The sequence below is a fragment of the Carcharodon carcharias genome, chromosome 9 (genome assembly GCF_017639515.1).
Source record: "Carcharodon carcharias isolate sCarCar2 chromosome 9, sCarCar2.pri, whole genome shotgun sequence".
Classification (NCBI taxonomy): Eukaryota; Metazoa; Chordata; class Chondrichthyes; order Lamniformes; family Lamnidae; genus Carcharodon; species Carcharodon carcharias.
Genome location: NC_054475.1, coordinates 33,365,660 through 33,501,176, shown reverse-complemented (window position 1 = coordinate 33,501,176; position 135,517 = coordinate 33,365,660). Strand labels below are relative to the sequence as shown.

General features: G+C 41.4%; 1 protein-coding gene across 11 annotated transcripts; it reads right to left on the bottom strand.

The window, feature by feature from the left end:
• Positions 1 to 22,954: 22,954 nt before the first annotated feature.
• LOC121281742 (high mobility group protein HMG-I/HMG-Y-like) lies at positions 22,955 to 133,611 on the bottom strand. Of its 11 annotated transcripts, XM_041194669.1 has the most exons (6): positions 133,247 to 133,527; positions 132,829 to 132,940; positions 129,840 to 129,923; positions 106,810 to 106,860; positions 78,318 to 78,368; positions 22,955 to 23,198 (listed from the first exon to the last, which is right to left on the bottom strand). In XM_041194669.1, the coding sequence occupies exons 2-6, from the start codon at positions 132,928 to 132,930 to the stop codon at positions 23,136 to 23,138; spliced, it is 351 nt and encodes a 116-aa protein (XP_041050603.1). In that variant the 5' UTR covers positions 132,931 to 132,940; positions 133,247 to 133,527; the 3' UTR covers positions 22,955 to 23,135. The 11 variants fall into 11 exon arrangements, with proteins under 11 accessions (XP_041050603.1, XP_041050608.1, XP_041050606.1 ...); XM_041194674.1 differs by lacking the exons at positions 78,318 to 78,368; positions 133,247 to 133,527 and adding an exon at positions 133,543 to 133,611; XM_041194672.1 differs by lacking the exon at positions 78,318 to 78,368 and having other exon boundaries at positions 133,114 to 133,527.
• Between the last annotated feature and the right edge of the window lie 1,906 nt (positions 133,612 to 135,517).

The window sequence follows — 135,517 nt, the reverse complement described above, 5'->3', positions numbered from 1 at the left end:
AATGGCATTTTAATAACGTTGACAATGGGAGATTGAAGCACCTTTATTTATAAGGATTGCCCTTCATTGTGTGCCAGTAGTCGCTGTCACGTGACAGGAACCCCACTTGTGTAAAGCTATGAACATAAGCTTGTCTGTCTGTTAGAGCAAAAACAGGAGTCTGCAGAAGGCACCAGTACCATCCAAAAGAAGACTGCAGAATGTAACATCATTTCTGGCTCCTTGCTACTCTCAAATTCCAGACCCTCTGTTCCCTTTTGGAATGCATCACAGAGATAATGAATTTTAATCAAAAGGAACTTCAAGTGACATTGTATCCATTTCAGAAAAAGATGGTTCACAGCTTAAAAGAGATTGTTCCCAGAAAAACAACCAGCTTGTGTCGGCTGCGACACCACTGGAATTTCAAGACCACCAAAAGAACGTTGGAACATATATTTCTGTTTTTTCTCACAGATGTTAACTCTTATCAATTCCATCTCCTCCATCCTCTAACTTGTACTGTGTTGCATGTTTGTGTGTATGTGTGTGTGTGTGTGTGTGTCTCGAGGGATTCAGGACATGTTTTTACCTTTGTAATAAGTCTCCTACTTTTACCTGAGTAAGTTTTAACAATAAAACTACCTCCTTACTTGTTAATTCAAGATATCTAGCTGGCTTATATTTTTCATATAGCTTTACATACGGTCAGGTACATACTGAATTGAAAAATTCAAACTCTGTTATAGCCAAGCTCAGGAGTGGGAAAGAGGAATTTATTCACCCTTCTGGACTTGGTCGTAGCAAGTTATATAGGTAAGAAAATTGAAGTTTTAGCCCAGAAGTGTAAACATGGTAGTGCCTGCCTGAAATGCATACAGCACTATTCCTATGGGCTGGCACCCAGAATTCTACACAGTACTCCAGCTGAGGTCTAATGAGTGTCTTATATAAGCTCAGCATAATCTCCCTGCTCTTGTACTCAATGCCCCTATTAACAAAGCCCAGGATACTATATGCTTTGTTAACTGCTCTCTCCACCTTTCTGCCACCTTCAATGATCTATGCACATACACACCCAAGTATTTCTGCTCCTGCACTCCCTTCAAAACTTCACCCATTGTCTGCCCATGTTCTTCCTGCCAAAATGCATCACTTCACACTTCTCCATATTGAACTTCATCTGCCACCTATCTGCCCACTCCATCAACTTGTCTATGTCCTCTTGAAGTTCCACACCATCCTCCTCACAATTCACAACACTCCCAAGTTTCATATCATCTGTAAACATTGAAATTGTCCCCTGCACACTAAGATCTAGATCATTAATATATATCAGGAACAGCAAGGGTCCCAAAAATGACCCTTGGGAAACTCCACTACAAACCTCCCTCCAACCCAAAAAATATCCATTGACCATTACTCTCTGCTTCCTATTTTTCAGCCAATTTTGTATCCACATTGCTACTGTCCCTTTTATTCCATGAGCAATAACTTTTCTCACAAGGATGTTATGTGATACTGTGACAAATGCCTTTTCAAAGTCCATGTACACCACATCAATAGCATTATTCTCATTGACTTTTTATGTTACCTCTTCAAAAAACTCCAGCAAGTTAGTTAAACACGATTTTCCCATTTAGAAATCCATGTTGGCTCTTCTTTATGAACCCATATTTTTCTATGTGACTATTAACTCTATCCCAACTAATTGTTTCTAGCATCTTTTTTTATTATTCATTCACGGGATGTGGGCTTCGCTGGCTGGGCCAACATTTGTTGCCTTTGAGAAAGTGGTGGTGAATTGCCTTCTTGAACTGCTGCAGACCATGTGGTGTAGATACACCCACAGTGCTGCTGGGAAGGGAGTTGCAGGATTTTGACCCAGCAACAGTGAAGGAACGGTGATATATTTCCAAGTCAGGATTGTGAGTGACCTGGAAGGGAATTTCCAGGTGGTGGTATTCCCATCTATCTGCTGCCCTTGTCCTTCTAGGTGGTAGTGGTCGTGGGTTTGGAAAGTGCAGTTTAAGGATCCTTGGTGAATTCCTGCAGTACATCTTGTAGATGGTACACACTGCTGCTACTGTGCATCGGTGGTGGAGGGAATGAATGTTTGTGGATGTGATGCCAATCAAGCAGACTGCTTTGTTCTGGACAGTGTCCAGCTTCTTCAGTGTTGTAGGAGCTGCACTCCTCCAGGCAAGTGGGGAGTATTCCGTCACATTCCTGACTTGTGGACAGGCTTTGGGGAGTCAGGAGGCGAGTTAATAATCGCATGATTCCTAGCCTCTGAGCTGCTTTTGTAGCCACAGTATTTATATGGCTAGTCCAGTTCAGTTTCTGGTCAATGGTAAACCCCAGGATGTTAATAGTGGGGGATTCAGTATGGTAATGCCATTGAACATCATAGGGTGATGGTTGGATTCCCTCTTGTTGGAGATGGTCATTGCCTGACACTTATGTGGCACGAATGTTACTTGCCACTTGTCAGCCCAAACCTGGATATTATCCAGGTCTTGCTACATTTGGACATGGACTGCTTCAGTATCTGAGGAGTCGTGAATGGTGCTGAACATTGTGTAATCATCAGCGAACATCCCCACTTCTGACCTTATGATGGAAGGAAGGTCATTGATAAAGCAGCTAAAGATGGTTGGGCCTAGGACACTACTCTGAGGAATTCCTGCAGTGATGTCCTGGAGCTGAGATGACTGACCTCCAACAACCACAACCATCTTCCCTTGTGCTAGGCATGACTCCAACCAACGGAGAGTTTCCCCCCTGATTCCCATTGACTCCAGTTTTGCTAGGGCTCCTTGATGCCACACTCGGTCAAATGCTGCCTTGATGTCAAGGGCAGTCACTCTCACCTCACCTTGGGAGTTCAGCTCTTTTGTCCATGTTTGAACCAAGGCTGTAACAAGGTCAGGAGCTGAGTGGCCCTGGCGAAACACAAACTGGGCATCAGTGAGCAGGTTATTGCTAAGCAAATGCCGCTTGATGGCACTGTTGATGACCCTTTCCATTACTTTACTGATGGTGGTGAGTAGACCAATGGGGCGATAATTGGCCGGGTTGGATTTGTCCTGCTTTTTGTGGACAGGACATACCTGGGCAATTTTCCACATAGCCAGGTAGATGCCAGTGTTGTAGCTGTACTGGAACAGCTTGGCTAGGGGCACGGCAAGCGCTGGAGTACAAGTCTTCAGTACTATTGTCGGAATGTTGTCAGGGCCCATAGTTTTTGCAGTATCCAGTGCCTTCAGCCATTTCTTGATATCACGTGGAGTGAATTGAGTTGGCTGAAGACTGGCATCCGTGATGCTGGGGACCTGCAGAGGAGGCTGAGATGGATCATCCACTTGGCACTTCTGGCTGAAGAATGTTGCGAATGCTTCAGCCTTATCTTTTGCACTGCTGTTCTGGGCTCCTCCATCATTGAGGTTGGTGATATTTGTGGAGCCACCTCCTCCAGTGAGTTGTTTAATTGTCCACCACCATTCACAACTGGATGTGACAGGATTGCAGAGCTTAGATTTGATCCGTTGGTTGTAGGATCACTTAGCTCTATCACTTGCAGTTTATGCTGTTAGGCAGGCAAATAGTCCTGTTTTATAGCTTCACCAGGTTGACACCTCATTTTTAGGTATGTCTGGTGCTGCTCCTGGCATGCCCTCCTGCACTCTTCATTGAACCAGGGTTTATCTGTGGCTTGATGGTAATGGTAGAGTGGGGGATATGCCGGGCCATGAGGTTATAGATTGTGGTTGAGTGCAATTCTGCTGCTGCTGATGGCCCATAGTGCCTCATGGATGCCCAGTCTTGAGTTGCTAGATATGTTCGAAATCTATCCCATTTAGCACGGTGGTAGTGCCACATAACACGATGCAGAGTATCCTCAATGTGAAGGTGATCTTGCCCACCACCGAAGTTAAACTGACTGGTCTGTAATTGCTGGGCTTATCCTTACAAGCTTTTTTTGAATAAGGGTGTAATTTTTGCAATTCTCCAGTCCTCTGGATTGTTTTTTGTTTTTGCTCTTGAAGATGTTTACCAGGTGCCATTTATTACCATCCCTCGTTAGTGTCATTTGTCAATATGTACCACCTGACTCTTCTGCGGTTGCGTGCCGGTTTCCTCTACAATGAATAGGGCGTATTCTGGCACGCCGCGCATTCTGGGTAGCGACGTCCCCCATTAGCAAGTGGAATAACGGATCTGATCCCAATTCAAATTGAGGCCGGAGAGAAGCAGGAAATGCGGGGCAGATCCCGAAATAAAGAAAATAAACAGAAACCTGAGTACTCTTGGCACTGCGCAGGGTACCGGAAACCTACGTATTACGTTACAGTTACTGACTTTGGCGAACTTGGGAGGGTTTTTCAATTGAAATGCTATCATTTTAAAAAAATTTTGTTTGCACTTTTGCGAATTAATTAACTTTTGAGTTCAGGCCTGTCTCTGACCTGCGAGCAGTGAAAGCATACAGGACACAAACTGTCACTGCCAATGCCAAGTATGTTTTCTCCAATTTTGCCAACAGCAGTGTCTGGGAGAACAACAGTTCATTCCCGGAGTCTTCCAGATAATCCGGGAGGTTTGCCGACTCTATTGATATTGACATACCACTGCTCCTTTTGGGGGGAAAAAACTGGTTGGTGAGGATTGGCTCTGTTTCACTTGCAGCTCCTACCCCTTCAACCTAAAACAATGGGGATCGTTCACATTCACAGTTACCACAGGGTTCATGGAATCAGGGAAACTGGATCCCAAGGCAGGAGAGAGTCCAGACCCGCAGCGAGGTATCTTGCCCAGCGCCAGTATCGGAGATAAAAAAAATCTGCTTCGTGCTGACGGCGATCGAGATATTTCAGGTAATCGTAATGTGAGAGATAAACTATTGTTCGTGTAAATACAGCAAGGTCGACCCAACGTAAAACATAAGAAAAACAAACGATCACAACATTTCTCTTAAGTCGCCATTGTGATATGAATAAGTGATAGGTTTGCACCCTGGGAACAGATCACACACACACCACAACAAAACCCAATAAAAAGAAAATACCAGCAGAAATTCTTAAACTTAAAATTGGAATGTAAATCTTGAGCCCAGATCAAGCAGTTAGGAAAATTGTAGTTGAGGAATTGACCAAGAAATTGGTTTGTATTTCAATCTCAGTGTTGAAATTTTCCATAGCAACAATGTAATCTTATGTAACATTTCAAGAAATCAGATCGCTGCATGATAAACCTACTCGGGCGTCCTGATACCTTATTTTATTCTGTGACGCTATATTACATTGTAGAAGTTCACAAGATCTTTCTATAGACGAGGAAGGGACACATCGTGTGATTCCCGTTCGGAAAGGGAGTGGGGACAGAAAAGGCGTCACCGCCGTAAATGTTCAGCTGATCCTCACTGTTATGGCACCCACACCCCTGTATAAAGAGGGAGATGCTAGAGCAGTGCATGTGGACCAGAATCCAGCATGAGTCCGCATCTGCAGCGCGAGGGCGGCGGACGGACGGTGGAAATTGGTGAGAGATTCAAAATAAATTAATACTAAAACCTTAGAATTAAAGGATTTGCTCTTATTTATAATTTACTCCTCAAATTAATAAGGCTCATAAACACTGAATATATTACTGATTTATTAAGAATGCCGCACATTTAATAGCAACATAAACGACAGGACTGCTAGTTTGGCGGACGGTCTCAAACGAATCACATTGCCGAGCTCATTTCACGGGTTGCTCAGACTTTAGTCGAATCCAAGTACTGATTACGAGCAGCGAATTGTTAAATATTTCCCTCATTCCCTCCGTGTGAATATCCATACAATTCTATTCCATGATTATGTCACAAAACCATCATATTTTTCATTGTTGGCTTATGGGTGTGAGTGTGGATGGTTCAGTCTGTGTGACTGATTTAATTAGGCTAGAGAGGCTTAGACTACAAGATTGAAATGATCAAAAAAGTTAGGTGTAAAGCAGACTTTTGAAATGGAAATGAATGAGTTAGGATGAGGATTCTGCAAATATATTGCCAAGAGCTAGACTTATTAGGTTAGGATTGAAACCAATGAGATGGGAGGATTTGGGCCCTAAATTAATGGCAATGCACTGAAAAAGATCAACTTTATTATCACTTAATTGGCACTGCATGAAATAGTGCACAGAATATTTTAGATCAGGTTAGAAATAAAATTGTAAACCTGATAACTGATGATGAATTCTGGAAATGTAAGACACAAAATGGATAAAAGCAAAATACTGTGAATGCTAGAAATCTGAAACAAAAATTGCTGGAAAAGCTCAGCAGGTCTGACAGCATCTGTGGAGAGAAAGACAGAGTTAACGCTTTGAGTCCGTATGACTCTTCAGAACTAAAGAGAAGTAAAAATGAGGCGAAATATATACTGTTCTGGGAGGGAAAGGTGTGAGGGCAGAGGCATGGGGGATGGGTCAGACATGGTTGAAGTCCCATGGTGGGAAATCTCAGTGAAGGAAGACATATCAGAAGCATTGTTTTGGAAAGTAGCATCATCAGAACATATGCAACAGAGGCGAAGGAACTGAGAGAATGGGATGGAGTCCTGACAGGAAGCAGGGTGTGAGGAGTTGTAGATGAGGTAGCTGTGAGAGTCGGTAGGCTTGTAATGAATATTAGTGGACTGTCTATCATCAGAAATTGAGACGGAGAGGTCAAGGAAGGAAAGGGAAGTGTCAGTGATAGACCATGTGAAAGTGATGGAGGGGTGGAAATTGGAAGCAAAATCAATAAATTTTTCCAGTCCAGACAAGAGCATGAAGTGGCACGGAAACCGTCATCGATGTACCAGAGAAAGAGATGTGGGAGGGGGCCTGAGTAGGACTGGAACAAGGAATGTTCCACGTACCCCATAAAGAGACAGGCATAACTGGGGCTCATGGGGGTACCCATAGCCACACCTTTTATTTGGAGGAAGTGAGACGAGTTTAAGGAGAAATTGTTCAGCCAAATGGAGGAGAGTTGTGGTGGATGGGGATTGTTTGGGCCTCTGTTCAAGGAAGAAGTGGAGAGCCCTCAGACCATCCCGGAGGTGTAGAGGGATTAGATGTCCATGGTGAAGAGGAGGCGGTTGGGGCTGGGGAACTGGAAGTTGTTAATATGATGTAGGACATCAGAGGAATTGGAGATGTAGGTGGGAAGAGACTGGACATGGGGAGAAAGAACGGAGTCAAGATAGGAAGAAATGAGTTCCATGGGGCAGGAACAGGCTGACACGATCGGTCTACCAGGCCAGTCCTGTTTGTGGATTTTGGGGAGGAGGTAGAAGCGGGCTGCCCAAGGCTGGGAGATTGAGGTTGGAAGCTGTGGAAGGAAGATCTCCAGAGGAGATGAGGTCAGTCTCCGTCCTGGAAACAATGGCTTGATGTTTGGTGGAGGGGTCTTGGTCCAGGGGGAGGTAGGCAGAAGTGTCTGCAAGTTGGCGCTCAGCCTCTGCGAGGTAGAGGTCAGTACGCCAGACAACAACAGCACCACCCTTGTTGGCAGGTTTGATGACAAAGTCAGGATTGTACCTGAGAGAACGGAGTGCAGCAACTTCAGAAGGAGATGGGTTAGAGTGGGTGAGAGGAGCAGAGAAATTGAGACAGCTGATGTCACACCGACAGTTCTCAATTAAAAGATCAAGAGCAGGTAAGAGGCCAGAGGGAGGGGTCCAGGTGGAGGGAGAATACTGGAGGCAGGTGAAAGGATCCGTTGAACAGGGGAGAGGACTCCTGCCCAAAAAAGTGAGCACAGAGACAAAGGTAGCGGAAGAAGAATTCAGCATCATGCTGAGCCCAGAATTCTTTGAGGTGAAGGTGTAAGGGTATGAAACTGAATCCTTTGCTGAGTACTGAATGCTCAACATCAGAGAGGGGAAGGTCAGGGGGTATGGAATACACGGCCAGGGCTGGGATTAGAAGACGGGATTGGGTCAGAGGGACAGGAAGGAGTGGAGGATCCTGGGTGGGGGTTGGTATCAATGAGTTGTTGGAGCTTACGTTCCTTAGCACCTGAAAGGAAGAGACAAAAGTTTCTTGTTAAGGTGTCGGATGAGACGAAGAATGAAATGAAAATGAAATGAAACACAAAATGGATTTCTGCTGGAGATTTTGATATGTCACCTAGTGTGCTACTCTATAGACTGAGAATCCAACTCTGCAAGGACTCTGCATGGGTTTCTCAGTTACTGTATGTTCATCTTTGTGAAAGAATGAAAAGCAAACTTTTTCCCTACAATGAGTCATTCACCTCCAAGATCTAAGTTCACATCTGTTCTAGATTACTGGGATGAATTTCAGACAGCTGTATGCACCTTGCATGAAATAAGTTCATGCAGTTCAGTTCCAAGTGGGGCCTGGGCTCATAGTCTAAACCTAGAAGTAGTAAACTGGCAATCTCACTGAGAGGTAAATCTCACAGAATGGGTTGAATTTTATGCCTTCTCATCACAACTTTAGTGGTGGGGACGGCATTTAATCAAGTGGGAGGGTGGGGGCTGGGGACCCCGTCACCTTCCCGATTAAGTTCATGACAGGGAAGCCCGTGGATAGCTTTTCTGCCCTGCTGCCAACTGAGACCCTTAGGTGGCTAATGAATATCCAAAGGCCTCATCCTGTCGCCACCAGTATCAACCCTGCGGCAGGCAGACCTGTTGCCGTGTGGGGAACATGAATAGAAAATCCTGTCACGGTTGCTTGCAGTCTCTGGGGGGTGAGGGAGTCCTTGTTCAAACTCATTCAGTGCCTGATTGAGGGACCTGGCAAGAGGAAGGGGGAGGGATGTTGAGAGTCATGCTCTAGCCCTTGCTGCGGGTTCAAGGCCCAGGAAAGCCACCTTCCCCAGCAGAGCAGGCAGATAATTCAGACCACTAGGAAGAGCCTTGTTAAAGGTAAGTTTAGGAGGCCAAGTGGAGTTTCCCAGTTTTCAGAGGGCAGATCAACTGCCTGGAGCTGGGCACCTTGCGAACAGCCAGGATGCCAGGGTTCCAGATAAGCCTATGGGCAATCTCTGCCTTCTTGGATCGAGGTGCAGTCAAAGGCTGCCCCGTAGAGGGGTGCCCACCACCAGCAACCCACGCCCACCACCACAGCCATGGTGGTGATCTGGTTGCTTTTTTTTGTTTTTTTAATCAAAGGTTTTAAGAAGTGCCTGAGAGAACACTTTCCTGTTGACACAACCTCTCACTTACTTACCTTGTGTTGCAGCTGGGTGCTCCTCTAAAGCTGGATAACCTCTGATTTGCCCTCCAGCTCCAAGAGCATGCCATCCCTAATTGAACAGGGAACCCACCTCCAAGCCAATTAAGGGTTCAGCCATGTGAAACCTTTTAACTATTAGTTTCTCACCAGAGGCGAGCTCTTGAACCGAAAATAAACCCAGCTCCTGTTGCCGTAATGCAAATTCAGCCCTCCATGCCCAAAGTAGCACTTGTTGCATTCCACAGCACGAACATTCTTCCCCTTGAGCACATAATTCACACACACCAAAGGGAGTCCTCCTACTTGAATTGGGTTGTGAATATCCAACCATGGAACTTGAAAATTTGAGGAGTTTTGAAAAATAAAACTGACAAGATTGGGAACAAAAAGATATTTATTCGTAACTTTCCATTCACAGCACATAATCAAGCATTTTGGGGTCAAACAAGAAGATTGTCTACAGACTGTGTGGATATATTTTCAAAGCTCACTAAGTTCTTTTATATAGAAAAATGCAACCAAATGTAAGAGAGAGGTTTTATGCAAAGAGCCAACTTGATGAATTGAATTGTTTTAAAATACTTTTTCTTTTTCTACAGAGGATGCCAAACACAGGAGAAACCAGCCTGTGTGTGATACTGAACAGTATGTTACATGAGCTGTTTGAATTTGTCACAGCAATGATGATGCGGCAGGCTAGCTTATTTGAGACTGACCATATTTTCTTATGATAACTCAAATGTACAATCCATTAATTAGGAAAAAGTGTAAAACTAAATCTTTATAGCATATTTACAACATTACTTAAATAAGCTACAAATCTTGAGCGTTTGAATGAGTTGATCCTTTTCCCCCTCCTCAGCTAATACATGAGTCAAAATCTAGACCAGAGGGAGCATTGCGATCATCACTTCACTGTTGCCATATTACTCTTTTACTGATTATAGGTTTCAGAAGTTGACTGAAGACTCTGTTTTATTTGACTTCTGTATCCTTTAATCTTGTCAGAAATGTAATTTAAAGGTTTTTAAATGGAGTTACACTGAGTCCTGCATCAAAAGGCTATATTGGAATGTCGAACTGTCACTAAATATTTTGTAATTGCTCCCATCTCAGTGAAAGAAGATAAACTATGAAAGGACGCTTACTTTCAAATCTGACTTTATAAACAGGTCCATTTAATTCAAAGTTGCTTGGTGCAGAATGTCACCGCATCGAGTAAAGAATAGGGTTTTAGAAGGAAAACAGTGCAACAAAAAAGCCTCTTTGCATAAATCCTGAGAATAGACATTACACTAATAACAAGAGCAGGGAACAGCTTCTGAATTGTTTCATTTTAAACTGCTACTTTGCGTTAAAATCCCAGGTAATAATATGCCCTTATGATATTAGTAATAGAATTATGGGGAGACAGTTGCATAGTGTTAATGTCACCGGATTAATAAATCAGAGGCCCAGACAAATGCTCGAAGGACATGGGTTCAAATCCCATCATAGCAGCTGGTAGAATTTAAATTCAATCTGGAATTGAAAGTTAGTCTCAGTAATGGTGGCCATGAAACTATCGTCACCTGGTTCACTAATGTTCTTTTGCTATCCTTACCTGGTCTGGCCTACATGTGACTCCAGACCACAGCAATGTAGCTGGCTCTTAACTGCCCTCTGAAGTGGCCTGGCAAGTCATTCAGTTCAAGGATAATTAGGGATGGGCAACGAATGCTGGCCTTGTTAGTGATGCCCACATCCCATGAAAGGATAAAAAAAAGTAAATGGATGATTGTTCTACGACATTATTTTTAAAGAACTGAAAATGTTGGTGATATTTTACTGGTTTAATAGGTTATACTCACGGTAGAGTTGTGTTTATGAAATGGTCTTGCAAGCTAAGTTTCATTGACTTAAGACCAGACTTTGGACTATATGAAACAAATGTGTTTTTTTTTATCTCTAAGAATAGTCTGTACGTTTCAGTCAGCTTTGAAGCAGTCACATTTTCTGACAGGACAAGCTTGCAATAATAAAAAAAGTGCATATTTTAGAATTTTTCCTCTGCATGTTAAAGTGAATAGATTTATGTTATAATAACACATTTCCTAAATAAATAATTTTTGATTATTTAGGTACAAAACTGGCTGCTTTATGCTATCAAGGAACTATTAACAAGTTCAGCTTTAGCACTTGTGCTAACCTTTATATTCCTAAGAAGCTATAGCACTTTGTAAAGGGTACTTTGTTGGCCTACTCTTGTTCCTATGTTACTATAATTTCTACTTTTAAGATGAGCTGTGGCATTTTCAGATTGTGATATGAATAATATTTGTAACAAAATGAAGATGAAACACCAGAGCTGACACCCAGCAGTTATACATACAAATAAGCCTATCACATTCACTTTTATAGCAGTTGTTACTTATAACAGTCGATAGACAATTCATTTACAATAAAAAAATAGTCAACCATTTTATTCAGCCAAGCACTGCAGCAAAGACTTAGATACACATTAGTCTGCTTTGGTCGACAACTTTGGTCATCAGTTATACTATGACCAGTGATTGTGGCTGTAATGGAACTTCCAGAGAAGCAGCTATTTTAACTGGTGTAAACATTATGGCAAATTAAACTGTGCAAATGAGGTGGAAAACACACAATTGCAAAGAGGACATCAAATTCAAGTTACCTGCTGAACTACATTCACTAACACGTTATGCTATTAAGGATACAATTGTACAATAGCTGCAGAGAATGGAGCAGTGAAGAAAATGTTTTTGTTTCATAGGAAGAAAAGCATTTCATTCTGCACTTGATGAAATATTTTAACTAATAAACTGAACTAAAAAGGCATTGAAGGAGTGTGCATTAATGTAAAATCACACCTCATGACTATTAAATGATAAATAACTGTCAAGGTTTAAAGTTATTAATTTTTAGAATGAACTGAAAAAGTGGATAATAAGTTTGTATTTATATAGTGCCTTTTAATGTAATAAAACATCCCAAGGTGCTTCAGAAATATTGTAAAACAAGATATGACTCAGAAACACATAAGCATATATTAGGACAGATGATCAAAAGCTTGGTGAAAGACAGAGGTTTTAAGGAGTATCTTAAAGGAAGAAAGCAAAAGAGAGAGGTGTAGCGATGGAATTCCAGAGTTGGGGCTAGGCAGCTGAAGGCATAGCCATCAATGTTGGAGTGATTAAAATTGGAGATATTTAGAGAAGTGCAGATAGCTCAGAGTTGAAAGGCTGGAGGAGATTACAGAGATAGCCAGGAGCCAGGACATGGAGAAATTTGAAAACAAGGAGGACTTTATAATTGAGGTGTTGTTTAATCAAGAGCCAGTGTAGATCAGTGAGCACAGGGGTGATGGCTGAACAGGTGTGAGTTTGAAAGGGCAGCAGAGTTTTGGATGAATGACTCCCACAGAGTGAGAGGCCAGTCTCGATTGCATTAGAATAGTCAAGTCTGGTGATAACAAAGGCATGGATGAGGGTTTCAGCTGTAGAATAGTTAAGGCAGGGGCGGAGTCAGGAAATGTTATGAATGTTCAAAGTGCACTATAAAGAAGCAGAAGCAATATTTCCACTCTAGGTGACACCATAGCCTTAAAATATCTGCGGTATATAGATTAGCGTATGAATGCATTCCTTTGCTCAGGGGATAATAAACTGCCAAATAAAAATTCCATTGATATAGTGGTCAAAGGAACTGCAAATGACAGGTTAATTCTGTGCACACTAATCTTTGTACAATGTCATGTTGAGCCCGAATCTTTATCACTCAAGCACAAAATACTGTTCCCAGCTTACAATGACACATGCAAATATATATATCCTGCAAAACCTTAACAAAACTATTATTTAGATTTGAAAGCTTCTAGGCACTTTTAATCTAAAACCATTCATCCAATGTCTGGGTGTGCCTCGTTAAGGTGTTATAGGATACATTTCTTCATGTTTTGGTCTTGGAATCATAACTTCATGATTGTTTTTCAAATATATTCAATCTTAAAGCTGTAAATAACACATGACTTTTAAAAATCTGTGCGAGTTTTAAATATTGATGGTGAAGAATGTGTTACTTTCAGTGGGATCAGAAAACATGGGTTGTGGTTATTTAAGGCATCTAGATGGGAAAACTATGAAATATATTTCAATGTAACAGCATATGTAAACCAAAGCAGAAAATTGAGGGTGCATTGACAGAAATCTTAAATTTTCTCAAGGTTCAGTTCAGCATGATATACAATATTTACATTCAGGGTTACCTGAAGTTAATATTATTTAATAAATAAAAGTTAAAAATATTTCATTTAGCTTTCCCATTAGTGCAGTGATTTTATTTGATTAGTAACTTCACAATACAGATCAAGAAGATTCTAGGTTTGATCCCTGGCTCTGATTACTGTCTAGCATCCCCTACTGGATGTCAGATGACAATAGGAACTGGCTCAGCTGTGATGTTTGCTGCAGTCAAATAGCCTGCTGTCAAACTCACACAAGAATAAATATCACTTGGACCATGTGCCACTGGGGAGCTGGTGCCTGCAGAACTTTAGCCCAGGAAGGAGTTAACATCTGTAGGACAGAAGGAGAGAAAAATATATTTCCAATATCGCACTACTGGTAGTAATTTTTCTGCAGGATTAATGATGCCACTGAGGTTGTGAAAAAGTTCCATTTCATGAAGAAGGGCTTTGAATTTGGAATTAACACTGAAAATTATTTGAAGAGAGAAAATTTGCAGGGGAAGAGGCATCGGAGTGGGACTAGACCAGTTGCTTTTGCAAACAGCTGGCACAGACACAATGGGTTACATGGCCTCCATCTGTACTGTAACCATTCGATAATTCTGTGAAAAGTTAAGTTAAATTTTTAAGTTTTAAGCCATGAAATGCAACAGTCACTCTGGTTTGATTTCATTCTTTATTATTTCAGTGCATTAGCGCACCTTGGCACACGAGATTCATGTGGAGTTCTCTAGGTTTTTGAGTTCCTGACTCCAGCTATATCATTGAGGTGAAGAAGAATTCTGCTATTGGAAGGGAATGAAAACCTGTAGGGAAGTCAACATGTGGCACTTCCACAGGTCTCCCCGAAGCCAGTTCAAAATAATATTTCCACGGTCCTGGAGACAGCCTGAGTTTGGATATTATGTATAATAAGAGGAATGTAAAGAGTTATTTATGAAAATTGGCAAAGAATTTTCTAAGATGATTTGTATCAATTTTTAATTTAGCACTAAAACATATTTTAGAACACAATACTGAGAAATAAGTTTCTGTGTGATTTTGTTTACAGAGATAACAAGTGTACAGGGCAGCAGGTGAAGGAATAATGTAAATGAACAGTGAAAGGACTTCAAGGGAGAGATGCTTCATGTTCAGACTAAGCATATTCACAAAGGGAGGAAAGATGGGTATTTAAAGCCAGAGTGCTCTGCTTGATAACAAAATAGAGGTTAAAATAAATTAGGAAAAAGTTTATGACTGTGTCAGGTAAAAAAGACAATAGGAAAATCGGACAGAATGTAGAGTGTGCAAGGGGACATTGAAGAAGGACGAAGAAAGAATATGAGAAAAGGTTAAAGGGTAACGTAAAAGAAAACCCCAAAATCTTGATAAATATAAGAATGAAAAGTCAAAGGAATAGTAGGGTTCATTTGGGACAAAAAAGGAAATCCTCTTACATAGACAGAGGGCATGACTGAGGTACACTGAATGAGTAATTTACATTTGTCTACACAAATGAAAATGAAGTTAATATGGAAGTAAAGGAGAACAGACTAAGAGATATTAGATAGGATCAAAAAAAAAAGGATAGGTGAGGCTAAACAGGTTGGCATCATTTCAAGTTAACAAGGGAGCACCACCATCTCCAACTTCCCCCCCAAATCACAGGCTATCCTAGCTTGGAACAATATCACCGCTCCTTCACTGTTATTGGGTCAAAATCCTGGAAATCCCTGTTTAAAAGCACTGTGGGTGTGCCCATGCCACATTGACTGCAGAACTTCAAGAGATGGCTCACCACAACATTCTCAAAGGTAATTAGAGGAATAAATTCTGGCATTGCCAGCAATGTTCACATTTCATGAACAAATAAGTCCCAATATAGATGTGGTGCATTCCAGATTGCTGAGGGAAGCTACTGCAGAGATAGCAGAAACTCTGACCACAATCTTTCAGTCCTCCTTAGATATATAATGGAGGATTGCAAATGTTATACCTCTGTTCAAAAAAAAGGGAGAGTGATAAACCTGATAACTACAGGTCAATCAGTCTAACGTCAGTGGTGGGAAATTTATGAGGTCATTGTCAAAGTCATAAATTAATTCATAGAATCATAAAAAATTACAGATGGCAGTTATTTGGCTCATTATGTTTGTGCCAGCCCATAAATAACCATTCGGCCTAATCCCAGTTTTCAGCTCTTAGCCCATAGCCTTGTAGGTTATGGAAATGTTTAAATGTTATGAAAGTTTCAGCCTCTAACACCCTCTCAGGGAGCGGCCTCCGGATACTCACCACCCTCTGGATGAAATAACTTCCCCTCAAATCCTCACTAAACTGCCTTTCTCTTACCCTAAATTTTTCCCCCTGGTTATGGACCCCTCAACTAAGGGGAACAGGATCTTTCTGTCCACCCTATCTAGACCCCTCATAATTTTACAGACTTCAGTTAGGTCTCCCCTCAGCCTCCTCTGCTCTTCTGAAGAAGTATGGGTTAATAAGTGAAAGCTAGCACAGATTTATTAAATCATATCTGACTAACCTGATTGAGTTCTTTGATGAAGTAACAGAGGAACTTGTTGAAATTAGTGCAGTAAATTTTGGATATATAGGCTTACAAAAGGCATTTGATAAGGTTCCACATGACTGACTTATTACAAAAATAGGACAGTGAGAACTTGGCCACGTAATTGGCTGAGCAATAGGAGGCAGAGATCAGTGGTGAACGCATGTTTTTCTGAATGGACAGTGTCCTTAAAGGTTATTGCTTTCTTGTTTATATACAAATGATCTAAGCTTTTGTATAGGAGGCACAATTTCAAAGTTTCAAACTTAACAACATTGTAAGTAGTGAGCAGAATAGTGTTAGACTTTAGGTGGAGATAGACTGCTGAAATGAGCAGACACATAGAAGGGGCAATTTACGGTGTGAGGTGATTTACTTTGGGGAAAACAATACAGAGAGACAGTCTAATCTGAATGGTACCACTTTTGAGGGGGATGCAAGAGCAGCGGGATAAGGATAGAAAAGGTAATTAAGAAAATGTATGAGATTCTTGGCTTTAGAGACACTGATTACAAAAATACAAGTCATGCTAAATCTTTACCGATCATTCAGCTGAAGTATCGTGTACAATTCTGGGCAGTATTGGAATAATATTAAGGCCTTGTAAAGGAAGTTTACTACAATAATACTAGGGATGAGGAACTTCAGGTATGTAGAGATTGGAGAAACTGGGATTACTGCTCCTTAGAACAAAGAATGTTAAGGGGAGAAATGATAGAGAAATTCAAAATTAGGAGGGCCTTTGATAAAGTAGAGAGAGAATATTTTCTCTGGCAAATGGTTGATAACTAGAGGTCACAGATTTAAAATAATTGGCAAAAGAACAACAGGAAACAAGGAGAATTTATTTTCATGTAGAAGGTTGTTATGATCTCGAACGCACAACCTGAAAGGTTGATGGAATCGGATTGCATAGGAACTTTCAAAAGACAATTGAACATTTATTTGAGGAGAACCAACCAATTTGCAAGGTTATGGGGAAAAATGTGGGGTGTGGGTCTAAATTGTAAAGTTTTCAAAGAGCTGGTACAGGCACGATGGGCTATAAGATTCTTGGGTACACTACACTTAGTCAATGGTCAACATAAAACCATACTGAAGTAAGAACTCTAATTCTGTAGTTATAAGGACACTAACAATTAAGTTTGAGTGGTTCATATGGTTATCTGAGCTTGAGAATAGCCTGTTTCTTTGAGGTAACTATTTAGTATTTATTATATGCTTGCGATTTTAAAGGGGGCATTTAATTAATTTCGTTAGCCGTTTTGTTGACGATGAATAACAGTGCAAATTAGTGACTTGTGTCTCCAAAGAAGACAATCAGAACATGATTACCATAAGTTTTGGCTACATAACAATTCACTGCATCCCAGTAATTCATTTTGTAAAGTGCTGTGAGGTATTTTAATGTGAAAGCTGCTTCAAGTGTTATCAACGAATAATGTATTTGATTGTCAGAAAATCAAAGCAAAGCCATTTTATAAACCATTGTTTGTCAGTTTTTTTTCCCTTATTAAAATTCTAGGTCATTCGGTTCTACAACATTCTGTACAATTTATGAAGCTCTGAGGAAAATTTTCATGTATCAGCTTGTAATATCATGAATAATCCAGCAGATGGTGATCCAGAGGTGTGATTTTGGTTTAAAAGTGCACACAACTCCATACCAGTTTGTCTAAATTTTAACTTTATTGTTGCACCAAACACCATCCAAATAAAAATCCTACTGGACCAAGAATTTTAGCAATTAAACACAATTAGGGGATTCATGTACAAATCATCTGCCACATTTATTGATCAGTATATATGTTAAAGTACCAAACTCCCACAGAGTGCCAAGAGATTAGATTTAAAAATGACTGGAATGCATAATATTTCTGGTGGGAAAACATTTAACTTATAACATTGTATAATTGTTGTGTCCTTAATTGCACACATTTGCGCCTCAATTTTTCACAAACAATGCTTCAAGTGTTTCTATGAATATAAAATATTTCTATGACAATTGCTCTTTGCTTTAATCAGTAAAAATGAGTTTTCAGTAGAACTTTCTAAACTATGTGTTAAGTCAGCAGGATCACCAACATTTGTCCTGAGGTAGGCTTTCTTAAATGTGTGTGTTGCCTTAAACATAACCAGGGTTTTTTATTTAACTGAGGTACAATCCAAATCTGTGCCATAATCTCCTCTGGATAACAAGTGATATTACAAAAACTGAGATCCCTACAGGAACGTTATTTTATCTTAATCAAACAATTATCACCTTGCTGACATTCAACTATCCATGAACTTATACGATGCATAACATCACTGAATTCCATAAATTCAAACAGTAAGTTGGTAAAATCATACAACACGTACATCATCGCATTCATTCTTGTCCCTTTTGGCATAGAACACCCTCAGGAGAGTGACACACAAGCACAAATTCTAAGCAAACACCAGAACAGATGTTATATATCTTGATATTGAACCTACTGATTTTGATGTGGTTGGCAAGAAAGAAGATATTTTCTGATTGTTATGTGCCACAAATTTACAAGCCTTTATAAATTTATTTGTACTTTAATTCCACAGGTTGCACAAAAAAATCTTACTCCAGGGTTACAGGTTTTATATTGAAGTTCCATTCATCTAGTATGTTTTGCGTGCATTTTGTATCATGGCAGTTTCAGGGGCTGTGAAGCAATGTAATAACTAGTAATTTCCCACCACTACACTGATAGGAGCCGGGACTGTAATTACTGCCAAAAGCACCTTTGTGACTACTGTCAGCAGAATTCAAGTGTTCTGACTGCCAAAATGCCAACATGGATGGAAGGAAGTTTACAGAAACACGCCATCAGTAACAATAATCCTACACCCAAACAACTTTCGCCTTTTATCCATTCTTTCAGTCCTACCTCTACTGCAATAAAACTTGCTAGCTCTCATTGTTAAACTGGGTGCAAGCCTCTCCTAATCATTCAAATACATCACACAATATGGTACTGAGCTACCTAGATGAACAATGTCCTAGATTTGATCCCTGTTCTATACTGAGTTAGCTCACCTCAATGGCGAGGTGCTACAATGGAGCACTGGGACAACAAAATCAGCCAGAGTTTGCACTCCTTAACACGATCCAGTGATCCATGATTTAATTACAATTATAATATGAAACCAGTGACACTCACTATGGTCAAAAAGCTTGCCAATTCTTAACTAACTAGGGTTTCACAAGGAGTGTTCAATTGTCAGTCAGAAGAGGTACTATATCACTACTGGCAGCTGCACAGACTACATACCATGAGTTTTCCACACTCGAGGGGAGAACATTCAGGTTTAGGATGCAATCATTTAGATTTATGATTTGTTTTTCAGAAAATATTTTTAAAATATTTATTTGGAAATCTACACTTTGTCATATTTGTCAAATTCCCATCCACAGTGTCCTAAATCTCCTGAATGAAGGAGATGGACATTAACATGGGGAAATTTGCCTGCTAGTTATTAACATATGAGCATCCACCAGCCATTAACTGTGCTGGGAATGTCACAGCCCAATTACCATCATTAGTTGGTAATAAGAAGTGCTATCTTTTATTTTGACTACTAGTTTGAATTTATGTACGTTTGAAATTCAAGCATCAAAAAAACTCCTCTTTTCTTGGTGCCAGTTCTTAATGTGCCTCCTGTGTCCCTCATATAAATTACTTGTGGTCATCTAGAACATTTCCTTGACATTAACTCAGCAGTTACATTGTAAATCCCCTTTGTTTCTCTCCCTCTTTTTACCAACTTACTGTTTTTTTTGCAACGTGGTAAGCAGCAAATTCAGAATAGTTTTACAAATTTTTTTCCTCTCAATCTGGAATTGTACATGTAACCTGTAGACAATAATTCAGAAACAACATTATTCACTGTAGTTGAGGAGATGCACAAATGAATTGTATTTTGTGTACAGCAGCAACCAACCAAGAGACTATGAAACTAAAAGAGGTAGTTGTGATTAAGGAAACCAAAGAAGTTCCAACTGTTCAATACAGTACTAATACTGCAAAATTATATGAAAGCTGAGTAATGAACTGACTCCTGCTGAACAACCTATTAGGCAGATTTCATTTTAAGTAGTAAAGAAAGTTGTACTTTGCCAGTATTTGAATATTCACGTTAAGCGCCATTTAATTTGCCTCCTTATATCTTTGTCACTTAAGAAGAAATATCCCATTTGCTTGTCCTTAGACTGGATATTTAATCACTACCAAACAGTGCCAATATTTTCCTTTGACAAGCTCCAATTGAATTCAAGTGTTTTTTGGTTAAGTATCTAGGAGAAAACACAGCAGTTAACTGAAATTTGGTCGTCATTTTTGTTCATTGCAAAAAGTTTCAGTATTTGTTCAAATTTTATGGAAGGACACAGAGCTCAAACTGTTTAATTCAAAAGCCTGAATATTATGTAAAAGAGAGTTTCATGGATTCAAAATTCTGATCATTGAAATCACAGTAGACTGTGAAAAATTTTTTTAGTACTGGAACAACTGTTTGTTGGTCCAAATTGGCTTGTACATTAAGCCACATTTATAACTGCACAATATTGTAAATTATTGTAATGATCGTAATTCATTGTATATTAGACATGGAATAATCTGCTAATTGCACCATGTTAAATTTTAAAAAAGGAATGAAAGAAAATAGGCATTCATTTCTTTGGTTCTGTTCTATTACAATGCTTTAAATCCATACAAGTGAGAATCAGTCCCTCATCAATTTGTGACGAATGTTTTGATATTCTCAAATATTCAAATGTATGCAGTTGTTTAATGATGACCAAAGCTTACTTCCAGAATATGTGATGCAGGAAAGCACATGATAACAACAAATAAATTGGTCCACTTTAGGTCAACTGTGAGTTCTGTCTAAGTAACATTTGAATAAATTGATTAAACAAGCATGATTTGCCATCGCTAACCAGGGATTAAGTAGAATAACAGCTTATCTCTAGTCTTTGGTGTTTGTTACAGTAAAGCAATATTTAGTAATATAACTTGATCATAGCTGGTGAGAGGTATTACAAATCTATATCAGAAGGTACTTTAATAAAGCACTTTATTTTCAATTAATACTTCAAGCACTGTATTCCAGATGCAGTTATTGATGCCATTTTACCATCAGTCCTGATATTGTTCAGCATGTCATAAATTAGGACACTAGGACCCAGACATGTATGAAAAGCAAAAATCAAAGTAGAATTTTTAATGCACTTTTATCCCTTTATTAAGCCTGAATCCAATGTCTACTCCAACATGGCTAAATTTTCAGCATCTGGCAATCTTTCTACTTGAGTATCCAATGAATTTTAAGGGATTTTAAATCTATGCCAGTGTACCCAATTTGTTAAAGACACCCTATACGATCCAGCAAAAGGGATACTTTCTCTTACTTGAATAATAACAAAAAAATTAAACTGTGTAGCCAGAGTATAAATCTTTATATTACTGTAAATATTGTATGGACTAGAAGCAATGCAGCAATTGTACTCTTCCACTGAACTGGGTCAATAAATCCATCTTAACTTTATGTATTTGAATACAAATTGGTTAATAAAGCAGACGAAAGTCAGTTAAAAAACAAGATGATAGTAAGGTACTAAACTGTTGGTGTAACCGTTCTGGACCAGGCAAAGGTTTTTGGTTGTGTGTAATTGCTGTCATAATTTATTTATAAAACCAATAGTACTTTCAATTTAGGAGTTTAAGACAATGGAGGAATTAGAATTCTTATGGTTTCCATAAGCAATAAGTTTTATTTTGCAGGTGTTACTTGAACTCTTAAACTATTACAGGGTGGGATTTTTTGCACCTGCCTGCCGCCGCGATCTTTCGGTCCCGCCACAAGTCAATGGACCTCTGGCTGGGGCGCCGCCTCGCCCGCAGAGTGTCCCGCCAGAAAATCCCGGCCATAGTTTGGGATGAAACAGTTCTCTCACTGACATTTTGCCTCATGCAACTTTCAAGTCCTTTTGGACTAAAGGTCACTACAGAGGAGGGGAAATAATCTTTGCCTGGCCACTGTTAACCGCACATTACTGTACTACAGGTATGTTTGCCGACAAACCAAATCCTAATCCACTTGCTTGCAGTTCAGAGATTCTCTGGTCAAATGCCTTTCTATGGGTAGGAAAGATTTTGCTGCTTCATATTATGAAAAATTAAACATGCATTCAAATAAGAAAACAAAGGAACAGGGAAAAAGTACTTGCTAATAAAATGTTGCTCTTTTAAGTTTCGCATGTCACTTAAAATGTATTTGCATGTCACAAAGAATGGTATATATTAACGTAAAAATTAATTGATAATGTAGTATAAAAATTATTAACTCCAGGCTAACAGTTAACTATTATATAGAGCCTAGAGAAATGCCTAGTCCTCTTAAATTCAGAAAGACAAGACTACAAAATAAGAGACCATAATCTATTTCAAAGACTAACATAGGTTTACCTACACGATCCTAAGCCATGCCAAAGACATGGCATTCTAAGCCATGTCATAAACAAAAAAAAAGGATTCACAAAAGAAAAGTAAATACAAAGTGGGTAGTTTTGTGGCTCTAAATGCAACAGCCATTTTGATATTGTGGGCAATGATCATTCTACAAGCTAGTATGGAATTTCAATGCAAAGCTTGGATTGACATTCTATTACAATATGGCAATGTTTGAAGATTGCTTTTGGAAGTACCAGTATAATAGCCACTACAATTATCTTCATGTTAGCCAAGGTCATCACCTCCAATATGTGATGTACATTTTCTATGTGAATCATCAGCAACAGAACAAATCCCTATTGTACAATATTTTGTAAAATGAAAATGTTGATTGGCATTGTCCTATTAGCTGGTTTAACCTGAAGACTAATGCTCAGAAGCTTGAAAGAAAAAATAATGATGTGAGTTTGAAGGTTTAGACTTCACCCTTTTATTGAAATACCTTGAACTGTACTAAAAGAAAAAAAAGTCCTGTAGTGTTCCAGTGCTGTTGTAGTCTTCTGTTAAGACTATGATGAGAACAGTGTGATAGGATTTTTAGTCCAGCTATTGACAGGAGCCATCTGTTGAATGAGGTAGTGCCAGTCTTGCAGATTTACTGATCGTCTTCTGAGGACTCTGGTGAAGCATGCTCCTCTTCTTCCTGTTCCACCTTTTCCTACAAAAATAAAAGTGAGAGTTACAATCGAAGAATTTGGATAGAGAGCTTGTAAAAGAAAAAACTCTGACTGACATTGGCTTCCAAGTGCATTTCCATCACGTTTGTCTTTTGCAGTACAGGATGCTGGCCAATTTGGAAGACTGTGGTGTAACTGAATGAAAGTGAATGAGAGTAAAACTTATCAGTAAAAAGAAAGAAAAATAGAGAAATACAAAGTACACAAAAAAAATGGTGATATCTGAATTGGAATGAACGGAATACATTTATATAAGTTAAAGGAAAGTTATCCTATAATTAAGTGCCATAAAAGGTAATGCCAGAAAAATGTCCAAGGGAGTTGGGAATACTTTGTGCATATTCACTTTAAATAAAACCCTAATGCAACTTTTTCATAGTATTCTCTTAATCTGTATGAATTGCAAACTTCCAAATTTAAAACAAAGGCAATTACATTGTACTCTTATTAAACACCAACATCTTCATGAAGAAACAGCTCAACAGTAAAACTTCACTTGAAGGATTAGGCATACAGGGATATGAGGGAGACAACAGGAGTCAATCCTAGGATTGGGCATCATACATTTACCCAAATGCTCTTCTATTAAATGATTAGGAAGACAATGTTTTGAGTGATTAATGTGCCCACTGAGGAGTCATCATGAAAAGTTTGCCTTGCAGAATAACAAAAGATAGCCACTGCCACTGGCCCCAAAGATCTGAGCTGGGCCTTGATTATGAAACTGTTGAATAATGTGAAGGATGTTAACTTTAAATATCAAAACATATGTTCTCCAGTCTGATAGGACCCCGATTCCTATTTACAACTTCTTAAGTTCATGAAATGGACTAGCATGTCAAAAGTGCAAAGTGAATGGGGAACATATTCCTCAATGTGCTCTTACAGAAAGCTGTCGAGATGTGGGGAAATGCTTGGCTCTTGAGGCACAGACATGCTGCTATTATAAGCAGACTTAAAAGTCAAGCTGCAATGCTAGAAAAAAGGCCAATCTTGTGAGCAACATATGCTCTCTGTATGGTGCTGGTGGGTAGTAGGATCAATTTTGAAGATGATTTTCTGGTTTGCAAATCCGTAATAGATCTAAAGTCGTCCACACCCCCATCCCCAATCCCATCCCCAACAACCACATTAAACATGCAAGGCAATGAAAATAGAACCATATCCTTTTCTGGTTTAGAATCCTTCCGTATTCTTAACAGAAATATTAGAACATAGGAACATAGAAACAGGATTAGACCAAGCAACACCTTCTAGTTCTACCATTCAGTAAGATCATGGCTGAACATTACCAGTCTTTCATCCATGTTCTTATCTAACAAAAGTTTATGGATCTCAGTCTTGAATATTTCAATTGACCCTGCATGTAACCTTTGAGAGAATGAGCGCTAGATTTCCACTATCCTTTGAGAGAAAAAGTGCTTCCTGATTTCACTCCTGAATGGCCTACCTATAATTGTAAGATTTTGCCCCCTTGTTCCAGATTCCCCAAGTAGGGGAATTAGTTTTTCTTTGATTACCCTATCAAATGCTTTTGTCACTTTAAACAGCTCAACCTTCTATCATCAAATGAAATGAAAATCTACACAATGAAAATATTTAACTTTTTCCAGCTTTGGGTTGAGATAGCTGATTGCAACTAGGGTGGCAGCAGAGGTACAATTCTAGAATTATAGAATGTTAGAGCATTATAAACAACCACATAATCAGTCAAGTCTGCACGTTTCTTCATGATGGCTTCAACATTTAATCCCACGCTCTCATTTACTTGCAATGCCCCTTAATATTTCCCTTTTTCATGCAACCAATTCCCTTTCAAGAGTACTTTTGGACTCTGAATCACTAATAATTCGTGGCAGAGAATTCCACATCCTAACCACCCACAGGGTTCAGACGTTTTTTTCTAACGTTCCCCCTTCAGCTCTTGTGCTGCTGGTTGCACATCGTCACGGATCAGTTTGCATATCTTCAGTGAGTCACAGTCCATTTGGATAATTAGGGCCTGCTGATGTTGAAAATACTTCTGATTGGGAGCTTGCCCACTGGGGGACAGGAAAGAGTGTGGTCATGCAGGATTTGAGAACTGTAGCAGCTTCAAGAGTCATTTTTGGTTTGGACACCCAATTTATTATCACTCAAATGCCAACACCATCTTTTTTAGGTACAGAATCCCTTAGATTGCAGGTACAAGTGCTGCTACAGGAGGCTATCCCAAGAAAGACAATTCTTTGTAGAACAGATAAAAATGAGAGCTGCTCAGAACCAGTAGAAGGAGATGGCGGGTGCATTGAATGCAAGCATAATCAGTCATTCATTGCCATACGGTGCCGAAACAACTTTTATGATCTTACCAGATCAGGCAAGATGAGGAGATTCAGCCACATCTACCTAAACTACATTCTGCTAAGTCACTTGCACTGATCTTCTCCTCATACTGTGTCAAAATTTAAATTGTTTATCACCAATGCCTGTAAAATAGGAAGGTACTCTCTATTACACCAACCTTCATCTGGAAGTTCTGAAGAGTCATATTGGACTCTAGATGTTAACTCTGTTTCTCTCTCCACAGATGCTGCCAGACCTGCTGAGTTTTTCCAGTACTTTCTCTTTTTATTTCAGATTTCCAGCATCTGCAGTATTTTAGTTTTTCTTCTTCTGGAAATGTTTATACACTCACATCCCCATGTGTATTCACACTGCATAAGCTACACATGCAATGTACTTGCTTGCTGCATTCACTTTTTACCATATCATAGAATCACAGAATAGTTACAGCACAGAATGAGGCCATTCAGGCCATCATTTTCACGCTGGCTTTCTGCAAGAGCAACTTGAGTGGTCCCACTCCCTGCACCCCCCCAACCCCCCCCACCCCACCCTTTTCCCGATAGCCCTGCAAATTTTTTCTCTTCAGGGTGCATTGGGTGACACACAGGCAGGATCAAGGAGACACAAGGAGACAAAGTGCTTCTTGGTTGCTGAGCCTGTGGGCTGAATTTTCAAATGCCGGTGGGGCCGGGAACAACTGCAGGCAAGGACCTCTGCAACGCAATGCAATTTTCATAGGGAGAGTGGGAGCAGCAGCATAGAGAACTTGCCTCCAGTTAATGGCCCATTAAGCTTCTTGAGGAGCTTGTTAATGGGCCAGGGAGGGCAAGAAGGTAAACTGTAAATTGTAAGTTTGTAAATTGCTGAACTCAAACAGTCTGGTGCATATTAGTGCACAGCTATCGGGTTCAAAGTAGGCAGAGTTAAAGGTCCTTTTTTATGGTGAAATATTTTTGGACCTGAACCTGATCGTGCGAATTATCTTTCATTTTGGCCATTTGGTCACTTTTGTGCTCACGAGGATGCTGGCCCTCCGAGGTGCTGTCTCCTCTCCTCTGCAAGGCAATGGTAGACTCCATCATGGTTGCCATCTTCCCTTGCCACTCATGCTGTGCAGGCAGCTCCCACCTCCTGGTAATGGTTACGCCACTAATTAAGCGCTGGGCTCGCCTCTAGCCCAATAAGGGCATTTACATTTAAAATTCAGTGTGGGGTCAGGTCCCAGAAATTATCCGGGCACCAGGTTCCTGATCCCAAATTAGAAGTCAAGCCCTGCTGATAAGAAAATCTCAGCTCTGGTGTTTAAACGGACAATGTTAGAAGTGCATTTATTGTGAAAGACCATTTCAGATGATGACTGTACCTCGAACAGAGGAGTCCTCAGTAGAATGCAAATTATGCTTAACACCACCATGGAATTTGGAGAGGTTCCAGGAACAACACAGAAATCCTAAGGACAATTCTGTGTTTCCACCATGGATACTTAGAATGCTGTCATAAAGACTTGGTAATAGCAGGTTGGAGGTTGTTATGAGATTCTAAGTTTTCTAAATTGGAGAAGAAAATAAAAGAGGTTATGCCAGGGTCATACAAATCACTGGTTAGGCTGCTTTTGGAATAGAGGGCTGAATTTTTAACTGACCTGACCACAGGGCGGGAAGCTGATCAGTGGAGGTCACAGCAGCATGCAAGTCTGTGCCGGGGGGTGTGGGGGTGATCGGGTGCAATGCTGATCCCAGAAGATTGGCCTTGGGAGGAGGTCATTGGTGGGTTTGCCCAATTGTTGACATTCCTCAGGCAGGCACCTGGATTCAGGAGGTAGGCATAAAGACATTTATCTCCTGAATCTCCCTGGTGAAGCTGCCGGATTTCCCAACACTCGAGAAATCAAAGTTTCCGTCACCACCTCCCACCCACCCCACCCCACCCTGCATCTGATTGGTCACCCACCCAACTTCCAGCCAGGAATATGTATGTTGAAGGTGGGTTTGAGTCAAGAACCAGATTTTTAAGGCATTAACCACTGATCCGAGTCGAACCGCCTGTTTCTCTTTTTAGTTGAAATCCAGCTCGTGTGCCTAATTGTGGACACCTTACTTTAAGGAACGACATCAATGGCATGGAAAGGACACAAAAGATATTCAGAAGTTTGATGCTAAGAATGAGAGGTTTTAGTTATGGAGAGATAGTAGAGCAATAGGGCTCCTTCAGAGAGCAGGTGAAAGTGCAATAGGTTGAAAGGTCTCTCTCGTATAATTTACCGTTTCTGGATCAACGTTGAAGGGAGTATGGCAACAAAATCCATGACTCCCAAATCCTTAGGAAATCCAGCCACCGTCAGTTTTGACAGCTTTGTCATACATGGGGAAGGAAATGAAGCTGCTGGTTCTGGCAAATATGCACCTGTGACTTGCTTAATGAATGTTGCACTGCTGATTGGCTAATGTTCATGTCCAAAGTCACAGCCTAGTAGGATCTCTTAGAGTAAAAGTTCAGGGTGGTTGAAATCCTCAGTGACTGAGAGTGTGATGCCGTGTGACATAACTTGACTGTGGATCAGGTTGCAGTGTGTGACATAACCTGCCGGAAAAGTCACAAAGCAGCAAGGTAAAGCAGTTTATAATAGAGAATAAAATCAAAAAGAGAAAAGCACCCAACTAATGCCAGAAATAAGGGTACAGAGATTGCCTGCTGTGTTGGCACAAATGCAGCAGGGCAGAAACCCAAACTCAACCTAGCCCCAGCCTAAGGCTTTGGGGTCAATGTGATGCCCCCTCCTCCCCACCCTCTGGTGTGGGGAGGGGGCATGTAAAATCAAGCAGGTGGCCAGTTCGCTGCCTTCCTGCCCACCCTTCACCTGTTCCCCCACATTAAGGTGGGCAGCTAAGGTGTCATGCAGCCCACCTGCCCTTAGGACTATTGAGGGTTAAGCGGACAATTAACTGCTACTGATGGGCCTCATTTCACCCATGCCACAAATTTTTGGTCTGCAGGGGAAAGCAGAAGCAAGGCAAACAGCCCAATAGCTTTGACAGTGCAGGCTGCTGTTGGCCAGAAGTGGGGGAGCCTCCTTTGGGGGAGGGGGTCTCCTTGTTAATGGTTGGTTTAATATGTTGTTAAAGATACACAGGTGGGTGGGCATTGTTTGTTAAGAACTGAGAACACCTAAAGAGAGTCAAGGGAAGATGGTGGTGCAGCGGTGATGTCACTGAATTAGTAATTCAGTGAGTCAGCCTAGTGCTCTGGGGATATGGGTTCAAATCTCACCATAGCAGCTGGTGGAATTTCCGTCAGGAGTAGCAGCTTTCATCAGGAAAACGCCGCTCAGGAACGCCCACCTCCACCGTTATGACATCGAGTGGCCGGCGGAGGAGAGGGCTGTGGTTGCCGGGATGACCAGGGTCGAGGATGTGCTGGATGACGGAGGAACCAGCTGGATGACGCTGCAAGAACTTGTCAGTCGATGTCCAGCTTGCAGCTAAAGCTAACCACAGCCTGAAAACGGTGGTGCTCCGACTTGACTGCATTCGTAGTGCGAGGCAGCTCGGGCGTGCGGTGAACTTCCGTCCGAGCTGACCCCCGTTCGGACTGAATGCCACATTGGGCCTCTGTCCTAACACCTCCCTCGGGAACAGCAGCCCCACAGTTTGCGCTGTCTTGTGGAAATTTCCACCGCGCCTTACTGTTCGCGCGGAGGAGTTTCCTGTATGGCCTGTTGCTGCACACCCTCCACTTTCTTCACTGTCAGGATACGCTGTGGTGTGCTGTTCTACCACCTGGCAGTGGGGGAGGACCCCAGTGGAGGTCCTCTCTATATGAGAGTCCTCCATTGGGGACTTGGCATAGAGGGCGTTGCATGCAGCAGTGCCACGCAATTGTGCGTTAAGGTGGTTCACAGATTCCCATGCTGCGTGTTTTTTCTGTGGTCAAGGAAAGTCCATGTTCCACGTATATGTAGATTGCTCGAGGTTGCAGCCCCTCTTTCATTATTTGAAGGGGCTGCTCCTCAATATTTGGTTGCACTTGAGCCCCACACTCCTGATCTTTGGTCACCCAGTACGGAGGGGATTGGGGGGGGGAGGACCTCCTCATGGTGTTGCTTCAGGGCCTGGCCAAGGTGGCCATCAACAGGCGGGGGGGGAGGGGTGTCTGACCCCACTGTCAGCTCCTCTATCGTGGCTATGTTCATGTCCGGGTGGCCCTGGAAAGGGAGCACGTGGTGTCCACCGGGACGCTAGAGGCCTTCCGCGATCAGTGGGCACCATCGCGTGCGTCATCACCCCCAGAAATGACATTTTGATTTGATTTTGTAAGTTTCCTTTCACGTTTTTATTTTAGTTACAGTGTCCCACCAGGGGCTGTCATCCCTCATTGATTTTTAATTTAGTTTATTGATTTTGTTTTTAAAAAGAGTCTATAAAAGAGAGTCAGGGGAAGAGGGTGGTGCAGCGGTGATGTCACTGAATTAGTAATTCAGCGGGTCAGCCTAGCGCTCTGGGGACGCGTGTTCAACTCTCACCACAGCCGCTGGTGGAATTTCCATCAGGATTAGCGGCTGTCATCAGGAAAACGCTGCTCAGGAATACCCGCCTCCACCGTTATGACATCAGATGGCCGGCGGAGGAGAGGGCTGTGGCTGCTGGGATGACCAGAGTCAGGGACGTGCTGGATGGCGGAGGAGCTGGATGTTACCATTTAAATTGGCGCGCTGTGCCTCGGTGGGTGTCCAGCTCGCGGCCGTCGTCATCCAAAAGCTTAAAACAGATGTGCTCGGCCCCAACAACACATCCCTCAAGGCGACCCAAACGTATGGTCTGAGCGTACCGCTGCTTGGGCAGAATTTCACATTGACCCCACATCTTGAAACCTCCCTTGGGAGCTGGAGCCCCACAATTGGAGTCATCTCGCGGAAATTCCATCTGAGCCTTCTCGTTCGGCGCGGAGGGTTTTCCTGTACAGCTGCTGCTGCTACACACCCTTCACCTGCCGTCCAGACACGCCTCAACGTACTCTTTAGCCAACTAGCATGGGAGGTTCCCACTGGGGGGCTCTCTACATGGGAGTCCTCCCCCTTTTGATCGAGGACCCGGGCTGGAGGGTGCTGCATGCAGCAGTCCCATACAGCCGGAGGTAAGGTGGCTCATGGATTCCAAGGCCGGTTGTGTTTTCTGTGGCCTAAAGAAATCTGTGGACCATGTGTATATGGGTTGTGGCTGTTTGCACCCATTTTTCAGTTTTCTTGAGGACTTGCACCTTGAGTTTTAGTACCATGCTCATGATCTTTGGACACCCAGTGTGGAGTGGGGGGGAGGGAGGAGGAGCTCTTTGTGAGCCTGCTCCTGGGCCTGGCCAAGCTGGCAATTAATAGGTCCAGGCAGCAGACAGTCAAGGGAATCCTCCGACCCGGCTCTTCCAAGGCTCGGTGTCCCTGGAGAGGGAGCATGCGGTGTCCACTGGCATAATTGAGGCCTTCCGTGGCCAGTGGCTGGGATGCATCACTGATCCCCAGAATTATATTTTAATTTAACATTTTGTAAGTTTCCTTTAAGATTTTGTTTTTAGTTGCAGTGCCCTCCAAGGGGTTATCCCCCTACTTTGACCTTTCGTTAACTTGACCTTTTAATTCATTTGTTCATGCTCAAAAAAGTTTAAAGTGGGTCAGCTGAAGTGCATCAGCAGCTCTGGGAACATATTTTAATTTCACAAGTTTCCTTTGTAGTTTTTGTTTTTTGTTGCAGCGCCCCTTTCAAAGGTTGTTAAATAGTTAATTTGTTCATTTGTTTCTTGTTTACTCAAAAGAGTATAAATAGAGTCAGCTGGAACTGGTAGGTAGTTAGGACGCAGAAATCTGTAATGCTGCGTCCTGTGAATAAGCTTACTAACAAGGAAAAGATCTGTGTCCTATTTTGTACTTCGCCATCTGGCTTGGATCCATTTAACAACCCGTGCCCATCAGGGGGCAGACCCCACAAGATGGTATTTCACCTTTGCCTCCCCCTTGGCCTCTCTAACCCGATCCCCACCCACCCCCACAACCCCTCGCTGAAATCTCCCAGTCATGCCCACCCAAAATGCCTGTGTCCATAGATCTCTGAAGGCGGAGGGGCATGTTAGTGGGGTGGTGAAAAAGGCATATGGGACACTTGCCTTTATCAATTGAGGTATAGATTACAAAAGTAGAGAGGTTAAGTTGGAGTTGTGTAGAACCTTGGTGAGGCCACAGCTGGAGTGCACAACTGTGTGCAGTTCTGGTTGCCACATTATAGGAAGGATATGATTGCACTGGAGGGGCTGCACAGGAAATTCATCAGGATGTTGCCTAGGATGAAACATTTAAGTTATGAAGAGAGGTTGGATTGACTTGGGTTGTTTTCGTTGGAGCAGAGAAGACTGAGGGGCAACCTGATCAAGGTGTACAAGATTATGAGGAGCATGAACAGGATAGATCGGGAGCAGCTGTTCCCCTTAGTTGAAGGGTCAGTTACGAGGGGACATAAGTTCAAGGTGAGGGGCAGGAGGTTTAGGGGGGATGTGAGGAAAAACTTTTTTACCCAGAGGGTGGTGACGTTCTGGAATGCGCTGCCTGGGAGGGTGGTGGAGGCGGGTTGCCTCATATCCTTTAAAAAGTACCTGGACGAGCACTTGGCACGTCATAACATTCAAGGCTATGGGCCAAGTGCTGGTAAATGGGATTAGATAGATAGGTCAGGTGTTTCTCACGTGGTGGTGCAGACTCGATGGGCCGAAGGGCCTCTTCTGCATTGTGTGATTCTGTGACTTATCTGATGTCGATCTTCACTTCTTTGTGGGGACTGCTTGTAGTCCCAGGAGTGGCCACTGCTGTATTCTGGCGCTGCTGGGACTACAGAGCTGCTGGACAGTCAGATTGGTCAGCAGCTCTCTACGGTGGGATTCCCATTCCCAATGGGCGGAAGTCCCACTCCGCTCTAATTAAGGCCATCCGTGGTATCGCCACAGGCCAACCAGATTTCACATTGGTGAGTTGTAAACCGACTTTTCAGTTGGGGGTGGAGGGAAATGGGTAATCCTGGGGACGGGGTGATTTGCATTTCTGGAGCTGGCCATCCATGCCTATAAGGGTACATCAAGTTTGAAGGAAGGAGTACTCCAATCAGCCCTCCAAAGACACAGCAGTGCCTCAGCACACTGCCCGAAGATCCCATGCCCGACTGGGCTAACGAAAAACATTTGTTTTTAATATGTAAAAGTCTCCAGCTCATACTGGAGCCACCCAGATGCTAGACAAGGAATTAGATCCCCTCAGGGTTTCTATTAGAGTTTTAGGGCCTTCAGAGGATTAGGTTTGAACTGATGTACGTACAGCTGAGACCTTGCTGTAGGGAATTTGGGTAGAACTGAAAACAATTTAAAAGGTTGGTGTAATTAAGGCACCACGTTCTGGTCCATTTTCCAGGTATCCATCCCAGGAATTTTGAAGCCAAGATTTCTGGATGTTCTACAAAAACTATTGTTGAGCTCTTCAAATTAACATCTGCAGCGTTTAGCAGCTTTGAGTACAGTTTTATACAGGTGAGGACATGAGCTGGTGCAAATGAGACTGAAATGTCATTAATACTTTCGTTATATTCAATTTTCCAAGAATTGAACTGACACTTTCTTCATTTGATGTAAATGCATTAAACATGGGGCAGGTATTAAAGAGGGTGGAGTTCCAATCATGTTCCAGCAAAAAGAATCTCTCATTTGCAGATTTACTTCAGCGCAACTAGGTACCAGTAGTGGGGGAGAAAACTCAGACTAGACTATTGTCACATTACTGTACCTTGCAGTTAAGATGTCTTTGGAAATTAATTCTGTTATAATTAAATACTGAATGAGATGACTGTTCTCCTGTTGTGGATGTTGGTGATTAACAGTGAACTTGGATGTAAGTACTGGAAAGCTGGTAAACACAAAAACTTGGTGATATCCTGTGAAACTATTATAGAAATGTGTTTTATTTTAATTTGTGTCTCAGTCCCATAACTATAACTCTGCTTCTCTCCTACTCTGTATAATGCATTCTATGTACTTCTCTGTAAGTCTGCCATTCTCCACGCTTTCTTTCCTTTGTATCTCTGTGTTTTTTCCCCATTACCACCTATGATTCCTATAGGCACATCCTAGTCTGGATCACAGCAAATCTTCCTGAAACACTGGAGGTAGTTTACCTCAGTTTGCATCAATTTTGCCAAGTTGGTTCAACGATGTATCGCATACTAGCACATGCTTAAAAACACACTCTAATGCTCAATATTGTTAACAACTAGCAGCTAAAGAAAGGCATGCAAAGATGCAGAGACAGCAGAGATGTACCTGCACCTGAGATTAATTGTACGCAGTCTATAAATATGCTTGTCAATGCAATTTGCAACATCCGAGCATCCACACTTTAGTAATACACCCCCAACATGGTTAAAGAGTTAAGAGTGTGGGGTCGCCAGCAGAGTTGATGCAACACACATACAACAGTGGAACTGGAACAGTGAATTTGAACTGTGGCTTTTAAAATTCGTTCTGAGGTGCTAATTCAGCAGAGAGACTATTTCCAGCATTCCCACATGTCCAGTTAACAGCTATGATTGATTTCAAGCCTTCAGTGGGACAGGAAATAACTCTTGAACCATGGTTGCTCATATGCAGGGATTTCCCCACCCATGTCAATCAAGTGGTGATACAAGTCTTATCCAGAGTTTACAAATACACATTGTCCATAAAGAGATGTGGGTATATAATGGGATTTAATCATTCACTGCAATAGCAGGTATTTTGGGGAAAAAATACTATTTGTATAATCTAAGCACTTTAGAAGTTCCAGAGTTCAGTTCATGCCACTTAAACTGAAGGGAAGCCTACATGTGATCATTGGCTCCTCATAATATTTCCCTTGCCAGAAAGATTTATTAAGTAGATTTCTATAGTAAAACATTGCAGTGCTTGACAAGACTGCTGTTCCAAACTACAGCTATGTGGAAAACAGATGAGTCAGTTTCAAATGTGACTCTGAGTCAGCGTAGCCACTTCCTCCTTGGCACAATAGTTGAGAGAATCAGATGCAGAAAATTCACTGAGTAAAAACAGGACCTATAGTAGGCCAAGTCTTCAGTCTTCATTGATATACACAAACTTAACAGGGAACTTCAGCTGGATGCCAGCAACTAATCTTTGTTAGTTCATGCCAGAAAGAATGTGTATTTCTCAGTTCCGTTCCTTACCTTTCTGCATTCTGATATATTATTTCCATTACATCGTCTGTTAAAAAAAGTGAGTTTCTTATTTAGTGTTTAACAAAAATCCTCTCCACTTTTCATCTCTATCTCCTTGCCTGCTGAACCATTTTGATGTGAGACCATAGTTTACCAAATCCGATATAATTATTTGTTAAAATTAAGACATGACAACGAAGGCCCAAAACTGAACTATGTACGTAAATGTGCCTCCACACTGCAGATGACATGCCACTGCAATTTAACTGTAAATTTAGACACACTTAAGATATTTTATATTTGCCCCACCCTCATATATTTGCTTTTGACAGCGGTTCTGTTACAGGTAGAGAATTTGTGCTAATAATCAGGTGTGGATGGAAATTTGAGAAAACATCAGTTTCTGCAGATATCTACAATACTCATCTAAGATGTATCTAAACACCACGGGTCAGATTTTCAAGTACCTGGAATGATGGGGGCGGGAATGATGTAATTTGAAAATTGCATTGCTGGAGGGTGGCACTGGATCCCACTGGTTCTGGGATAGTTTGGAATTTTCAAAGGGCCTGCGGGATGCAGGGAATGGGAAACTTGCTTGCCACCAATTAACGGCCCCTTAAGCTCTTTAGGAAGCCTATTAAGCAACCTATCCAGAACAGAAGGGAATTTTTAATCCTTTTTCCGGATGAAGCCAAACATTCTGCTGGACATTAGTTTCCAGCAGTTGGGGCAAAAAGAAGCTTACTTCCATCCATGATTTTCTGCGAAATTTGAGGCCAGGTTGAATGCTTTACATTGACTTGGTGTCCATGGCCACTTTGTGCCATCTTTATCTGCCTGCTCATTTCATGAGCTGCCTGCTCCCCTCAGCAAGGCAGTGGCAGCCCCTAACATGGCAACTGCACGTCTTTGCTGCTGGTGTCAGGCAGGCAGTTTCTGCCTCCCAGGGGCACTCAGGGCCTGGACTCCAAACTTGCCTTCTGCCCAATCAGTCCATCTACATTTAAAAATAGTGTCATGAAAGCTGGACCCACATCATTATAGTGCAACAGAGCGTTATGACCCCAATCAACCATCGCCCTCCTCTTCACCAACCAAACCCATTAGTCATGTGATCTCTTAGATGAGTCAAACAAGAAAAAGGAATGGAAAACCCAAGTTTGTTTCAGGGAAAAACATCTGAGCGATTGCTCTCCAACACCCAAAGGTGTAAAAATCATATTCCAGGAGATCATAATGACCAAGAGACACTCTGCCCATTACCCTACTTATGTTTTAAATGCTCTATCAGCCACAGTTAGGAGCCCAACCTGCTCTCTTTGGAACCGAGTGATTATGCATTCATCCTGAGACAGCAATTGGTTCCAAAGGTCACTGACCTTTTTCAGAAAGAAACACTTCACAACATCTAACCTTGGTCTAAGCTCATTTAATTCATATGCATGTCCACAGTTTATCTGTAACCTAACCAATTCAAATGTAATATCCAGATGGGTATCATCGGAGCCTAATATCCATATTTCAATTGGACCTCACCGGTTTTAGTACTGCAGCCAGTTCCAGGGTGGGAAAGGTGTATATATGTTCCCCACTCCATTATAACTTCCCACTGCTCAGTGTTCTCCAGGAAATAACATGAATTCCCCATTCTCACCGGTTGCCATTTTTAAATATTGGCACCACACGGGCCTGTTTCCAGTCCATTTGAACAATCCCATGCCCTAGTAAACTGGAAAACTTATGTGCAAGGAGCTCACAAAACACAGCTTCAATTTCTTTGAGCACCCTGAGGTGAATGTCATCCAGACGAGCAGCCTGATCTATCCACTTTGAAAAGATTTTATGATTGCCAGCTCGGCTATTCTCTGCTTTCTTCTCCAATGACCTTCTTGGCAGCTCAGATAGCAACTTTTTGCTGCCTTTAGCTGAACTCAATATCTATGTCTGTTCTCATAAGGACTATTTTCTTTTACTCTGTAGAAGTATTTTTGCCGAAGTCCAATTTGTCTGTGTGCATGGCCAGTTAACCATTGTCTTACCACATGCCCTTCTCTTGACTCTGGGCACATGCATCCTTTTGGTATAGGATGATTTTAAAAGCACGCCATTTTTGTTCAATGTTGGTCATATTCCCTCCTAGTAGTGACTGTCCAATCCACCCAATACAAGTCCACCTGAAATTCAGACAAGCCTGCATTTTTTACTTTGAATTTACTAATCTTGTGGTCACTGTTGCTTTATAACTGGAGATGAATATTATGGTGGGGGGAAGTGGCAGGGTGCGTGGGTTTAAGGTTGCAGGTGGATAGGAAGAAAGGGGGAGTTTTATCTTGGGGGGTGGTTGCCCCCCGATCGGCATGGGGCAGCCCCCAAAGATAGTAATCCCCCATCCTTTGAAGAGATTATTTAAAAAGTCAGGCTGCCCACTCCAACCCCAAACATTTTATGGTGTGGGCAGTGTATTATCATGGTCAATTTCCTTGATAACAGGCCTTTGACTCTTGAATGTCTATTTAAAAATGGTGGGCGGGCTCTGATTTCAGTGCCCACTCATGCACCGTATTATGGGCGTAACCCTGGGGATGGGTAGGTGGGAAGGTGGTGCGATGGCCACCCGCCCTATCTGATGTGTTCCCCTGTCACCGAAATCAAGCCCAGCGAGGGCACATGAAATCCAGCCTCTGGATACAAGAACCTGCCAGATAGTTTTTAATTAACCCACAAACACATTGCTAAATAGAGATTTATAAACACACATACTGCTCCCATCTTTGCTGACCTACATTGGCTCCCGATTCCCCAAAGTCTCAAATTTTAAAGTCTCATCCTCATGTTTATGTCTCTTCATGGTCTTTCCCCTGCTCATCCCTTTAGCCTCCTCCCCCAAACTCACATTCCCTCTGATTCCAAGCCTTTCCTGCAGCATTCTCTTCCTTATCGCCTCCACTGCCAGCAATGTCTTCGCCCATTTTGGTTCCACACTCTGATATTTTCAGAAAGCTCTGTGCCTCTGCATCCCTCATCCTGTTTTAAGGTCCCCATTAGAACGTGCCCCTTTGCCAAAAGTTGTCATTTCCCCTCTTACCTCCTTCATTAGTCTGACATCTGTATATTTCTGTGAAGCACAAGAATGTTTTTTTCTACTTTAAAGACGCTATATAAATGCAAATTGTTGTTATTCTTGTAAGGCAGAGAAACATAGCAAGGTATGTCTAAAAATAAGCATGTACTAAAAAAATACTTGAAACAAACTTATTCCAAGAATTTATGCACTTTCTGGGGATGAATTTGGTGTTTCCTGCCAGTAATGGGAAACGTGCTCAAAGCAATTCGGCAGCACATTTGGCACACTGGCTGTTTTTTGTTTCGATTGAAGTAAATGGAAACGAAAATCAGTGATTGTGTGTAAAGTGAGCTGCTGATTCACTCTGAACCAGTTTCAAGCCACTGGCAAAGCCCAATTTCACCCCCTCCGTTTTCCCATTAACAGAGTTATGCTAAACATTAGCATTTAAGAATTATCCAACAGCAATAACTTATATTTATATACCATCTTTAACATAGTGAAATGTCCCAAGGTGCTTCACAGAAGCGTTATCAAACACCATGTGACATCAAGTTGCAAAAGGAGATATTAGGCCTGGTGACCAAAAGCTTCAAAGAAGTAGATTTTAAGTAGCGTTTTGAAGGAGGAGAGAGAGAGAGACAGAGAGAAGAGGCTAAGGGATGAAATTCCAGAGTTTTGGGCCTTGGCAGTTGAAGGCATGGCAACCAATGATGGAGCAGTTAAAATTGGGAATGCTCAAGATGCCCGAACTGGAGGAGCGTGGATATCTTGGGAATGATGGAAGAGATTAAGAGATAGGAAGGAGCATTTGAGAGATCTGAAATAAGAATGAGAATTGTACAATCAAGGCATTACTTAACTGGAAGCCAGTGTAGATCAGCAAGCATGGGGTGAAAGGTAAATGAAACTTTCAGAGTGTTAGAACACAAGCAACAGTGTTTTGGACAACCTGAAGTCTATGGAGGTTAGAATATGGAAGGCTAGCCAGAAGTGCATTGGAATAGCCAAATCTAGAGGAAGCAAATGCACGGAATAGTGTTTCAACAGCAGATAAACTGATGGAGACACTGACATAGTCAGCAATGTTACAGAGGTGGAAACAGGTGATCTTAGTGATGGTGCAGATATATAATCAGAAGCTCATCTCAGGTTCAAACATGGAATTAAATTTATAGAACAGTCTGGTTCAGCCACTGATAGTTGCCAGGGGAAGGGATAGAGTTGCTAGGGACCAGAATTTGTTGTGGGCGCTGAAGACAATCACTTAGATTTTCCCAGTATTTCACTGGAGGAAATTTTTGCTGATCCAGTATTGGATGTCAGACAAGCAAGGATGCATCCTTGGGGGACATCAGAGGGGTGTGGCAGCAGGAGGAGAAACCTTTACAGGTGATTCTCTGACTATGACTAGATAGATAAAAATTGACTCAGGTGCGTGCAGTCCCACCCAACCAGACAATGGTGGAGAGTTATGAGAGGAGGATGATGTCGTCAAGCATGTCAAAGCCCACAGACACTCAAGAAGGATGAGGAAGGAGTTGGCCTTTGTCACAATCACAGAGCATATCATGTTAATTTGGTAAGAGTCATTTAGGTACTGAGGCAGAGGCAGAAACCTGATTGGACAAACTGAAAAAAATTGTTGCATTAGCATAATATTTAGAAATTAGTGAACTAAGGTAAGCATCCTAATGTCAGGTTTTTACCTATATGATTCAGGTAACAATATTTGTGCAAGCTTTTGTCAAACCATTAAGTTATCATATCTTTGCTTTCTCCATTTAGTAACAATATACGAGCATACGAATTAGGAGCAGGAGTAGGCCATTTGGCCGCTCGGGCCTGCTATACCATTCAATAAGATCGTGGCTGATCTGACTGCAACCTCCTGTCTACCCTGGTAAACCTTCACCCCCTTGTTCATCAAGAATCTATCTACCTATGCCTTGAAAACATTCAAGGACTCTGTTTCCACTGCCTTTTGAGGTGGTTCCAAAGACTCACTACCCTCAGAGAAAATATTTCTCTTCATCTCTGCCTTAAATAGGCAGCCCCTTATTTCTAAGCAGTGACCCCTAGTTCTAGATTCCACCACAAGAGAAAACATCCCCTCAATATCCACCCTGTCAAGACCCCTCAGGATCTTATATGTTTCAATCAAGTCGCCTCTTACTCTTCTAAACTCCAGCAGATACAAGCCTAGCCTGTCCAACCTTTCCTCATAAGACAAGCTGCCCATTCCTGGTATTAGTTTAGTACCTTCTCTGAACTGCTTCTAATGCCTTTACCTCCTTCCTTAAATAAGGAGATCAAATAATGTACACAGCACACCAGATGTGGTCGCACCAGTGCCCTGTACAACTGAAACATAACCTCCCTACTTTTATATTCAATTTTCCTCACAATAACATTCTATTCATTTTCCTAATTACTTGCTGTACCTGCAGATTAGCATTATATGATTCATACACTAGGAAACCCAGATCCCTCTGCATCTCAGAACTCTGCAATTTCTCACCATTTAGCTAACATTCTTCTCCTTTATTCTTCCTACCAAAATGGACAATTTCACATTTGCCCACATTATACTCCATTTTCCAGATCTTTACCCATTCGCTTAACCTACGTCCCCTTGTAACCTCCTTATGTCCTCTTCACAACTTACTTACCTACCTATCTTTGTATCATCAGAAAATTTAGCAATCATGGCTTCTGTCCCTTCATGCAAGTCATTTATGTAAACTTTAAAAAGTTGAGGCCCAGCACTGATCCCTGTCGCACACCACCTGTTATATCCCGCCAACTAGAAAAAGACCTATTTATGGTTACTCTTTGTTTCCTGTTAGCTAGCCAATCTTCCATCCATGCCAAAATGTTATCCCTTACGTCATGAGCTTTTATTTTTTGCAATAACTTTTGATGTGGCACCTTATCAAATGTCTTCTGGAAATCTAAGTGCAGTACATCCCCTTTATCCACAGCACATGTGGCTCCTTCAAAGAACTCCAATAAATTGGTTAAACATAATTTCCCTCTCACAAAACCATGTTGAGTCTGCCTGATTGCCTTGAATTTTTCCAAGCGCCTTGCCAGAACATCTTTAAAAATGGCTTCCAACATTTTCCCTATGACAGATGTTAAGCAACTGGCCTGGAGTTTCCTGCTTTCTGTTTCCCTCCATTTTTGAATAAAGGAGTTACATTTGCTATCTTCCCATTGAATGGAACCTTCCCGAAATCCAGGGAATTTTGGAAAATTAGATACAACGCATTAACTATTTCACTAGCCATTTCTCTTAAGACCCTAGGATGAAAGCCATCAGGACCCGGGGATTTGCCAGCCTGTAGTCCCAACAATTTGCTAAGTACCACTTCCATGATAACTGCAATTTTCCTGAATTTCTCCCTTCCTTCCAATTTCTGATTTACAGCTATTTCTGGAATGTTACTTGTATCCTCTAAAGTGAAGATTGATGCAAAATACCTGTTCAATTCATCCGCCATCTCCTTATTTTCCATTATTAATTCCACATACTCACTTTCTATAGGACCAACGCTCACTTTGTTAACTCTTTTCTTATTTAAATATCTGTAGAAACTCTTACTATCGATCTTTATATTTCTAGCTAAGTTTCTCTCATTGTCTAATTTTTCTCTCCTTAGCAATCTTTTTGTCATTCTTTGCTGTTCTTTACATTCTGTCCAACCTTCTGACCTGCCACCTATCTTTGCACAAATGCGTGCTTCCTCTTTAAGTTTGGTATCGTTTTTAGCCTTTTTAGTTAACCATGGCCTCCCCTTGGAATTTTTCTCTCTTATGTGAACGTATCTATGCTGTGTATTCTGAAATATCCCTTTAAATGTCTGCCACTGCATCTCTATTGGCTAATCCCTTATCCTCATTTGCCAGTTCACTTAAACAAGTTCTGCTCTCATTCCCACATAATTGCCTTTATTTAAGCTTAAATACTAGCCTTGGACCCAGTCTTCTTTCCGTCAAACTGAATGTAAAATTCAATCATATTATGATCGCCGCTACCCGGGAGTGCCTTCACTATGAGGTTATCAATTAATCCTATCTCATTGCCCAATACCAGGTCTAGTATAGCCTTCTCTCTGGTTGGCTCCAGAACATGCTGTTCTAAGAAACTATCTCAAACGTTCTATGAGCTCCTCATCTAGGCTACCTTTGCCAATATGAATCTTCACATACTGGAAAAATAAAATCCCCCATGATTATCACTGTACCTTTCTTACAAGTTCCCATTATCTCTTCCTTTATACTCTGTCCTACCAGGTAGTTACAATTAAGGTACCTGTACACCACTCCCACAAGTGACCTGCCTTTATCATTTCTCATCTCAACTCACACTGCTTCTACATCTTGGTTTCCTGAACTGAGGTCATCCTGAACTGAGGTCATCCCTCTCTAATGTGTTAATACTATTGTTAATAGGTAGAGTCACCGCCACCCCACCCCCCCAAAACTTTATCCTAGCTTCCTGTGCTTCCTAACAGTCATGTATCCTTCAATATTCAGGCCCCAATCTATGTCATCCCGCAACCATGGGTGGAATTTTCCATGCTCGTTGGCATCGGGCATCTTCGGCGGAGTAAACGAACAATGTGGTGAGAAGGCCAAAAATGGGATTCTTGACAATGTGAAACCATTTTGTGATTGTCCGCTCAGCCTGTCGATGGCGGGCTGCGTTTCCTGTCGTCGGATGTTGGGAATCTCATTGTAATACATCATCATATCATTATAAAGCCAGCCCGCCGGAATCATCCCCCCCCCCCCCCCCCCCCCCCCCGCTGGATCGTCCGCCCAGGTCAGCCTGATTGCACACCAACATGTTTCACAACAGCATAAATAAGGCACTTGGTGGGCTGCATTTTGAGAGGAACTCTGAGGTGAGTGTACAGTAACATTGCGGCTGAGGTGACTTGGGGTGGCGGTGGGGCCAAGTGCTGACCTGCGGTTGAAGATAGTGCACAAGCACATGCAGGTTGAGGGTGAGGGAAGCAGCCATCCAACAGGGACACCTTGTATAAAGTGACCATTCCTCCGCAGCTGAGACAGTTCGGACGTAGCCGCATTGCCATGCGTGGAGTCAGGCCTCTAGCTTATCTGCTCACTTAAACAACGCAAAGGCATGTAAGTTCCACCAAGTGCTCCAGAGCTTTTCACCCCTCGAGCACAGACTGCAAACTAATGAGCGTTTTAGTGGACTGCAGAACAATTGGACAACTGGGCATGTTGTAGAATCTCCTTGCTAAAACTGGCCATGGACCAGTCACTGGTGGAGGCGCTCACAGCCCCTTGCAATGTCATCATTCAGGTTTGGGCCAGTCTCCCCCATAGTTCAAGCTAATGGTGCAGCCTTGCAGTGCGTGTTTGGAGAGTGCCTGCACTTGAGCTGAGAGCACAGCATGCAGTCCAGTGGGCAAAGCTGCTGTCAATCGGTCAGGTGGAGTGGGGTGGAGGTGGGTGGGGTTTCGGGCAGCCATGCAACGCACTAAACTCTGGCCATCCAAGTGGTGGCCAGTGCTCTCTGGGATATGTTAAGGGGTCTTCAGACTTAACCAAGAGAGGTTCTAAGAACACCCAAGCTAACCCTTGCTTTTCTGTCTTTCACCCTGCAGGAGTGCAACATCAGGAGCATGGAGCCCAGTGAACTAGCTACATGCCTCGTGATGTATAGAAAGTGAAGACGAAAAAGAAGAGAGCGACAGAGCTGCCTGACTGCCCAATGGGAGGAGCAGCTCCCTCTGGAAGAAGGGGCTGCTGGGGCTCTTGCGCACTCCACCACAGGACCATGGCAAACCGTTGCAGGTCGACGCCTAGCTAGGCCCAGGGTCTATAGACGCTGCTATTCATTCCTGCAGATGACCGAGAACCAGTGTCACTGAAGACTACCCAATTCTTGGGAACAGATCAGCAATATGTGCCAGGATTTGACACCACAGGAACATGGAGGGCATCCACTGCCCGTGGCTGTGAAAGTGAGCATGGCGCTCAATTTCTATGCCAGTGGCTCCTTTCAGGGCTCCACAGGTGACCTCCCATGGGATATCACAAGCCTTCATCCATAAATGCATCCATGAGGTCACGGGTGTCAGCTTTGCAAGGGCACACAACTTTGTGCATCTTGTCTGGGACCAGGACAGCCAGGATGCAACAGCGCTGGGATTTGTACAGACCTTGGGTTTCCCACAGGTGCTGGGTGCCATTGACTGCACTCACATGGCGCTCAGATCTCAGTTGCAACAAGTGGTCAACTATGTCAACTGCAAGGGCTTCCCTTTGCTGAATGTGCAGTTGGTATGCGACCACCACAAAGGTCTGCGCATGGTTTCCAGGGAGCGTTCACGACTCCTACATCCTCAGTCAGGCTTCCAGGATCCACAGACGCTGCAGGGGGACAAGGGCTATCCGCAGAGGACGTGACTAATGACACTGGTGTGGTGGCCTCAGACTGCAGCAGAACAAAGGTATAATGAGACTCATGCTGCAACTCTCAACTTGGTGGAGCAAACTATCAGGATGCTGAAAATGAGGTTCCAATGCCTGGACCGGTCTGGTGGAGCCCTGCAATATAGTCCACAGAGGGTGTCATGCATCGTCATTGCCTGCTGCTTTACAACCTTGCACTGCCACAGGGCGAGGAGCTGGCTGAGGAGATGGAGGAGCTGGAGGTCTCCGCTAACAAGAAGGATGTCAACGGGAATGAGGGTGAGGAGGTCCTTGAAGGCAACAATGACGGCAATGAGGCCCTTGCACTGGCCAGGTGAGGCAGGCATGCTCAGGAGGCCCTCTAAGCTGCTAGATTTGTGGAGAATGATAATGACATGCAGCAAGGAGACACCATAGATCCTCCCATTGCTTCCATGAATGTTTGACTCCAGTCTGGCTTATGGCAGCGCATATACCCTCTGTGACAATGCTCTTGCCATGGATAGGCAATGGACGTCCTAACAGTTGCTAGATTGCAGGAGGATGATGACGACAAGCAGTAAGGTTACTCCATAGATCTTCGTATAGCCTCTGAGATTGTTTGACTCCTGTCTGGACGAAGGCAGCTCGCTTGCGCTCAGTAATCAGGGTCATATCATAGACACACAGCCATGAAACTTTAAAAGCACCTGATCCTTTGTCTGCCTTCAGCACCTGACCCATTCAGGAACACAGCATCATTGGTCACAGATGCTGAAGAGATGGGGGGGCCAGCCACACCTTAAAGGTACCGAGAGCACACAGAGAGAATGATGGTACACTGTGAAACCTTCCCAAGACATTCCGGCAGCAATGACAAGCACCACTGAGGTGCAGGAATCAGTAATGTGTCCAGGGAGTGTGAGGCTGGGCCATCACCTTGGTCTGAAGTCTGCACAAAGCACAGGGAAGAGGCCCTGGATTGAGACACCTACCTTAATCTTGTGCAGGAAGGTTTCACATCTGGGTGACATGAACACTGCTCATCAGAACAAGGAGCCATAGGCAGAAAGATATTCTTGGGAGTTTATTGATAATAGTGAACAGTATGTACAAGTGATTAACACCCATGCCTAGGCTGTACAACTACTTCTTCTTAACCTTCCTAACCCTGCCGCTATGTCTTGGTGCTCCCCAGGCATCTACAATGGAAGTGGAGTAAGCCTGCTGACTGCTACCCCCTGTCTGTGATGACCTTTGCAGGCATCCTCTGGAGATCCAAGGCCGGGAGGGCCCCAGCTAGCTTTCAAGTTCCTGCTGTGTGGCAGTGGCACCCACCTCTGACCTGTGGACTGGAGCTGGAGCTGCTAAGGTCACGGGAGGAGGGGATTCGGATGGGCTGGATACTCCCAGAGTCACCTGGGTGGATGGCCTCGGGTGTGCGATTGTTCATCCTCCTCCCTATGGGTGCCCAACGGCCCCTGACTGACGTTTTGCAGGGAAGGGGTAACTGAAGTGAAATCGGGCTGTCCTGCACCTCTCTCACATACACAATGTTGGCAGGCAACTATGGCATCAGTGATGGAGTGACGTCCTAGACAAAGGTTTCTATGGCAGCTGTCATCCTACCAGTGTTGACTTCAGTGAGTTGGCATGCCGTGCTATCACCTCAGCCTGAAGGCGGACAGGCTCCTTCATCGTGCCTTGCCATCTGAGGAGTGCAGCGGACATCCCTTCCTGATGTTCCCATTGACTTTGCTCCGGCAACTGAGACATGATTGAGTCCAGAGGCTCATCATCTGACTTGGACTCAGCAAATTTCTGGCCTCCAGCAATCCTCCGCGTGCCAAAAATCTGGAAAGTACCTGCCTCCGCCTGCTGTAGATCGGAAAGCGTGATGTGCTCACCAGATTGCAGAGCACCACCAACCTCAATGTCAGCACAGAAACAGTCCAGGTTCTCATCGGCCAGCTGGATGGCTCTGTTTTTGAAGTTCATGAGGACCTTGATTTCAGGCATTCCTCCACCAGTCTGCAACTTCACCCTGTTGTTGTGTGCCAGCTTGTCCTGCATGAATAGAGATGGAGAGAGTATAAGCAGGTCCCATGATGGGCTGAGGACAATGAAGGCATGCATGAGAGAGTGAATGGCGATGTCCCTTGAACTGCCAGTGAGTGAGGTCCCTGTGGATGTGTGATTGGTTTGTGAGTGTGAGAGTTGAGAGTGATGAGAAGAATGTCTTACCCTGGTGGAATGGAGGAGATCATTCATCCTCTTGCGGCACTGGGTGGGTGTCCTCTTTTACAAAGCGTTGGCACTGACTGTCATTGCCACCACCTCCCAAGCCGGCTTGACGATGTTGCTGCCCACCCTGCGACCACAGCTGGGGTAGAGGACATCATGGCGGTCCTCCACTGCAAAAGGCGCTCAAGGGACGTGCCATTAAACCTGGGTCTGCAGTCAGATTGCATTTCAGGGCCATTTCTTCCATGCAATAGCCATGGGCTGGAAGCACTGAGAGGTGTGTGCACGGCTGCACTTTAAATATGGTGCCCAGCATGATGATGGCAGTTGAATAAGAGCCCACCCATCATCAAAATGGTGTGTTTTCCTAGAATGCATAATTAATGCGGCAGGATTGGGATTGGGATGATACGGCGTGAGAAGCTGCCATTGCGGCCAGCGGGTGAAACTTTGTTTTTCTTGCCCACTACCATAGTTAGTGCAAATCTGGGACAATTTCCCCCCATGCCTCTTAAATGACTATCAGATTGTACTTACTTATTTTTATTGGTGCTATCAGTTCATCTGTTTTGTTTTGAATGCTATGTGCATACACATACAGAGCCTTTAGTTTTGTCCTTTCGTTGTTTTTGTAATCTCTAGCCTTGACTGCTGTCTTACTCTTAGATTTATATTACCTATCCCTTCCTGTCATCTTCCGTTTATCATTTCCAATATTAATACCTTTCTTTCTTGCCAGGATCTGGACTGTTGCTGTGCTGACGGTGAGGTCGGTGGTGCTCTACCAAGTGAGGACCCAGGAGTGCAACATCCATCAGGCAACCATGCTGTGAATGATGTGTCCTGTTTCACGGACCACTGCCATCACTAATTATCTCTCCTTGCTTTCACAGGCACATCTGGGGAACAGCCAATGGAGTCTATGACCCAGCATCTCCAATCAAGCCCCGAAGAAATCTCTGAAGAGGAATCTCAAGGCAGCCTCCTTGAAGACCTGTCACACTGCTCACTCATACCCTCCACCAGTGTAGAGACACACAGATCGGTGGGACCTAGCTTTACAGTAGCCTCGGGTCACAATCTGGTGAGCACATCACACTTTCCGATGTACAGCTTGCCTTGTCTTTACTCTTTGGTTTACCACATTTTCCCAAATTTGATCCCTTGCCCCCACTATTCAGTTTAAAACCCTCTCTACCTCCCAAGTTATGTGGCTCGCTAGAACATCAGTCCCAGCACGGTTCAGATGTAGACCATCTTAACAGTACAGATCCCACTTTCCCAATACACGTGCCAATGCCCCACAAACTGGAATCCATTTCTCTCACACCAGCTTTTGAGCCATACATTCATTTCTCTAATCTTAGAGAATATCTTTCCCAGTTCTACCTATGTTGTTGGTATCTACGTGGGCCATGACAACTGGATCCTCACCCTCCTACTGCACGTTCCTCTCCAGCAGATGTCCTGAACTCTGGCACCGCGCAGATAACACAGCTTTCTGGGCTCTTGCTCTTTGCTGCAGAGAACAGCATCAATCCCCTGCAATATACTGTTCCCTACTACCCCCACTTGAATGGCTTCCTGTACTGCAGTGCCATGGTCAGTCAACTCATCCACCCTGCAGCCTCCATTCTTATCCAAACAAGTTGAGAGAACCTCAAACCTATTGGATAATCGCAAAGTCTGAGGCTCCTGCACTCCTGCCCTCTGGGTCCCCTTACCTGCCTCACTTGCAGTCACACTTTTCTGTCCCTGACCAAATCAGAAGACCCTATCCTAAGTGGTGTGATGCCTCCTGGTATAAAGCATCCAGGTAACTCTCCCTGATGTGTCGCAGTGTCTGCAGCTCAACCTCCAGCTCAATGACTCTGAGCCAAAGTTCCTCTAGCCACAAACACCTACTGCAGACATGTTTGCCCTGGATCACACTGGCATGCAGGAGTTCCCACATGCTGAATATCTGTGGACAATGCAAACCCTAAGATGTAGCAAACCATTTATTTTTACACTGATTGGACAATCTGTTTTCAGCTTTCTTATAGGACAGTGGAATGATACAGAAACATTAAGATAGATAAAAAAATCCATAAAGACAAAAGACAGGGATGGACACTGAGGGGTAGAAATTCATCTTGAGCAATAGCTCAGACTGCTTCTCTGCAAATGAAAATCCATCCTGAAGGATTGAAGAAATTGATATGAATTATACTGGCAATGTAGCAATACTGTTACTCAGCAAGATAATCAATTTTTTCATCACTTGTAGATGAAATTAATTGACTAAGTCTTGTAAGAGATGTAGGTCAAAGGTATGTAATTCTGTTAGCAGGTAGCTGTGAAATTCTGGTCTCTCAATCACTGGTCAAGGATGTAGAGATGCCATTGATCTCCATTGCCTCTTTCTTGTCAGTTATCAGCTGCACAATCCATGGCAGGCCAGCTCCTAGTCCTCTCCCTCTCTCTTATGTTCCATGTTCTCTCCTCATGCAATGAGGGAAAAGAACAGATGTGTGAGTGACTGTAAGGGCATGTGTTCCCCTGAGGGTTACAGTGCATTCGTGAAGTTGGCTGTTAGGTGCATCACAATGCATAAGGGTTAAGTTGAGTGGCAGTGGTGGATGGATAAATGGGGAAGTGAGGAAGTGCATCGAAAATGAACGATGGAAGACATTTTTAACTTAAGTGAGTGTGAAGAATGATGATATGCTTTTCAAAACTGCCTGTTATACACCCCACCCTACATTCAGTTGATTGACATCAATGAAACTGAATATCAAGTGGATCATATAATGGGCAGTTAATCAATTACCATCCGAGTCAAACTTCTACCCTGAAACTTTCCCTAACGGAAATGCCTTGGTGAATGAAAGAGCAGTGGACATTAACACTTACCCAGCACAAACTTAGTTTTAATCCAGATAAAGAGTTGGCAATAAAACTTGACATCTTAGTGGCATTTTAGGTCCAATGAAACAAAACACAATTGGGTCCTATTGTAACACTTCTCAATAGTGATTCATCAAATCTATGTAGCACCTCTGCCTTTTAGATCACTTCTGTCTCACTTCATCTGTCTTGACTGGAGATTTACTGGTTTTGAAACACAGCTTGACTGAATGCATTACCATCTAAAATCAAACAACTCTATGAAAAGCATAGTATTTGGCTCTGGTTGCTTTTCACTAATAAATTCCTATGGAGACAGAATAAGGTCCAAATGGATGACTGCTAATTAAGCACAGTCCTGGAGTTGTTGAAAATGAGGCCAACATCCAAAAGCATCACCAAAAATATATGTGTCTCTGGGGGAATGAAAGAACAATCTGAATGGCGCTTCCTTACCCCCAAATAGCAGCTGTTTTTGCTGAGGGAATTTTCTAAATAGTAAATCAGAAGAAACCTGCAAGAAATTAATGGTTTTCCACCTCCAAGATGTTACTTGCATGTTCTTTAAGCTACAAAAACACCAAAATTCAGGCCTGCAGTGAGATGTTTGGTGGATGAGATTAAACCTGATGCAGAATGTCTATAACATTAAAACCATTAAAAACAGATTACACTATATTTAATTTAGTGGAAATTTAGTTAGTCATTCATTCTCTAAACTAACAAACTTCATTAAATTGGTGAAATGATAACATTTAAACAACTGATTGGCTGATGACTATTTTCAAAGTGATTTACTTTACCAGTAATGAGAGAGGTTTGAAATAATCTTAAGCAATAAGTCCTTCTACAGGGTGAAAAATAAAGAGGAGATATTTATTAATACAGTTGCCAGTTACATATGGAGAAATACAGACAGTTTGGTACAATTGGAAGAAGCAGAAACCGTGTTGATATTTATCCAGTGTTGGAGGGTCAGTGAGAGCAGTGGAATCAAATCATTTTATGTATGTCTGTGCAATGTCTTCCTTCTGCTTTATGGATTAGGGGCTATGATGATGATGATGGTTGGAGAGGGGGCCAGGTTTGAAAGTGTGGACATTGGGGTGAAATTAACATTTAGCAAGGGTGGTAAGGCAAATTAGATAGAAGATAATGAATGCCTGATTGTCCTTTTCTCCAAGGGGAAAAAAAGAGTTAACTATATAACAATCTTAGGTGAAAAGATCAACATCCAAAGATCCTAAGTTCTTTCAGAATGGATCAAGTGTTGTTTTGTTTGCTTATCACTAGTGAAACTTTGACTGGTGGGAGGCATTCTGGACTAATAAAACATGCTTGGCACTCTGTGGAAATTTCTGCATTAAAAAGTCTCAATTCAAGTCAGCATTAGTGCATGTTTCCTTGTAACACTGGATAAGATGTAGATCTGTTATGACATATGTCAAATACAAGGAAAGGACAATTGCTGTGCATAAGAAACGAAAGGTCTTTTACAAAAGCTCCACATAAAATGAATGTAAAATTCAGCAAAGAAGCGATTACACTTGGATGACACAATGCCAATGGAAACTTAAAACAGAGCATAATAATGAATGCGGTTTTCTTCTAACAACACGTGATGGCATTCAGCGACACGGCTACAAAGTGCACAGTGCAAGTGCATTCAAAGGGTTCCGGTAGTAATTTTGGAATTAACTTCTGGTGCTATAGAATTTTAGCTATTTCATCCTCCTGTCCCTCTTCCCAAATAATCTGCCCTCTTCTCATTTGATGGTTCATATTGGGGTACAACTAGATGGGGAAGGGAAGCATTCTCCATGTGAGAGTCTCGACACATCCAAGTCTAATCTTCTCCCAATATTCACTAGTGCGCTTTCCAGCAATGAATAATAATCAGAACTGGGAACATCTTGCTCATTCTGCCCTCCATAAGCTGAGGGCCAACAGTTTATCTAATGCTATAGATGGGTATGCCAGGAATTTTACTGTCAAGTTTTCAATTATGACAATTATTGTGGAGCTGGTGCTCTGCCTTGCAATTCGAACTGTAAAAATAAAAGAATGATTGTACTAGGAGTAAGAAGCAATCCTGAATTGTAGGGTTGGTGGTGGTGGTGGGGGAGAAGCAGAGCTTCAGTTCCTTCTGGCTCCAGATAATAATTTACTTAAGAATCTGATGAGCAGGGTAGGAGCAACCGCCACCCTATTCATCAGTAACATATTTTGTAGAGGTGTCATTTAACAAGTTAGGCCAATAATTAAATTTAACATGGAAGGAACCTAATGCCTATTTCAGATGGCTTCCTGAAATGAGTAAAATGACGGGCTGGACAATTTAGAAGTGAGCACAGATTTGTCACAGGCATTTCCACTGCTAAATTTGTAAATTTTGTGTCTGTTTTATGCCCTTAAAATGATTTGAATCAATTTCTATCCCTATATTTAGTTCTAGAAGGTAGCTGTGCTGTAATTGACATATTTATAAACTGATTGGAAAATGTCTAGTTTTTCCAATGCTGAATTTTAAAATTAAACCACAAAATGGGGCCCATTGTGCATCTGTAAAACAGGACACTCATGTGATGTGCAAATATGAAACAAGCCCAGTTTGTACCGGTGTAAGTGTGATCAATCTCATTTCATGAAGCTGTTTTTTTTTTAAGTGCCCATTCTGCTTTTGCACTGGGTAAAAAGTTGGTCAGTTTAGTCACTTCAAAGGCCTACAAGATGTCTCAGTCGGAATTTGTGGCTTGCAAGTGAATAAATCCGTACAATGGCTCCTTTAATGCAGTCTTCTCAGGAGAACATAGCTTTCTCTGAATATTAGTTTGCCAAAAGAAAAAAATGTATTAGAGCTTGACTAAGAAGTAGGATGCTTAAATGTGGTTGACAGCATTGTATGCATGTGAAAACTAGACCTTGAACACTAAAGTAGAAAGACTGGAAGCAGTGTTACAACCTATGCGGAAAATTAGTTGAACAAGATGAATGGCTCTCGAGAAGGTCCTTGAATTAGCACGAGGAAAGAGAAGTGATGGACACATTATTCTAGACTCACAGGAAAGTTGTTGAGATTGCTGCTGTCTGGGGAATTGGTGGTAATGGATCAAAAGACAGGCAAAGAAAAATGTGACAGATACTAGCTAGTATGGACTGCATTACTACCAGCCTCCAGAGCAGAAAAAGAAGAGAGAAATTAATTTACTGTATTCCACAAACTGGAGGAATTAAAACATGGAGTCCTATGCTTTTAGTGAATATATTTTAGCTATTCAACACAAACTACCAACCAGTGAGCTGTCGCCCTAGTAATCTAACTCTAAAAGGTATGTTGACAAATGTAATTTGGAAAAAAATATTAAGAGCACTCAAAACACACTATAAAATACAAAGCAAGACCACAGAAAACAGGAAATTTTAATTCAGAATCACAGCAAGTGTTTAATAGGTAAAAATACAGAACAGAACAATATACTGCAGCAAGTGGTAACACAATTGTAAGAAATATTCGATAACAATCATGAATCTACTTTCAAAATAGCACAAGAACAGTGCAGGAATTAGCCTTATGCCACAGTAAATCTCTAGGGAAGAACCATGCTGTTTACTTGGCACTACATTTAATTTGTATAATGATCTAGGTACAAAACAAGGCCACAATCAGTTTCCTTGCCACCAAAACACACTAGCTCAAAAGTGCTAAACCACAAGAAAATTAAAGTAAAACCCTAATGTTTAAAATATTTTATCTTTCACTCAGCCAATCCACATTATTCCCTCTTTTTTTCCTCAGAGATACATTTAAAAATCACTCATGAACATCTCATCATCTTCCCCTCAGTGGTTCATCTGTGCTTTCCTACGAGAATCTAATTACATTTTATTTCATTATTGCAGTTACAATGTTTGTTATTTCTGCTGCAGTTTTCCTACATGTATCTTTTATCACACTCAACCAGAACCAACAATTAGTCCACATAGCTCTGCATCTCATACTTTCCAAATGCAATACATAAAATCTCCCAATCAGCTATTATGACGATGCTAAAAGTCTCGTACTTCTCCAGTTTATCATTGCAGCAATGTAATATTATCAGGTGCCATAGTGCAGAGTTAACAAAAATACAGCAGGTCTTAAGCTTTCTCAGTGCACCCACACACCAGTGCAACAACCTCCCCAGCACACTACTGTAAAGCTATTTTCCATTTAGTAAGAAGGTGTAGTGGTGAAGCTGGGCATATGCTCTCCACGATTTTATGTCAATTCATTTTATGAGTGATGTTCTATTCCAGGAACATGCTATCAAAAATTTGTATTTTCTCTCCTCTCCATCTATATAAAACTGAAAAATTGTAATATATATGTCCTATCTTTTAGGAAATAGCTTATTTTTTATACTATTTACACAATAATTTCAGCAGTTACAAAATACCCATGAACATGAGCAGAAACCGGAATCTTTTTTTTCCTTCTCAATGAAATACACTGAATACTAACCCTCCAAAAATTGTTCACTCTATTGGCTCAACGTCATCAGCACTAGCACACTGGAAGGATGCCTAAGGCGCTTCAAACACATCTGTTCACCAGTAAGGTTCTACATCTATAGGAATATTTTTCTCCCAACGGCTTATCACTGTTATATAGCAGGAAGTTATGCAAAGGGGCCTTAAACATTAAACATTTTTCTATTGAATTTCTTTCATTGTTTCAAAATGAGTGTGTTTTTAATCACATAACATCAGTAAGAATGACTTCTGAAGATACTAACACTAGCTGCAAGGTAAGGGTTGAAGGACTGTATAGATTAACGGAACTTCTGCAATTTTCTCCTGATAAAAGGCAAAATTGTAACTTTATCAGCATTCCTGTTAGACCCCACCCCTGTTCATCCTTTAAAATTTGTTGGTATCTGCCCCTTGGTTGCTTTTTGTTCCCCTGGCAATTTATCCACAGAAAGGATAATTGCTGGGCACCTGTCAAAACCCCTGCTGTGTTAGTCACCAGAAAGTGACTCAACCAGGTGACATCTTCAATAGGTTTCCTTCCCGGTAAAGAACTGCTTTAGTACATCCCAGAAGGAGCATCAAGAGCAGTACTTTGGGTGGAGATTTTTTTTAATTGTAACACACAGAATGGCAAAGCAGAAAAAATATTATGGCATTTTATTCACAATTTTAAATCTTATGAATGCAGGAACAGGAGTAGGCCATTTAGCCCCTCCAGCCTGTCCCTCTATTAGTGAGGGCTATGACTGATCTGTGACCAATCTCCACATACCTTTGCCTTACATCCTTAATACTCCTAGGCCAGGATTTTCGGGTCAGTGAGCAGGGGTGGGGCCCGCTCGCCAACGCGTCATTCAGATCTTGAGTTCAGTGGGCATGCACCGGAATCGGCTGTGCGCTTGAACTGTCAAAGGCTTGTTAAGGCCATTTAAACACCAATTAACAAAGCTGGCCGTCCAACCTTAAGGTTGGAGGACAGGTGAAGAGTCCAGACAGCCTTGGCATTTATCATGAAACCTCATCCACGGGCGAAATGAGGTTTCATGAAGATTTTTAAAGTTTAATAAAAGTTTTTAATAAAATTCATTGACATGTCCCAGCTAATTCGCCCGCACACATAAAATGGTGGCATGCAGCCGATCGCTGATGGCGATAGGCTACACACCCTCCCACGCCCGCTCCCGTCCAATCCCCCCGATGGGGAGTAAATTCTCCCCCTAGTTAATAGACATCTATTAATCTCAAGGTTTAAAATTAAGAATTGAACCGCTACTGTAAATACTGACAGAAAGTAATTATTTAACATCCCCACCATTTTCCTTATTTTCATTTTCGTTATATTACTGGACTCATTTCCAGAGGCCTGGCTGATGGTAGGAAGACACTAATTCAAATCCCACCAAGACAGCTAGAAGTTTAAATTTAGTGAATTAATAAATCTGGAATAAAAAGCTAGTATCACTAACGTCGACAATGAACCTATCTCATTGTCATTAAAAACCTATTTGGTTCACAAATGTCTATTAGGAAGAGAAATCTGCCATCCATTCCTACTTGGTCTGACCTATATGTGATTTCAGACCCACAGCAATGCGGTTGATTCCTAATTGTCCTCTGAAATGGCCTTGCAAGCCACTCAGTAGCATTCAAGAAGGCTTGAATACCACCTCACGCACAAAGTCAATTGAGGATGAGCATCACCCATATCCAGTGAATGATTTAAAAAATTATGATATCACCATTATCAATTTGTAAGGGTCCCGATTACTCTTACCCATTCTCTGTTTCCTAACGTAATTGCCTAACAAAGTTAAGCACTTGGGCATTTTTGAAATTAGTAGGGCCAATTTGTTTTTGTTTCAGCATAAAATACGGTTGACACAGAAACAATAAATCATCCTGCCTAGACCCATTCAAAAGAGCAGTTCATACTGAAAACTAAATTAGAGCACTACTGTTTAATCAAATTTCTTTAGTTGTACAGAGGTTGTTGTAGATTAGAGTATTGTTGCCAGTAATGTCTACTAGTGATTGACTCTTAATCCTATAACTGCACATAAACACTGCACCATAAAAATAAAACCACCTATTCAACTGAAAGTGAGGAAACTTTTGGCTTCCATTGAACAGTACAGTGGTTATAGAGCAATTATGTCCGCACTGATCTATGGGTATATTCTGCTTCTACTGGGTGATAGAAAGTCTCTCCAGACAGTACCAAAGACACATTAGATAAACAAAAGCAGCAAGAAAAAAAAGAGTAAAGCTGAAGAGAAACAAAGCAAGAATTGACATGCCAGCTTCTGGGCTCAGACCCAAGCACTGATGCCTATTATACTCAACTAAAATTCTAACACAAAACATGTCATGGAAACAGTGATGAGTGTTGCTCATTTGGAAGGAAATTTACAGACATAACTAATAAATGATCCATCTCTCAACAGGCTTGAGGCCATTGTATTTTCTGCAGGATTCATAAAGAATTTGCTTGGGGCTATAGAACCTGAATCAAGCTGACCGAACAAAGTTGCAAATGCAGTAAATGAAGATTTAATCAAACAATTCTAAAATTAATGACAAAAAAGAATGGACTGACACAAATGGGATATAACATGGCATGTTTAGACCCAAAATGTATACTTCAAAGGTGAGAATAAACATCCTCAATAGGACTCGCTTTCTTTTTTGCATGATTGAGCCCAATAATAACCCAGAGGCGAGTTCTGAGCAAAATGACAAGAGTGTAATTGTGGACATGAAACCCAGGGAAAGTTTTTGTGCTTTGGAATATCTGATTTTAACGTGTTTACCTGATTATAATGTTACTTCCAATCTCCGACAATCAACAGTGGCCTCAATTTTACTTTTTAATGGACCAATTCAAAGATGGCACTTGGAGGAGTTAGGAGCTTGTGCAAAGAGATGTTGAATTTTAAAGGTGGACCTAGGACAGTCAAAGACAATTCCCCAGTTAATGTCGAATCTCTTGATGTATTCCTGGGTGTAATGCAAAGCTGGAAGGAGATCATAGTCCCCAGTATTGGGAGCAAGGAACCTGCTCATGTCGTGCAGTGTGGTTGGAGATGGCTGAAGAGGTAAAACGTAGCAGCATTGTAGTAAATTCCTAGATCCAGTGCAGGAAGTAGTTTAATGGCCTAACTAGGGTAGGATAGGTGAGTAGAATTGCAGGTTCACCTAGATCCTGTCATGCGCATCATGCCTCCCCTATCACTCTGTCTTGTCAAGTGTATCATCACTCCTCACACTCACTTAAGTTTAAAATGCCTTCCGTTGTTCATTTTCTATGCACTTCCTCACACCCCCATTTATCCATCCACCACTGCCACTCAACTTAATCCTTACGTAATGTGATGCATCTGCCTGACAGCCACCTTCACGAATGCACTGCATCCTTCAGGGAAACACATGCCCTTACAGTCACCCACATGTCTGTTGTTTTCCCCCTTGCATGAGGAAGAACATGGAACATAAGAGAGAGGGAGAGGACTAGGAGCTGGCCTGCCATGGATTGTGCAGCTGATAACTGAAGAGAAAGAGGCAATGGAGATCAGTGGCATCTCTACATCCGTGACCAGTGATTGAGGTACCAGAATTTCACTGCTACCTGCTAACAGAATTACATACCTCTGACCCACATCTCATACAAGGCTCAGTCATTTAATTTCATCAGCGAGTGATGAAGACGGATTATTTTGCTGAGTAACTGTATTGCTACATTGCCAGTACTAATTCATGTCTATTCCTTCACTCCTTTAGGATGGATTTTCATCTGTAGAGAAGCAGCTTGTCGACTTTCCTGATGACAATTTCTCAGATCTGATTGCTTCTGAAGGTGCACCAAAACAGGACACATCATTATTCACCAGCGCAACTACTCACACTTTGCTCAGTTAGGCAAGTGGTTGGGATTTCATTTGGTGACTCCCAGCTTACAGACAGATGCTGCTGGCAGGAACAGCTGTGGAGAGACTGTGGAAGGGAAGGCACAACCCTCTTCAAGCTCTGCTCAGTCGGACATAGCTACCAGCCCCTGGGGGCCATCGATGAAAAGGAGGAACATTGAAGGCAGCAGCAAATTTGCAATATACTAGCAGTTTTGCCATGCACAATAGCAGAGAGGATGGCAGAGTCCAGCTCAAACATTTGTAGGTAGGTGTTGCAGGCCATCATGTGAATGGCTGCCATGGATGGAGTGGCTGTCTCCAGCGCACTTCAATCATGGTTATCAAACCAGTTCATGCAGGCCATTGTGCAAACTCTTGTTGCGGCTTTTCTTAGGATGACAAGTACCTTACCTGTGGTCTTGCAAGTCATCACTGCCCTGAACCAAGCTGCCCTCTAGCAAAGTGGTAGCGATGAGGTGCCACTGGCTCAGGAGAGGGATGACGGTGAAAAGGGACATAGATTGGGGAACTTTACTCATAGTGTTGCTAGGTCTCACACATTGCCTGCCTTATCTGTCAGTACCTGGCACGAGGTCTCCTTTCCCAATGGTCAAGTCTGTCTCTGTACAGGTGCAGATGGAGCAGTTATTGGCAGGGATTGACCAAGAGTGTCGCAGCAGTCGGAGTAGGAATCTGATCAGCCTACTTCTAGTTCTGCTGCATAGGGCTTGTACCTTTTATGAGCAGTAGGAAAAAGGAAAAAATGATAATTCATCAGGGTTATGTGCATGTGTTTGTTAAAATGTTGTCACTACCTCACATAAAATGTATTGAGATGCACCATTTCCCTATGTTGCCTATTCTTGTTTTCAGTTGTTTGATGTCTGAAGTGAATATTTGAGCTTTTAGGACATCACTGGCATTCTTAACAGCAATGTGAGTGGCTTTGGGTGCATCATCTTCATCTTCCTCATTCTACTCCTCCTCTGCATTGGGTTCGTTATCAGGTGATGAACGATGAGTACCTTTTTCATCCTCCAGCTCTAGTCCTGTGCAAAGTTGTTTACAACATAATGCGCTACAGTCATTCTAACTTGGCAGGATCGGGTTTCCAATACTTGATATTTTACACACTCACCCATCACAAACCCTTCTGTCCCGGGAGATTAAAACGCCCCCCCATTATTTCTGATTTACACATTCGCTAATCCATGATGTTCTATACACTACATACAAGCAGCATAGTTATCACTCTGGATATTACAATTTTCCAACTTCATAGGTTATGCCTTTCCTAACAGCACTGTGGGTGTACCTACAACACATGGACTGCAGCAGTTCAAAAAGGCAGCTCGTCACCATCTTTCTCAAGGACAATTAGGGATGGGCAATAAATGCTGGCCTAGACAGCGACACCCGCATCCTGTTAAAGAATTTTTAAAATGCCCAAAACACCCCCAAAAATTTAGCCATTGTTTTTTTTAGTGAAAGGTAAAGCTTAAGGGCAGTCTTTTCAATGCAGTGTATGTTCTCAAATGTATTATTTAAGTAGATGATATTGAAAGGTAGGACAAATTATTCAAGAGTTAATATTGCGTGCTTGTGATAAAGGGACGTCAATAATCATGGATGATTTTAATTTACATATAAACTGGAAAAATCAGATTGGCAGCAGTAGCCGAGATGAAGCGTTCTTAGAATGCTTTTGAGATAGTTTCTTAGAGCAGCATGTTCTGGAACCAATCAGACAGTAGGTTATATTAGACTTGGTATTGTGTAACATGACAGGATTAATTAATGACCTCAGAGTAAAGGCATTCCTAGGTAGCAGCGACCACAATATGATTGAATCTTACATCCAGTTTGAAAGGGAGAAGAGTAGGTCTAAGACTAGTATCTTAAACTTAATAAGGGCAATATTTGGGCATGAAAGCTGAGCTAGCTGAAGTGAACTGGGATAATAGGCTAGAGGATAGATCAATACAGAAGCAGTGGCAGACATTTAAGGGGATGTTTCAGAGTATTCAGAATAAGTACATTCCTATTATTAAAAAAAATTCTAAGGGGAGGACCCACCATCCGTGGTTAACTAAAGAAGTTAAGGAAAGCAGCAAACTTAAGGAAAAAGCATATAACAACACAAAGATGAGTGGCAGGACAGATGATTGGTCAGAATATAAAGAACGGCAGAGAATGACCAACAGGTTAATCAGGAGAAATAAATTACAGTACGAGAGAAAGTTAGCTAGAAATGTAAAAATGGCTAGCAAGGGTTTCTACAGGTATTTAGAAAGGAAGAGTAAGGAAAGTGAATGTTGGTCTTCTAGAGAATGACAGTGGGGAGTTAATAGTAGATAATAAGAAAATGGTGGAAGAAATGAACAAATATTTTGCTTCAGCGTTCGCTATAGAGGATACAAAAACATTCCAGTAATGGCTGCAAATCAGGAGGTGAAAGGGAGAGATCAACTTAGTGAAATTGAAATCACCAGGGAAATGGTACAGGGCAAACTGATGGAGCTGTGGACTGACAAGTCTCCGGGTGAACTACATGCTAGGGTCTTATAAGAGGTGGCTAATGAGGTAGTAGATACGCTGGGGTTCATTTTCCAAAATTTGCTAGATTCTGGAAAGCTTCCATCAGACTGGAAAGTAGCAAATATAACCCCTCTATTCAAGAAGGGAGGGAGGCAGAAAACAGAAAACCAAAGGCTAGTTAGCTTGACATCTGTCATGGGGAAATTGTTAAGGAGGTTATAGTTGGGCACTTAGAAAAGCTCAAGATAATTAGGAAGAGTCAGCGTGATTTTGTGAAAGGAAAATCATGTTTAACCAATTTATTGGAGTTTTTTGAAGGAGTAGCATGCGCAGTGGATAAAGGGGAGCCTGGAGATGTACTGTACTTGGATTTCCATAAGGCATTTGAAAAGGTGCCACAACAAAGGTTATTGTGGAAAATAAAAGCTCATGGTGTAGGGCGTAACATATTAGCATGGATAGAAGATTGGCTGGCTGGCAGAAAACAAAGTGTGCATAAAAGGGTCCTTTTCAGATTGGCAGGATGTGACAAGCAGAGTCCTACAGGGGTCTGTGCTGGAGCCTCAACTTTTTTACAATTTATATCAATGACTTAGATGAGGGGAAGTGAAGGCATGGTAGCTAAATTTGCAGATGGCACTAAGGTAGGTAGGAAAGTATGTTGTGAAGAGGACATGAGGAAGTTGCAGATGGAAATAGATAGGTTGAATGAGTGGGCAAAGATCTGGCAAATGGAATTTAATATGGGAAAATGTGAAGTTTTTCACTTTGGCAGGAAGAATAAAAAAGCAGAGTTTTCCTTAAATGGAAAACGGCTGCATAATTCTGAGGTGCAGAGGGATTTAGGTGTTTTGGTTCATTAGTCATAAAAAGTTAGTATGCAGGTACAGCAAGTAATTAAAAAGGCTAATGGAACGTTATCCTTTATTACAAGAGAAATTGAACATAGAAGGATGTAATACAGGACATTGGTGAGACTGCATTTCGAATACTATGTGCAGTTTTGGTCTCCTTATTTAAGGCTGTAAATGCATTGGAGGTGGTTCAAAGGAGGTTTACTAGATTGATACTTGGAATGAGTAGGTTGTATCATGAGGAAAGGATGGACAGACTGGCCCTGTTTCCACTAGAGTTTAGAAGAATGAGGGGTGATTTGATTAAAGTATACAAGATCCTGATTGGCTTTGACAAGGTGGAAGTTGAAAGATTGTTTCCTCTTGTGGGTAAGTCCAGAAGTAGGGGGCACGGTTTTAAAATTAGGGGTTGCCCTTTCAGCACAGACATGAGGAGAAATTTTTTCTCTGAGGGCTGTGCGACTTTGGAATTTTCTGCCTCAGGAGGCAGTGGAGGCAGGGTCATTGAATATTTTTAAGGCAGAAGTAGATTTATTCCCTTTCCTAACAAGAATCTAGGATTATCGGGGTGGGTGGGAGGGGGGTGGGTAAATGGGAACGTGGAATTCGAAAGACAAGCAGATCAGCAATGATCTTATTGAATGACAGAGCAGGCTTGAGGGGCCGAATGGTCTACTCTTGTTCCTATTTCTTATGTTCCTTATAAAATATTTCAGTAGCAAATTTTGTGTGGAATATAAAGGTCACCATAGACTAGTTAGACTGAATAGCCCATTTCCGTGTGTATATTCTGTGTAATTTCCTTTCCTAAGGAGATCTGCCTTTTTAGATCATTGCTCATGAACAGAGGTGTTTCAAGTATGTGTATATCAGAAAAGCTTCAATAGGTTAAACTTGGGATCAGTACAGATATGCCTCAGTTGGCAAAATTTGGTGTAATAGCAGCATGGCCTACAGCATTGGGAGCCAAATACCTGATCTACATATCTGTGCAACTTCATAAAACGGCCAGTACTGGGTGAAAAAACAAAAAGTTAAGTTTCCACAGGAGGGAAGCTCCACAATGAAAACACCTCCTTCCAGGTAGGAACACAAGTGACATGCTTTAATGTTTTCCAAGCCCTGTCTATGTGTCAGCATTTACTGACAAAAGTCAGAGCCCCCTCATGCTTCCAGCCTCTATCCCTGTGATGCTTCAGAAATGCCCCGCAATTTGCTTATGCATATTCTCAAGAGTTTCATGTAACTATGGGATTCAAATGCTTCTGCACATGCAAAGTAGCTACGCACAGGCACGAATGTGTCAGAGGTCACCGGCACCCGTCAACAAATTGGTAATGAAGAAAAAACATATTGTTGCTATCCAGAATTATTATGAATTCTTCTGTCTTTCAGCAACTATAGAACATCGTAAGGTTGCAACCAAAACTGACATGGCCTGTCACTAGAACAGACATTCTTTCCCCTTGTGGATTGTAGCAGTAGAGGAGTTCAAATGTATCAAGGGAATATATGCCTCAGAGATATAGGTGTAAAATATACAAGGACATGGTACATGCATGCCAACCAACAAATATGAAATGAGGCAAAGTTCTTGGAAAACAGTACCCATGATCCATTAATATGTCAAGGAGCTGCATCTTCTGAGGCTGGTGAATGGAATTCTGTTTGAGGCATACACACCACAGTGTTGCATAGAATAGTTGTTCTTTCTATCTTCAGAGGGGAATCTGGTAAGGCTGACAACTATCTGAAATCTTGCTAAGATCAGTGATTTTTGCAGTGGTTTTTCAGGCTGTTGTGGCTTGTGTATCAGGTGTGTCATAAAACACAAAGAAAACCCACTTGGGTTGCGTTCATTGATTTTTGAAAAGTTTTTAAATCCAGTGCATCATGCTTATGGAACACCTGTGCAGAACTTGGCCAAATCTTGGACTTTATCTGGATGTGTATTCCACCTCTAAGATCCACGTAATGTTTGTGGGGGATTTCATTGAAACTACCTCTCCTAATGAAAGAACAAAGTTGTTGACTTTAGACCATCATATTTGAGATTGTTAGACTGCTTATCCAACATCTAGTACCAGATGAGCAGAAATTTCTTCCAATGAAATATTTGGCTCCCTGGCAGCTGCCTGAGATTAAACCAGTATCATATACGACCTGAGATGTGCTATGACACATTTGCACCATGACCAAGGTCACCTATTTCCATCTCTGCAACATCATTCAACTTCGCTTCTGCCTCAGCTCATCTACTATAAATCATCTGAAATCCTCATAATGCCTTTGTTACCACTAGACTTGACTATTGCAACATTCTACCCTTTGTAAACTTGAGGTCATCCTAAACCCTGCTTCCTGTGTCCTCACTTGCACCAAGTCCCACTCATCCATACTTCTGTGCTCGCTAGCCTACATTAGCTCCCACTCAAACAATGTCTAAATTTTAAAATTGTCCTTCTTGTTTTCAAATCCCTCTATGATCTCGCTCCTCCTTATTTCTGTAATTTCCTCCAGCCGCAGGCTGGGCATTGTGTGGTGTTATGATGGCTAGACATTATAAGGCAGCTATGTTTTAAACTGTCTCTTTTAATTAAAGATAAAATGAAACATATGACCTCATACTTGTTCTGCCTGGTGATAAGCCGACGTAACCTGGTTGCCATGGTTGCCTAGGTCAGGTCCTACTGAAACCCAACTGCCAGATTTAACACCTGAACACTAAAGGCAAGCAGCTGGCTAGGCTTTGTGTAGAATTAGACACTCAGATTTATTGACTCAGAAACCCTGAACACACACACAAGGCAAAAGGTTTTTTTCTCCGTCAATTACCAGGCAGAATGCTGGTCCTCTGGTCAAAGAGATGGAACATGCAAAGATTTAAGATTTCACCCTGATGAGCCTGGGAGAAAGAATCACCAGAATGGGCCTTGCTGCTGGAAGATTCTCAGAACAGAGGGAAATTATTTTTGACGGACAATGGATGTTATGGCTCGGGGAAACAGGGAGACAAGAGCCCATTGGTAGCTGGGAGTAACTTTGGACTGGTTACTGTAAAGACTACAATTGTGCTTAGAGTGCAGAGTAAAGTATAAATGCAGCGTGAGGTAATCAGTTGTGTTAAGAAACAATGAGGAATACCTGCCCTGTAGTTTAAAGATATACTAAGTAGTGTTTAGCTATTTTGATTTTAGTTTGTTTGTTACAGTAAAAGTCTTAAAACTTGAAATTATGTAATGAAATTCTTGTTTTTAAATCTTGCATTTAAGTCAGTCATTGGGAATTCAAATTTCTTTTTAAAAGTTATTGGTCTCTGTGGTCATTGCAACAGTGGCAAGAAGCTAATCATCTGACTCCCAAACGTCCACCAACTGCAAGACACAGTCTGGAGGGTAATGGAATACTCTCCACTTGCCTGGATGAGTATGGCTCCAACAACAGTCAACAAGCTCAACACCATCCAGAACAAAGCAGCCCACTTGATCGGCACCCCGTCCACCACCTTCAAAATTCACTCCCTCCACCACTGGCACATAGTGGCAGCAGTGTGTACAATCTAAAAGATGCATTGCAGCGACTCAATAAGGGTCCTTCGACAGCACCTTCTAAACCCATCCTTCCAGGTGATGAGGTCACATGGGCAGCAGACATATGGGAACACCACTACCTGCAAATTCCCCTCCAAGCCACAGACCATACCGACTAGGAACTATATAGCCACTCGTGTTGCTGGATCAACCTGGAGCTCCCTTCCCAACAGTACCGTGAGTGTACCTGCACCATATGGACTTCAGATGTTTAAGAAGGGCGCCTCGTCACATACACAAGAACAACTTGGAATGAGCAATAAAGGCTGGCCTTGCCAGCGACGCTCAGAGCTGATGAACAAATTTTAAAAAGCGCCCCCCAAGGTATGTGCACTCATTTAGGGCTGGTCTCTTGAGCATCCCAGATTTTAATCAATCCAACACTGGTAGCTGTGTTCTCAGTTGCCTATAGACCCTAAGCTCTGGGATCCCTCCCTGCACCTCTTCATCTCTCTACCTCACTTTCTTCCTTTAAGATACACCTTAAAACCAGCAGCTTTGACCAATCTTTTGGTCATCTGATCTAATATCTCCTGTTGTGGCATGGTGGCATATTTTCTTTTATAATCTCCCGTGAAAGTGGTCTGGATGTTTTATTATAATAAAAGGTGCTATATAAATACAAGTTGTTGTTGTTGTTGATGAATATTCATTAGTACATTTTGAATAACATCATAAGCAATTGCCTCGGACTGTCTGCTCAAAGGAAGCTATTACTCCACTTTGCAGATGATACTGTGTTGCTGGTGGACTCACTTGCAAATGTAGACCACTCTGCTCATTCTCATATTCAGCTTCAAAGCCAAGAATTACAGTCAACTCCAGAATGCCAAAAATTCACAAACAGTGTCAAAAATCAAAACGTCTTAGGGTCAGCATGCTCCCAGTTCCTCCACAGTTAGAACATTCAGGGCTAACTTTCCACTTTAGTCATTTGCCAATGCAAAAAAATTGCACTTTTGTGTAGTTTATTGTTTTACCTGTAATGCAAGTGATATAATATTAGATACACACATGGTTTAAATTACAACAAGTTCATGTGCCTCTACACTCAACTTTTGAGAGTATTCTGGGTTGGCATAAGAGACAGCATCTTCAACTTTCATTTTAAAGGAGAAAACTGCTACATTTTGCTTAAAATAATTCCAAACTTTCTTTTGTAAACACTGGCTAACAGAGAAGAATTTTCTGATTCGTACACTCTCATTTTATGAGGGCATTTCTTTTCTGTTGATTAGACCAACAGGGAAAAAGATATGTTCTGTGCCAAACGTGGGAAGCAATGCTACCGATACAGAGCTAGCAAAGAAACTCTGGATCACTGCCCACAGTTCAGTGTGAGTAAGACACCCTGTTTATTTTGTGGCGAGTTTGAGGAAATGGGAACCCTTATGACTAATGGCTGACTCTCACAGGAAACAGGAAGAAACGCTGATTGAGATCAGACTCACACCACAACATTGACTACCAGCTTAAAAATCCGATAACCCTGATGAGCAAGAGTGAATAGCAGATCATGAACTACGAATGCAAGCTTCCAAGGCAGGAAAAACATCCCAGTTATACTGCAGAGTAAAATATCTTTTTACTTCTCTAGCACGAGGTATTTTATATTAAAAAAACTGCCTAAGAACAACCAACTCATGCTTGTCTTGCAATTTTGCAATGTTGTTATCAATGACAATCCTTCTAAGTGAAGCAAAAGATGTATTCCAACACAGTTTATACCTTCTAATGAGAGGTTCTTACATGCTCTGTCTTATGGTGGTGTAAATGCACTGATGAAACTTTCAAGTTGCGGTAAATTTCCAGGCTGGTGCAGCAAATCTACATATGCACAGTAAGCACAAACCACCTGTAATAGGTTAATGAAGTGTCCCACCAGGTATTTTTTTAATTCTTTGATGGGATGTGGGCTGGCAAGGCCGGCATTTATTGCCCATCCTTAATTGCCCTTCAACTGAATGGTTTGCTCGACCATTTCAGAGAGCAGTTAAGAGTCAACCACATTGTTGTGGGTCTGGAGTCACACACTGTTGTGGGTCTGGAGTCACATGTAGCCAGACCAGGTAAGGATGGCAGATTTCCTTCCTTAAAGGAGATTAGTGAAGCAGATCGGTTTTCACGACAATCGATAATAGTTTCATGGTCTGAATCTAGCTTTCAATTCCAGACTGATTTTATTAATTGAATTAAATTCCACCAGCTGCATGGTTAAATTTGAACCTAGCATAAGCCTAGGCCTCTGAACTACTAATTCAGTGACATTATCACTATACCACCTTCTCCCCCAGCCCTGTAGCCTTAAAAATGCACAGTGAGCTGGGGTTGCATTTTGCTTATTTGATGGTTTGACTCCACCCATCGACCCTTTCCTGTCTGTCTTGAGGGAATTAATATCAAGCCCATGGTTTTGTCAGGATTCTAACTTTCATTGAGATCTCAATATTAAACGCGGAGAAGAATATTGCAAGTTTGCAAAAGCCTACATAAATAAAACCGTGATCCCATACACTGTAATCTAGAATTTTTTCATGCATAGTAACTCTCAGTTTCTTACATCATTTATGCTGATTTGTTAACTTCAGCAATTGCTGTAAACTTAGGGTGGACCAATCTGGTTAGCACTAACGCAGCACAGTTTTCCTCAGCAAGAACAGTTGATAGAAGAGATCATGAGATTTCAAAAACTGCACACTGGAGCTGTTGGGACACCCCAACAGGTAATAAACTACTTTTTTCAATTCCACAGAGACCAGACAGGAGGACAGAATGCTAAACTAGTTCATGATGTTTTGCATTGTCATCTTTATTCTGGTCTAATATCTGGTCTCCAGTAAAGCAACAATATCTTACATTTTTATAATGCCTTGAGCATTTTTAGCATTCTTTTAACATAGTGAAATGGCCCAAGACATCTTACTCAGGATAGCATGACAACTGAAGAGTATTTTTTTTATTCATTAACAGGGTGTGGACTTCGCTGGCTAGATCAGCATTTATTGTCCATCCCTAGTTGCCCTTGAGAAGGTCATGGTGAGCTGCCTTCATGAACTGCTGCTGTCTCTGTGGTATAGGTACATCCACAGTGCTGTTAGGGAGGGAGTTCTAGGATTTTGACCCAGCAACAGTGAAGGAACAGCGATAAATTTCCGAATCAGGATGGTGAGTGGTTTGGAGGGGAACTTCCAGGTGGTGGTGTTCCCATGTGTCTGCTGCCCTTGATCTTCTAGATGGTAGCGGTTGTGGGTTTGGAAGGTGTTGCCTAAGGAGCCATGGTGAGTTTCTGCAGCGCATCATGTAGATAGTACACACTGCTGCTACTGTTTGCCTATGGTGGAGGGAGTGAATGTTTGTGGATGGGGTGACAATCAAGCGGGCTGCTTTGTCCTGGATGGTGTCAAGCTTCTTGAGTGCTGTTGGAGCTGTGATCATCCAGGCAAGTGGGGAGTACTGCATCACACTCCTGATTTGTGCCTTGTAGATGGTGGACAGGCTTTGGGGAGTCAGAAGGTGAGTTACTTTCTGCGGGATTCCTAGCCTCTGACCTGCGCTCATAGCCACAGTATTTATATGGCTAATCCAGTTCAGTTTCTGGTCAATGGTAACCCCCAGGATGTTGATAGTGGGGGATTCAGTGATAGTAATGTCATTGAATGTCAAGGGGCAAACATTAGATTCTCTCTTGTTGGAGATGGTCATTGCCTGGCACTCGTGTGGCATGAACGTTCCTTGCCACTTGTCAGCTCAAGCCTGGATATTGTATTTGGAGGAGTCGCGAATGGTGCTGAAAATTGTGCAATCATCAGCGAACATCGCCACTTCTGACCTTATGATAGAAGGAAGGTCATTGATAAAGCAGCTGAAGATGGTTGGGCCGAGGACACTACCCTAAGGAGCTCCTGCAATGATGTTCTGGAGCTGACACGACCATCTTCCTTTGTGCTAGGTATGATTCCAACCAGCGGAAAGCCCCCCCCGATTCCCATTGATTCCAGTTTTGCACTAACTGCAGCACAGTTTTCCTCAGTGAGAACAGCTGATAGAAGAGATCACAAGATTTTAAAAGTTGCACACTGGAGCTTTCGACACCCCAACAGGTAATAACTTCTTCAATTCCACAGAGACCAGGCAGGAAGATAGAATGCTAAACTAGTTCATGACGTTTTGCATTATCATCTTTATTCTAGTCTAATCTCTGGACTTTGGTCAAACAATAATATCTTACATTTTTATAACACCTTGAGCATTTTTAGCATGCTTATCACATAATGAAATGGCCCAAGACATTTTATGCAGGATAGTGTGACAACTGAATGGTAATTGTACAGTGAGAAGGAAAATGACTGACAGCACAACTAGAAAGTTAGATTTAAGGAGACTTAAAAAACTTGGAAGTAAAACAACACTGTGAAGAGGTATGGGGGAGGATAGGGTTGGGATGGCCAAAGATTGTGCCACTAATGGAGGGGGATGCACAGAGACAGGGCAGGATTTTCCGCTCGGCGATTTGGGGGGCGGGGCCCACTCACTAAGGGGAAAATGAGACGGGATGACATCGGGAGGAATCCCCAACGTCATCCTAGTTCCTTTAAATTTTTAGGAAGGCGGGCGGACAGCGAAATCAGATGTCCGCCCGCTGACCTGTCAATGACCAATTGAGGTTAAGATAATTAAGATAATTAAAGACCCTGCTCCTCCAAGCTTAAGGCTGGCAGCAGGCCAGGAGCCCCAGCGGGCTCCAGATTATTCATGAAACTTCATCCACTGGCGGGATGAAGTTTCATGTCTGTTTTTTTAAATATTTAATAAATTTTATGTGTTTCTTATTAACATGTCCCATCTCATGTGACATTGTCACAAGAGGGGGACATGTTAATAATTTAAATATTTATCTATTTTTAGACTTTACTTACCTGTCACGAATCTCCCTGAGATAGGATTTTGTCTCAGGGAGCAGTGCACTCTTTCGTGCGCATGCGCAAAAGAGCGCACTTTGACAGTTGGGGAATCCCTCCCCCCCGGAACAGGAAGCACATAGCGTTTCCTGTCGGGCAGGCTGAAGGCCCACCCAATCAAAATTCTGCCCACAGAACTGGGACACTGACAAGAGGGGGACTGGCACTTGAGATTGGAGAAGGTAGATGAGTGAGGATAAAATGAGGCTCGGATAAACATGTTAAATTCAATGTATTGGGCGATAGGCAATGGTGAAGGTTGGAAAATATATGGGGTGATGAATGAACAAAACTTGGTGTAAGTTGTAGGGTGGAGTTAATGAAACTAACAAGGAGCACATTCAAGAAATTGAGTCGAGGTATCAAATAGAATTTCAACTGCAGTATGGATGAATTAGGTGGGCAATATTGTGGAGATGTAAGTAAGCATTCCTGGAAGTGACTAGGATGCAGGATTTGAAACTTTGGCTCAAGGTCATTCATCTGGTTCTGCCTGATGAGCAGCTGGAGAGTGGATGGAATTGGAATAAGGATATGGAGTTATTGGTGCTTTCATTTATGGAGAGAGATTGAGGCTTTTTAAATCAGAGTAAAGACACTTAAGAGATCTGAAAGAGATGTTCATAATGATGCAGGGAAGTTGATAAGGAAAAATTATTCCTGCTCCTTGGTGTAACAGCACCCAGAAGACAAGTTTATGACCAGCAATAATACAATGAAGGGACAGGTTAGGAGAACATTCATGGAAGCAGAATCCATAATCACTTTTAAAGAGAAGGGAATAAGTATTCATAAAAATAAAAGAAAGTCAGTAGGAAAAGGGCAGGAAATGGGAGCAAAATGTGCTGTAAAATTCTATAATTCCATGATTCCTTGCAGCCCTATGTTGACCCCCTGTTCCCCAATACAAGGAACTTAAATTCCTTGTTGGGAGAACATCATAATTTTGGGTGCAGTACCGTCAAATAAATTACAATTACAACATCAAACGATTGGTAAGAACAATTTGACAATTAGTCATAGAACCTACAGCTAAATCGCTTCCTTTGTGTTCAGAGAACACTTGTTGTTTCAGAGTCTGAATATGACTTCCGAATTATGGCTCATTACACTCTGTTGGTGTACTCATCCTGAAACTATGAAGAGCCCACATCTATATAGCACAATGACTACAGACTAAGATTGAACAAAGGATTTACAATTCAGTTGCTTCTTTAAAAACATCCTAGCAATTTTGCGGTCATTGATTAGTGTAAAAGTGTGAAAACTTCACATTAGAAACCAAGACTATTTGGGTTTATAAACAATAGCAGAACAAGGATTTGGTATCCTTTTGAATTACAAGGAATGCTGTTTACAAAGAACTGTTAGGAATAAAGAAACCAATCGTCACCCTTGCCCTAATTCAAGGTCTCCCAAAATTTTTCTGCTTGTCCTTCCCCTCCCCCATTTCTGAGACAGTATTTTATCATAATTAATGCTAATGTTGATAAGACTGGAAACCCAAAATACTTCAACTGTTTTATCACTTTAGCTACTTTATTTCTGCTTCCTAACACTCCGTTACGCTGTTGGGTGTTTTATTAGGTCCAATTGTATCACTAGAATTCACCGGCTAGGAAATTCCTCAAATCTCCTTCCTTGTTAGAAAGACATGGGGTCTCCTGACCACTATGACTATGTAAGCAACTTTGTTGCAAAGAAAACTGCCAATGGAGCGATGAATAATCCTTTGCAGATGGAGTTAGAATCGGAGGTACATTCGAAAGAAAATAGGCCATTCAGCCTTTTCAGTCTGCTATGCCATTCAATTTGACCATGACTGATATACACTTGAACTCCATTTTCCCACTTCCATCTCCTGGTACTCTAAACCAACAAAAATCTATCAATATCTATCAATTTAAATCTTGAAAGTTCCAGTTGTCCTAGCACTCTCAGCATTGGCGGGGGTGGGAAGGATGCTGGTATTAGTGTTCCAAATGTTTTTTTCAAAGACCCACACAGATTTCTATGTTTTCACTCTCGAATAGTTTATCTCCACTTTTTAATTATGTCCCCTTGTTCTTGATTCCCCATCACAGGCAATGGTTTCCCTGTATCAATGCTATTAAATCATTTTAACATTTTTAAACACCTCAATATTTTAAATTCAAGGGAACTTAAGCCACATTGATGCAGCTGGACCTCATAACTCTCTGGGCCACATTATTATTCTGGTACAATCTGTGTTGCACCTGCTCTGAGTTCAATTTAACCTTCCCAAGATGGGATGAACAAAACTGAGCATGGTGGGTCCAACCATGAATCTATAGAACTGAAGCACATGAATCTTGGAAAATCGGTCATAAACCCAAAAAGGCTGACAACTCAAAATACAACAAATGACAAAAAACCAAACCAAGGCCACTGCTTCGGGTAATTGAATAGCTGGAATTTCTTTGTCACATAGTTGTATTAGTGTTTTGGGACCACATTTCACAATTCAGTTTGTTTCTCTGTGAAATATCCTTTTCATTTATCCACACCCTGAAACATCTTTCAGCTCCTACCATTACTCAATTTCAGCTAAATCTTCCACATCAATTGGGATGGATGATAATTTAAAGCCGATAGATAAATCTGGTCAGGTAGCAAATATTGAGAGATGCAAATGCATAAGACACGGTTACCAACTTCCGACTATTTATGTGGATGTCAGCTTTCCCAGGCCCTGTCCGCAATGTCCATGCAGGGGTCTGGCACACAGCACAGCTGTGGGTTGGAAAATTTGACTGTTTGCTTGAAAAGCAGCTACTTGACAACTACAACTATGTAAAGGAAACTAAAAATAACTTATAATTAAAATAACTTATATTCAAAATGTCCCTTCAATGTGCTAAAACATCTAAAGGTGACTCAGAGGTTCATAAAGGGAAAAAGATATTGAGTCATAAAATTAATCAAAGAGGTAAATTTTGACCAAGATTGAGAAGTAGATGGATGGAATGTAGGCTGCTGAATTAACAATTGCCAATAGTACGGTTAAAGGAAATGGTGATAGGTGAGCAGAACTTGGCGCAGGATAGACTACACCAACATTTTGGATGGACTGGAATTTTTGAACGTGGAAGATGGAAGACCAGGCAGGACAGCATTGGAGTAATTACATCTAGAGATGGAAAAAGAATGGATGAGAGTTTCAACAATAGATGGGCTGAGGTAAGGGTCAAGTTATGCAATGATTTAGAGGTGAAAATGAAACAGGATGTTGAGGCTGCAAACTGTGTGGTTCATACTAAAGTGATCAGGAAGGGTGGATGGAATTGTTTGCAAGGTTATGAGTTTGTGGTGGTAGCTGAAGTCAATGCCATTGATCATCCCAATGTTTAGCTGGTGCAAATCATAATCAGCCAACAGTGGATGTCAAAGGTCTTGAGATAGCACAGGTGCAGGTGAAAAGGTTGAACGAGACGTCCTGGCGTACATGCAGAGGCTGACCTCATGTCTGCAGATGTCATCAAATACAGCAGGTTGTGGGGTGGGAAGAAAAACAATTGCTAGAGATACTCTGTGTAATCAAATGTTTATGTCTTACTGAGCTGGACAACAGAAAAGAGGTACAAGAAGGAGGATGATATGGTCCATCTTGTTAACAAAATCAAGGAGATTAAGGACGGAAATGTATCATGGTCACATTCACAGAGTATGTCACACTGACATTGTTTGGGCAGTGTTACTGTTGTGGGAAGATCAGCAACTTAATTATTAGGATTCACACAGGAAGTTATGAGAGACAAGAGCACAGATTTAGGAGGTGACAACACATTCAAGGACAAGAGGAAACAAATGGGAGATGGAGAGATAATTTACAAGAGCACACAGGCAGAGGGCTGCATTTTTGAGAAGGCATATAGACTGCAGTTTGGAAATGTAGAAGTCAATGCCTAAGAAGAGGGAACCATTATCATTTATTAGTAAGGGAGACAGAAAGGGATGTTCAGGCATTAGCTGTTTCATAGGAATGGGCCAAGGGGGCAAGAATTAGGTCTCACGCTTGAGATGGAAATAGCTGAGGGAAAAGATGAGGGTTAAAAAAAAGAGAAAGAGCAGAGATAGGGAAACAGAAAGGTGTTCTTAGCAAGCAATGGGAAGGAGTGAAGGCGCATGGGCAACTGAATGTATAATCTCTAAATTGTAACAAAGCGTTTATGGCTTTTCTTATTTATTAATAACTTCCCCCAGCTTTAAGAAGTAAGATATATGGCGGATAATTTGTAACAGTATATTCAAGCACTAACAATCCTGTGAGGTGGTCAAGATGGTGTCTTGAGCTGAAACGCCAGCTTAAGTTTATGTTTAGTGCAAGACACCAACTTGATAAAAGAACTGAAGTCAGTGCTAGGAACAGCTGCCTGAAGGCTCCTTAAACAGCTGATTGCCACTTAAAATGCTTGCTAGCACTCATTAATGAGGCTGCACAGCATTTTGGTGTCTAACACTTCAACCTAACACCCCCTCTCCTAACAGTGGCCAGCTGTTTGGGAGTAAACATGGTGCTGGTGTCGATTTCAAACACTACTTCAAGGGATATACACCATTTCATGTTCGTCACTGCTGGAGCTGTGAAAAGGACCTCTCAAACATATTGAGAGGTTTTCTGCAACACTTCATCAAGATTTCACCAACACTTGTGCAACATATATTCTGGAACTTCTCTGAGGCCTTCACCTAAAAAGACTAAGTGCTGTGCTGCTTCACCTTACAGGAGAGCAGGAAAAAGGGAGTGCTTTTTCATGGGAATCTTGCTATGGCTTCCCCTTGGTCTGGACAAAGAATTGAGGAGGACATGAGGCCTGGCCATGCAGCACTAGTTGCTGCAGGAAACAGGGACAGGACAACAAGGAGAGTGAGGTGGCATCCTTCCCTCCTCTTGGTTTTTGATATCCCAACTCCTCTGAACCTCCTCCATCAGGACTTCCAGTGCTGCATCTGAGAGCCTATGCCATCCTACAGCATGCTGCTGTGTGTCAGCTAGAGCAGTTCACGCCTTCAGTAGAAGTGAATGCAAGGAACCTACACAGACTCCTCCACAAACATCACATCAAATCAGCACTTGAATGCTGATTTTCTGCATTCCTGCAATTTTCTGGTTTAGCACCTTCAGGCAAGTGCAAATTATGGTGATAAGGAATTAGACTGAAAATTGTTTGCTAAATCCAGACTTTCAAAGGCTTGACATATTAGCACTGCATCCACTTGGCACCTGTTTTCACCTCTTTCTTAAATAGCCCCCCAAGTAGTTGCATCTGAATGAGGTCTTCTCTGAGACCATCATTAATTTATTTTTGCTAATCAAATCCTAGTTCTCATTTTTCTGTCTATCCTTCTATAATTGAAACATACATCTTTACCTAACTCTTCCACCTTAAACACCTACAGGAAATGTTCAAAAGGTTCCTCTAACTCCTCTTGAGGAAGGGGCCACTGCATAAAGTGAGGGAGAAAGTTTACTGACGACTCTGGCTTCCTAATTTTAAAGTGAGCAGAGATCAGCAGAGTTTGTCATCGAGTCAGTTCAATGTAAGGTGCTTTTGCAATGAGTATCACCCCGATACTCAATTTTACTGATTAATAAAAGAAATTAATGGCGGTCTTGGAGAAGACCTCACTCAGATGCAACTACTTAGGAGGCTATTTCACACTGTCTTGTCCATCTCCAAGGCTTTTGCATTCCAAATTAGTTAAAAAAAAATTCTGTAGTTAATGACAAAGATAGAGGCTAGATTTCAGTGAAACGCATTTGTATTTCAATTTTAAAGTCAATGCAAGATAAATCAGGTAGGATGGAAAAGGTAACTGTGTGAAAAGCTGACAGTTAGCAAATCTACCATCTGTTTATTAACACTTGATCTGAGATAACTGTTAGAATTTTCTTTCTATACTTTTCTACTTTCCTGGTCATCCTTGTTTTCAAATCTCTCCATGGCCTCGCCCTGGCCCTAACTCTGTAATCTCCTCCAGCTCTACAACCCTCCGAAATATCTATGGTCTTCCAATTCTGGCCTCTTGAGCAACCCCAATTTTAATTGCTCCACCATTGGTGGCTGTACCTTCAGTGCCTAGGCTTCCAGCTCTGGAATACCTTCCTTACATTTCCCCTTCTATCTCCCTCACTTTCCTCCTCTAAGACAGTCCTTAAAACCTGCCCCTTTGACCAAAGTTTTGGTCATCTCACCTAATACCTCCTTTTGTGGATAGCTGTCACATTTTGTTTTATAATGATCCGATGAACCATCTTGGGTAATTTTATTACATAATGGCTCTATATAAACATAAGTTGTTGTTGCAAGCTCATCTTCTTCACTAAACACAAGGTGTATGCTTGGTAACAATACATTGTGTCCTCTATCATTAAATTTTGAATCAATCCTCACTTGTGTCCTTGAAACCCATCAAAGTTCAATATAAAAGCAAATGATTTGGCACAATTAATTCACCTAGTATTTGATTTCAACTGGTCAGGAGTAATGCAAGTTAGTAGCGGTAATAGCTGTTGTTGAAATTTGTAAATGGCACCAAACTGAGAACGCTTAGTAACTTTCTGTTGATAAATTATGCTCGCTCCTAGTTTTCATTCAGTGTCAGCTTTAAAATTAATTTATTTGCAGGGGCAGATTAAACATCCACAAGATTTGGATTAATGGGGACTAAACTGGACAGCTTCTGAAAACAGGCGCAGGTATCATAATTAAGGGTTGACCAGCTCCTGTTGCTTCTGAAGCAGGCAGCCCCACAACTTCATGCCACCTTCTAATTTGCAGGGTAACTGCATACCGACAGCACTAAATGTGCTGTTAGGTGACTGCATGCCTCAGCAGGGGCTCAAGTTTGTGCAAGGTTAATATCAGTTCCATGAACGTTGTAGTCAAAGGATAGCTCTCATCATCCAGTAACCACCTATGATTTGTCATGTTGGCTTAATAAAGGTGGCACTGTGGAATGCCGCAGAATAAAGGCATCATGAATCCGCCAGGATACCAGGCACTGGCCTGCATGATTCACTGCACATTGTCGTACACCTGCTGGACATTGAGAGAGTAGAATCCCTTCTGGTTGTGGTACATCTCAGAGTTGACAAGCAGCATCCACAAAACAACGTGTATGCAGTCAGTGGCACCTTCTACCATGGGGAAATCTATAGTCCTCGTGAACCACCAACTCACTCCGTCTGCTTCTCTCTGGCAAGAGAAAATGAAATATATTCCGCTCTCAGAACCTCGAGACTTTCTTTATGCGGACAGCGAACTGGGAGATGTTGCAAATATCGCCTGCTATAGGTTGGAAGGAGCCCAACGTTTAATAGTTCATGACCACGGTTACCTTCACAGCCTCTGACAATGTCATCTTCACCCTGATCTGAAGTTGCAAGCATGGCTGCAGCAGGTGGCTCCTTTCAGTGAGGATGTCCTTACTGAACCCCAGATGTCTAGCATATCATTCCTTGCTGAGGTTCAGGTGAATGATAGAGCCTCCTTGTTCAGAGTCCTTCTCCACTTCATCATCCAGCAGCTTGTCCTGCCCTGTATCTCCTCTGTTCATTCTCCTTATCTTGCTGTAGGCTCAGGGGATGGACCCACATCTGAGAGTTAGCAGTCTATGCAGAATCCTTGAAGTCTGGACAAAGTCCTTCAGCATGTGCCAAATCATTCCCTGTGGACTTTGACAACTTTAAAGTAATGTAGATACACCAAAAACTTCCGCAATTGCAGCAAGCGCCAGTAGAGATCAGTCAGCAACTAACCTGAAAATAGTTGATGATCCCTTTAAATAATGCCAATGGGGGATGTCCTTCCTGCTGCTGAATGCACGTTCAGGTGTGGGTTTGGAAAATGGCAGTGCTGGCATCAAATCAGAATTACATGCTGACTGATATCACGATCTGCTTACTCTGCACAGTTCCAGCAGGTCCTCCCTGTGCACTGTTAACACCATCACCAAAGTGGCCTTCTGCGCAGCTCGCTCCAGAATTGTGCGCACGTGTCATGGACTCATAAATGGCATTTGTAGTTATAACTCCCTTGTACAAAAGTCAGTGTGCTCAAAAAGCAAATAGTTACTTTGAACATAATGGCAGTAAGTTAGTAAATAAAACTCAAACAAAGAAGACTGGGCAAATTGAATTAGTTGTTTTAAATTCATTGGCAGTTATTGGTTATTTCAATTATCACTATTCTCATAACCGTATAGGTGCTTTCATATTTCTTTGGTCTTTTTTGTGGCAGGTGTATGATAAGCATGGCAGACATGACGTAACATGCAAAAGTTCATATCGAAAGGAAATTGGCTTTGTCTGATAGGTAGCCTTGTATAATGTGAGTTTCACTTTTACAGAACACTGAAATAATAGAAAATAAACTTTTTGGAAATATGATAGAGATTTACAAGGCTTTGAGAAAACTACATCACTAAAGCAGACTTAAAAGCAAAACTTAAAATGCAAAAAAGTAGCAAAATATGTAGCAAACATTGTTAGTGAAGCATTGCTTTTGCATGGGAAAACAAATTGCTTACCCTTTTTCTTGGTCTACCTCTAGGTTTTTTTGTTCCTGATGTTTCACCTTTCTGGAATTCCATGGAAAACATAGTTAGCATGCAAAGCAATGATGGTATAACTCTGGTTAAGAATCTGTTCTTTTTTCACACGGTCAATACAAAATAACATGTACTAAAACAGCATATAATATAGCAAAAAAAAATATCAAGATGCTTCACAAATGATGACCAAAGATGAAAATCAAGGAGGCAGGTTCTGAGGGAGCTTTTAAAAATGGGAAAAGTCAAAGCATGGAGGAGGGTTTTAGGAACAGAATTCCACTGTACAGGCCACAAATCGTATGCAGAATCAGAACAGGCCCTACAAATATCACAAAGTAAAATCCATAAAGACAAAAACGACAGTAATTAGAAGGGATACATTAGAAGAAAGTAGAGTGAAGATTGAAATAGATGGTGTCACACTGAAGCAAGTGAATAAGTTTGTCTATTTAGGACAAATGATAACATAAAAGTTATTTTGCCAAAAGTAATTTTGTGAGGATAAAGGATGCGGTAACAACAATAAAACTCAAGCTTGCAACAAGGTAAAAAAAAGCTCATAAGATGCTACATCCTATCCACTTTCCTGGAAGCCTCAGAAACCTGAGCAATAAATAAAGATATATGGAAGAAAATAGAAGCCTTTGAAATGTGCTTAAAACAGATAAACGCAAAGGTGCTTGAAATTGCAAGAGTAAACTCTAAAAAGTGACATCCAGAAAAGAAAATGTCAGTATTTCGGCCATTTGATCAGAGCTGAAAAGCTACAGTGATCCCTTCTAGAGGGCATGGTGCAGGGCAGCGGAAAGATGGATTGACTTTGGTGTAGTTGGATGATGGATGTCACAGAGCAGTTGCAGACAAGCTACAGTGAATGTGTGAGGATAGTGCAAGACAAACGAGTGTAACATACCATGCCAGTAGATCCCCTGGAATGAGTAACTACAAGCAGGAACAGGTTTCACCAATGCAGAAGAAGTATATGGATAGTGGATAGAAGTAGTTCAGACTCAGAAAATGGAGGATGTGAGCTAGGGGGTTTAAGAGTACAGAAAGGCCATGGAGAAATTTATTAAGTAAGGATGAAGTCTTGTAAATGAATCCATTTGGAATGGGAGGCAGTAGAGGTTGCTGAAGGCAGAGCTGACGTATTAGCATGGTTTACAAATATACAAACATAGGAATTAGGAGTGGGAGTAGACCACTCAGCCCATTGAGCCTGCTCCACCATTTAATAAGATCATGGCTGACCTGATTGTAACCCCAACTCCACATTCCGAATCTCAACTCCACATTCCCACCTACCCCTGAAAACCTTTCACCCTTATCAAGAATCTATCTACCTCTGCCTTAAAGTGTTCAAAGACTCTACTCCCACCACCTTTTGAGGAAGAGAGTTCCAAAAACTCACAACCCTCTGAAAGAAAAACATACTCCCCATATGGGCTCGTTTGCAAAAGTTGAAGTTTTAGATCAATTGGAGTTTAAATACAGTGGATCTTCCAAAGTCGATTAGGAGGGTGTCACAAAAGCCAATTCCTGAGTGACAAAGAGGAGATTGAGAATGTCAGTGCCATTGGGAGCAAAGTAGAGGCCAAGGAGGTAATGTTTCAAAGATGAGAAAATGTGGGGTGGAATCATCCCAGATTTGCACTAAGTGCAGTAGCGGGCAGGAAAAAGAAAATTTTACCTGCCAGCTGCGATGGTGGCTTTTCACGCCATATCATCCCAATCCCGCCTCATTAATCACACATTCCCATTTAATGGTGGGCAGGCCCTCATTCGCCCGCAATGCCGTCATCTCACTGCTTCCGCACGCCGGGCGCCATATTTAAAGTGCAGCCGCGTGCACACCTCTCAGTGTTTCCAGCCCTGGATTGCTGCACAGAAGACACGACCCCAAAAGGCAAAAAGACTACAGACTCCCCAATTCAGTGACATGTCCCTGGAATGCCTTTTGGACATCGTAGAGGCCCACCTCGATATCCTCTAACACCACTCTGGGTGAAGACCAGCAAGGTCACCAATCCAGCATGGCAGGTGGTGGCAGCAGTAGTCAGCACCAACACCCTTCAAAAGAGAACAGCCATGTAGTGCTAAATTAGGATGAATGGTCTCATCCATTCCACCAGGGTAAATCACGCTTCTCATTACTCTCAACTCTCACACTCACAAACCCATCACACATCCACAGGGATCTCACACCTCAAAGGACAACACCACGAACTCTCACACGCACCCTCATATCTCCATCAGGCTCATATCCTCTGGAGATCATGTTCTCATCTGCCCATGGCTCTATTCACCACACAAACGATCCATGTAGTGCCATGTGTCCTGCTCACACTCTCTCCAGCTGTTTTCATGCAGGAGAAGCTGGCTCAAAGCAGCAGGGAGAAGTCCCAGACTAGGGCTGGAGTGGCCCACATTAAGCTCCTAACACACTCTGAGGAGCATGCCATCATGTTGACCACTGAGAATGTGGACCGTGCCTGCAACGACAGTGGGGATCCTGCACCTCATCCTCTTTCTCTCAACGCAAATGCGAGTGCTCTCTCTTCTGAGAGCCATGCACTAATTGTCTCTACTTTGGTTCACAGGGAGCCCTGCCAAGTCACCGACACCCTCAGCCTGCCAGCCCCTCAGCTCCATCAGTCCTCATCTCCAGCCAAGAGGATACCTCCTCCATTGAAGAGCTGGCAACAAGCAGCCTGGAAGACCTGCCGCAGCGCTAACCCACACCCTCCACCAGCACAGAACCACACACCTCGCTGAGGCCTAGATCTAGAGCAGGCTCGGGTTCACAATCTGGTGGCCACTGCACGGACATGTGTCCACAGCAGGAGGAGGCAGGTTCAGCCAAGCTCCCTGGCATTTGGAGGACTGCTGGAAAAGAGGCATCCATGAGGTCCGAGTCAGATGACCAGCCTCTGGATTCAGCGTTCCAACTCATTGTGCAAAGTCAGCAGAAGGATCATCACGCAAAGCTGTTGGAAGCCCTCAACAGAGTGGCATGCGAGTTGGAGGAGTGCATCCATCTGCTCTCCGATGAAGTGGTGCCCACATGTGCATGGTCCAGCAGAATGCAGTGATGACCTGCACTCTATCATGGTAGCCATGGGTGAGTTCCTGCAGTGGCAACATGAAGGGGAAATGGGGCATCTCAATGTCCCTTCAGGTGCTCTTTCCCCTCCAGGAGTCAGGCCGGGCCCTCTGACACCCAGAGGGAGGAGAAGCGGCAGCTAGACACCCCTGAGTCATCCACTCAGGAATTTCAGAGGCTGCCCTCTCCCTCTTGAGTCCACTTTGCCTGTGACACCCTCAACCTTATCCTGTGTCACCGCAGGAGGAACAGACAGCCCACAGGAGGACAGCCAAAGAAAGCCAGCAAGCCCAAGGCCTCGGTTCTCCAGAGGACCCACACCTAAGTCATCAGAGGCAACAGGGCCAATCACTGCACAGGCTGTCTCCACCCTTGTTGTGGATGTCAGAGCAGCATCTAGAAGTGTTAGGCCTAGGAAAGTTAAGAAATTCGGATTACAATTGGTTGCATGGGTGAACATATTTTGTCACTTTATAATCCGAAAATACATTCGCTTTCACTGAGTAACATGTAATTGTGTCTTTCAGCTTCATTTACAGGCATCGCAAGTCCTCCCACTGCATCCCCCTTCACTAGCAGTTCAGCTGCACGCAGCTGGCCAACACGTGATTCTGGAGGGACTCTGTGTTTGTGTGTGTGTGTGTGTGTGTGTTTGTGGCAGGGCCTTTTGGAGCCTCGTGCAAGCACTCTCCCACTCACACGGATCCTTCTTCATCATACTCATCTCACTGTCCTGAGCACTTTTAAGACTGCCTGCTGGGGTGCTCCTCATGTTGTCCATCTCAGCTGTTCTGCATCTCCGTCTGCCCACTGATCACACTACCATGCAGCACCTGCTCCTGCCCACCACAAGTCTCCTTGCACTTTCAGATTTACAAGCACAGTGCATGTAACATTCTTCTTCAGTTCCCCTGTCCTTTCCCCTCCCCCAGTCACCCATTTTCTTCCCCCCATCATTCTTCACCCCCTGGCATCACCTTCCCCTCCCAAACGTCACCTACCAGCCACAACCCTTTTCTTTCAGGGATGTCCAAGTGAATGTGCAGGTTCCCTGCCTTCCTGAAAATCCCAATCCCATCCACATTAATCTCCCCGACATCCTCCTTCCCATCCCCAGCATCCATGTCTGCCTCTGAGACCCTACCAACCACCCTCGCTGTCACTTCTACTGATACCTTCACATCCTTACCCTCCCAACCTACCAGTTCGCTCTGCCCCCTCTCATTCTCACTGTTCCAACCTACCATGCCCACCCTCATTTCACTCCCCAGGAGACAGTCATCGACTCCACAGACACCTCCTTTGCGCTTTCACCTGGACACCACATCTTGCTCCTCTCCCCCTTGGATCTCTTTCTCCCCACCCGCCACCCCAAACCCTGGACCCCTTCCCCCTTCCTTACTCCTTCCTCCAGCCTTACTTCTTCCTCCAGCCTTACTCCCTCTCCCCTCCGGAGTCCTTCCCTTCCACCTACCACCCCAGTTGCCATATTCTCCCTCGTTACCCCCTCCTCCCAACCTCACCCCGCTGACACCTTTATTCCCCCCCCTTCAAAACTCACCCCGCCCGACAGCTTCGTTCACCCACTTTCAACCTCCCACCGCCCCTCCCACCCCCGACACACCTTCCTCTCCACTCCCTTGGCAATCATCCATTGCAGAGCATGGCCAAGACACTGAAGTTCCGAAGCAGACCCTCAACGGGATTTTCCACCTTCTGTGAGCTGCTACATGGCGGAGCCATGTCCATTAGAATCCACCCAGCATGTGATGTACGTTCCTCCAGGGTCCCATTGCTGTCGGGCTCCAGCATCTTCTGCTTTTTGGATGTCCGTGATGTGAGCAAGGCCCTAACAGTAAGCCCCAACTTCTGCACGTCACATTTGTCAGGACGTGTTCTGCAGCAACTTGTTTTCCCACCGACCTGGGCGGTAAATTTGATGTGAGGGGATGATTCCGGCGAGCAGGGCTTATAATGAATTACAATGAAGTTCCAGTGTCTGGTGGCAGGAAACACGGCCCACCAATGACTGGTGGAGCGGACGGTTGTTTCACGACAGCATGAAACCAACTCTTGGCCTTCCCACCATATTGTCCACTCACACCTGCCATGACACCCGCCGCCAGCAGGCAAGGATGATTCCGCCTGTGGTCTTAGACTTGGAATGGATGAGGGCTTGGAAAATATGGATAGAGTAGATAGGTAGAAACTGTTCCCACTTGTGAAAGGATCGAGAACAAGGGGGCACACATTTAAAGTAATTGGCAAAAGAAGCAAAATCAGTATGAGAATAAACTTTTACATGCAGCAAGTGGTTCAAGTCTGGAATGCACTGCCTGAGAATGTGGTAGAGGCAGATTCAATTAAGTATTCAAAAGGGAATTAGACTGTTATCTGAAAAAGAAGAATGTGCAGGAGTACGGGATGAAGGTGAGAGAATGGCACTAAGGGAATTGTTCATTCGAAGACCTGTGAAGACATGATGGGCTGAATGGCCTTCTGTGCTGTAACAATTCTGTGATTCTTGTTAAGAAAAGGGACACAGTTATGCACTATCAATTCAGATTGAGTAAGCACCTAAATAGAGTAATGAGTTGGGATTGGGTGCCATGGATGGGGAGCATGTTAGCATCTTGAGCCAAACCAATCCACGTAGGCATAAGAGAGGAGTCCAATGGAAGAGCTGTGCCGGTCTCAGTAGAATAGATAGCAGTGAAATTTAAAACAGGCATTTTTTTGAATGTGCAGCACAGAGAGGCTTCAAATCAGGATGGAGTGACCAACTATATCAAAGGCTATGAAAAGGTTGAGGTAATGAGCAGGGATAAACCTTCACAATCACACTCATACAGGATCTCTGGCTAGGCTGGTTTCAGTGATGGGACTGGACTAAAGCCAGATTGAATGGATTTGAAAGGCAGTACTGAGAGAGATGTTTGGTTAAAACATTGAAAGCATCCCAGAATGGAAAACAAATAGAGGACACTGTGTTAAGGTTGAAATTTGTCTAAATGGATAAAATACTTCTAACATTTATAATGTCTTATAAGTCAGAAAACTGTGCAAATGAGAACTTTAGCAAGTAATTAACAATCTATGCCTGTGCTGTTATTAATGTTTACCCTTAAAATTGTCAGTGACTCCATAATTGTCCATTAGGTACCACGGCAAATAATGCAGAAAGCAGAATTTGTACTTTGGTCCAGCAAAGTAATGGAATTAGAGTCAGGCTGTGGAAATCTATAACTCCAGTTATTTATGTTGCAAAAGGACCCCTTACCAACTCAAAAGAATTTCTAAAAGCAAATTATAATTTTCAGATTGTTATATCCTGGAGAATTTTGTATCTACTTTTTGATTCTCACCAGAATTATTTACATTTGTATATTAATAGCAAAACAACATTTTTATTTCACTCATGATAAATGCCAAATCACACAGAAGAGTCAGGATGCTACAAGTCTGTGGAGTTGCTGACCTACCATGACAAAAATCCAGGCAGAGAAATCCTGACGTGTATAACTGACCACAATAACGCCATGAAGAACCACAAAATATATTTCCATTCCAAAGATTTGATGAATTCAAGCATGCAAAGAGGCAAATTTTAAGTCTTAAGAGAACTGTTTAAGACTAATTTACAACAATGAAAATGTACTTTAAAATATTTTTAAAATGGGGATATACTATTCATAAACTATTATTTGAAAATAACATTCTTAACCACTACAGTTTTGGAGCTTCATCTCTTCCACTTTTAAAGAAAGAGATTTTCCCTCAATTTTAGTTCATTCTTATGTTATTGCTGTGCAAAAGCAATTTTAAGCTACATTTTATCACTGGCTTCAGGTGGAAATCATCACAAGATTTTACAGATGTAATGTAAATGATGAAAAGAAATATACTTATAATAAAATTAAAAATATAAATGAATCTTGCATCATGATTCAATTATAATTCAACCAAAATCAAAGACTATTTATAACAATTCAACACTCCCTACCATTCGCTAAAGTTTGTTCAGGTGACCTACAAGCCTGAAATTCTCCACCCTCCTGGCAAATTTCTTCAATGATGGATCTGGTCGAGTCAAAGAAACTGTTGAGTGTTTTCTTGCAACAAGAAAAAAAATTGCGTACAACACATCTGAGCACTGCTCTTTATTAAAATTAGCAAAGTTGGGCTATAAGAGTTCCAAAGGCATTGCACTGACTTATAGATATATATATTCAGTATGATGAATACATTCATATCACTATCTCCATTGGAAGATTGGAAGCACATTGAAAACCATTTGTTCTACTGAGTCCAAGTAATCCAAGAGAGACGGTATCATAGTAGGTTTTAGGAAATTGTTCATAAAAACATGAGAAGAACCCATCTCCTTGGCAGATTTCTTTTAGTCACATGAATGGCAAAGGTTGACCAGCCATACTTGATCTGGCATGAGCCAGAGAGGGAAAATCACCTCATCAAAATATAATGGTCCAAAAGGACAATGTGCTCAAATTCCATCAGGAATTGCAATGAAAGCAGAGATCTGTAAAATCCCTCAGCAAATTAGATACAGAATTTGTTTCTGTAAACTGCAAAATGCCCACTGATGGAATAGCAATTCAAGTTAAAAATTCATTAACATGAGGATTACCAAGAGCTCACAAGAAAGGGTCCAGTCTATAAACTAAATAACTGAAGTGTCTTTCACTTAAAACCAGAAGCAGAATCCCAAGAACATTTCTTACATTGTCAATAAGGTTCCACTACACTGGATATTTGGCTTTATTTAAGAATTTAAATCTAATCATTCACCCCCTCCACCATTGAGGCACGGAGATAGCAGTGTGTACCATTTATAAGATGCAGTGCAACAACTCACCAAGGCTCTTTTGACAGTACCTTCCAAACCCGTGATCTCTACCACTTAGAAAGACAAGAGCGGTAGATGCATGGAAACTCCACCACCTGCAAGTTCCCCTCCAAGCCACACACCACCCTGACTTGGAACTATGTCGCTGTTCCTTCACAGTTACTGGGTCAAAGTCCTGGAACTCCCTTGCTAACAGCACTGTGGGTGTACCTAGAACACATGGACTGCAGCAGTTCAAGAAGGCAGCTCGCCACCACCTTCCCAATTAGGGATGGGCAACATCCGCGCCCACATCCGCGAAGGAAAAAATGCTGCAGATCAATAGCCAGATTACTGGGTCAAGAAATGAAAAAAATTACGATCTGATCGAAGCAATAAATTTCTCTGGAATAGGGAGATTACTTTGGATCTACGTAATGCAAGAAGATATCATGATCGGGTTTATACCCTTTGACTTCTATGTGGCTAACTCTGGAAATCAGTGAACTTACACAAGAACCACGACTGTCAAGTGAATGATAAACTGTCAAACATTCGGGATGACTTGTCCCTAGAGCTGCATTTATTTGCTACAAGTTGCAGACAGGTCCATTTATTCAAGACCAGGTTCAGTCCATTTGTGTGGGCAAACCTGGAATCAATTGTGTCTAGTGACAAGATATTGAACCATGAGTTTGAGCAATTCTGATAACGTTGGGTAATGTGGAACGTTCACAAATGTATCACTAGCAAGAGTTTCCATATTTGTAGAATCAATAGGGCTGCTCCCTCGCACCACACCCACCTCCCCTCCCATACACCTCACTGACTCACTTTCCTCCTTTTGGATGTTCCTTGAAACCTACCTCTTTGGTCAGGTTTTTGGTCATCTGAACTAAATTCTCCTTATGTGGCTCGCTGTCATGCTTTATTTTATATGTTCCTGTGAAGTGCCTTGGGATGTTTCACTACATTAAAGGCACCATGTAAATTTTTGTTGTTGTTGATGGTATTTATTGTATTTATGGCCTTTGAATAACAATGCTGTCTACTGAAAGTCCAACAATAATAACTATGTCATTAAAAATGTTCAGGCCTGTGTGTGCCATTTGGGCTTTCCTGCAATGCAAATCCAAATAGCCTTGATTTTCTACCCTGCCACTCTGTCAGAAAAATATTTATTCTCAAAATCAAAGAGATGACAGATTTGCATTCACAACCCTATTGTGGGTGATTACAGTGGCATCTTATCTTTGACTGGACCCTGGTTCACACATGACCACAGCTTGCTTCTTATCAAAGCTTCACCTGCCCTGCCTCACCATACCTTCTACCACCTGACCTGCATAAACCACTGAGGTGGTGACATGACTCTCATCACCAAGTCATAGTCTCTTCCCCCTTACTCCACTGGCACCCAATTCACCTTGTTCCATCTGTCACATCTTTCCTGTAAAATCCTTTGTTTACTTGTTTTGCCACATTTGAATTTCTCGAATTAGGTTTTCACCCCTTCCACATCACTGAAACAACCTCATAATGTGACATTTTCCATCGCTATAGGCATAGTGCATTATCCCATTTGTTTCCTCTGAATCCTTTGACATGGTCAACTACACCATCCTTCTCTGCCCTGTTCATTGAAGCTGTCATCATTGGGAGCATTTTTCTACATTAACGGTTCAACATGAATTTAAAATTTGTTGTTACTTCCACTCTTGCCTATCCAATCATAGCCAGAGCATATCCAGCAACGGTTTCCCTTCTCATTTCTCCACCATTATCGGTAGAGTCTCTTATCCTCCCTTTCATCATCTACATTCAAATACTTTCTTTAAAAAATTCAGCAAGGGGATGACTGGTAAGGCCAGGATTTATTACCCATCCCTAACTGCCCTTGAAAAGGTGGTGTGAGCGCATTGAGCAGCTGAATGAGTTGTTAGGTCATTTCAGAAGCAAGTTAGCAGTCAACAACATTGCTCTGGGTCTGAAGTCAAATACAGACCAATCCAAATAAGGACAACAAATTTCCTTCCCCAAAAAACATTAGTGAACTAGATGGGTTTTCATGGCAACCTGATACATTCACTGTCACTATTATTGATACCAGCTTTTTATTCCAGATTTATTTAATTAATTGAATTAAAATTCTCCAGTTGCCGTGTTTGGATTTGAACTCATGTCTCTGGATCATTATTCAAAGCTTCTGGACTACTTGTCCAATAATATAATCACCAAGGCTATCATACCTCCTGAGGACACCCAGCTCTAGTTCCCCATTATCCTTTTCAAACATTCCACTGCTCTGTTTGGGATACTATGTCTAATATCCAGTTTGGATGAGCTGCAATTTTCCACAGCTAAACTTTGGGAAGACCAAATGCCACTGGGCAGGATTTTGGGTTGGGGCCCCAATGTCAGGGTCAAGTGGGAGTCACAACACTATCTTGTCTGGGAAATGGTCACCCAACTTTGATTTTCTTTGAGCCAGCCAATTAGTGGCCAGAGGATGTGCTTGCCATCCAATTAAGAAAGGTGGATGGGCTAGCCAAGTTTGACAGTCAATAGGAGGCCCTCCAGTTTGGAAGGAGATGAAGCCTGCAATTCCGATAAGAGACCAAGAAAGAGTGTCTCCATTTTGAGGTGCCCTCTCTGCAGATCATAAAAGTTTTAACTTAAAAAAGTCTCAGCAGCCAGGCCACCAAACTCTTCCACAGGGCAATCTGAGACCAGGTAGGCAGGGAGGGCCGCTTGGTGTACCACTGGAAGGCTGACTCCCGGAAGACAGCCAAATTCCCAGTGCCACTGAGGACCTGCATACTAATTGAAATATTCTAGCTGGCCTCTGATAATAAGCCTTAACAGGTTATTTACTGCTTGTGGGAGAAAATCCTGCCTGTCTTTTTAGAACCCCACTACTAACTTCATTGTCTCTTTGTCGAGTCTATCCCAAGAAGCTTTGTTTGTACAAATAGTTATTGAAGCCGAAAAGATCTTCAATTTTCACTAATGCAAAAATCAATGAATATAGACTGGAGTTGTTTAAAATGTTTTACTTAAATGTCTCAACAAAAGATGCCACTAAACTCCTGATAGTCTAATCAGTAAAGGCATTGCCAAATGCATTACTAAAACATATAGAATATCCTAGGTTCCACTAGGTATATGCTGAGCTAGGTGTTGTCAGCTGCGCAGCAACTATTGTTGGTTTAAGCCGGGAGCAAGAAAAGTAATCAGCAAGGTTTCCCACTTTTGGTTACTATCAATTGACTTCTGTTGGAAAATGTTGGTTTGTGGATGTCAGTTTAGACTCCATTTTGATGCCAACCACAGTTAAATTGCCTGCCAACACTCACTGTCTGGGCCCGCACATGTTGTGTAGGGAAAGTTACTAGTGGACTGCTGGTGCCTTTGACACGAATATCCCTTGGAGCTTGAATCCAGCCCAGACTGACGGGATAAAAATCTCCTCTTTCTGCCGTCTACAATGGTCCCAAACTAACAGTTAAGGTAAGCCAACCTAGATCATATAGGAGCCCATAATTCAACATAATTGAAAAAAGGTAAATGCTTGGCATGAGAAATAATTTTTTAAAGATCACAAGGATTACTCCTCTGACAGTGACATTAGACTATTGGGTAGGCTTTGCTCAACACCAAATCTGTGTCACATCTGATTAGGAAGCGCTCCAACAAGCTTTTGCACTAACGTAACATCTCATATACACAGCAGAATGCATGAATGCCAGGCAGACATATATCACACAATGAAACTGTTCAGAGACAAAAGCAAAATAGTTACTGAGCCTTGGATACACATACAGGTAAGTGCTTTTACCAGGCATAAGGCAAACTTATTAAATACTATTTCTTCTGATTTAATGTAGCCTATTGTGTCTCAAAAGCAAAGCAGCTAAAACAGAATTAACCTCCTGATAGCTGGCTTAAATTAAAGCATAAACAAACATGGATTAAAATGGAGTCTGCATAAGAAATAAAGCAAAGAAATAAATCAAATGAAATAAAGCAAACATAAATAAATTGAAGCATGATAAATAAAAATTATGAAAAGAGATATAAGATAAAAGGAAAGTACATTTAAAAAATAAAAAAGTCCTTTCATAAGCGCATAACAATCAGTGAATTTTACAGCACATAAGAAATCCATTTGGTCCATTATAGTCATACTTGATCTTTCAAAGGGCTATGTGCTTAATCCTATTCAGCTGCCTGGTATCCATGCCTTTTAAATATACAAAACCTGTGTGAACTGATATCAGCTTAAGTTCCAGGCTAAATGAAAATTTGAACCAAGGTCAGTTTGATCATTCCAACCTTGAACCAGGTTGATAAACAAAGCTTTGTAATACAGTCACTGTATTTCTCCAAAGAGGTCAAGATTTTTTTAAATTCTATTTGCGTGTGGCACGAAAATCAACATCAAATAGTTAACAATATTTGTCTAATTGAAAACCACAAGCATGAAAACCCACCCACAAGGCAGCTTTTTGTGGGTTATCAGTTTGGATCACTAGTGGTATCAAGATAACAAAATAGTCATTACAACGATATATCCTGTGTGAAAGAAATAAATTATCAGACGTCTTGAACCACAAAATTTATCTTACAAAGGGATGTGACCTTAAAAGTTAATTACTTTGATATAACTCAGTTCATCATCTTTAATGTTCATTAATGTTCATCTCTGATCTTATTAGTTACTATGCTATTTCATCGTATTCTTATTATTGCCATTTAAAATTCAATAAGCAAATTAATATTTACTGGTACCCATTTTTACTTTTCACAAACCTTCAAAAGATGATCATTTAACCTTTGATGTAGCGCCGTTTTCAACATACAGAGTCCAACATTTCAAATGTTGCTCACCCATCAAATCAGTGTCAGATTATACAGCTTCCCCACAACTTCCTTTCATAAATTAGAATTCTAATCTAGTAAATAGGCCTACACACTGCTCAAAAAAATAGTTTCCATGGCAGGATAATTAGCAGGGGAATCCTCACATCTCTCAGTTAATTGGTTCAAAATGTCTAGACCATTTTAAGGGTCACATTCACTCAATGAGGAGTCGTTTCCTTAGCAGAAGGCTTGCAACAGATCAACAGTTCCACGCAGAGTAAGAGGGTTTAGCCATTGTGGAGCCTGGAATAACCAAATGCGTGACACAGTCCATGTCTATTTTCCATACAACCAGTGATATATTGAATTAGAAAGCAGTCACAGCAGAAATAACTTTGCAATTCTACTTACAAACAAGCTCTGTTGATCACCATTAATGGATAGGTAATAAATAACAAGAGTGCACTATATATAAAAATATACAAAGACTTCATTTTTTACATGTAAATTTCATTTGAATACAAAGCATGCATCAATAAAGAGAAATAAGTCTGCAGAAAACAAGGGAATTAGCATTTAGAGCTTGGAGTTGGTTTTAAAAATGTTCATTATGTTTTAAACAACATTTGTAATTGTCATTCTTAGATTCTGTTTCTGTACTGAGCATGTACCGAAAGGGCAATTATTGAGACAATAAGAAACATTCTGGTGTGAGGTGACTAATGTTGTTTCCTCCATCTCAACTAATTCAGGGATGTGACAAATTCCAAATTTAAATTTAAAAGCAAATTACTCTCATAACAATTAGGCAGTCTGAGGGAAAATGGAGAATTGTATAGTTTATAAAATGACTTGTGGTTCTCTCATACTAGTAAAGTTGAGCACCTTTGATACTTCTTGGGGAAATCACTGCATCAGACTCCATTTCCTCACAACACACTAGGGGAGATACAAAGAGCAGTTTGATTCATCAGACCTACCACCAAACCAGATGAACCACATGTGAGAAGGTCAAGCCTCCGGGTGACAGCATGCAGCCTGTGTTACGAAGGAACATCAGGTTGAAGCCACTGTACCATACCTATACTAGAAATTGCTCTTTAATCAGTATGTTTGCACCAGACATGGCAAAGCAATAAGCTTGGAGTCTAGGCACAAGGGTAAGAAAGAACTTACATTTATGTTGCAGTTCTACCGCTGGAGGACCCACCCACATCTATTTCTCATCTTAATGCTGCCCCCTCAATGACATCATCTAAAAACATGTCAAGTTCCACATATACATGGACTACACCCAGTTCTACTTCACCACCACCCCGCACGACGCCTCTACACTTTTTGATTTCTTATGCTGCTTGTCTGATATCTGGTGCTGGATGAACAGAAATTTCCTCCAACTAAATATTGCTAGGTTTGAAACCATTGGCATCAGTCCCTGCCACCAACTCCATCCCTCTTCCCTTGCCATTGTCTGAGGCTGAGCCAGACCATTCACAACCTTGGATCTCCAATATGACCTCAAAATGAGCTTCCAACCCCATATCTGCACCAAGGCAGCATAACTCTAACTCTGTAACACTGACCATCTACACCACCACCTTAGCTCATCTGCCACTGAAACCCTCATCCATTGCCTTTGTTACCTCTAGGCTCAAATATTCCAATGTTGCCCTTGCCATTCTCCTCATCTTGCACCTCCCCTAAAGGTAAGCTGATCCAAACATCTGCTGCACTAATTCTAACTGGTCCCCAGTCATGTTCACCCATTACTTGTGTCCATCAACCTGCATCAGTTCTGGTTTGGCAATATCTTAATTTTAAATTTTACATACTTGGACTGGACTTGGCGTTTTTTTTGGTGGGGTGAGGGAGGCAGAACGGAAACTGAGGGCTGGATTTTCACCAAGTCCGGAGCCCTGTAAAAATGACGGGCTGGTCCCGATTCCAGGATTCCAGGAATCTCATCATCAGGCTGTCTTGATTTTCGGGAATGTTTTTAAAACATGTGGGTTGGTTCGGGTCAAAAGCCCACACCCGGCACTTCCAATCTGGCCAGCTCTATTGTGGAGTTAGGCGTATTCTCTGCAATTTTCAAGGAGTCGGGTTAGGTTTTTGAAGAGTCATAGTTCACAGCCCCTCAGAGGGGTCATGAACCCTAGTCTGAATGAGGAGATGTTTCAAAAGGTCCTTCTCTTGCACCGCATTCTCCACCCCCCCATGCCAAGGTAAAGACCCTATCCACCCCACATTGTCTCTCATGTCCCCTAGATATGCCACTCCACTCACCCTCCCATGATAGCCCCTCGTGCCATAATGAGACTTGACTAAGAGCACAGAACCTCATAGGCTGCACCACCATTGGCAAGCCCATATTTTCAGCTTCAGAGCTGAAGAAGTCATACAGACTCCAAATGTTAACTGTCTTTCTCTCCACAAAGGTTGTCAGATTTGCTGAGTTTTTCCAGCACTTTTTGTTTGTGTTTCAGATTTCCAGCATCCGCAGTATTTTGCCTTAATCCATTAGACCAGACAATTTAACATAAGTGGTGGGCAAGATTCTAGAAACAATTATTCAGGATAGAATTAGTAGTCACATGGAAAAATATGGGTTGAAGAGCCACATGGATTTCTAAAGGGAAAATTGTGTTTAACTAACATGCTGGAGTTTTTTGAAGAGGTGACAGAAAAGGTCGGTGAGGGTAATGCTACTGATGTGGTGTACTTGGGCTTTGAACAGGCACTTGACACAGGGCCACACAACCGACTTATGAGAAAAGTTATTGCTCATGGAATAAAATGGACAGTAGCAACATGGATACAAAATTGGCTGAAAAAAGGAAGTAAGAGTAATGGTCAATGGATATTTTTTGGGCTGGAGGAAGCTTTGTAGTGGAGTTCCCCAGGGGTCGGTATTGGGGCCCTTGCTTTTTCTGATATACATTAACGATCTAGATCTTGGTGTGCAGGGGACAATTTCAAAGTTTGCAGATGATACAAAGTTTGGGAGTGTTGTGAACTGTGAGGAGGATGGTGTGGAACATCAAGAAGACATAGACAAGCTGGTGGAGTGAGCAGATAGGTGGCAGATAAAGTTCAATGCGGAGAAGTGTGAGGTGGTGCATATTGGTAGAAATGACATGGACAGACAATATAAAATAAGGGGTGAAATTTTGAAGAGGGTGCAGGAGCAGAAAGACTTGGATGTACATGTGCATAGATCATCGAAGGTGGCAGGACAAGTGGAGAGAGCAGTTAATAAAGCATATAGTATTCTGGGCTTTATTAATAGGGGCATAGAGTTCAAAAGCAGGGGGGTTATGCTGAATTTATATAAGACACTCATTAGACCTCAGCTGGAATATTGTGTACAGTTCTGGGCACCATATTATAGGAAGGATGTGAACACATCAGAGAGAGTGCAGAAGAGGTTTACAAGAATGGTCCCAGGGATGAGACATTTCAGCTATGAGGATAGATTGGATAAGTTGAGGCTGTTCTCCTTGGAGAGAAGAAGACTGAGAGAGGATTTGATAGAGATGTTCAAAATCATGAGGGGGCTGGACAGAGTAGATAGGGAGAAGCTGTTCCTGCTCGTAAAAGGATCAAGAACGAGAGGGCACAGATTTAAAGTGATTTGCAAAAGAAGCAAATGTGATGTGAGAAAAAACTTTTTCACACAACGAGTGATTCGGGCCTGGAATGCACAGCCTGAAAGTGTGGTGGAGGCAGGTTCAATCGAGGCATTCAAGAGGACATTAGATGATTATTTGAACAGAAACAATGTGCAAGGGTACGGGGAAAATGGCACTAGGTCATAATGCTCATTTGGAGATCTGGTGCAGACATGATGGGCCAAATGGCCTCCTGCTGTGTCATTAAGATTCTGTGATTCTGTTATACTCTTGTTGAAACACATGAGCCCCAGAGAAAACATTGCTTGACAGTTCAGGTTCTCTGATTCTCTGCTGTCAATTTCACAATGTTTATTTACACCAGGTTAGGTGGTTTTAAGGGCTTGCAGTTTCTGTTATTGATACTTTTTAAAGGATCTGGATGATTGATGCTTTTACTGCCCAGGAGTGAAATTACTTTTTTTTTTAAAAAAAATGTAATGGAAAGTAATGAATGAATGACTTTAAAACACTTTTTTTTCCATATCCTATGGTCATTATAGGATTCATTGATTCTATGCAGTGCATTGTGGGTCAATAGACATGGAAATGCCATAGCTTAGCATGGGGGCATGAGAGGTCAAGGTGGGCTGCCTGGAGGGGCATAGTGAGTGTGTGGGGGTTGAACAGGTATGAGGAGTAGGGGCTTGAGGGCCTTTGTGTTTTTATTTTAACTGTGACAAAGTCCCACAGCACCAAGATGGGCTTCGTAAACAGCCCGCCTCCACACCTGGCAGCCCCTGTGGCTGCCTCCAACCTCTGTCCTGGGTCGGCTGACCCGACTCCAGCCCGCAGCTGCCCCCGACAATGAATATCCCACCTTTGCGGGCACTGACCCCCAAGGCGGGTGGGCCAAGCCGCAATTTCCAAATTCCTGCTACCTGCCTTGGTGACGAAAATCCAGCCCTGAGTGTTGCACGCTTTCCAGCCTTGCCAGTTCAGCTCATTGAATCAAGCACGGATGGCCAATTAGTGGTTGTCCGGCAAGAAGGCAGCCAATTAGAGGTACAAAAGGGGGCATCATGTTCAACAAGGAGTCGAGGATGGGACGTCATGCAGCAGAGGGGTTATGCCACGAACAGGAAGTCAGTCGTGGCTACAAATTTAAAGCCCCCTGTTCTCTGAATCTGTCATTTCTTATTGAAGGCTCAAAAGAGCTTTAATAAATTAAATTAGAAAAAATATACCGATGTTACCACCTTCACCAGCAGAATCTGCAGCTCCTTTCAGCCATGGTCCAGGTGACAGGCCTTTCATTCTACTCCTGTGCCACCTTGTCATAACTACTGTAAAACACTTCCACCGCCCAAAAAAAGGCAGCAGGCAAAAAAATTGCAGACAATTGAGTTGTCAACAAGCTTGTTAATTAGTAATTTCAAAATGGTGGATGGGCTTCCAATTTCCACACCCGCTCACCTTCCATAATTTCAGAGACTGGCATGATGACATTCTACTGCCAACCCAACGTCAGTCCATCCTATTTTACTTTCAGGTGGGAGGGGCAGCCTGCCTGCTCTGCAGCCATAAAATGCAGCCCCTTGTTTTCAAATCTTTCACTTTATTCAATCACAGGATTTGGGGCCAACATTTATTGCCCATCCCTAGTTGCCTTTGAGAAGGTGGTGGTGAGCTGCCTTCTTGAACCGCTGCAGTCCATATGGTGTGGGTGCACCCACAGTGCTGTAAGGAAGGGAGTTCCAGGATTTTGACCCAGTGACCGTGAAGGAACGGTGATATATTTCCTAGCCAGGATGGTGAGTGACTTGGAGGGGAACTTCCAGGTGGTGTTGTTTCCATGTATCTGCTGCCCTTGTCCTTCTAGATGGTAGCAGTCGTGGGTTGTCTGTTAATGGCTCTGTGACCACCCCCCTCTAGCCCTACAACTCTCCAAGAAACTCTGTGTTCCTCCAGTTCCGGCTTCTTGAGCATCTCTGATTTTAATTGTTCTACCATTAGCAACATAGCCCTCAGCTGCCTAGGCCTTAAGCTCTGGAATTCCTTCCATAAACCTCTCTGCTTCTATCTTCCCTGCTTTAAGATGCTCCTTAAAACCTACCTCTTTGGTCAGGATTTAGGCCACCTATCCTAATAGCTCCTTACATGACTCAACGTTAAATTTTGGTTGATAGCCTCCTGTGATGTACCTTAGGACATTTAATTAGGTTAAAGGTGCTAGACAAATGGAAGTTGTTGTTATCATGTCTTCAGGCATTCAAAAGCACTTTACACCCTTGTGTTGAAATTGATATAAGTAAGCAGTCAGGTTAGAGTATAGTAAGGATAGTGTTTGATTATAAGTATAAGTCAATAGTATTAATGTTAGTAATGGACTAGGGTATAGTAATGGACTCGGACGATGGTGCCATTATATGCCTCATGCAGGAGAAGTCAGTGTGTACATGTAAATTAATTGAAGTATCTATATTTGTTACTACTACTTTTTCCATTCATCATTTAATATTCTATTTAACAGGGCTTATTCTTCAAATCAGATAACACAGGGATCACAGTATTAGAGTACATTTTTAACATAATGAGCATACTTATATTCTGTCACAAATTTACCAGTTTGTAAAGCTGCTTGAAAAAAATGTTCAGTTGCAATTCTGTCTTATTTCACTTCCATTTCATTTTCAAACTGTTTCCATCATGACCTTGGAAATTATAGGAATACAACAAGTTCACCCTATTTCAAATCATTCACAATGGATATTTAAGAGTGAAGAACTGATTGAACTGGAACCAAAACACAGAACAGCAGCAAAGGTAGCAAAACTACTTCCCATTTGAATCAGTTGTAAAGGATAAGGATAGATGGTCTTCCATGAGAGAGGCACCCTCAGGGACATTCAGGCTTGGAACACTCATTCCACACTAATTTACAGCACAGCACCTGACAGGCAAGGAATAGTGAAAGGACCCTTTACTCTCAAAAGGTTCCAATCTATCATTTCTACCAATTCACACAGCCCCTTTCCAAAGAAAGCTACGTGGTTCTGGCAATTTAATGTGACACAGTCACACACTTCTGATTGGGAGGGTGATTAAATAAGTTCTATAGAGTTATTCAGAGTTTAAATAGGTTCTATACAGAGTTATTCTGAACAATTTTGGTCACAAAATACGTTCAAAAATACCAGTGCTTTGAGAAATTGGAGGTGAAAGATAAGGGCAGAAAAAGAATCAAAGACACAGTTTAAGCTTATAAAGTTTTTATTTCCTTGTCTCGGAAATAATTAAATAAATTTTCCATGAATCAAGAGTACGGGGATTTTTGTACAATCTACGATTACAACAAATTCTAACAATCAAGAAAGAAGGGGAATGATATAAATACCAAACAAATAACCTGCAAGTAGTAAAATCAAGTTGGCCTGCTAGTTAAAAAAAGATAGCAGGTGGCAGTTACAGGCCATGTGCTTTTAAGCAATTTCAGAAGGATATGATCTGTCCATAATGCCAGCTTGCAACAATGCCTCCCAGTTTTCCTTCCCAGTGCCTGATTCAGGTTTCTTGGATAACCTGACGGATATCCAACAACGCTGTATTAACAGTGTCCTCTAGGGCTTTAATGGCCCTTTGTATCCCCTCCAATTCCCTCATCACATCTCCCTGGAGTTCTTGAAGGTGCCTCTCTATCCTACTGATGCCACATATAGGGAGAACACTGTCTCTCTTTTGGATTGCCATAGGGACATCTTCAGCAGCATAATTTCCTGTTAGTCTCCTTCTTCGTCTAGGAAGCGTCTCCAGATCAGAGGAATTAGAGCGGACAGTGCTACAGGGGTCGATACAATGATTCAGTTTGTTCCCCAATGGCCTCAAGGTAAAGAACTGCAATTTCTTAGGGGTCATCTATTCAAAGAAAGAAAATTAACCCAATGTATCACAGACAAACATTTCTAATTTTTAACAGAACCACTATCATAGCAGACAGACTTTTAAGGTTTGATTAGCCAAACGTTTGGACAGTATCTGCAATCACATGAATACAAGTAATCCAATTGAGAACTGTATTAACAGGCTGTCATGAATGTGTGTAATAACAGAATGAAACCTACCAAGGGGCTGGTGTTGTTCCTGGTGGATGGGTGTTATGTGTCCTGCTGGGTCTCAGGCTGCTGCTGCTGGTCTGGCTTGAAGTTAGTGCTATATCCTATCCACGACCCATTTAAAAACCTCCAGCCAGAGCCATGAGCAATCAGTTCCTCCAGTTCTGCAAGCTATCTTTCGATATTTCGGGTGGGAAGGTGCATAGAAAGGAGTCTCACATCTGTCCCGTTTTTGGTGTAGCCCTGTCCTCTGAACGACAGTAATATCTTTGGCTATTTTCATCACCCAGAACTGTACATTGTAATTGGAAACTGCATTTACTTCCCTGTGAGAATTTTGGTGAAGGAAGTGCTTTCCTCAACTCAGATTTTTATTTCTTTCCTAGACATAAAGGACAGAGCTTTACCCCAACAGATAAGCTATCCACTCATAGTTCTGCCTTGTCCTCAAAATAAAACAGATCATCTATTTGAATGGAATGTCTGATTGCCTTAGTCTTGCAAAACTGGTGCTTGAGTTGCAAAACAACAAAATAGTCTTAATCACAAATATTTTACAAAGCAACAAAACTGTATCAAATTTGAAAATGCATATAGGCTAAAGATACTTAAACATTTCTACTTACTTTACTGAAAAGATTTTAGGACAGCGAGGCATTAGCAAACCTTACACATTGATGTATTATCTATAAATATTTACGAACAATTTAGCTAGGAACTAATGTTATGTGTAAGTGTTCCGGGGACCACATTTCACAGCTGCACTGGAGACTCATGTGAAGTGAAAAGAACCAGTTCAATCCAATCCTCCTTTGCATCTGACAGTATGGCAAAATTAAACATAAAGGTTTTCTGATCTTTCCAAGCTTAAAGTGTGCTTATTAACAACACCTGGGAACCAAAAGAACCCATAGCATGGTGACAGAAAATGTCTGTGAGTAAACCTAAGACATTTTAAATTGATTTGTAGTGATTGGAAAATCGTGCCACGGGTGCCAGAAGAGAAACTTAGTGAATCATGCAACAACTAAAAAGGAAATGTTGTCCAGCATAGCAATGAATGCACAGCTACAGCCCATAATGAATTAGAAGCTGATGATGTAGAGGCATTTGCAAGGTTTTACCTTGCAAATTTACCAAAACTGCAGATATAATTCAGTAGATTCCTAAAAGAAGAGAGGGTCAGCTATATCCTTCCGAGGGTAGGAGATTTTGGATCAAATTTATTTAACAGTTGGGAGCTCACTGAAGAGGACAGCATAAACCCAGGCAAAATTCAGCATTTTTCAGCCAACTTTTAAGGAAACAGATGAAAGGCTGATAGATCAACTAATTTGGGGTGCTACACACCCTGAAGTACTAGAAAGTGCTAATCGGGAAAGACGAGCTTGTTAGGGGAAAATTAAAAATGCTAAAAGAGAACACTAAGAATTTACTGAAAAACCCTAAAATCGCCAGGTAGACATGGATGCTAAACATATTGACTGCTGAGGGTAAGCAGATGGACATTGCACACAAAGGAGCTTTGAGTTTTGTGTGATTTACAAAGTTTCAAGAGATGAGCTAATATCTAGGCAGACAGAACCATTCAACTGGTAAAATGATGCGTTGAAACCTTGAGAGCTGGTCTGGAGATAAAACATAACAAAGTTAGTTTTGGTATACTCCTTTCTCAGATAGGGAAGGGGCAGCTTAGATATGGGAAAACATACAATGGACAGAGAGGTCTTTGATGAAACACCAGCAGTCTTGAGTTGTGAGAACCAAGGTCTTGCATACGAGTTTTAATTTTGATTGGATAATATAATTATGTATACACCCTTTAGAATAATTGGTTAGCAGAATCGCATGTTTATGTACTCAATAGGATACTTTTAACATGGCACCTGTGTGTCGGTTACCGAGTGGATATATTCAAATGTAGTCAAACATATTGTGATAAGAAAAAGTATTTAAGTTACGAGACTTTGTAATTACGGCAGTGCCCCTTGATGGACTAAGAGGCTGCTCTCCCTGCATATGCTTGTATAAGCTTGAATAAACCGTCTTGTTCAAGAATCCAAACAACGGATATCCTGAGTTATTTGTACTGACCTGAGACCTGGTCTGAGCCGTAGTTAAGAGGGTGAAAGGCAGATCAACCTGGGGTCTCAGGGAAGGAGGTTGAATCCCGCCTACAAGCTCATAATAATCGCAGGCCGTAGACACTGGCAAAGCACAGGAAGCCATCAACAGACAGATTGACCACCCAAAAGGCTAGCCTTCAGTTAAGCCAAGAGAAAGGCAGCAGAGTTGATGCAGTGCAGCAGAAACAGAAGAATGTACAAGAAACAGACAAAGATTGTGCAGGAGATGTGGATGACCACATGAATTCACGACAAAGGGAAATGTCCAGCATATGGATCAATCTGCAAAGCTTGTGGAAAGGCCAATCATTGGGCAAAGATGTGCAGGACAAAGAGAAAAGGTGGTAGATGAGCCACCAGAGCCAGAGCAACAGAGTGAGTGTACAGGAAAAGAAACCAAAACATACATACTCTGGAAGATGATGGTGACTTTGAAAACACAACAGACATAAGAAACATACTATTGCATGAAATGGCTGGATCAGACAGTTCCCAAAGAAAAGAATTTCACACAACCATTTAGATAAGGAAGCAGGCGAGAGGAAAGCCGACAACAAAATCTGAAGGTGAAGACTGATACTGGAGCACAGAGTTACATCATCCCACTCAGGCTATACCAAATGATCTTTCCTGAAAATTTGGAAACGGTTATCCAAAGAAATGTTCTGAAACCGAGAAATATCATGCTAAAAGCATACGGGGGAACTGAAATCAACCCAAATCAGAGGGACACAAAAAGGCAAAGATGTTAATTGTACATTCTACGTCACTAAAATAGATGGCCCTGCTTTCCTGGGTTTGAGCGGTTGTGAAGAGCTGCAGATTATCTAAATAAACCATGACATGAAGTAGGAGACACTGAGGCCTGAAGAGGGTACATCCAATGAAAAGCACCCTTCGATCAGATACAAAGAAGATCTGATGCACATGTACCCAGCGTGTTTCGGGGACATGGTTGAATGCTTTGAATATTTTGAGTATCACATCACTATTGACCCAGCGATGAAACCAGTGATTCATTCCCCACGTAAATTACAATAGAACTAAAAGAGAAGCTTGAAAGAGAGCTCCAAGAGATGGGAGAAAAGAAGGTGATCGCCTGAGTCACAGAGTCTACAGGTTGGGTAAATTCCATCATAGTGAGAGAAAAGCCAAATGGACAGCTAAGAATTTGCCTGGATCCCAAAGATCTTAATCAAGCCATTAAGAGGGATCACTATCCCATTCCAATACTGGAAGAGATCACACCAGCAGTGATAGGAGCAGACGTTTTCAGCAAGCTTGATGCCTGAAATGGCTACTGGAATATGGCCCCCTGGAACACTTACACATAACACATTAGTTTCTAGCTTTATACAGATAATACAACAATATTTAACAACAATTAACTAAAATTCAATTTGATTGAATTTTAAAAATTCATTCATGGGATGCTGGCGTCGCTGGCTAGGCCAGCATTTATTGCCCATTCCTAATTGCCCTCGAGAAGATGGTGGTGAGCTGCCTTCTTGAACCGCTGCAGTCCATGTGGTGTAAGTACACCCATAGTGCTGTTAGGGAGTGTGTTCCAGGATTTTGATCCAGCGACAGTGAAGGAACAGCATTATATTTCTAGTCAGGATGATGGATGGCTTGGAGGAGAACTTCCAGGTGGTGGTGTTCCCATGTATTTGCTGTCCTTGTCCTTCTAGATGGTAGTGGTCATGAGTTTGGATGGTGCTGTCTAAGGAGCCTTGGTGAGTTGTTGCAATACATCTTGTAGATGGTATACACTGCTGCCACTGTGCATCAATGGTGGAGGGAGTGAATGTTTGTTGATGGGGTGCCAATTAAGTGGGCTGCTTTGTCCTGGATGATGCAGAGCTTCTTGAGTGTTGTGAAAGCTGCACTCATCCAGGCAAGCTGAGGGTATTCCATCACACTCTTGACTTGTGCCTTGTAGACGGCGGACAGGCTTCGGGGAGTCAGGAAGCGAATTACTTGTTGCAGGATTCCTAGCCTCTGACCTGCTTTTGTAGACACTGTATTTATATGGCTATCCTTGAATATCCTTGGTTAACTGTTACTAGAGTAACAATGTTAATTTTACATAGCAAAAGTCTACAAAAATCATACAAGAGCGGCATCTAACAATGAGTTTGGAGACCTCGGACACCAGATTCGTAAATGCTACTATGAAACTTTAATCAAACTCCTTCAATGGTAATTAAATGAACCCACTAGAAAAAATGAGTTTTTTTGTCTCAGCCTAGGGCTAAGAGTTGTAATACTCCTAATATTTTAAAGAGGGAGGATATTAGAGAAACTGCACGAATGAAACGTTTTGACACACTACTGCACAAACCAACTTCAGAAAAACCTGTATATTATCTGTCAAGTGTTAATTTCTGAAAACGTCAGGTGAAACTCATGAGAATTAGGATCAAGTGATGTCAGACTCTTGTATGTTTTTGGCCATCAAAATCTTAATCAATACTTTTTGTAAGTTGCATACTTGTTCAGTTAGCTCTTGCAGCTAGGCTGAATTCTTCAACCACAAACCATGAATATACAAAAAACATCCAGTTCAATTTATACAGTGATGCTAATTTTCAGTTATTCAGAAAATTTTAATGCAACTAATGTTTCATTCTTTAAAAATGTTTGCATCTTCCATATCCCCAAGTCTTTTTTTCTTAAATTCGCTAAAGTATGTCCATATTCAGTTCCTCCCAATGACTCTTTGGATAAATGTACAACCCTACTGTGTTATTGAGACATACAGACTGTAAAAGGTCCCAGGTTTAATCCATGAGTTACTTCAGCTCAGTTAGAATAGTGAGGGGACAACTACAATTGGCCTCAATGCCCATGTGCTAGGGAGAGGAAAATATCTATCAGGGTCCCCACAGGCTGATGGAAAATGAGCATGGGTGAATGCTGGTTAAGGCTCAGTTGTGATGTCTTCCATGGCCAACATTCACAGTCCAGATACTGGCATGAAGAATGTTCAATTAAACAAGGAACCAGAGGATTTCTGTTCAAGGAACCGTACCCCAGTGTGAGTCCACACCTTAAGGATGACAGGACAGAAAATAAAGAAAGAAAAAGGGTCCATATTGGTAAAAATGTGGCTCTCTAAGACAATGCTGCATCATCCAGTCCATCTCAGCAGATGAGGCAAATGCGCTGTTCAGACCCCACGTTTTCTTATTGCTGATTTAACAGTTAGCACATGCGCTGGCTTTAAAGCTGCATTTCTACAGAATTTCTGTGAATGGTATCATGCTTCACAATTATCCGAACAATATTATGGCTGTCAAACACAAATGTGGCACAGTCACTCTACTCACATTGAGTCTTACAACTACCAGAGGGGTAAAACACCCAATCAGCCTAAAAGAAATTAAAAAGAGTGCCCACAGCTCCTCAAGCTGTGGGTTCCTGTTGATGCATTGAGCAAAGGCAAGATGCTTCTATAGCATGGATATGAGGGAAACGCAAGTCAACTCACCACTCTCATGTGCTTTCACCAGCTGATTATATACGGATTATACAGTGGGACTTGAAAAAGCCTGGAAACAAATAGTCTCCAAGTATTCTTAAGATTAAAAAATGTTTAGTTTGGGCAATCAAAAATGGGGAAATAGGACAAGTTCAAAATAAAAAAGAAACAACGGAACTTAGTCATACTTTAGAATGTGCTCCATCAACCAGTCTCCTGTCAAAATTCAAACAAATGGAAGGATCAGAAGATGGCTTTCATTACTGTGTGGAGTACACACTTTGAAAAATTTTAGTGAAGAGCATCTATTTTCCCAAGGCCATTCAAAAGTCCAGATAGAGATCAGCTAGCACACGTGTTTTGGGTTTCTTGCTTTTAGGATTTTCAAGTTTCATTTTAGTCATTTTCCATTGCACTAAGTCCAGGACACGTGAAAGTATTCAAATTTTGATAGTTTTATTATTGTAGTGGTTCATAAACTGTAATTCAGAATTATTTGATCAGGAAAGGAAATAAGGTTACTTGGTTTAAACTAGAAATTAGAACTTTATAGAATCCATCTTCTGTGGAATTAGTTTAGCTAAAAGACTAACAGTTTTATTGATGCAAGTTAGCAAACCGGTACACCAGAGCAAAAAATCATCTTGGAGTGCACAATATAGATCTCAGAAATTATGGCCAACCACAGCAATGATAAAGAGATAGGCGTGACCAGGGAACAGTTCCTATCCTTTTTATAAGTAATGAATCATGGCAAACAATTCAAATAAAAGCTTGGAAATTACTGCCAGCAGTTTTTTTTCTTTTTTTTTAAATACAACTTAAGAAACTGTCCAAATAATATTTATGCTCTTTGTAGTACATTGATGGAAGCTATTCAACTGCAGGTTTGTGAGCTTCATGGGAGCACAGTCAACGTAGATGCTCAAAAACAAAATCAAATTTTAACTCTTCTAGCAGTGTAGATGAGTTTCCTCATCCAGATTCTGACTGACTGAAGAAGCCACTACAAATATACTCTTTCAATATCCCTTTGCTTAGTTCGGACACAGAAGTGGCAAAGATTGACCTGGGGCTAGACATTGGCTCAAAGAACTTTTCTTGTCAGGAAAGTTATCGGTAGATCCACAGCATATGATGAATTAGTTGATTCCCTGTTGGTTTATGGCGCAGTGGTGAGACAATTGGCTTAAGGTGTTCCTGAAGTAGGGTGGATTACCACACTTAGTCATTATCCAGTGACCCTTGCTGGAGGGCAGATGTGGGCAAGCAGTCCCATTCTCCTCAGTCAAAAAGTCAGCCTAACTCTCAATCAAAGCTCATGTAAATAATGGCCACTTGGACAATTTGGAGAGGATGAAGGGAAGGGAAGAACATCAAGAAGAAAACAAAATAGAAAGAGAGACCTAGATGCACATATGATGAAACAATGCTAACTTTCACATCCAGGATTTTTGACAGACTGGAATCCAGTCTTTTAATTTGTAATTAGACATGGGGAAAAAAACCTTTAAGAAATTAACTCGCATTATCAAATTGGATAATAGAAGCAAGATGAAAGAAATACAAGGAAACTGAAATAACTTAAACTTTATTTCTTAAAAGGGAGAAAATGTTAGGATAGAGAGGATAGGTTAAAAAAGTAAAATGTAAGGCAAGAATTGGAAATGGAGATAATAGGGCAACAGGTTAAACAGAATTAGTGTTAAAAAATAGTTTAGTTAAAATTATAACTTAGTCCATATAATCAATATCATAACAGTAGAAACTAACCCTGTTGTTCGGGTAGCTTTAGTCTTCATAATATTAGCGTCACTTCCAGCTCCAGTGTGTGAGCTAAATTTTTTAAAAATACATAGATTGGCCTAAACCTATATGCAAACTTATAAGTCCTTGCCCTTCCCTACTTCACATTAGTACATGCACCTCATAAAAGGTCCCATGATACAGCAAGTGTTTCATAGGCCTCAAAACAGGTCAATTTAACCTACAAATACTTTATCTGAAGATCCTCTCACCAAAACTATCGATAAGCTTGACACATTAAACATCACAAATTAACATTTCTATACAATTAGTGTTGGGTTAACTGCATTACAATTCATGAATTTCACTATTATATCATATGGATGTATCGTGTCATCATGATAGATAGGCATAACTTGAAATGTTAGGCCGATAACTGCACAATATTGCTGATTAGGATCCTGCTGCCAATTTCCATGAAGTCACAATTATCAATGTTAACATTTGGGTGTCCAATATATGGTGATTTGTTCAACCCAGCACTATGTATAATATTAGAAACAAACATGTAGCCTACCAGTTTCTTGGGTCTACCTCTGGGCTTCGTTCCTCCTGCACCACCAGATTTCTGGAAAAGAAATGAAGTATGAGAAAAAAATAAAAAAATTGAAAGAGTGTGCAAATTTCTTTACAAACACATTCTACAAGTGCTGTTGTGCACATTAATTCAAGAGTCATAGAGTCATATACAGGTAGCAAATTAAGTGATTAGGGCAATTGGGAAATATTACTAAAGGGGACTTAAGTAATGTGTAAACATATTCATCACCTCCTGCATTCTGCTGCTTTTTTCTCACCTTTTAACAAACCTTGCAAGGAAAACGAAAATGATCCTCAGGGAAAGAAACCTGCCACCCCTACCATACTCTGGGCTACACAGGAATTCTATTCTAAACTACGTGATTGAGTCTTAGGCCCTGATTTTAAAGGGAAGATAGGAACGGTGAAGGGGAACCCCAAAGGGACGGCAAACCCTGGCAACCAGGGATGTGGAGGCCGGGTCAAACGTACAGCAGGGCTTCATGTGAATAAAATGTTCTAAGAGAACAACTCAAACCCAGCCAGATCTTATTTGCTGGCTTTGTCTAGCCCAAGAGCCCCTTCCCAACAAGCCTGGCTTGACAGAGAAGCTGTCACTCCTCCTCCACTTACTGCCTTCTTGTGGGGGTTCTGTTCTCCTGCTCAAAACAGGATCAGAACACGGAGGCAATGCAGCAAGATCAGAGGGAGTAACTGACCCTCTGCCTGATTTCTGGCCTTAATCTCATCAAGCTTAATGGGGATGGACAAGTATTGTGTTTTGCCAGAGTTGTCCACACATAGTATCGTATAACACAGAAGAACGCCACTCAGCATATCATGCCTGTGCTGGCTCATAGAAGAGCTACCCAATTAGTCCCACTCCCCTGCTCTTTTCACTACAGCCCTACAATTTTCTCTATTTTCTAGTATTTATCCAATTCCCTTTTGAAAGTTGCCACTGAATCTGGTTCCCCTAATCTTTTAGGTAGTGTATTCCAGATAATAGCAAGTCTCATCGAAAAGTTATTTCTCTTCATCTCCCCTCCGGCGTTTTTATTATCCTAAATTATCCTAATTCTGTTTCCACTGGCTACTGATCCTCCCTTCAGTGGAAATAGTTTCTCTATATCAAAATCACTCGTAATTTTGAATATCTCCAATAAATCACCCCATAACCTTCTCTGTTCCAAGGAGAACAATCCCAGTTTCTCTAATCTCTCCACAAAACTGAAGCCCCTCATCCCTGCTATCAGTGTAGAAAATCTTCCCTGCACCCTTTCCAAGTCTTGATATTCTTCCCAAAGTGCATGACAATACAATACAATACACCAGCTGAGGCTTAACCAGTGATTCATAAATGTTCACCATAACTTATTTACTTTTATATTCTATGCCCCTATATATAGTCAAGGATCGTATAGGTTTTCTAAAAGCCTTCTCTAATTGTTCAGCCACCTCATAGATTTGAATATGTGAACCCCCATGTCTTTCTATTCCTGTACCTCGTTTAAAATTGGACCATTTAATTTATATTGCCTCTCCCCATTTCTCCTTCCAAAATACATCACTTCATAATCCTCTGCATTACATTTCACTGTGTACTACATTTCCAAGCTTTCTGACTTCTGAAAACTCCCTATACCCAAGGTCAGATCATTAATGTACATCAAAAAGAGCAGTGGTCCTAATACAGATCCCTGTAAACCACCATGTACTTCCCTCTGATAAACTACCCTTCACCACTACACTTGCCTTCTCTCATCACGAGAAGAAAGGAAGAAGAGTCAGCTCAACGGGTCAAGTGGCCTGCTCCTTTTCCTATATTCCACAAGACTACATTGTACAGCTTAACACAACAAACCTCTCATAGCATCAGATGCATGCAACCAAAAAGTGAGAATTTTGACAAACTATTTACTATTGTGGTAGATTTTTAGACTGCCAGAAGTCCACATTAAGTTTTTGGTCTAGAACAAGCAAATCAATCCATCTCATGAACATCAGATCTGCAGAACAGCCTTTCAACAATTAAATTCTCAAAGTTGAGAGATATATAAAACCTTATACCAAGAAAACCTCAGTATCCAAAACACAAACAACAATATAGCACTTTACAGAAAGGTTTGAAGATGTTAAACAGAGCTGACAGATAGAAAATAAAAGAGTGATTCTTCTTCTGTCCATTGCTTACAACGTCTATTATAATGGAAGCATAAATATAGTGCACACACACACAAAAGATTGTGCTTAAAAGTAAAAGGGAAAAATTACTATGCATCAGGAATTATATTCATGAGCAAGGAGCCTGCAACCAACAACTTCACTTTTCAAACTCTTTCACATCCTGGGATTGAAATAAATTCAAGTCCAACTCTTCTCTAGGCTTGGACATTAGTCACCAAGGTCACAGATTCCACTGTGGCTTGTGGTTTGTGAAGGGAGGAGAGTTCCTTTACTAACTGCCTTGATAAAGAATGGACAAAGAACTTAACCACACATGTTGGTCAGAGAGTTGGAATGTTACGCACTGCCAGATCTGAAACCAGAGGTGTCAGGCAAATGGCCACGAAATTCCATGTGATATGCATCAGTTGGCACAATCTTTAACAAAACAAAAACAAACCAAGCACTTTAAGAAAATAAAGTTCCAATGCAAATAGTTCACATTTAGCAACCTCCATTCATAAATGAGATTTGTTAAATATAAAGTGGCTGTGAAAATAAATTCTCATGCAAAGGGTTTCAAAAGGTTCATAACATATAGTTGAGTTTCTGCTGCATACAAAAAGCATTCTCAGAAATGTATGCATGCAATCGAAACAGCTCAGGGTTTGATGCACATAAACGAAGCAAGAAACTTGAAGAATGTTAACAAAGTTGTTTTTATTCATTACCTTTCACAATAAAACCTATTACTGCATTGTTGAATGTGTTCATTATGGTTAACATTCAGATTTGGTGGGATTGCAATAGCCACTCAAACAAAACAGACATATGCACCCCAGGGAAAACAGGTCTAACAATAGTGTACCTGACAATGAGGCAGAATCAACTTCAAAAAAATTGCATTCCTGATCGAAGCAGAAATCACAAAGGTACAGAATTCTGAAACAGGATGTTTCTCATAACTCTGAGATAAGAATTTTCTAGTGTAAAATATAATGCAGCATTAATATTATGGATTCCAGACAATATAAATAGAGTTGGTTCCATGAGATTATTGTAAGCTGTGGTTGGCCCAAGCTCACATCCCATTCCCCACCTCACTCACTTTGCCCCCTGCCCCCACTCCCTCCCCAACCACCTGCCTGTGTCACCCTGGCATCAGAACCAGCTGGAATGTTTCAGGCCCTAATGGGCAACCTGCATCAAGATCATTATTTGGCATCTGCAGCTTGCCATTTGATTCAAATGAGCTTGTCCCAGGCTGGCATGGATTGGAACTCAAGAGCAGCTGCTCTGCTAACATGCCACCCATTGTAGATGCTGGACAAATTTCTGTTCACTCCTCCCCACGCAACTCCACCATGCCCCTAACTTTCTCTCTATTGATTATACTCTTTAGTATAAATGGTGACCCAACCTATCGTGCATTTCGGAGTCACAAAAATGTAAACATGCTGTCAGTGCTTCAAGGACTCAGTCAGCATTTCCTGGAGAAAAAAAAGTTTGATCTGGTTTGCTTAGTGCTGTTCAGTCCAAGAGTTAATGAAAGAGACTGTCAGGCCCTCTCTTGCTGCTGGATCCCACTTTTAACCAAATGCTTGGGAGCAATTCCCCATATTTATTTTAAATTAGTGCCTGTAACACAATGGTCCATATTTATTCATCTACAATGCTGCAAGTTTATTCTAGGTCAGCTGATTTACACTTGAAAATCACAAAATTACCATGTCTGCAGTCAGGTTAAAGAAGCATTTTAAAAAATTTGTTCACAGGATGTGGGCGTTGCTGAGTAAGCCGGTATTTATTGCCCATCCCTAATTGCCCTCGAGAAGGTAGTGGTAAGCCACCTTCTTGAACTGCTGCAGTATATGTGGTATAGTGCACTCACAGAGCTGTTAGGGAGGGAGTTCCAGTGTTTTGACCCAGTGACAGTGAAGGAACGACAATATTGTTCCAAGTCAGGATGGTGTGGCATTGAGGGGCACTTGCATATGGTGGAGATCCATGCATCTGCTGCCCTTATCCTACTAGGTGGTAGCGGTCCCAGGTTTGGAAGGTGCTATCGAAGGTAGCTTATAGATGGTATACTGCTGCCACTGTGCATCGGTGGTGGAGGGATTGAACGTTTAAGATGGTGATTGGGGTGCCAATCATGTGGGCTGCTTTGTCCAGGATGGTAATTGATCTTCTTGAGAGTTGCTGGAGCTGCACTCATCCACACAAGTGGAGAGTATTCCATACTTGACTGACTTGTGCCTTGTAGATGGTGGACAGGCTTTTGGGGAATCAGTAAGTGAGTTACTCTCCACAGAATTCCCAGCCTCTGATCTGCTCTTGTAGCCACAGTATTTCTATGGAGGGTCCAGTTCAGATCCTGGTCAATGGTAACCCCCAGGATGTTGATAGTGGGGGATTCAGCAATGGTGATGCCATTGAATGTCAAGGAGAGATGATAGAATTCCTTCTTGTTGGAGATGCTCATTGCATGGCACCTGTGTGACCCAAATGTTATTTGCCATTTATCAGCCCAAGCCCGAATATTGTTCAGGTCTTGCTGCATATGGACGCAGACTGCTTCCGTATCTGAGGAGTCATGGATGGTGCTGAACATTGTGCAATCTTTGACGAACATCCCCACTATTAACCTGATGAATGGAAGATCATTGATGAAGCAGCTGAAGATGGTTGGGCCTAGGACACTATCCTGAGGAACTCCTGCAGTGATGTCCTGTGACTGAGATGACTGGCCTCAAACAATCACAACCATCTTCCTTTCTGATAGGTATGACTCCAACCAGTGGAGAGTTTTCCTCCTGATTTCTACTGACTCCAGTTTTGCTAGGGCTCCTTGATGCCACACTCAGTCAAATGCGGCCTCAATGTCAAGGCCAGTCACTCTCACCCTACCTCTTGAGTTCAGCTCTCTCATCCATGTTTTTGATTATGGTTGTAATGAGGTCAGGGGCTGAGTGGCCCTGGCAGAACCCAAATGCAGCATCAGCGAGCAGGTTATAGCCAAGAAAGTGCTGCTTGAATACACTGTCGACCACGCCTTCCATAACTTTGCTGAAGATCAAGGCTAGAATGATTGGGCAGTAACTGGCTGGACGGGAACTAGGCGGGTTGGATATGTCCTGTTTTTTGTGTACAGGGCATACCTGGACAATTTTCCACATAGCCGTGTAGATTCCAGTGTTGTTGCTGTACCGGAACAGCTTGGCTAAAGGTGCAGCTAGTTCTGGAGCAGAAGTCTTCAGTACAATTGCCGGGATGTTTTGTCAGGGTTCATAGCCTTTGCAATATCCATTGCCTTCAGCAGTTTCTTGATATCACATGGGGTGAATCGAACTGGCTGAAAACTGGCATCTGTGATACTGGGGACCTCAGGAGGAGGCCGAGATGGATCATCCACTCGACACTTTTAGCTCAAGATGGTTGCAAATGCTTCAGCTTTGTCTTTTTCAGTAATGTGCTGGGCTCCCCCATCATTGAGGATGGAGATATTTGCGGAGCCTCCATTTCCAGTTAGTTGCTTAATTGTCCACCACCATTCATGACTAGATTTCATCCATCGGCTGTGCGATCGCTTAGATCTTGCGTGCTGCTTTCACCTTTTGGCACACAAGTAGTCCTTTGTTGTAGCTTCACCATGTTGACACCTCAATTTTGACTATGCTAAGTTCTGCTCCTGGCATGCGCCCCCCTGCAGTCTTCACTGGACTAGGGTTGATCCCTGGTTGTTTAAACTAACTTGTTGGGAGGCGGGGTAGGAAAATGGGGTAGCTCAAATTGGAAGGAAATAAAGCTGGTAATGGGAACTAGAAAAGTAACAAGTGAAATTAGAAGTCAGGCGAAATGAAGGCGAGTTTAGAATGCGGAATAATGTCAAAAAGACAAAGTTAAGTGCACTCTACCTGAATGCACAGAGCATTTGCAACAAGGTAGGTGACTTAAAAACACAAATACAGGTAAATAGGTATAATCTAATTGCCATTTCAGAAACGTGGCTAGAGCGTGACCAAGAATGGAAACTGAATATTCAAGGATATTCAACATTTAGGATGGACAGGCAAAAAGGAAAAGGAGATGATGTTGCGCTGATAATAATGGTTGGATCAGTACATTAGTAAGGAAGGATCTGAGATTGGAAGAACAAAAATCTGGAATTTGTTTGCGTGGAGCTAAGAAACAGCAAGGGACAGAAAACATTGGTAGGACTTGTTTATAGGCCACCAAACAGTAGTGGTAGTGTGGTGCATGGTATTAATCAGGAGATTAGAGAAGCATGTATCACAGGTAATACAGTAATCATGGGCGACTTCAATCTGCATATAGACTGGGTAAACCTAATGAGCACTAATACTGTGGAGTACGAGTTTCTGGGGTGCGCTAGGGATGTTTTTCTAGAGCAGTGTGTTGAGGAACTGACTAGGGAACAGGCTATTTTAGATCTAGTATTATATGACAAAAAGGGCTAATTAATAAACTTGGAAAAACTCAGCAGGTCTGACAGCATCTGCGGAGAGGAATACAGTTAACGTTTCGAGTCCGTATGACTCTTCAACAGAACTAAGGAAAAATAGAAAAGAGGTGATTTCACCTCTTTTCTATTTTTCCTTAGTTCTGTTGAAGAATCATACGGACTCGAAACGTTAACTGTATTCCTCTCCGGCAGATGCTGTCAGACCTGCTGAGTTTTTTTCAGGTATTTTTGTTTTTGTTTTGAATTTTCAGCATCTGCAGTTTTTTGCTTTTAATTAATAAACCTTAGTAAAAGAACTTTAGGGATGAGTGACCATAATATGAAAGAATTATCCATTATGTTTGAAAGTGAGATAGCTCAATCTAAAGCCAGGATGTTAAATTTAAACAAAACAAATTATGAAGATATGAGGGGCAAATTAGCTGAGGTGGATCGCAAAAATACATTGAAAGGTATGATGGTACATAGGCACTAGACAGTCTTTAAAGAATTATTACATAGTTTATAGCAACGATGCATTCCTTCAACGCACAAAAAACCAATAAGAAGTCTGTCAACTATGGCTAACAAAGGAAACTAAGGGCTGTATAAGACTAAAAGAAAAGGCCTACAAAGTTGCCAGAAATAGTAGCAAACCTGAGAACTGGGAGCATTTTCGAATACAGCAAAGGAGAACCAAGAAACTGATAAAGAGAGAACAGAATACGAATGTAAACTAGCATTCATTAACATCAAAAACATTTTTAAAAAGACTGTAAAGCTTCTATAGGTATGTAAAACTGAAATGTTTGGCTGAGACAAATGTAGATCCATTACAGGCAGAGTCAGGATAATTTACAATGGGCAATGGAGAAATGGTAAAGAAGCTAAATGATTACTTTGTCTGTCTTCACTGAGGACGATACAAGAAATCTCCCAGAATTTGAGATCCAAGGGACTAGGGAGAATGAGAAATTGAAGGAGATTAGTATTAGTTAGAAGATTGTAGTGGAGAAACTAATTGGACTGAAGGTTCATAAGTCCCCATGACCTGATTCCAGAGTGTTGAAAGAGGTAACTATGGAGATAGTAGATGCATTGATGATCATCTTCCAAAATTCTATAGATTCTGGAAGGTTCCTGCAGATTGGAAAGTAGTAAATATCACCTCACTATTTAAGAAGAGTGAGAAAGGGAAAACAGGGAACTATAGACCTGTTAGCTTTATATCAGTGGTAGGGAAAATGCTAGAATCTACTATAAAGGATGTAATAAATGGACACTTGGATAATAATGATCTGATTGTGCACAGTCAACATGAACTTATGAATGAGAAAATCATGTTTGACGAACCTGTTGGAGTTATTTGAGGATGTTACTAACAGAATTGATAAAAGGGGAGTTGGTGGACATAGTATACTTGGATTTTCAGAAGGTTTTTGATAAAGTCCCCCACAAGAGGTTGGTTAGCAAAACTAAACACATGGGATAGGAGGTAATATACTGGCATGGATTAAGGATTGGTTAACAGGCAGAAAAAAGAGTAGGAATAAATGAGTCAGTTATTCTCGAGTTGGCAGGCTGTGATTAATGGAGTATTGCAGGGATCAGTACTTGGCCCCAGCTGTTCATAATACATCAATGATTTGGATGTGGGGACCAAATCTAATATTTCCAAGTTCGCGGATGGCACAAAGCTGGGTGGGAATGTGAGTTGTGAGGAAAATCCAAAGTAGCTTCAAGAGGATTTGGACAGACTTGGTGAGTGGACAAGAATATGGCAGATGGAAAAATGTGAGGTTATCCACTTTGGTAGGAGGAATAGATGTGCAGAGTATTTCTTAAATGGTAGGTGTGCAAAGGGATCTGGGTATCCTCGTCAATAAATCACTGAAAGCTAACATGCAGCTGCAGCAAGCAATTAGGAAGGCGAATGATATGTTAGCTTTTATTGCAAGACGATTTGAGTACAGGAATCGTGAAGCCTTGCTTCAATGTATAGAACTTTGGTTAGACCGCACCCAGAGTACGTTGTGCAGTTTTGGTCCCCTTGCCTTAGGAAGGATATTATTGCCATAGAAGGGGTGCAACGAAGGTTCACCAGACTTGTTCCTGCGATGGCAGGACTGTCCTATGAAGAGAGATTGGGGAAACTGGGCCTGTATTCTCTAGAAGAATGAGAGGTGATCTAATTGAAATCTACAAAATACTTAAAAGGGATAGACAGGGTAGGTGCAGGTAAGATGTTTCCCCTGGTTGGGGTAGACTCTCCAACCAGGGGACTAGACTGAACCAGGGGACACAATTTCAAAACAAGGGGGAAGCCTCTTGGACCTAGATGAGGAAATTTTTTTTACTCAGTGGGTTGTGAATCTTTGGAATTCTCTACACTAGAGGGCTCAGTCATTGAGTATGTTCAAAGTAGAGATTGATAGATTTCTAAATGCCAATGACATAAAAGGATATGGGGATAGTGTGAAGAAAAAGGCATTGATGTGGGCGATCAACCATGTTTGTATTGAATGGTGGAGCAGGCTCAAAAGGCTGAATGGCCTACTCCTGCTTCTATATTCCTATGTTCTCCAGGCTTGATGGTAATGGTAACATGGGGCATTTGGTGGGCCATGAGGTTACAGATTGTGGTTGAAGACAATTCTGCTGCTGTTGATGGCTCACAGTGCCTCATGGATGCCCAGTTTTGAGTTGCTAGATCTGTTTGAAATTTAAAGTAGTATGAATGTATCTAGCATCATAGCTGAATTAGAAAGATTTGTATGAGGCAAACAATTTACCATGTAGATTGGTTCAAAAATCAAATTTTCAGGATTCATGATGGCAAACTGTGGTGCTTCAGCAATAATGCTGAATGCAATATTTTTCATTTAGGCAGTTCTGTCCATGCTCTAGGTTAACATATCTTCATGTATTGTACAAGAAGCCTACATCTCAATTTTTTAAAAATATGTACTAACCCAGAGTCTAAATCACTGTTTCTGGTATTTGAGGTCCTACCACAGTCTAATGTGACAGCAGTTTTCCCATCAGCGTAATACATGAAAATTTGCTCAATCTGTAAGAAATCCATGATACTGCTACTTGCCCCTTTGCAAAACTTGCTGGAGGAGCTGGAACTGTTCAATACTGAGAAACAAGCTTGAAGAATGATGCTGAAGCTAAATCCCCTGGCACAAAACAAAGAGGAAGGCAGTGCAAGGCAAACTTCTTCAGATTTTTTTTTAAAATTAAATTATTATTGCTTTTTTGGAAAATTTCTTCAGAACTGTATAATCTTAATTGGATTGTTAAACTGTTAATTTTAAAATGCATATACTGATCTCAGTGAGGAAAGAAAATGGCAGCCAAAAGCAGAACGAAAGAATTATCTGGAGTGATCTGAATGACCGGTTTAATGATAGTTGGGTCCTTATTCCCAACATATAATGGCATTAAGTTACATGCTGGACAATAATACCCAAGCTAATCTATACATTGACATCAAAATTGGAGACATAATAGTCTTGAAGCAATTGTGTCATCATTATTAAGTGATGTTACCAGAGAATATGCATTTAGGCTTCAATATATTTCTGCAGGATTAGTAGGGGAAAGAGCTGAAAAGGAGTCTGAAGTCTATGAATTCTACACTTGATTTGTGCGGGTGCATTAGTTATAGGAACGTTCCATACAACTCTACCAAATAGAATTAAAGTCATCCCAAAGGCTCCCAATTAACCCCAAGGAATACAAATACAACTACTACCTGCATTTATATAGTCCCTGTGTTTTGACCTTTGTGTTTTTGGGAAAAGCCTTTTCTTTTTATTCATTCACAGGATGTGGGTGTCACTGGCTAGGCCAGCATTTATTGCCCATCCCTAATTTCTCTTGTTCAGAGGGCATTTAAGAGTCAACCACGTTGCTGTGGGTCTGGAGTCCCAGGTAGGCCAGGCCAGGTAAGGACGGCAGATTTTCTTCCCTAAAGGACATTAGTGAACCAGATGGGTTTTTATGACAATTGGCAATTGGCTTCATGGTCATCAGACTTTTAACTCCAGATTTTTGTTGGATTCAAATTTCACCATCTGCCGTGGTGGGATTCGAACCCGGGTCCCTGGAGGATTACTCTGGATCTCTGGAATACTAGTCCAATGACAATTCCACTACATTCTTTTGGAAATGTCCCTTTAATTTCAACGTGAAATTGGGAGCATTCTGAAAGGAGTGTCATTGGACCTCCTAGCAAGCATTTTAGTTCCAAGCAGTGTCCATGTGACGCAATGGGGATGAAAGCTAAAAAGCAAAATGTAAATAGAGAGCTAATTAGGAGATTGAATTACAGCTAGTCTCAAAACACGCAGTTCAGAACTATCCTGGTGAAGAACAACTCCAAGAATAGAGGAGGGACTGTGTTACCGTGTGCGTTATACAGCTAGAAATGACAGAGACAGTGAGCCAGGGATTGTGGATTGGACAAGACGTCAACCGCTGCTGTTTCAGTTTTGCCAGAGCCAACCAGAATGTTTGAAGGCTGCGGACAAGGGAGTCTTTCGGGGAGACTCCAGGGTTAAATCTACTAAGTGGGAAGTTAGGGACCCTATGTACAACAGGCCAAGTTGGAAAGACTGTGTGATTGGCCGGGCAGGCAGGACTTCCGCCCCCAGGGTCCTTGATCCCAGGAAAGGCCCACCACTGCCTGATTGGCACTTAATGCAGTGGACCTTGCTAAGAAGGGGCGATGTGGGCTCTTGCCAGCTGTCCAGCTGGTGGGCAAGAACACCATCGCCACATTAAATTCTGCCCGTTCTGTGGTCTGTTATGTTTCTATGTTATAAATAGAATCAGTTAATTTAGTGACGTTTGCAGATATTACACACAGCCAAAATATTGCAGATAGTCATAGACAAAACAACAGTAACTGCTTGTTCAACATTCCTTCCATAGATCCACTCTGGTGTATTTTACAGTTAAATGGAAAGAACTCAACAAAGTGGTTTCATACATTTCCAGAAGCTAGTTTGAGATGTGGAAACGAAATCCGATTCCCACACTGTACATATCATATTGACCATCACAGATTATAAACTCATACAGCTTGAAATTAGACTATCATGCCCATGGGCTTGCAATTAGGTTGAAAGATCAATTAAAGTAAAAACATACCTTAAAAAAATTCATTTCAACTATAGAAAAAAATCTTGCAATTCCTACATAAAAAACTGAGACATGGAATGCTTTTTATTGACAATTTCTGACAGAAGTCACAATTAATTGTTATATTTTTCTTTAAATAATAAAGTTTTATAGCATTAGTATGAGTTTTGTTCTTGTTTATTAAACATTGCAATGTAGTAATCAGGAATGACGGACACAGAAAAGGCTTCTGAACCAACACAGGAAATATTAATTGCACAAAACATTTGAGAGAAATGGTAAAAATTATATAATGTACTGTTACAGCATTGAATGCTGTTAAAAAGCTGGTTCATTAAACTGATGTGTCTACAAACTCCACTATCCAAGATGGATTATAATGCACTCATATTATCAGGTATGTGAGTAGCGATGAATTAATTGCAAACAAATGGAAGCTGTTTAAGACATTGCATCATTTCCTGGGAAACATTCAATGACTCACTGTCCAGCTGTGAGTGTGTGCAATGTTTTAAATGTATTTAACTGCACAATAAAAACACATCCACCTACTACTATACTATTGATTAGCATTCCACTACAAGACTGACAGAAATTGCTCTGTTAGAAAAGAACCTTCAACAACCATGGTCAGTTTACGAGGATCCACTTCCTGTTAATTTAAAGTTAAATAGGAATCTCTGAGTTCTTTCTGAGTCACAGAAGACAAGACTTCCTTCCACTAGTTACAGCCCTAGGCACTAAGGTCAAATGCTGTATGGTACAGCCCTAAAATGTTAACTTAAATTCTATAGCATTATTAACCTCCATCCCCCACCTTTAGATCTCCCAGCTTATCACTGCTTACTTGCAAGGAACAGCTTCTCATTTTGTATTATTGGCATGAGTCCAATGTGAAATGGATGGACAGTGCCCACAATTACTTCAGTTGGAAAGTTTCAAAGTGGGTTAAGCAGGTGTCATGGAAGAAATCTGATTCTGAAAAAGCAACAGAAATAGTTCATTCCATGAAGCCTCTATACTTCCTGATACTGCCTGCGCTCTGCTACTAAATCTTGCTTAATTTTAATTAAAGTCTTTTAGCTGCAAAGTTTTAAATTGGTTGATCAAAACAAATGCGCTCACTCTGCACAATTAGTGAAACCAAGAAATCACCAAGAATTAGGACTGTTGTTGAATAGATACAACTAAAAACTCTGAAGATTAAGGCTACATTTATGCAGTCACTTTTGAATATACATAAGATAGCACTGTTAAAAATTCTGGGCCTATCCTAGATAATGTCCATAGGTTTACAATCATCAGTCTCTCCTAAAAGCACATGCTTCTACATGCACTTTGCCCATCCCCTAAAAGGCAGACTAACAATGACTTCTTTCTAATATTTCTTTCACAGCACAGCTGGCAATGAGACAAGACTTCCATCCCAGCATTTAGAGCTGGATGCAAACACAGTTATAAAAACAAAAAGAACCATGTAATAACCCACCTAATCTCAAATTTAACATTCTTCTATTGTTGTGCACAGGCAAAGGTACTGAGAATGAATTACACTTGATATTTAGTAATCCCTTCTCTTACCACCCATTCCACACTGAATAAATACTATCATAAGAACTAGGAGCAGGAGCAGGCAATTCAGCCCCTCGAGCCTGCCCCACCATTCAATACGATCATGGCTGATCTCATTTCGGCCTCAACTCCAATTTCCCGCCCTCTCCTCATAACCTTTCAACCCGCTACTAATTAAAAATCTATCTCCTCCTAAAATTTATTCAGCGTCCCGGCATCCACTGCACTCTGAGGTGGTGAATTCCACAGATTCACGACCCTTTGAGAAAAGTAATTCCTCCTCATCTCTGATTTAAATCTACCACCCTTTAGTCTAAAACTATGGCCTCTCCTTCTAGAATGCCCCACAAGGGAAAACATCGGCCCCACTTCTACCTTGTCTATCCCCTTTAGCATCTTAAATACCTCAATTAGATCTCCTCTCATCCTTCTAAACTCTAGTGAGTATAGGCCTAAACTGTTCAATCTCTCCTCATAAGATGAGCCCCGCATCTCTGGAATCAATCTAGTGAATCTCCTCTGAACCGCCTCCAATATAGCTACATCCTTCCTTAAGTAAGGGGACCAAAACTCTGCACAGTACTCCAGGTGCAGTCTCACCAATGCCTTGTATGGTTGCAACAACACTTCCCTATTTTTATACTCTATTCCTTTAGCAATAAATGCCAAAATTCCATTTGCCTTCCTTATTACCTGCTGTACCTGCATACTAGCTTTCAGCGATTCATGCACGAGGACACCCAGATCCCTCTGCACTGAAGCATTCTGAAGTTTTTCTCTATTTAAATAATAAGTCGCTTTTTTATTCTTCTGACCAAAATGGATAGCCTCACATTTATTCATGTTAAACTCCATCTGCCAAATTTTGTCCCATTCACCTAACCTGTCCATATCCATTTGTAAATTTCTTATTTCTTCATTGCAACTTACTTTCCCACCTATTTTGGTGTCATCTGCAAAGTTAGTTACAGTACTTTCTATCCCTAAATCCAAATCATTATAGATTGTAAATAGTTGGGGCCCAAGGACCGAACCCTGTGGCACCCATTAGTTACAGTTTGCCATCCAGAAAAAGACCCATTTATCCTGACTCTCTGCTTTCTGTTGGTTAGCCAATCCTCTATCCAAGCTAATACATTACCCCTAACTCCATGTGATCTTATTTGCATATTAATCTTTTGTGCGGCACCTTATCAAAGGCCTTCTGGAAGTCCAGATATACTACATCTACAAGATCCCCATTATCCACTTTGCTTATCACATCTTCAAAGAACTCTAGCAAATCAGTCAAGCTCTTCATAAAACCATGCTGACTCTGATGGATTGCATTTTGACTTTCCAAATGCCTTATTACTACTTCCTTAATAATGGATTCTTTAATAATATCCTTCATTATTTCCCTCTTGCCTACACATGTGCCAATGGGATTTCACCTTCATGTACATATTGCACAGGCACACATGTAATCGTTTAAAGTTCAAGTGTCTAGGGGGAGAATAATTTTGCAGCATTGTGGTTTTACAGCACAGCTATTTTTTTTTTTTAAATGGAGGTCCCTGGCCAATGTTTAGCCATGAAAGAAATTATAAAACCAAAAGGCATGTAATAAATTTTAAAACTACATATACACTACAAGTCAAGAATATAGTAACAAGTCAGCAAGGGCAAAGTGCACATTATTTAAACCCAACCGCAGTTTTACATTGCATTCAGGGGACCCCTGCAGTTAGAATGCAACCATTGAATGGAAATGGTGAGCCTTCTGCCACTTATCAATCTGCACTCTGCATAGCATTTGTGACAGCTGCAGTTTTAATTTCCTATCGTCTATTACCTATGTAAGATACAATTTGCATTCCCAATTTGACTTTTTATTTTGTCCCACAATTCCCCATACTACAATAAATGTAAAAGTTGAATATAATAGTTTAAATTATACCAACCAGCTAATGCTGTCTTAAGCATGTGTATGCATAAGTGGTATAATGTGCCAGCACTTTTATACATTATGGTAGGCAAGACAGGACATGAATTCACACACAGAAAGCTAGTTCCAAATCTTTGCCACACTATCATGAAAGATACCAAGCTTCTTCACAGAAGATGGTAGAAAAAAAATCATAAAATATTGACTCAAATTATATTTCAACTTGTTGAACTGAAATCTATTATTAATGGGGCATATTTTGTGACAAGAGTGATGGTGAAGCTAACAGCAGTCACTGTTTTATTAGGGGTAAATCAGGTAATATCAGGCATCTTCACACCGGCAGTTAAACACACAAATCCTGAAGTTTCTGTCATAGATACCCCTATTCCTCCACAGAATGAGCTGGTCATTTGGTAGTACAGACCTTGAATAATGCTGAAAAAAAAGATATTCTTTGTTGAAGCTTTTTGTCTTGCATTCATCAGGACAATTCTCAGGAAAATGTCAATGTCAGGGGAAGCAACCATTTATACTGCATGAGAAGAAAGTACTGATTGATTGGCAAGTGGACTCAGTTTGGTAGAGGTGTTGCCATGGATGCACCAGTTGATGGTGATCGAAAGTTAACTGCCAAGTTTTGTTTGAAATTTAAACCGGGCAGCTTGACTATGATTGGTCAAGACATTGCCCTGGGGAATGAACCAGTGAATGGCTGTCACTTATTTGTTTAGCTGAAACTGGTACAATGTGTACAGGTTCTTTCTGTCTGCAAAGAACAGGGTCCTGTGTATTAATATACGTAGCTTCCAGTACACACAATTGCGCCAAACTGCAAGCCCGACCGATGTCTTAAATTGGTTGTCAGCGTAATTCTTAGCACACTGAGAATTATGTAGCAAATGTTGTCCAAACACGGAATCACATCTAATGTTGAATACTGTGTTTTGAATTGTACCTTGCCTGTTGTGAACAGTGGAAGAGACAAGCTGTTTGATATGATCCCCCAGTCTTTGGGATGTACAGCCTACATACCTAGCATCACACTGGCAGTGAAATTCATATACCACATTACTCATTTGTGAGATAAGCAGAACATCTTATGGCTTGACGGCAGCATCCTGTTAGTTGTGAATACCACTCATGTTGCTACTATGCAGCAGCAGTGTGAAACGGCTAGCTTCACCTTTATCTCAAATCTTTTGAGTTGCCTTGCCCTTTCAGGGTAATTTCAGGGCCTCAAGTGACAGCCTTGGGCCCATTCATGAGTTTGATCATGATCTGATCAGGATAGCCATTATTCCGCAGGACGCCTTTGATGCATCCTATTTCAGCATCAAGCTTGCATGGTGAGAAAATGGCTCAGGTCCTATTTAAAAGGTTGCTGACAAGGCCAATCTTATAGCGTGTGAAACTGTAAGAATGCCCACATGTGTACTGACCAGTGAAGTAGGCTTGTGGTAGTCAATGGTAGTGAAACTCCTGTCAGATTTCTCAGCTGGTAAATCAAGGAAATGGAGTTCATTTGACTGCTCCATTTCAAAGGTGAATTTGAGAACAGGATGGAGCCCATTAAGACTTGTAAAGAAATTATTACATGCAGCTGTGGATTTAAATATAGCAAACGCAATGGTGGTAGGTCTAGATTGCCATGATATAATGCTGCAGTGCAAATATCAATGGTTTCCTTAAGTGGAACATTGGTAAATAGGCTAGCAATGACAAATGAGCACATGGACAGAGTATTGCTATCGATACGCTCTGCTCGATATGGTCTTCATAAATGTGAAGGAATCGTTCACCATGTATCTGCAAAATTTGCTCAAAACTGGTTCTAACAATTCACCCAACCATTTGGCCAATTCATGCTCTACAGAACTGGTCATAGATAAGATAGGGTGTTAAGGGACATCACTTTTGTGTGTCTTGGGCAGCCCATACTTACATGGAAGCAGCGCGCCGTGAGGACGAACCATGCCATATATATCACGTGGCAGTTCATCACTCTTACACAAGACCCATAGGTGTTTTTATAGCTTACTTTTGAGTGAGGTTTTTCAGCAATACAGAATGAACTGTTAAATTCCACACCAACAGACTTAACATTGAAACAAATGCAATTTGTCATACTTGCCCAATAAGTATGAACAAAATAAATGGCTGTTAAAGCTAGGGCTTACACATTCCAGATTGATTGAGTTCTTAAAGGGCATGACAAATAATAATTACTCATGAATAAGCTCTCTGGCCCTGAAAAAATATATTTTTTTTTACAAACGTAGAGTCTCATTTCCTGAGGAGAAAATGAGTGCTGGATACGTCTCAATTATTTTTTTCACTTTTTCTGCCTCTTTAATCTTTGTAATACGATCTGTATTTCCCAATCTTTATTTCACTTTCTGTACTTTATTTAAATCTAATCCTGCTTTATACTTCCTTGTTTAGACAGCATGTCTCAGTGAAGATTCTTCAATCTGATCAATTCTGTTTCTTGCCCATTCACAGATACTACAAATCCCCTGTAGAGGGTGCTGCTCGGAAATAGATGCCAGATCAGTACAAGTCTACACTCTAAAGCCCACAAAATCTTTGTGGGTAGCTATCAGTGCAATGGATGGCAAGTGCTGTTCCTTCATCACTCACTGCAAAACCTGGGCCATCACATCCAGTTTTTAACTAAGATTTGAAACGAAAAATGCTGAAAATACACAGCAAATCCATTAGAATCCGAAAAGATAGAATAAAGATTTACATTTTGGGTATAGTCCCTTCATTCGGCCACTACCTTGAAATCACTTGTTTATCAATTTTCCCCACATACATTGATGCAAAGAACTAAATTTTTCCCAATTAGGAATGAGAGCTTTCATATATAAAAAGTATCTGTAGCTGTAAACCCTTAAGATTAGTTAGAATAAAACAGAATATCAATGTGAGCACTTTGAAATATCCTTTAAGGCATTTTTAAAAAATAGTTACAAAGATTCAATACAATGCTCAATTTCCTTTTCCTCCTCATTCCAGACAACAATATAGCATTTTATAAATTAAAATAAAGCATTTTATAAATTAAATAAAACAGTTACAAACTATCTTAACAAGATCGCTGATTTTTACTTGATGTTACCAGCCATTTTCAGTAACAGGTTATGGATGTTAAAGGGAAGGGTGAAGGAGAAGCATTTTCTACAGCAGCTGGTTGGTTCTTGATTCTGATACAAAGTTCCAAATACCTGAACTACTCTCCAGCAGGACAAAGAACCCTCTGGTTTCAACACTACAACAATAAACATCACTGTATTTGTGCAGTACAGTATCTTATTAAAATACCTAAAAAGTGTTATCTGAAATATTAAAGCCCTGGCCAACTGTATTTGTTTTGCGAATAATTTGGTGATCAGATTATGAAGCACAATTATTCTGATATAATTGGAAGAATGCAACCTCAAAAACTGTTACTCTGTATCAATGTCAGTTTTGGCTCAGTGGTGAGTCAGAAAGGTTGTGGGTTCAAGTCTCACCCCAGAGGCTGACACTTCCGGCAGTACTGAGGGAATGCAACATGGTCTGGTGTGCCATTTTTTTTTTGAATGAGACTTTAAACCTGCTCTTTCAGGTAATCGTGAAAGATCCCATGGCACTATTCAAAGAGCAAGGGAGTGCATCCCTGTGACCTAGCCAATATTTGTCATTCTACTAACTTCACTTAAAAATAGCTTATCTGATCATTTTCTCAGCTATTTGCGGGACCTTGTTGTGCACAAATCGGCTGCCATGTTTCTCTGCAATTCAAAGTATTTAATTGACTGTGGAGCATTTTCAGACATCTGGAGGCCAGTGCAAGTTCTTTATTTATGACTAACACTGTAATTAAGAATTAAGTCTGGAAACTACTCTTACTGATATTAGTGAATAAACATGTTTTTATGATATTCTGGGGTTTATTTTAAACAATGAAATGCCCACTTTAAAATAGCAAAGGCATGTCAAACTAATCTGTTAAATGTTCGTCCACAAATATTGGCACCAGTTATTTTTATGCTTTATTTTTTCAGTATCAGAACATGATAACTGTGTTCATGAGCACATGGTTATTCATACGAACCCGGGGCAGGAGACTTGCCCCTGAGCCTGCTCCGCCATTCAATAACATCATGGCTGATCTCACTGTAACCTCAACTCCACATTCCGGCCTACACCGTATAGGTTTTTGATAAGCAAGAGGGTGAAAAGTTATCTACCTCTGCCTTAAAGATATTCAAAGACTCTCTTCCTCAAAAGGCGGTGGAAGCAGAGTTGCAAAGACACACAACCCTCGGAAAAAATTTCTCCTCATTTCCATCCTTGAGCATTACCATCTCAGAACTACAAATGCAAATTACCACATGATTGCTCATCATGTCCAATACTAGAAGCAAGTCCAGCATGGAGCCTGTCAATGCAACACATCCACAGCACCCATATGATTTAAGTACTAAAAGTTCTATTTATACACAACCTTTGGCTGTTCGCAAAAGGCAGGCTAATGACCATATTCAATCAGCCCATGCTTGCAAAACTCAGAACATAATGGCACAGATCTTCAGAGGAAAAGATCACCAGTGTATTGCCACTCCACTTGAACTTTCCCCCAGGTCAGTGCTGCTCTGCATTTCTTGCCAGGTCTTCCAAGTCCAGCTTTCCCAGAAATGTGAAGTTTAGCATCCCTCGGAGAGTTCCATCACAGTGGAGTAGAGTAGGGAGGAAGATAGGACACACTCCTCATTCTGTGACATTAGCTGCTTTTGGTAAATTCAAAAGATCCAGTTTGAACATTAGCGAATGGGTGAGTGGATGAATAGGTTGATAGGGTGGGTAGGTGATTGAGGTAAGTGGGTAAGGTGTGTGAGGTAGGGCGGGTGAGATGACAGTCCGGTCTGGGGGTCAGGTGGGTTAGTTGGGGAGGGTGGCTTCGGTGAGAGTGATTGGGATGTCAGTTCTGGAGTTAGACTAGGTTTTTACTGTCTAACATTTTCTGGGTAACTATTCATGTAAGTCCTACAGAACTGTCCAAGGTCTCCAACTCCCTAAGTTAGGGTCAGAGACATTCACAGAGGGTCCCAGGGGCCAGGAAAATTGTCCATCAGAAGTTGACACTTCCTGGACAATTCCCATGTATGTCAGCACATCAGGACTTCCACAGTGTCCCAACACACATCTCCCATCGTATGTCCGGTTTCCAACAATCCAGAGATCAGAAGATTTGGTCCAATCTAATGTTAGCTATGATTCTGCGATTTGACAGCACTTGCTGAACCATCATGATTATGCTAAAAATTAAAATAGCAACCCAATTTAAGATTATCAGTCAGGCTCGCGATATGGCTCACTTACGCTTGCTAGAAGCTACATATATTCATACGCAGAGACCTCTCCTCTGGCAAAAAGAATGTGTCAGGCTCAGCACCTTTTCTGAATTAAACAAAAGTGTGGGGGGTAATAGTTCCATGGGGCATTCTCGATGGCAACGCCCTAACCACAGTCAACTTGCCAACCAATCAGCACCCTTTTCTCTTGCCATATAACTTGTTGCTCCCTTTGAAATTTGGCATTCTTGCATCTGTCCTGCTGAGTGAAAGATGAAAGCTTCAACAGCATGTCTCTTTTTTCAGCAATACTCAAGTTTTGTACAACCAAGCATCTATTTATACATAACAACTTGTTCAAAGTTATTCTTGATATCAGGATTGTCACTAGGATTTCAGCAAAGGAAAATGCTGTACATGTGAAATTTTCATGATGTGCCCACTTGACCTACTTAGTAGTACGACAATGGGTTTTGTCTTTCCAAACTTGTATTTATTGTGAGCAATCGGCCTAAACAACATTAGGGTGAACTATGACTTTAGGCTGATCACGTGTGGTGATCAATTAAAAGCATCACACAATAAAAAAAGTCATGATATTAAAGCATCCTGGTGCATTACTAAAGCAGACTGACCACACAACATATTTTTTTTCTAAAGGACATTGATCTATTAACTGAGTCTGCAGCTGGTGTGAAGGACAAACAATTTCAGCCCAGATTCTGAAGGAAATTTACTAAGTCATAAGGAAGAAATTCAAATGGCACACTGGAACAGCAGGGGCACAGTGAGATTGGCTTATATTGAGACTATACCTTCTGCACATCTATACATTAGATCTAGCTATTTCACACGATGTTCTATATATACACTGCAGAAAAGCAGAAAAACCTTCCACCTGTCATCACTGATGTCCATAAATGCTTTAACAAGACACAAAGTGACATTTTTTTTACAAAGTTGGGTAATGTGACTTGTTGCACGAAACACATGCCTGCAATTTGGTACATTGAGGGCACAGACATCAAATAGCCTATCTGCAAGTCTCTGGAACTTCTAATCATAACCAACCTGTTATTATAAGCACTGGAATCAGCCAAACTGCCCTCAAGCCTGTCCTGCTGAACTTCTGCATCCACTCCACATTCCCACCTTATCCCCATATTCCTCAGTTACCTTAGTGCCCAAAAGTTTGATGGCTCAGTCCTGAATATACTCAATGACTGAGCATTCACAGCCCACCAATAATTCACAATCTTCTGAATGAGGAAATCTCTCCTCATCTCAGTCCTAAATGGTTGATCCTTATCCTGACACCACGACCTCCAGTTCTAAACACTATAGCCAGTGGAAACAGCGTCTCAACATCTGCTTTGTCAAGCCCCCCTCTTAAGAATTAAGAATATGTTTTAATGAGATCATCTCTCAATAGAAAATAAAGGCTTATTTTACTGAATTTCCCCTCATCGAACAGCCCTCTTATCCCAGAAATCAATGCAGTGAACTCTTCTAAGGCAAGTATAACCTTCTATAGGTAAAGAAACAAGTATGATCTCACAACAACCCTATATAATTTCAGCAAGAATTTCTTACTCTTACAATCTAACTTCTAGCAACAAAAGCGGACATTCCATTCACCTTGCTAATTGTTAGCTGCACTTGCATGTTAACTTTCTATGATTTGTGTTCAAAGACCCCCAAAACCCACAATATGCCAACATTTTCTAGTCTCTCGTCATTTAAAAATATAATGCTTTTCCATTCTTCCTACCAAAATGGGTAACTTCGCGCATTCCCACACTGTATTCCATCTGCCAACTTCTTTCCCAATCATTTAACCAGCCTAAAAACGGAAATACTCAGCAGATCTGGCAGCATCTCCAGTTCTGAAGAAGAGTTATATTCGACTAGAAATGTTAACTCTGTTTCTCTCTCCATAAATGCTGCCGGACTGAGTATTTCCAGCACTTTGTTTTTATTTCAGATTTCTAGAATCCACACTATTTTGCTTTTATTTAACCAGCCTATAATCCCTTTTCATTCTCTTTGCACCCTCCTCACATCTTACTCCTCCTGGCTTTGTAAATTCATAAGTTTGGATACATTATGTTTGGTTTCTCCATCAAGTAATTGATATAGCTGAGGCCCAAACACTGATCAATGCGGCTCCCCAAGAGTTGCCATCCCAAAAATGACCCATTTACTCCCACTCTTCATTTTGAAAATTTCTTGCCTGAAATGGGTTCCATTGCCGATGGGTGAATGATTTGATCATTCAATGGTCAAGAAAGGTAAACAAAATAAAGTGTTACACGTACCTCTGATGTCCAATAAAAACCATTTTAATGATGCTTTGATAGGTTGTATAATATTAGAAAATTATATGGACTGCATGTACTTACTCTGCCAGATTTAGGAGAAACTTTATTTCTGCTTCCTTTTGGTCTTCCTCGTGGTCGTTTTGGAGTAGGAGCTCCAGTTGGTTCCTATTAAATGGAAGGAAAAAAACGTTAATGGCACAGCTATAGTAGACAAGCCACTAGCTATATGTGCATGCCTATAATTTTTGCTTTTTGTACCATAATAATAAAGGGAGAAAGAAGGACAAGGTTTTATTAGGTTGATCCACTGTTATGCTTTGTCACAGGATTGCCCTGTCATCAGCACACAGCAATCATTGCATTTTATTAGTTTATTATTTGTATTCTTTCATAGAACAGTTGCTGGAGGAACATCAGCCTATTGTCAGCTCTACCCACCAATATAAACACTGACTGCTTCAGCTAGTCACTACATTGATTAATTCCGATGCAAAAAAAAAATGAGCCTCTTAAAATTTACATATTTGAATGATAAACAATCCCCACTATTTCTGTTGTTGCCCTATTAAACATTTCCATCAAACTGGAAGGCTTTCTGAATATATATGAGCAGAAGCATAAACCTGATAAGATGTTAATAGTACCGAAACATGGAAAATTAATGGCATATTACAAAAGTGAAAAACATTTTACTGGATTTGAAAATGTGCATATAATTGGTGAAACTATGATCTCACTAGAGACCAATAATATGTCTAGTCTTTAAGAATCCGAAACCCCAGGTATTTACCGAAAGAATGAAGCCACAAGGTTCACGCTTTAAATAAAAAAATTACTACACCAAAATCAAAGAACATGAATCCTAATACCTATGTTCTATTTTAAATGATCAGTTACATTAAAAGATATTAAAAGTATAATAAACCCTTTTTTCCTAGTGTTCATCTCGCAGGCAGCTTGGTCACATGGCCATTTATTGGCAGCCAGTTGGTCTTTTTTTAAATTAATTCCTACAATAATTGAGTTCTTAAAAGGGACCATCTCCCCAAGATAGCTTTCTCCTCCATAAAAGGACATGAGCCATCACAATATTCTAATGTCAAGTACTTCTACAGATTGTATCCTCTAACAAACTGTCTCTATAAAAGAGAAAAACACACTAAAACGTACTGCTGCAAATAACAGTGTTTACTACACCGAAATAAACCCCCTCCAGAAACCAACATTTCAGAACTGATTATTCTAGAAAATTAGCCTGCCTGAAACCATTCCAATATACAAGCATTTCTATGAAAAGTAAAGGGTCAGTTTATAAAATTTACTGTAAAACAGCTTAAAACACAATTTAAATAAAGCACATGGACACGATATGTCGCAAAGGTTTTCACAATAGCTAGTAAACAACCAAGCAACCAAATGAACATACTCGGGCAGCCAATATTCAGACTGAGCATCTTCTCAATAGGTTGATCCAAGAATTTGCAAAATTGAATAATCTGGGCCCTCACCATGAGGTGGCAATATTGTTTTAATTGTAATGTACTTTAATTTAACGTACCCCATTTTGAAACAGTCAACACACCATAGATGCAGAGATGATTGAGATACCTGCACGAATCGATTCATAAAAGCCATGATTCACACCCATTAATAGAAGATTTATAAAAGACCCACTTTCCTGTTAAAATTAGAAAGGATGTAATTGCAATAGAGAGGGTACAGAGGACATTTATGAGGATGTTGCCAGAACTAGAAAATTACAGCAATGAGGAAACTGGATAGAGTTGAATGGAAGGGCCTATTTACCTTAGCAGAGAGGTCAGTGACTTGGGGGCATAGGTTTGAAGTGATTGATAGAAGGATTAGAGGGGAGATGAGGATTTTTTTTTCCACCCAGAAGGTGGTAGGAGTATGGAACTCACTGCTTGAAACGGTGGTAAATAAGGCAGAAAATGCATCTCACTTAAAGGTGTGAAGTGCTGTAACCTGCAGGGCTATGGACCAAATGCTGGAAAGTGGGATTAGGCTGGGTGGCTCAGTTTTTCAGCAGCAGCAGAGACAATGGGCCAAGTGCCTCCTTCTGTGTTGTAAACTTTGGATGATTCTGTTTTTTAGTTCATGAGGTCTAAATTTTAAGATTTGGTTTAATCAATTAATTGGGGGGGTGGGAATGAGAAGTCAATGAAAGAAAATATCAAGGCCCTCTTGCAATGCCTCCTACCATGAGTCATACGGACTCGAAACGTTAACTCTGTCTTTCTCTCCAAAGATGCTGTTAGACCTGCTGAACTTTTCCAGCAGTTTTTGTTTTTGTTTCAGATTTCCAGAATCCGCAGTGTTTTGCTTGTACCTGTGACCATAATGTTTGGGTTGCACCCATTAGCAACACACTGACGTCACCGGGGGAGGCCAAACGTCGCCTCGCATTGGACACGCTTTCCACTCGATTGACAGCCGGGTCAACCAATCACAGCCCGGCGATCTCCGCCAGCCGGCCAATGGGGGCAGGGAAAGGGCCAGGACTACCGGTTCACAATGGTTTAAAGGTCTCATGTTGCGCTGGTGCTGAAAGCAACAGTGTAACAAAGACAAAAATCGAAGGAAAGGCTCGAACGCAGTGTGCTTGAAACAACCCGCGGCAACACGATCTGACATCCCCTAAAAATACCTCGAAGTCGCGCAAATAAAAACAAGGAAAGAAACCTTACACCGGCTTATTTACAGCCAGATGGTGCCCCGCAATTCGGAGCGATTGTAAAACTGATCAATTATTCAAAGGCGGTCTCATGCATTTTGTATGTAACACCAAAATAAACTGCGGCCAACAACAGGCGTATCGGACGACTGCATATGCGAAATAGAGAAAAAAATATTGCAATAAAATCCAAAAACGTGTTCGTGGGTCGGTAAGAGATAAAAAAATGCAGTTAAAAATGCAAAATGATAGTTGTTAACAGTAAATTGCTGTGTTTTACGCGTGTGCATACTTGTCTAGCTAAATGGGAAGAAAGTATGCAATGTCCAGATTTCAGTAAAAAGTATGAGAAAATGTAAATTATACATGTCATACTTGGGGTTGCTTCCTGGGTCTGCCGCGTCCTCTCTTTGGTGTGACATCCTTCTCCTGTTTTACTGCTAAAGGCTGGCTGGGCTTTGCACCTGTGTCACTCATCGTTATTTTTCTGCAAAAAAAAAGATAGAAATAAAGACTAACCCATTCAAAAAAAAAGACAGGTGAAGATTAAACAGCCTCACTGCAGCAAATATAAAAGCTGAAACTTCCCACAGTCAAATCAGCATGCAATCGATGCACTACAAGCTTTGCACTATTATACTTAAATGGCAAAACACTCACAAGAATGCAACGTCAGTGTGGAATAGAAAACACTTTTTGCTCCTAGATCAAAATGAAACTAAAAGCTGGTGCAAATGCAGAGTCTACATATACAAACACACACACTAGGCCTGTTCCTGTACTCGATTCCTACCCTGAATGATGATCACACTGGCTCTAATAACGGCGGCTTGAAGGAAACGGAGAATGAAAAAAAACACACACACACTTGGCTCAGATCCAAAGGCGGGCGATACGATAGACAGTAATGGTATATTTTATAAAAAATATATATATTTTTTTAAAATCCTAAACAATATCAAAGCAGCTGCCACAGCCTGGACCGAGTTACATAGCAGCAAAGCAAGTTCTGATTGGATCCCATCCAGCAGGTTATTATACAGAATCCTCCTAAGGGGATGATCTACCCACTCAAATATGCACGCTTACTATTAATATTTTCAACAGGGAATCTTTTTTAAGCAAATTGTCACTATTTAAAATATGTTGCAATGCTTCTGTTACGCATGTCGATGTTCATAGGTTTATATTTTGCAGCATCACATGCTCTGGGACTGGACTCGGATTGTCACCTCCCACCAACCGGCGAGCCTTTGATCCGAGCAGCAGCATACCATCGCCCGCTCTCTTTGCTTGCTGCCTTCCTCAGTTCGGACAAGGAGCAAAACGTTAGCCTGAATTTTAAGGAGCAGTTGGTCTACACGCTTTCTCCTTTAAGGCATGTGTGAGAACTGCACCTAAAAATGTGCAGAGGAATGAATTTACTCGGCCTCCTATTCATTTCAGAGCACTTTAACCTTAATACCAGGTGACAATAAACCTTTATTTTCACTGTTGCTGCCCTTTGGTAGTGCTCAGGAACAGTTTTATATATTTAAGCATAGTTTAACATTCATAACAAATCTATGAAGTGGGATCAATAATCAGCCTTTGGTGAGCTTCATATTACATCATTTTTAAAAATCATTTGTTTCTTCCCTTTACATTTTATTTATTTTTCACACACTATTCTCCAGCTAAGTGGGTGGTAGTTACCCTGTTCATGAGCTTCTCGCTTTGGGACTGGCAGACTTTTCACAAGAGGATTGAGGTTCATCGTTGATTTTCTGCACTCCTTCTGCAGAGAGTTTTAACTAGCCTCACTGAGATTGGGACCTTACTGTATGGAAATCACTGGTGTGTACATATAAACTTCATTATTTAAGGTGTACCTTCCTGCTGTGAAAGTGGCAATAGTGCTGACCAATATAACGTGGGCTGAATCCACTACAATCTTTACAAGAATTCTACTTTGGATAACCTTAAAAGTATAATTTTCAAATGCAGGCAGTGAATATAGATTGAATTGCTTAAATGTGTTGAAAATACTGTTATTGAAAAGAATGCTTTGCCGGTCCAATAACTTTTGAAGTCACTGTTTTAAGCAAAAAGACTGTTTGTGGCAGAGTTTTCCCCTTGCAAACCAGGTATTCCTGGCAGTAACTATTTCTTTACATATCATAATCACATTTAAAAAATAAACTCAATATGGAGATTTAAATAAAACAAAAAATACAATCTTATTTTGACTTCTAATTAGAGATGTGCTCAAAATATTACTTATCAGATGCTGATAGGTCTGTGGATTTCTAATATTTTTTATTCCTATTTTGACAGTCACAGTTTTTATTTCTCACTTTTAGAATTTGCATACCAATTTCATCAAATTGTTATTACACACTTGAAATTTAATTTTTGAATGATAATCTCTAGTTTTTAAAATTAGATGTTGATTTTAATTGTAAGTACAGTTCCACATATTCACATTGTGCCTTGTTTTGCTTGGTCTGGTAAAAATTAAACTAGTTTGAACACAGAGCAGTTTAGTAGGTTAGAGAAGCCAAAGCTAAGAAGTGATTATAATGTAAAGCTGTTTTCTTGCTTGGTAACCAACTTTACTTATAATAGGCCATGATTTTCTGTGGCAAAGCATCTGCTGTTGCTTAGACTTTCTTTTGCATCTTATGTTTATTTTTAAGTTTTTTGTGCAGCAAGTTGCAGAAAGTGCATGTTGATAACATTACAGCAAGGGAAATCAAGCAACTGGGACCTAGTGAAGGAACTGTGAATCTCCTTAAACAATGAGCTGAATGATTGTGAAATTCACAGAGGAATGATGGAGTAGGAAGTGTAATTAGTTGGTGAACTCAATGTCGAACCAGTGCAGAAAGAGAAATAAAGAGAAGGAAAGAAAGTTTGGATTGAGAGAAAAAAAGAGACAGAAAGGAAAAGCTAAAATAAAATTTAATTTTACTATTAAAATTAAGGAATGAGACTCAATGTTTTCAATTAGTAATGTTCAGTGTCAGTGAGATAGATTGGTGGTCATTAGCCATTGTCACATTGTTAAAAGGGTACTTAAACT

Bases quoted from the DNA above. Each gene is read 5' to 3' on its own strand.
- LOC121281742 (XM_041194667.1), bottom strand. From the start codon at position 132,930: ATGAGTGACACAGGTGCAAAGCCCAGCCAGCCTTTAGCAGTAAAACAG. The intron at 106,861-129,839 runs GTAAGTACATGC...TTTCTTTTCCAG, and splicing joins TTTCTCCTAAATCTGGCAGA to AAATCTGGTGGTGCAGGAGG. The intron at 98,680-106,809 runs GTAGGCTACATG...TTCTTTGAATAG, and splicing joins GAGGTAGACCCAAGAAACTG to ATGACCCCTAAGAAATTGCA.